The sequence below is a fragment of the Ptychodera flava genome, chromosome 16 (assembly GCF_041260155.1).
Source record: "Ptychodera flava strain L36383 chromosome 16, AS_Pfla_20210202, whole genome shotgun sequence".
NCBI classification, from domain to species: domain Eukaryota; kingdom Metazoa; phylum Hemichordata; class Enteropneusta; family Ptychoderidae; genus Ptychodera; species Ptychodera flava.
Genome location: NC_091943.1, coordinates 27,268,974 through 27,371,633, shown reverse-complemented (window position 1 = coordinate 27,371,633; position 102,660 = coordinate 27,268,974). Strand labels below are relative to the sequence as shown.

The 102,660-nt window shown below is 40.8% G+C and overlaps 1 protein-coding gene across 1 annotated transcript; it reads right to left on the bottom strand.

The window, feature by feature from the left end:
• Positions 1–5,645: 5,645 nt before the first annotated feature.
• LOC139113965 (LIM/homeobox protein Lhx9-like) lies at positions 5,646–83,348 on the bottom strand. Its single transcript, XM_070675439.1, is given in 7 exon segments — positions 5,646–6,962; positions 7,436–7,626; positions 41,808–41,948; positions 41,951–42,165; positions 46,403–46,439; positions 46,442–46,606; positions 83,303–83,348. Coding segments are annotated over 7 exon segments (1,083 nt in total). The 3' UTR covers positions 5,646–6,674.
• Positions 83,349–102,660: the final 19,312 nt, after the last annotated feature.

Below are 102,660 nucleotides of genomic sequence, written 5' to 3'. Positions count from 1 at the left end.
TACTTCTTCAAATCAGCCAATAGTGGTTTATATTGATCACAACCCTCTTGTTTTTCTGCAGAAATTTAAAGGCAAAAATCAGAGATTGCTAAGATGGAGTTTAATGTTACAGGAGTTTAATCTTGACATTAGACATATCAAGGCAGAGACAATTTAATTGCAGACTGTCTCTCTCGTATTTAGAAATTATTGTTGTTCACTTTCAAGAAATTTTATTGTTGTTCACTTTCAAGAAGTTTTACTTTAGAGTAAAACAAAAATTGAGTACTTAAATCTTTTTCAAGATTACATTTGCAAAAGAAAGATTTTTCTTTGAAAAATTTTCTTTTTTTTGAAGAGGGGGTGTGTTATGTAGGTCATTTCCCCCACACTCATCATGACCTGAGTTCAATTAGTCTAGAACATCCCAAGGTCACTGCCCTTGATGACCTCACAACCTTGAATTCAATTAGTCATGTTTGGAATGTTCTGGAAAGTTGATTAGTTGTGTAAGGGAGATAATTTTAGAACAGTAATTAGCATGTCAATAAAAGTTCTAGATTGTTCTTACATGCCTTTATAAAAGGGACGTGCACAGCTTCCAGTCAGACTTTTGGGATCGTGTCTCTTGTGTGTTACTAAACTCCAGCAGTAGTCATTCTCAAGACTTTTCAAGACCTTCACTGCCAAAGCTGGATTTATACTGTGGACTTTGTGCAAATTCAAGCCTGCAAGCCAAAGGACTGTTCATTCATCCGACTGACTGTTACAACTCTGAGACTGGAGCTTTGCCGTCCAGCTGAGATAAGTAGTCTGTACACTTTAAAGCTTGTATCCTATCCCTAACTTAGCAATTAGTTTTATTTTCGTAATAATTTTGTTTAAACGTTAACTGCTGAGTTCACCTTTTGTTCGTTTTCTCTGCACGTAACACAGACGTACATACATACATATACATACATATATATACATACATACATACATACATACATACATACATACATACATACATACATACATACATACATACATACATACATACATACATACATTCATACATACATACATACATACATAAATTACAGACACTGACCATCTGCAAATCACTAACATACTTAAAATTTCGCACCCACTGAGTCACTTCGATCACAATACGGATTTTCTTACAGCAACTATGGCTCACTGCATATTCAAGATTAATTTAAGCGGAACTAATGCATTTAGGTCTAATCCCGTCGAATAATAGTTTTGACCAAGTCTTGATGTGTTTTTGAGCAAAGAAACAATCACACCGACAAGTAGATCGAAATTCTCAACAGAAAACTGCAGAGGGGCCGATAATACGTAAGGTGCATGGCTTCGTTTTATTAAACATAAATATTGACGAGAAAATATGGGCAACGAAGACTGACGTTTTTAAATATCTATGATACAATTAAGATATACCGTCTACTCTATAAAGTGTGGTTTTCCGATGTCACATTGCCACCGTACCAATCAATGTTGTGGATGATTGCTCCAAAATCACAGTGTTAACAACAAAGGAGGCACAGATTATACGAGGGAAGGACCGGTAACTTGTTCTTGGATGATATGCATCTTGCAGTGAATACTAAGCTAGTCGCTGTTGTGGTGATATTTATTGGTTTTTAATCGGTCATCTGCTTCGGGTAGTAGAGTTTAATAGAGTGGTTAGTTTAAGGGACCTGTCGATTTGCTGACCTGATGGTGGATCATCGAAATAATCGTAGAAATAAACGGGATGGAAGAAAGCAAACGACAGCGACTTAACTAGGACAACATCTCTGATCCCTCACATTATTTTAAGTAAAGCCCTTTCAAAGCTGATAAATAAAAAACACGACCCCCTAGGATATTGTTTGAAAATAGATTAGCGTTAGTCCAGGGTTCTTCTCTCACTGACCTTTTCTGACAAGATTTACTGAAATAATAAAAGTGCTGAATTATAGGTCATGTTTTGTAACCTCTGTCGACGAAGACGTGATGAAAACTGCCATGACAATGAAACACTGCTGGTTAGATTATGTCCGGTCTACATTAGAAGTTAAAATAATATCACAATGCTACTTATTTGCTGTGTATTGTGGTTTTCTTGGAGCGTGGGGTGGGGGAGACAGTTGGTTGGAGAAGACCCTAGGAGTTAAATATTTGCATTATGGCATTCTAATGAAACTTTCACTGCATAAATTTTGTGTATCCGACCTGACGAATCTCAAGCTTTGCACTTGGTCGCTCGGGTCAGAGTTACCAGTGAATTTATACACAGGTGCCAACCTGGTACACGGGATTTTTGTTCAATGGTGGAGAAAGCGGGAATGTTGTCATCGATTCAACCCGACGTTTTCTCTTCATCTCTGGCCACACATCTATTACTCATTGCCATTTCAAAACCATCCTTGTTCAAACTCAAACGCACAACGTCATCCTGTAGTTTGGATGGTCACTTGCCTCGTGACTGTCATGAAAACGACAGCAACATTTCTCGACATCGAAATCATTCATTGCAAATGGAAGAAAACAGCTCTTGATTTTTGCAGCTTTCAAAACGTTGTTTACGCAGTTGCGGTTGGGAAGTAGCACTTATAGAAAATTTGCTCACATTATAAATGCGCTATTAAAATAACTGGAATTTGTAATTGCTGGACGATGGGCCAATAAATACACTTACAGATACGGAAGGGAAATGGATGCTGTCAGTCAAGCGAGATACCGGAAGTAATTAGGGATGTACCAATATGCTTTTAAAGGGGGTTCTCAAAACGAGAACTTGCAATTCTCCCCTGTTTCAGAATTTGATATGATTTGAAGCTGCTGAGCAGTCTTGCTTACCAAAAGAATGTTATACATCTTCATATTTCGAAATCACGTCGATAATTTTTACAAAAGGAGCAACCTTCAATTTTCCATAATTTTTTTTTTATCCGTAGAGGTTTTTCCATGTTTGATCACACGTTTGATCACACTTCTAAGAGCTGACGGTGGGCCTAAAGGGATGATCAACACATGCCCTGTGAGCGCTACGAAGTCAATATAAGGCAAAAAAAAAAAAAATTGTGCTGTTCCGATTACATGGTTTTCAAAAATAGGGTAGGTAGGTAGGTAGGGAATTTTTTTTTTCATTTTTTTTTATTTCTCAATGTGTATTTTGTACGCGTTCAAACAAACTACCACAGTGAACTACCAATTTCCTCATGAAATGCACACAAATTGAATACCAATTTATTAAAATAAAATATTCATCAGTAGAATTGAAGTGTGTGGTTTATTAGACTGCCACGGAAATTGACATGGCTGAATTACAATTCTTTGACAGGAAAGTGAACTGTTTATCCACAGGTAAGTCTGACTTGTAAGAACTGACACAACACAATATTTACTGTCATCAATGCAGTGTTTCATCTAGGATACTATACCAGGGGGGATTGGTCCCCCTCTCCTGGAATTGTTGAGGGGGATTTTAAAATTTTTTGGGGGATTTAACGGAAACATTTAATGACATCTTATATGTAAGTTTTAATGTTGCAGTGATGTCACTTGTGATATACATACTACAAGCCATAAATCACTTGCTTACACAATCCAAGCTGCTGGCTCCAAACACCATCCTCTATAAGATTTTTTCAAAAGTCAACAAATTTGGGTATCACTGTTGTGAATGTATAGGGCTTCCAAGAGTGGCGGACGGCTCATTAATATTCATAAGCTTTAATATCCCTAAAAATTGTAGCATATTCCCTCATGCTTAAATATTCTGTATGTTTGTTTGCACATATTCTGTAAGTCTGCTTTCATAGGGCTTAATGTACATTCAAACATCAAAATTAACAACAGCCAGCCATTCCCACTGTACCTTCAAGGGATTTTTTCATTTTTTTACTGAACTGTCTGCACTACACAAAACAAGAAAAAAATCTATTGTATAAAAGAATGTTTTGTACCTTCTGAAAAAAATAATGTGCTTGTTTGTCACGTTTTTACTGTGCGTATATCATCACTACTGTAAGTTTGGATCAACATTGATCTTTGCAAACCAGTGAGCTGTATTTTTCTAGTGACCTAGCTGGTCTGGTAGGTCTTGCGCAGACTCAGTAGAGCTAAAACGAACAACTTAGAGGGTCAGATCCCTTGTTTTGAATTGAATGCGGAGTCGAGTTTTTCTCGATGTCAGATTTGCTCCAGTTGCTTTTTTTCAGTCATTTTAGAATGGGGAAAATAACATACAGAAAGGTTGGTTGTCACCGACAGTTAATTTTAGGGTCTATTTGCTCTGAAAAATGAGTCAGTGTCTGTTCACTGAATTCAAAAACCGGGCCCATTGACACCACAGCTTGCTTCATTGCTTCAATGCTCTTGCAGTCTGGACTGAACACGTTTCTGTGACAGTAAAGTCCAATTTTTCGTGTCAATTTTGCTATCAGAATTATTTTCAGAGTGTTATGGACATTCATATGATGCACAAAACCTTCAGTTTGTCTCCTTTTCTCAATCGTACGGAGACAATGTGACACAGAAACTTTATCGGGCTAGCTAGGGCAATGAACGTAACTCTCAACTGGCTGATAGGCTTTCATATGCAAAATCAGCGTACGGAAATTTACGGGTGGTATTGTTTCAACAGTATTTTATTGAAGTAGTTCAAAAAGTTTCAAAATCGAACTAAAATTAGTTTCATGCGTTTCACGTTTTTTCATATCAATATTTTTTACTTCCGGGTTTACGAAGCTCTAAAAAGTCTAGGGGATAAAATTGAGGTAGGTCGGGTAATCGGAACAGCCCATATTTTTTTTGGCCTAAGACATGTATTTTTACGGTAACCCGGCCTATTTTATGTGGCTGAACTTATACTACATTTTTTCGCATTTCGAAAAATATTACATTCATCATCGGTTGTTTTCTTTAGACCACATCGAGCAACATGTAACCAACTTATTCTCTTTTTGAAATCATGCCAAAGGAAAATAATTACGTTTTATATCGAGTTGTCGTCTACTCTGAGTGATTGTCCCTCCAAGTCCGCCGGATGAACTTGGCTTGACAGGTGTAAAGGTAGATGGAGCATAACATAATGTGCCCCTAATATTTTTTCTTAGTATGAAACTATTTTAAAAAGGGGTTACATTACAGTATGAATCAGTAAAAATGCATTCATCTGTCGTGTTTTTCCTCTGTCGAGTTCGTTCACTTTTGTCAAAGAGCGTCCTATGACAGTGGGCTAAACACAGTGGACATCGTTTCTTAAGGGGTGGACCATCAATAATTTCGGAAGAGTTATCAACGTTGCAAAATTAAAATGGCTGAAAGAATCCGACCGGGCGCTTTTGCAGAGCGGGATCTGAAATGTGGAAAAGTGCGGTATTCGTAGCCTGCTCCGAAGAAATGGAGCGAAAAAATTAACGTTTTCATTCTGACACCCTTCAAAAAATTTAATGGTCCTTCCCTAATCGTCGTTTTCAACGTACCAAGCGTATTTGAAATGGTCCGATTTGGACCGAGAAATTTCGCTCAATTTGTCGAAGACGGCGAAACACTAAACCGTCAAATCAACATGGCCAACTGAATTACACATCACCTCCACCACCATCTCCATCACCATACATAAGCAGCAGCGCTGGTGGCGGCATGAATAAGTCTAGATTGTACATAAATCGGATTTCCAAATCTTTTCTTTTTATTTGACAATACGATAAGTGAAATGCACTGAAACTGGATTAAAATTGGGAGCATGTGTGGTTTCGCTCTTGAGTTACACGTACAGACAAAAACTGATTGAAATGTGCACGCGAAGACGACCAAGCGAGAGAAAGTTGGAAACGAATAATAGTGGCGCCAAAGTGCGGTTCACATTTCTGACGGCATGCAAGATTTAATGTCGCACGTGCTACTGCTACACACAGAAGAGGTAAAACTCCATTGAAGACACCTACTACACGATAAATCACGTTCTTACTGTACAGTTTCTGCCACGGCGGAAATAAATAACACATTTGGTCCAAGGTTCAACATTTGGAAAAACAACGAAACCAGTGACCGTGTTCACCATGTACTTTGTGCTGCAACATGGGCCCTACAACATGGCGGCATCAAGCGCTTTTATATACCTACTATGCAAGCATCGCAAGATTCGTTCCCTGCTCTGGATTTTCAGGTCGAACATTTTTTTTCTCACTTTGTACAAAATTGTTCTGGTTGAGCCAAACTTCCTAAAGCGTGTGAGTGATACTATTATATCTATAATTAAAAGAAAATCAACACAAAAACATAACAAAAGGGATAGTGACTTTGGTGGTTCACCATATTTGCACATAACCAACGTTTACGCGAGACGTTTATTCTCGAACAAGTTCACGTCAAAAACGAGATATCAGTTTTCCCAACTGGAGATAAGGTGACACTCTGTATGATGAAAAGTGAGTGTGGTCTGTTGGATTGTTCGATATATCGTATTTTGGCAAGAGTAGCGCAGTTTGAGTTTTATCAACCCTCTCGTATGTTCATTCCTTTTGACATATTCTCGATCAAATCCGATGCCCAGACACAACTGTCTCTGAAAGTTTGTTTCCGAGCAACTATGAGGGTGTTCACAGCGTCACCTATTGCGCATGTGTCGAAAGCGGTGGCGCTTTGCTGACAGTCTTCTCGGCTGCCTTTTTCCCTGTCGTCTGCTCCGAACTTTCTCACATGTCTCCTTTGAACATATCCGAAAGACTTGGCGTTTCAGACCCCTGCAGGGAGTCGACGTCCATGCCGCTGCTCATCGACGGCGACGCAACCAGATCCGACGGCATGCCGGGCGTAGCGACCTCCGTTAAGTCTGACATGCTGCCCGTTCGCGGGGTACTGTCGCTTAAATCGGTCAGTGTGGTACCTGAGTCACCAGTATGTGTGGTGTTGTTATTTCCGTCTCCGTCCTTGTTTTTGGTCAGACTGCGTCTGTACTTGGCCCTCGCATTTTGGAACCATACCTTTACGAGTGAACAAAATATAAAGTAGTTATGTTACTAGAACGCCTCATTAGAGGTGTTAAACTATTTCATTGGCTTTTCAAACTGATAGTGAATCGATAATAAATAAATAAACAAATAAATTTATAGGTTAAGTTTGTTAAACACATATTCACCAGAGTCCTAAATTTGCGTAGAATATAATTTCGACGATTGATGTTATTCTATCGGTACCGGTGTTGTCGAAAGTATGTATGTGTATTCATGTGTGCAAAGTATATAATGTATAACTTAATAAGAGAGAGAGAGAGAGAGAGAGAGAGAGAGAGAGAGAGAGAGAGAGAGAGAGAGAGAGAGAGAGAGAGAGAGAGAGAGAGAGAGAGAGAGAAAGGGAAAGTTAGAGGCAAAGACAGACGGAGACTGACGGAATACACTTCACTTACAGCACTTTTTAAATATGTGAAAATGTTAAAAGAACACAGACATCGTCTTACCTGAAGTACACGTTTCGTGAGACCCGTTTTCTGTGCAAGCTGTTTGAGATCTTTGGCGTCTGGGTTGTGGTTGAGAGCGAAGTAAGATTTCATAGTCCTTAGCTGGTGGTGTTTGAAGGACGTCCTCATACGTTTCGTCCTCTGCTGTTGGTACTGGTCTGCCGTCATGTCCTGACTGTCGTTGTCGTAGCCTGTACCGGACGGGCGACATGAAACGAAAGAAATTGATAGGTTTAATGTATGAAGTGATTAGCCAGGGAGATCAAAGGTCACTATGCAAAATGCTTTTTACATCCGGTAGCAAATGAGTATTTTTGAAAAGGATTGAGTGTTTTGTATCTCCGACTAGTATGTTAGGATGGCCTTTAGAAAGAGAATCATCCTTATTGGTAACATCGGAGAATTGATCCTCGGGTTATCAGGGCTTAATCAATGACAGGGTCACAACACGCAAGGGGGTACCAGTCTCCACGAACTTAGCAACAACAGTGAAAGCGAACTAGGCAACAGTCGCAGAGAAACAATGAGCAATCTACGATTCTTTGGGTTGTAAAGTGATTTGGATTACAAAACTCCGTCAAAAGCTTGAGGTACCGCGATACGGCACGACAGAAGCACTATACTTGAAGGAAGCGATCTGCAACGTCATGACGTACGGCCATACGCGACGTACGATACTCAGCTTACTAGCTTTTGATGCAACCGTCCCCTCAAATTGTCATGAAGACAATACAGAAGTTTATGTATTTTCCTAATTTGCAGAGTGGTTCGCTACTTGGCTCACTATATTTGCCCGTCAGAGGTTTGGATTTTTTAAAAGCTTTCGCACTGTTTTAATAACATCTTATCAACTGTCAAGTTGACTCGCACATTTTTCTAAGTTACGTAGGTACTGTACGTGTGTGTTATTGTCTCTTTACTGCTTGTTATGTGCACATCTGATCAACTTTTTTATTTGAAAGCAGAAAAAATAGTCAGTAATATGGCTCTACCCGTCAAGAATTCCCTGACTAGTGCTCGATGAAACCTGCGCAGAATGACAGCGGCAACGCTTCAGGAAGCAGCTCCGCACGTACGCAAGTCAGAACAGGGATATGAATCCCGCCGAGGAATCGAGAAGCATTTTGCGTGCTAGTTTACCTTTGTAGTGAAGCTCTGCAAATGAAAAGGCCACGCGTTGTGTCGTGTAACACCGACGTATGCCGCACGCTAGATCAAACGAGTCACAGGTATGAGAGAGAGAGAGAGAGAGAGAGAGAGAGAGAGAGAGAGAGAGAGAGAGCAAAGCCCCGCCCTGTGACGTTGTGTATTTGTATATGTTTTGTATTTGAGTTCCGAACGAGATTAACGACTTGTGGCAACTGAGGAACGTGAGGAAAGCCATGGTGAAAAACAGATGCAACAAAACACTAGTAACTGGCCTTCTAGCTGCCTCCAATCCAAGCAAATGTTGCAGTTTCCTTGACGCAAATGACGTTGTTCTAAAATGCTTTGACGTCAACTTGCTCTGTGCATACTACAAAACTTCAATGCGCAAATCAGTCAACTATATCGTCTGTCTACCTATTATCAACCAACCGATCAATCAATCAATCATCAATCAATCAATCAATCTATCTATCTATCTATCTATCTATCTATCTATCTATCTATCTATCTATCTATCTATCTATCTATCTATCTATCTATCTATCTATCTATCTGTCTGTCTGTCTGTCTGTCTATCTATCATCTATCTATCTATCTATCTATCTATCTATCTATCTATCTATCTATCTATCTATCTATCTATCTATCTATCTAGATCGGGCTATTTATCTCATCACTTACTAAATACGCATGCCTATCCATTCGTCTCTCCGTCCGTGTATCATGCCCATTTCGTTTTTCTTCGGCTAAACTTTAAATATTGTCTATGCTATCGTAAAAACCCATCTTCCCAAACCCATTGTTTTCCTGCATAAATATTGCTCCCTATATATTTTGTTCCACGTCAAACTGCTATTGAACACTTCGAACACTAGGTCAAATCACTGCTACCTGTAACTATGGAAGTGAAATGTATCAGTGAGTTGACTAAGTGTTCGACTCTACTGAAATCACACTCATTCAACCATCCTTGTCTCTTGCTCAATTTGTCATCGTCAGTACCTGGCCTCAAAGAATGACACGTTCATCTGTATTGGATACTAACAGGCTTGCTTACACGGTGTAGACGTAAAATCAGGGACAATGTGCGTCAATCTCAGTTTCTTATCAGCGGCTCAATCTGGAGACGGTCCTCGGGCTATGACATGAAAACTTGTTACAAATATTGTAATTTGTATAAATTACCATGTTTCCGGGCGTGTACACGCCCACCACTTCGCTAAACCCTTCCTCTTGAGGCCTGGGTGGTGTTTTAAAACATTCTGCGGGTCATTTTATACCTCCATTTCTTACCGATTCGATTCCGAACGCCAGTAAACGGCGTCAACATTGTTTAATGTCGAACTGTTTCATTCTTCTCTGTGAAGGTATAATTGTAAACAGAGCGCGTTTCGCCGCCACGAAAGGAGACGGGAGAGGAGAGGAGAGGGGAGAGAGAAATGGGGCCGGGTAGCTGGCGGGGAATGAGGGAGGAAGGGAGGGAACGGAAGAAATGAGAGCGGGGAGGGAAGGAGAAACGGGGAGGGACTTGGAGGGAGCAACGGTGATGAACAGAGAGCTGTACGCCGATGGACAAAGAGCAAACACTGATTTAAAGGGCCTCATTTTAACAAAGCTGTACCATATTTCCGAATCAAAGTTCATCTGAATTGCACTATCTTAACAATATATCTGTCATAATTTCATTGACAGCTGATGATCTGTAAGTGTTACTGATTTTATTAAAATTCTGTTCGATTATCGAGTCTCGAATACTTATTTACAGTAAAACCATCATTGATATATTTCACCGACAGACAGTTATCTTTTGAGGGATCATGGATAATGTCATCTGCTTGAAGATGTCTGAAACTGAATGATGAGGTATCACCCATGCAATTAAGATGCAGAAGTTGCCATGGTTTCGAAATATGGATGAAGCTTGGACTACATCCTCCGTTCTTTTTCGGTCAAGTGGCTACCGGAACAAATGGGTTCATTGACGAATACATCTTCAATGCAAAGCGCAATTAGGCATTGAAGTATTTATGAATCAAAATGGGAAAAAAACGAAATGAAAAACAAAAATAGACACGTCATTTTAACGTTAGCCGCGTGCTAATTGGTTAACTACGCTCGGTGTATTGAATGAGCAACACGCGTAAGTGTCGCTCGTGGCCTAAGCAGTCATCCACTGGCTGGAACGTACAGGGCCATTTTACACGTGTGACGCTCCGTGAAACTTTAATTTTCTGGAGAAAGAGTGACGAGTGACTATGCAATTCTATATCGCAGTTTTCCATGTCGAGTTTTGCTTAGGGAAAGTTATGCACCTTTCTGTGTATGAACCAAAAGATAGCACAGCTCTGACCTGTGAGCACTTTTTCTAAATTTGAAGTGTTGTCAATATCAAGTGATATCAAAATGACAACACAAGGGGGAATTAACTCTATCCGCATTTGTAACTGTAAAACAATAGGAGTCATGTTAAGTCACTGACGTGTTCAATTTTGGGGTAACCGTTATAGATTTTCCACTTTAAGAGCAAGCGGTATATTGAATTAATCAATTTCAAAGTCAGTTCAATTAAGGACAAAAATTGGTGAAACCCGCTTTCATCCAGAAAGTGTTTTTTTTTTTCTTTTTTGTTTTTGGGTGTTTTGACGGAAAAGTTCAAGGCCAGACATAAACTTTAGACAACTTATAGAAGAGGAAGAGCGCAGTCGGTTTAAAAACCAGTGTGGGTTGTTGCTCTTCAAATCAAAACAAAACCAAAACAAAACAAACAACAACAACAACAGCAAACCCCGAAAACAAAGCCATCGCTCGGTCAGGTTTTTTGTGTCCTTGCCTTCTTTGCAGGTTTTCTGTTTAGCCTGTTATTAACAACGCATCAGCGTGTCGAGGCGATTGTATCGCCTGTCTATTGCCCCAGTAGTATAGCCTTCGATGGCCAGGACGCACCAGTCAATTCCGGCTAACCTTTTCTCACCGTATACGTGCCTGTCTAGGTGTTTGGTTGTTGAAGAGTGACGCAGTCGATTTGCCATCGTCCCACATTTTTGTAGGTTCAAAGTCAGGTACATCTTAAAAGTCATTTTCATTGTAAATGTTGCTTAGGCAATATGGAAATATCAAAGTATGGCGTCGCTATAAGGCTTTGCCGACCAAGATAATCAGATTTGACGATGAACTTTACTGTCACTAATCAGACCTGTTACAGAGATGCTTGCCAAAAATTTCGAATCTCCTATAAACCACGACAATGGTTGGACAGGAAGAGGCGGCGGATCATCCGACCAGAATATGGGAGAAGGTAGCCTCATCTTCGGCAAGACAACATGAATGTGCCGGCGGCCTTGGAAGATGTGTGACGCCCGGCACTGCCGGATCAAAAACTCCAATCTCTGCTCTTAAAGGGGTTAATAGCGATGTTACGAGCCAATTGTACCGTAGGGGATATCGACAACGTTTTCCCCGATTAGTCATGGTTGTGCAAGCGTACGCTTTCTGTCCCTTGAAAAGGGATACATTCCTCTCTCTGTCTCTGTAACTCTCTCTCACCATGTCAAACTTGGTAACGTCAGGGTCAAAGCCAACCAGAAATGATATAAAATAAAACAAATTAGGGGGTTTACAAGTTCAACAAACGCAGACAAAGCATGATTTGATTCCCCCTTTGTATTTCGCGGAGATGCTTTCATTTTGAAAGTTGCGCCCGGAGGCGACTGAAAGGTTTAGAAGATGTGAGTAGTCGGCACTACATCCAGAGGGGATTACGGCATAGATAGCGCACGCTCCAGCGAGTCGCCGCTCCAACGGGGCCACTCGTGGATGCTCCCTATCTGTTGCCAGGTAACACGCAGAGATGCTAGCAGGAAGGACGTGTATCGGAACAAAACACAAATTAACAATAAGAGAGAAGATTAACAAGCCTCCTAGAGACCGATCTGGACACTGATTACCGGCGGAACAATTCACTACGGACAAACTGTACATGTGAAAGTGGCGAGCCTGGCTATCAGCGGTCCTAGAGGAATCCCCGTGGCCAAATGATGTTCACTTTTCTGTAAACACAGACAAGATCGCCGATATCCATCAAAGCTTGTGATAACTTTTCTGTGCCGTTTGAAGGGGGAAAAAATCAAAGGCCGTGATGTCCGAAGGCCATGGTTACATTTGAGAAATACGTGTAGTTGCAACTTCCGCTGCAGCACAAATAATTGTCAATTATCTTCCCTTTTCTTGTGATCTGCGAGTGTTATCAACTACAAATCGTTGGTCTGACACAAAGTTGCGTTGAAAGGCAAAGTTTGTCGAGATCAGCATCTTTCACTGATAACAGTTTGGAAACGGTCGCCAAGACAACCAAATTGAGATGATGATAATATGGCTTCGCGTTCGAGTAGAAGAAATCGCACGATGGCGTGCGTGTTCCGTAAATATTCCGGCCAACCGACCGAGGAGGTCTTCTCTGTGTCGAAACCCACCCACGAGCAACGGCGACCTCATCCCGGGGTTTTCTGTTTCCGTGTGGTGGCAAGGATTCGTTCTGGAAGCGATGTCATCAAAGTGATCCCCAGGGACTAATAGTAAACTCCCCCCTTTCTGGTCTGACGTTTACGTGGAAAATGATACCGGCTACAGCGAACTATGCAGTGACTTTTGACAATATTGTCATTATTTTGTTCACCACAACACACGAACGAAACTTTCCTTTTTTTCTGCCCACAGTGTGATGAACTATACAAAAGACTAGCCTTGCCGACACAATCCAGTGCGCACAATATCCAGCGTCATTGTTTTAAAATTGATTTTTAGTCCGATCTAGTATTCAGTTGTCAACAATAAAATTGGACGTTACATACAAGTTGAACACAAGGCATTTGTGCGTGACGTCGACTTAAGGAGTAGAACTAGAAACAGGCCACTTTAAAAACAGAATTAAAACTACATATAAAACTGCAATCAGAGGTTTTAATCATTGTATCTTTCCAATGTATTTTCAAGAAACGGACTGTAAATTCACGAATGAAATGAAAATGTACACAATAGAAGACATTAGATCTACAAAGTACCTTCTTTTTTATCATGAATTCGAAACAACTTTCAAAACGAGGTCAAAGGTTACTTTGAATCTGCATCTACCGTTCAGCTTTCTAAGTTACATTGTCGCGAGTTGTAACTTTTGCTGTATTTTTCAGCTTTCTTGATCTGTCTGGAAAATGCAGTAATAGGTCTACTCCCGAAATCACGTTCAGCTTGTAAATATGCCTGTGTGTATGATGTCTGACGTCGTTGTTGACGAATTAATTTTTGTCCGGACCTGAATTAATTTGTCAACAATAACATTGCATATTGGACACCATGCGTCGTGTTTGCTTGTGTTTTAACATGCTTTCGGGGAGAAGAATAGGAAGATTTGTTTTGTTTCATTGTACAAATGTAATGAACATAAAGTCGAAACTTGCAACTATTGTCCGTTTCAACGGTGACGTCAGATTCGTGCGTGTGTGCCGGCGATGTCCTTCCACTTTTTACGTCAAATGCATAGCGGTAACTATGATGATGATGTTGCAGCCATTGTCCCTTTGAAACGGTGGCGTTAGATTCGTGTGACACTGTGTGCCCCGGCAGCGCCCTTCCCCTTTATACGTCCAATGCATGGGGGTAAATATGTTGATGATGTTGCAGCAATCGGACAGAGAAAATTAAGACGATAAAAGAAAGGATAATAGACATTTACTGACTGCATATTGGCCAACAGTAACGTAAAAAGCAAGTACCTTTCCTCTTTGAGTTCAGTCAACAGCCTTCAGTAAAATTTAAGTTTCTCTGAAAAAGTCACGGCAGTCGATACAAATTCGACATTAACAACGACTACCCTCGCCATGATTGAGCAACACGACGGAATGAACAACTGTAGGTCACAAGACGCCGGTGGCATGTAGTGACTTAAAATCCCAGAAGAGAAAGGCCGCCTTTTGGGAGTTATAAATTCTAGAAACGAGCTTAGTTAAAAAGTGAACGTTGAACAGGAATATTGTCGATTTTGATTTGTGGACTTTTGAGTTGAATCTTTCGGGAACTTCTGAAGTCACCGTCTTGCCTCCGCGACCCCCTTAGCTTTGTCACTGAGGGCGCTTTGTTGGTCAAAGTTACGAAATGCGATATAAAGAAAAGCAGATAAAACCTTACGTCTGCATCTCTTCCTACGCATTGCGTCCTGTTCACATGGCAAAAAAATACGTTCTCTCTGTTACACGGTAAAATATATTGCTTTATTACAAACAGAATGAAAAACAAAGTCACCATATACGACCGCCCCAGGACAGGGTGATTCATGAACAGGACATCATAAACCATGAGAGCATATTGTATATTTTTAGATTACAAAAACACAATCATTAGAAGAAAGACCTCCACGCAGGCCCCGGAGAACGGAATACAGAGAAGACACGATACGAGACTCGGTTACCATGCCCGGGAGAGAAGTCTCTTTAATGTCTGCTTAAGCTAACGGACACGCGCATATGTGAGCAACGTAGACAACCAGGAACAAAAAGTTGGAAACAACATGGTTTCTGTTTTTTTTCTCTCGGAAAGCACGACTAGCCATATTGCAGGGGGTCTTGTCTGATTCGGCCTCTATCTATATCGGCCGTTCGAATTAGGGTGCATTTAGAATTGCATTAAGATGAAGTAGGAGCTAGTAAACAGCCTAGGGCGACCACCACATCCAAATTCCAGTCGTGTTCCTGTGTATTGCACTAATAGTTATAGGGCGTCGAAACACTGTAAAATATTTCAACTTTTTTTTTAACATGACGGCGTAAGAACTTGCTGACTTGAAAATGGATTAAACTTTCACATCAGTAATTTTTAAATTTTACTTTGAGGATGACAGAAACCACGGTGACCGGTTTACGAATCGATTTCATGTTTTGTCAACTATGGAGCCTACACCGAGTTGCGTCACAACGATTTGTTCCTTCGTACACGCCAGTCTATCTGTTATACTTGGTTGTACAATCTGTATACTTAGCCATCAATCACAAATGATGACATAGTCAACATCGGTGCTTCCATAGCAACTGCTTCATGAAGCCATGGCGGATGAAATTGTGTTGCCTAGTAACTGCCCGCAGAGCAGTGAACCCCTTGTTTGTTCCCGTTTATTTTGTTTTGTTCTCATTCTTGATTGGTGTAGTTAGATTTCTCGTCTATTTTATTCATCGTTACTTGTTAAAGGCCCGGTAAACTACCCTTTTGGCACTTTTTCATGTTTTTGTTGCGTGTATCAGTTACAGTGACTTGGTCTACTTCCTACAGCGTGTTAAAATACCTAGTATTGGGCTTGTCAACAGCGACTGTATATTGTTGATATGAACGGAACGTCTATTCCGCGTGTTTTTTTCAAATCAAAAGTTCTAGTTGTAACTCTCGATGAATGTTAATCTGGATGACCGTTTTGATTTTGTGTGTTTTACAATAAGCAAACGAATTGGTCTCATTAGTTCCTTTATGCCTAATGTCGTATTATTTTATGCCACGGTCTTATTCAAAGTACATTAGATTATTGTTGCGTTGTTTGGGGAAACACCACTACAAAAAATCTGGATAAACTTTTCATTGTGCAGGAGAGAATGTTTAGTGTGCTCTTGGGCTACCTTGTGCCTTCAGCGGACTTTCCCTCTTATTTAATCTAATGCCAATAAGGCAAAGATTTTATTACTTTCTTGCGACCTTAGTTTGAAGTGTGTGACTGGAAACGCTCCGCAGTACCCGCCTGATATGTTAATGAAGTAAAACTCATCAGTACAAAACACGTTCTATTCAGAATACGGATTGACCTATTTTCGAAAAGGCACCCTAACATGTACAGGCCAGAGAAGTTTTAAGTATCGTTCCACAAAGATGTAGAATTCTGGACCCTATGATTTGATGTATTCTCCAAATGTAAATAAGTTTAAGGTAAATTTGAAAGAATTGATAAAATTAAATGTTTCTTTGTATAGGTTTCCGAAGATTGTTTTTCCTCACTAAGTAATGTTGTTTCCTCTGTAGTTGACCGTGTAGATGAACTCCGATGCAAATTACTCTTCCGAGTGAATCGGCAGCTTATTAAGAGAGTAAATAAATAAAAAATAAATAAATGTGTAGCCTGCATTATTAGTGTGAATAATCGAATTCAGGTCCGGACTTGTATGTCGCACACTGACACGCCGCGTTGACAAACCAAATACTCGGTATCTCAAAATGGCATATAAAGTACACAAGAAACGGTATACTTGATACATTAAACAAAAATACAGGAAAATTGTCAAAAGTTACAGTTACTATAGAAATAATGGGCGGCGCGTTGACCATTAACGTTTATTTATGGGCAAGGGCGAGAGGAAAGCCAAACATTAACGGGCGAGGCTTGCCGAGCCCGTTAACTATGCTTTCCTCTCGCCCGCGCCTATAAATAAACGTAAATGGTCAGTGCGGTGTCTGTTATTTCAATTATATTATGAACGAACCCCGAAAAACCGTCATAATTTACGAAAATTTCCCGTGCGAACGACAACGGGGCCCCAGAACCTGTCAGTGAGTAGTGCGTGCGCTGTAAACATTTTGCAAATCCGATTTCTTCGAAAAAAAGCGTCTAAACTTGGCCCACAAATGCTCCATTTTATTTTGTGGTTGATTATGATCTTTGTACAAATCACAATTTTCGTTTTAGCCGTAAAGTTACTATGTTTACGATATTATTCATATTCACGGGCATGAAAACAACCCATTACTGTGTATTTGTGGGCAGTCACGTGGTTCAGCTCGACCAATTAAAACGCAATGGACAGGGCATGTTAATATAATGTGGCTTCAGCGTCAAAGAAGATTACGATCGGTTTGAAAGTTTATACCTCAGTATGGTAGCACCACTTCAAAATGTGGGGAAAGTATGAAAACATTGGATGGAAACGTTTTGTGCATATTCACACAGCGCTTTATGCAGCGCACAAAATCTGAAACGCACAACTCGATAGCGAATTAACACAGAATGCATTTTGTTAGATGCCATGGTAGATTGCGCCCGGGGGACTGATATTCGGACTCTCAAATTTTTACAACACTTTGTTGGCCTACCACTTGGGGGGGGGGGTTCATTTTGAAGATCATTCAGTGAAAAAATGTTCACCGACTATATTTTGTGAAATCCAAATTTTAATTACGGGGATGGCGGCCATTTTGAATTTCAAGTGTCGGTAAATATCAGGTAACTTGTTTGTCCAGTACCAAAATCTGACCCCTGATGCTTATTCTTGCTTTTCAAAGAGAATGACTTAAAGTTTGCGTGAGGATCATTTGAGCAAAAATTTAAGTCGTTCACTTTCGAGGAGTGAACTAACTCAAAGTTCCTTGTTGGACGCTATGGTAAACCGAGCTGAAAACTGACCGATTCTCCAATTCAGACGACAGGTCGTCTCTCTCAGTGCGCTACGGGTAGCGTCGCCGTCGGGAAATTCCGAGTCAGTCCCGCCGTGAAGATCTGCTCCTGAGAGCGTCTACACGATGCCAGCCTTGAAAACAAAGCGGCTACAGACACCCAGTGTTTTGCTTCAGCTATATATGTACACATATACTTGCAACTTCAAAGTTGGTCTACAATTACTGTAAGTAGTGCTTGCAGCAGATCTCATCCTGACCATACATAGTGGCCTAGTATGAATGTCATACTAACTGTAAGTAGAACGAGATACGGAAATATTCTTTCGGTTCCTTGCGGTTTTACATTTGTATTCTTTATTTTTTGATACTAAAATAATAACACTTTTTCGAGGCCTTTCATGCCGTGAAGGGTTCTACATGGTCGGCAGGTGTTCCTGTTGACGTGACAGTCTCTCGTTTTCCCACTGCCGAATCTTGCCATTCTCACCCCGATGTGGTCACCCGAGATGCAATATATTGAGCAAGGACACAGTTACTTGTGATAGCTGTTTGCAGAAACACCGGTTTTTGTTTGGTGTCTTCGCAACTCCCTACGGAGAACAATAACGTTGAGTCTCGAAATAGGAAGCACGGGAACACGTGAAACAACATGGGCAAGTGGCCAACGGGATTCCACCGCTCGGGTTCTCACGAAACAGTCGGACACACTGCGGACTCTGCTAAACTGACAACACCGGCCTCTTCAAATGGCAGACATGTGTACATTCATATGTATAAAAACACAACAGATAGTTTGTTGAAAGGAGAAAGACAAATTTACCCACCGAGAGTTTCAAAAGAGAGAGCTTTGCCTCTGTCAAAGGTTGGGTGACCGCAAAAATATTCTCCCGTCGTGGACGTGAAATAGTTCTCTTGTGTCTAGAGATATTGGCATCATGCCAAAGATATGACATAGATCACTCAGAAACTATTGATATCAGACAGGCGTGTCACTTCAGACGACAAAGGATGACCTCACGTGCAAATATCCCAACGTGCGGCAAAAGTGACATTTTGTCCAGCCAAAGAGGCAGTTACCCAGCGACCCTTTGTCAACAAGTACAGGAATGACCAACATCGAGAGAATTGTCACGAAACGTGTGTAATACAATACTTCAACATATTTCCCGCTTATCATCTTGTCCCGTGATCTCAGGATGCCAAATTTTGTCAAATTTTGTCTATTTCCGCAGCCAAAGATACGTAAAGAGACTAAAAAGACAGAAACTGGAAGAGGAATTGGATAAGTGCATGCAGCTTGACTCAAAGTTGACAACTTTTCGGTGCTTAGAGGTTTACTCTGACGTAAAGTTGACGAGTTTTTAATAGTCCTTAGGTTTACAAAGAAGTTAAAGTGAAGTGTTTCAAGCTGCTAAAATAGCCCCAAGTGTGGCCTTAAAACTGTGCCAATAGAGGTTGTATTTAGCCGGATAATATTTAGGGAGTGATGGTAAAATGGATGCAGACAGAGCGAGCAGACGACATGTGAAGCTCTGTCGCTTGCGCGCGCCGCAAATATACGGCACCGAAATGTACGTAGGCCTAAATTCGTCATGGCGCACTGAGAGTGCAAGAATGGCGTCCGGGAATCGGAGAAAATCATTTGCTATTAGTATGCGTTACAACCCAGTCGAGTGAACTCAAGCAGAAAATTTAATACAGACTTCAAAAATAGTATACAAAGTTAGACCGTGAGTGTATGTTTACCGGGCGTGAACCTGGCGAGGAGCGCAGACGTGAGGCGACAGATCCGTGAGGGAGACTCCGAATGAGAATTATAACTTAGAAAAGATGTTTTGGCAGGGGTGTTGAATAGGGATCTAGGGTGTTTGTTAACTCATTTTCTGTAGACAAGAAGATTTGAGAAACTACGTCGGTAGTATTTTATTGGCTGGTTGACATACGTGCATTGCCATGACAGAAAGCAAACCGAGAACAACACGGCGTGAATGTTGGTAGCACTGATTGTGAAACTTAACGATAAATTGTTCGTGTCAGTTCTCTGCTACCGTCGAGGCATCGAAACCTAATTCTCTGACTCGGTGTACTGTTTTGTCGGGTGAAATTAATACTGGTAAAGAATCGAATGTTTTGGAATAGAGAAGAAATGTTGAGCTGACAGACGGACAGGCCAGATCTATTCATGGTAAGGCGGAGATGGCGCACCGATGGATCACGGAAGCAGATTCGCATTGGTTTCAAAGTCTACGACGGAGACGAAACGAAATACAAGGCTTGACAGATGACCGACCAAAGGGATTGAGATTTTCTGTACAGGACGGAAATATCACCTGCCGTAGCCGGTTAGGATGAGTTGAGAGGGCCGCAAACACCAGTAGACCGGCGGACGGATTCGTGTGAACACGTGAGGAATTGATGTGATTAATTTGCCGGAATAAAAGACAAGTTGAGAGCTGGTGGAGTGAACTCTACTAAGAAGACAAACTCGGCATACACACAAAATAGGCGAATCGATTTAATTGCTTCCTAGGTTTTCGCTGGGAAACCTTGAGGTCGAACGGTCTAATATTTTCGGAGTATCAAGTCTGTGGGGGTCACAGATACAAAACACCGGTTTGGAAGTATTCCTACCCAGGAATCCCGAGACATTCGATCGAGTAACACGATATGTAATCGAGTACGCCGAGCCTGGGACACAATCTTCGCGGCTCTGATCTATTCTTACACTCAAACCAACGCATGTTTTCTTTTGCCTTTGCTCGGTGTCAAACGATGTCAGCATAACGGTGCTCTGACGTTTCATGCCGGCGGGCACACAGGCCACATGAACAGGAGGGCCCCCGCGTCCTCCCGTCTCGGCAAGTATACTGGGGTAGCTCGTCCAGGATGGCTAGAGAATAGAGGTGCGTTGAAACATCCAGAAATAACACTTAGTGATCCCGACGAATAATTCGAACAGTATCAGTCAATGGGGTTGGTTTACTCCTGAAAGCCTAGACGTCCTAGACGAAGCGGAGAAGATGTCTCATTGCCCTCTGGGAAAGAACACAAGTCGGCTGCCACAGCGTGACCTCACTTAAACACTTAACGCGAAATGAAGTAAAAAAATGCAGCGCTCATAATGAAAACTTCAAAAGGTCCCAGTGGCCAAATGCAAAGCTGCTCATGAGTGCCTTCACGAGTCCCTCGGAAAGTTTTCGAGAAAGAGAGAAAATTGAAAAGGCCCGCGATGTTTATATTTCCACATGCTCTGCCAGATAGTAACATTTCTGAAATTCGGACCTCGTGCACCTGTCATAAAGTTACGTCACATTCCCGCCAAGTTTTAATACTGTTTACAACTTCCTCCCAAAAGTGACCGCAAGTCGATTTGCTGCTTTATTGTTCAGGTTGTTCAGGAGTCTTGTTTTTGTTTTATCGTAGATCTCATGAATATCCGATAACAAGCCATGGATAAAGGCAAAAAAACCCACAAGCAATGCAGCTTTTGTCTTGCACGCGCAGACGATATGGGCACAGATTATGTGTGTTCTTGGTTGACGGTCCTTGTTGCGTCAATGGGGTAATATTTTTTGTGTAAAATACAAGAAAAAGTCTGTCTTGTTTCAGACATTTCCCATAGGAAAACGGAAAGCTGAAAAAAGCCAACATTGGAATCATTTCCGCAAGTTGTCCGCGCTCACCGAGTTCTCATTGATGAACTCTATACCGGCATTCAGCAGAGAGAGGAGGCAAGATCTACAAGGTGGTTCGCTGACGTCATTCACCTGAAAATGTGGGTGACCAAACTATCCGATAAGCTCCTCGCTCAGTTCTTTGACTGTGGTTTCAAAAACGTGACGCGGTCCATTGCTTGGAATGTATGGGACTTTTTCAAAGGGGGCGGACCCGACGGGGTGGTGGAGGATGTGACGAAGATAAGCCATACACACGGCTGTAAGCTGGAGTGTCCTTAATAACGTGAATAAAGAGATGAAAAATTCCCGAACAGATGTTTTGAAAGTCTACTTAATTTTGTTGATGAACATCTAAAACTGAAGAATTCGAACATTTTTTAAATAAACCAAAAGAGTAAATGACTCAGAAAATTGTTTAAGCGGTCTCAACTTTCTTACAGTTGGTCGAAGATAAAATTTTGAAGGGAAACGTCTTAACTTCTCGAATCTAATGCTCAACTTTACGAATGTCTTAGACGGAGGTGCGTTTCTTGAGGACACCAATTTGATGCGATGTAGGTACTGAGTACATGAGCTTTGAATGGGGTCATTTCCTGACGGAAAGCTGGCGCACTCATGTACTGAGCGGAGATAGAGGGCCGGACTGGGGACAGGAACGATGACCGAAATACGCAGAGCGGACAAACGAACCGGTGGGATTCAGCTTCAACGAACCAAAGAGAACGACTCGGTGACGCTGGTAAGTGCTGTCACACACCCGGCAGGTGTATCGACCAGCTCGCATAGTGCCAACCTAGTCGGGCGGAAAGAATATACAACGTAACGGTAAAAAATTTCCAATAGACCTTCTGGATTAAGAACCGTCAGAAAAAAGAGGCTAACGAGACCCTATTCAGGCACGGCTATTGTTACACAGATATACGCGGTTTTTTAGTGCAAATGTTTCTGCAGTGCGGGTATTGTTGGGCGGAAAGCCGGAGAAGCGACTTAATCAGAAATTGTAATGATAGATTTGAGATAAACTCGATTGTGTTTGGGCTGGGTCAACTTGGGAGTTCTATCGCTCCGTCGGTGTGTGGTTGAGAGAGGGAGGGAGAGAGAGAGAGAGAGAGAGAGAGAGGGGGGGGGAGGAGGGAGGGAGGGCTAGATCCACTTTCGGGTTCTGTCGCTTCATCGATGTGTGGTTGGAGAGAGAGAGAGAGAGAGAGAGAGAGAGGAGAGACAGGCAGACAAACAGACAGACAGGTAAGAGGGAAGGAGGGAAGGAAATCTTTCTTAACAAATGTTGCTTGTGCGTTTGATGGCAAAATTTCCCTTATAAAATTTCCACCTCACAAGGAAGACATGTAATCAATATCGAAAATAAATTACATGTTCAATGAGGCGTGCAGACGTCAATCAAATCTGTCGTTCAATGCGGTATCAAATTTTATTTTAGTCCCTACGGTAATTCAATGTCTTGTACTTGCGTTCATTCGATGCTCGGCACACCAGCAAACGGTGGGGAGAGACACCGGGGACCGTGTTCGGCTCCACCTTCCCGCAGCACGGCTTCTCACAAATGCATGGCACCGGACTCAGAGACAGACACCTTGACACGCCGGCCAAGCGGCAGTCTCCGTCGGCATGGCAACACCGATCCCAAATATCGTGGGTGGAGTACGGGAGAGAAGTTAAAATAACAAATGATAAATGAATTGCATGTGTGTTTGCGCCAACAGAGGGGAAACGGACACCTCTTGGGTGACAGTTGAAAGCTCGAGAAATCGACAAGAGGTTACATCCAACCGGGATGGTTTGATTCGCATGTATTATATAAACGAACATAGGAAATCGAGTCGGTATGTTTGGTGATGTCGAGTCGGTTTATTTTGATTTTGTTTCATTTTTAACCCTGTTTTGTAAAAATAAACAAAAGATGGTCCTGGAGGGGTACAACATAATAATAAACAAACCGGCATACATTGATTGGTGTGGTTTAAAAGTCAGTACCTCATTTTGTTCACCAACGCTGGGCATGTTCTTCTGTTCGTAAAGAAAGTGTATTGAACCGCGGAAGGAGATAATGTGTAATGTGAACATTTTAATTTCACTTTTTTTGCGACTTGTGGACCATGGTGACGTTTTCTATTCAAAGAGTTGAAATTATGTGAATAATAAGTAGACCCTGCCTTGTCGTCTGGAAACTGTGCTGTGATCCTCTTCAAAAATACCAGCAGCCGTTTAGCGAAAAAAAGTCGTCGATATTACGTCATGAACATGCTGAAAACCCCGATTTCTATAGCTTTAGGTAAGCACAACACTGGTCTTGAGAAATGATAAATTCTTGTTCAGTATTGCACGCTTAGACATATTATATGTACAGGCCAAGAAAAACGGAATGTTTGCAGTTTGTAGGAGAGGGAAGCTATGTCAGAGATGTCCCGGAGGAAACATTCGAGGTGAAATACGGTCAGCAATTCCAAACGGAAAACAAAAGATTCTTAACTGATCGTAAAGTAAACTTTGCTAAATAAACTATGCCTAGTATCGACCGAAGAACTTTCCGTCCTGAAGATATTTAACCTCATTGGACGTTGACTGCAATGCTGCTCAAGATTAAGCGTTGAGAGAGAGAGAGAGAGAGAGAGAGAGAGAGAGAGAGAGAGAGAGAGAGAGAGAGAGAGAGAGAGAGAGAGAGAGAGAGAGAGAGACAGACAGAGAGACAGACAGACAGACAGACAGACAGACAGAAACAGGAATAGAAGGGAGAGGGGACGGCGGCACACACCGTATATAGTACACACACATACATACATACATACATACATACATACATACATACATACATACATACATACATACATACATACACATACATACATACATACATACATACATACATACATACATACATACATACATACATACATACACACATACATACAAGACAGACAGACAGACAGACAGGGAGGGAGGAGATATAGTTAAGAAGGAGAGATAATGAAATGAACACTTAACAGCAAATCCAATTACGTTATTTTGAAATTGATATTTGGTTACAGTCGTTGACAGAGAATCGATAGGTACAGCAGTGTTTCATAATCTTGGTGTGCAATAAAACGTGTCGTGAAAGGTTAATATATGCCCACGAAAAAAAGCTGGACGACAGCTACGAGACATACTAATATTACAAGTACAACTCCCGATGAGTTTACTGAGTCGAGTTTGTCGCTCCTTGAGTCGATTGTGCACAAGGCATGGCCTCGTTGTCGTCTCTTATTATTGATTGGCAGACAAACGTGGCATACAATTATCGTTATTACTGTTATGTTGTGAAATCACGCAGACGCGATGTACGTGACAATTGTGTAAGAAAGTTGACGTGCATCAACTTCGAGTGATTGGCAAGGCTTGGATCTTGGACAAAATATTTCCTGCAGGGAGGAAAACGTGTTTTCTTGACAAATTTCTGGAGCAAAATGGAGGCCATCGCTGAGTGGTGCTGCAATGTACAGATACACGGTAGCTGTCACTTTCGTGCATCTCTCGGGACTCGTCTTGTATGGATACGCTAGAGTTGCTTACTCCTCTCATTGAGTAGATGGTTAGAAAGTTAGATAATCACCCGCAGAACACAGTGTATATAAATTATATATGTGCACAGTTGCCGTGTTGAAAAAAAAATCACTTTTCTCATGAAATGAACAGAACGCTGGGACGCCGGCCAGCATGTTTAAGCTTTAAGGCAAGATGAACGACAACAGCAAAGTGTCTGAGACACTGAAAATAGTTATAGATATCCTAAGCCTTCAAAATAGAAAACAATTTAAATGGTGTCCAAGACCAACGTTGTTGCACGGATAAAAATTGACGTAAAGGCAACATACACGTGGACCGCTCTTGCCAACTGAACAAAGTCCTCAACACCGATAACAACTCAAACCCATCTTCAAGTGGATTCATTTACAAACCACTCGACCAAAAACAGCTCGGGTCCTTACCTATCGAGCCATCAGCATTCAGAGCGTCTCACTGTTCACAGCATGGCGAACGCGTTCACCGATCGATTCACCTATTCTTTAGAGAAACCACTGACCGGTGCAGCAGTCCGCTCACCCTCAACACCAAACTGTGTGCAACACCCAAGGAACCCTCTCTGTCGTGAGGTACAAAGGCGTGCCTGAGCTGTGATTTTGAACCAGTCCAGGCTGACCGTCAGCCCTCGTTCCTCTCCCAAAACTTTTCGAGTATACTACGGGGGAAACATCAACGCTCGAGCTAAAATCGTAAACCGTTAACCGGAGTCAAACTCGAACCAAAAGATTTCCCAGTGTTGTAAACATACCGAACCACCAAAAGACAACAACAAACAAACAAACGATTACAAAACCTTATAAACATTTTGTTAACAAATCTAAATGGACAAGATTCAGTCTATGTACACGCGCCGTACACTTTTATCCTGTCCAAAGCATTTTCTTTCGTTCTCATAATACAAAGTATATGACAAATATTTCTGTGCGCATCTGTTCTCTTCTTTTACGCAAACTGAGCTACCACTATCACAATCGTACATTGGACACAAACGACACCCATTTGGCTGAAATGCTCCACTTTCAATAACAAAAAATCCACTATCGACTTTTCAACGCCAATGAAATTGCCAGAGTTTGATACGGACGTTCGCGTTCATACGCAAATTGACCGCGATGTGTTGCGACTTGACAGCCAAATACGGGGTATTGTTCGCGCCATCGATCAGGGATTTGAATGCCAATCGATTCAGTGAATTCAATCTTGGTGGGTGGGATTTGAAGACACCACAGAGGGAGAGAGAGGAGGGTCGGACATTTTGATTGTTGTCCTGATCAGCCCTATATGTGAGGATTGTATTGTTTCCCCTCTGCCGTGTACCTTTTTGGACGTCTCTTCCGTCAGTGATTATTAAGACGACGAATACTTGATAAGAAGATTCGTACAAGACATGACACAGTCTGGACAATAAACAATTGTTTGTAAAGTCGACCTTGTGTTTTGATCAGCCACATTGAGCGTAACTGATTGCCCTCCCTGGAATGTTAAACGGATATTTGCCCCCCCCCCCCACACACACCCTGATAATCTGCATCTTTGGTTGTGCTCAGAGCTCCCTGATGCATACACAACCAAAATCTCTTTGACTACCAAACCGTTATAGACAGATCTAGAACACAGGGTAGGAGTAGTTGTACAGTTCTCCTAACTGTAGGGTTATACTTGAACTTGTAAAACCTTTATTCAGTTTGCCCTCGTCTCCAAGAAGGTGTGCCAGTGTTTTACTTTAGGAAAACTTTAAGACGAACTGTCATGACATGTTTTGTTTTGAAAAATATGGGTAAATACATTAACGCATATTTAATAGGGAGTTGAGGAGCTTTGTAAACCACGTAACTCGTTACCGTACTTGGATCGTTACCGTACTTGGAATTCAAAATGGCCGCCGAACCGTGCTCGTGATTTTATAGTTCCGGAGTGCTCTCGTTCATTCACCAAAAAAGGAGGAAGGGGCACTTGGTTTTGTTTTTTCCTCCTTTGATATCGATCGTCATATAAACCATGGATGAAAGGATAACATGAAAAGTTTTGCATCGTCGATCAGAGAGGTTGCACCACAGCAAATAACAAACAAAATGTTTTTGTGCATTGTGATGATCCCAACTCGGTAAATTCAGTCGAATAACTAGTATCAACGTTATGAGGCCCGCATCCGCAATATCATCAATTTATATATATATATATATATATATATATATATATATATATATATATATACATATATATATATATATATATATATATATATATATATATATATATATATATATATATATATATATATAATTATATGCAAGCCTTTAACTTAGGTTTAATAAGTAAATGAGGTTAAGAAGAATAAGAACTCCTCTATTTTGTCACTGTAGATGAAACAAACCAGATGTCATGTTGGTGTTAAATCAAAAACTATGCCCCTTCGGCGCTTTCCCCCGGCTTCCAGATAAGCCGATCCATGATTAAGTGTGTGTATGCGCGTGTGTATATGTAAATGTGTCTTGGCGTAGGGTTAACACCGAACAAGAAGTAGTGCAATCTAGAAAAAAACAACTCTTTCAGGGTATTGGTATAGATTAAAACAAACCGCGATTTTCAGGCAATACAGAGCCGCTGGCAAATGTGTTAAGAATCAGCCTCGAGTGGAAATGAGAACAAACGATCAATTATGTAGCATGTGAATGAGTCCGCCTTAACGGACAAAAAGCGGACTTGAACAGGAAATGCATAAATGATATTCTTCTATGCTTGCATTGAACGAAGTTAAGACATAAGAAAAAAATGGCGGCATAAATTCATGAGTGTCATCACGACAATGTGATCACCTTAGATCGGTGACTAGCGGGACAAATGGTGTCAAAAGTCATTAAATGTCACTAGTCGGAAAGAGAGAAAATGTTCTTGACGTAAGGAGAATATAAATTGGAAATAATCCCAAATTTGATTGACACCGTGATCTTTGTTGAAAGCATCACAGCTGATGCTCAGATGAAAGTTAGCACTTATGTCATCCGGGTTGATTTCAGTGTTTAATTTTTACCATAAGCGCATGTCTGCGCTTTTTATTATGGATGACAATCCTCTTTTTTCCCTACACCCATAAAGATATTTGAATACTAAAAGTACAACTGAAGAAAAAATTGATTTAAAAATACGTTTTCTGATTTCAAATTTCCGGCACAGTGAACGGCTAAACAGAGGTAAAAATACTGACATTTTTAAGCCAACAAAGTGAGACTGAATTTTAGTGAGAAAGGACAGTGTCATAATGCATGTCGGTTGATTTCCCATGGACTTTAATGTATGTTAGTGAGTATGAGGAATGTCAGTATGAGGTTTGTGTGGCGTTAATTTCTACGATAAATATCGCGCAAAAATTTTGAGACAAAAATTCAAAATTTCACCAAAATTGGTACAGTTTTTGAGCTTTTTAAATAGGAAATACGCTTTCAAATGCTTTGATATGTATTTTATACTAACAACATTTCCCCTATTGATGATTTTTGTCTATTCTTTCAAAAATTGAACGGTGCTGAAGATTTGGATGCTCACCGAAAATTCAATTTTCTGAACTCTAACGCGCATGTGCGCATTTCTGTCAATGCCTGGCATCGCTAAGTCGGCCGGGATCAGTTCGGAATTCAGCCATAAAACCCCACCGAACGGTTACAAATTAAGTGCTTAATCAAGAGTATTAATACCGAAATATGTCAACAAAATGCGGGGGTCAGAGGTCAAATCAGCCAGATGATAATAATACAGTGAGTGATGGCCCTTGGTATTTGCGAGGTCTAAGGGGAGATCGCGGGTGTATGGCAACACGCCATGTCATGCGAGAATTGAAATAAATAACGCTCAATAGATGCGTATAAGAGTGGTTTAGAGTTTCAATCAACACACTGCCTTAAAGGCGATAAAACAAATTGAAAAAAGGAAAGAATGGCCGTCTGGATAAGCTTTAAATAAAGACAATGTGAGACGGCGGAAAGTTGAAGATGTTTTTTCACATACTGTTTATATTATATGCCTTTTTCGTTGAGTTGTAAGCTTTTTTGGAAACATTTCAAACGCGAACTACTTAGGCAAGTGCGGTCCTGTTTAAACACTTCGCGTAGTCCTGAATATTTTAGAAATTTCGATCTCCCAAAAGCAAAATTTTCTGTTAAACGCCCTTCTCTTTCTACACATTTAAGCTTCACGTCGTTGTGTTTAATTGTATTAAGTGCATTTATATCTTTAAACCATGAATAAACCATAAGGTTGTGTATCGCCGTGTACTTTTAAGTATTAAATTTTCAAATCGAAGACCCTTAACTACAGCGTATTCATGACTACAAGCAAGAATGTGCTCGGTATAGAGCTGGGGGCCACTGCAGTTGACTACAGATTGAAATGTGTTTGTATGATATGAAGCAACATAGAACTGCGTGCAGACCAACTTTTTAAAGCCACAGATTTCCTCTATGGATGGACATTTGATGACACCGTTTAAGCGCTGTACATCCTACGAAACCATCCAAAACGAATTCGCCATCTCATTGAAAACGAACCTCAGTTTGAATTTGAACTTGTCAACGAGGATTCAAGTAATGTGCGATTGTGTTGATATCTAGTTTAACAAACTTTACAACGTTATTCCATCAACTTAACGAGGAAAATCCGTTCAAATGCGTAAATAGTTGTATACCAACAAACGCTAAGGCCAAGAAAAGAGAGATGTTTGTTTCTCGCTCTTCATTTCTGGGAAAAGCGATAAGGAGATGCGTTTAATTTCTTTCTTTCTTCCCATTTTCCCCAACCACAAATTTGGTATGAAATTACCAGAACATCATATCATACAGATTGCAAAATACTCGCTATTTTTTGGCATTTGTGGGTACAAAGAGAAAGCAGTTTCACCTACAGTATCCCTGTGAGTCTGTTGTTCCTGATCACAATATTGCGAATCGTTTAGTTTTGTTGCTATCTGTACTTTTGTTCGGAACACTATCATCCGGACTTTTTTGAACTCACGGAAAAAGGAGTCGACGCAAAAGGCTTGACGAGCGGAGTGATGCGCCTCGTGACAGGAAACAAATCTATTTTGGCCCAAAGCTGATAATTTTTAAAATAAGAAATAATTGCATTTGGAGGTGTGGGGGGGGGGGGCGGTAGGGCGGTAAAACACTTAAATATTACCGTGCCGGTAGCTTCTTAAAACCTAGAGTCAATTTATAATTCATCGCTTCTAATTATGTTCCCTCTTACTAAAAACATGAAAAATTAATTTGCCTAGTCTCCCTTTCAATGACGGTTTACAGTATCGGAGTTTTATATTGTAGACACAGGTAAAACAGCGTCATATTTAAATGAATTGATCAGTTTCCTGATCAGTCAGAAAGAACCTACGACGTCTTGAAGTGGAATTTAGAAATGTATCATTTCGCGTCCAGATGGAGAGTCGTCCCAAATGTCAGTGATATCGCGCGGTAGTGAGTGCGAGTGGATTTAATTATCATGCAATATCGCATCCTTCTCCTGTGGCATATAAATGGAAAACTTGATCATACAAACTCCATGGGTTTGTATGGAAGGAGAATTTCACAAGAAAAAAAACAGATACCAGAAAAAGTAAACGTTTATTCTACACATGATGTAGAAAGCTCTCTTTTATAGTAACCGTGGCTAATGAATTCATTGATGATAAGTGGCGGCAGATCCATTGTAAAATTATGATTAGGAAAAAAACACCGAAAGGTATCAGAGTTCGCCTACGGATTAACACACACGCGCGTTCTACAATCGCAACAAACTTTTTTTAGTATCTGACGCTGCACGTGTGTGACACAATAATAGGCTTATGGACACGTATGCACACAAGATGTTTCACTGGAAATTCCAGTGACTTTTTCCCCCCATGGTGCCCCTCTCGGATTGTTTTGGCTTTTCTGTGATGCTCATTTTACGCAGTACTTCTCCATATTTGCAAAAGTCACACTATCCGCAAAACTTCAGAGTTTCTTCAAGTTTCGACTTTTTCCAATTGTATCTGGAGCGAGATCCGCCTCTATTATTCACTACATTACCGCACCTCTCTCTTTCTGTCTGCCCGTCTGACGTCCGCCTCTCGTATGTATGTATGTATGTATGTATGTATGTATGTATGTATGTATGTATGTATGTATGTATGTATGTATGTTTGTATGTATGTATGTATGTATGTATGTATGTATGTATGTATGTATGTATGTATGTATGTATGTATGTATCTATGTATGTATCTATGTATCTATGTGGATGGAGGGATTGATGGATGAATGTACGGGTATGTCTGTGCGTATGTATGACAGTGTGTATGTATGTATGATGACTGAGAGTATATATATATATATATATATATATATATATATATATATATATATATATACTCATGTATTACCGTTGCTCTCGCCATCTCCACATCCTTCTCGACATACCATGCCCTCTACCCGTGCCGCAACGCAGCTCCTTTCGACACACTCGCCATCACTTCAATCTATAAAGTCATCACAGCGATCTAGAACAATTATGAACACCAAAGCGATGCTCATTCCCTGATCTGTCAACAGCCGTCGCCGCACTCACAAGATAGAACGTAAAACTCCCAGTCTTGTTGATCCCAGCGGCCCCGAGATTTCATACTAAAGTCTTTTAATAAAATTCCGCAAAAGCAATCAAGAATCTGATAGAAATTCTCTCCTGTTTGAATGAAATTAATTTATCTTGTAGAGTAACAAATCGCTTTTACCACTTTCTCAAAATTAAAGTGGAGGACCGGATAAGCATTAAGATCAACATCAGAGTTCTCCTGAGAGTCTGGTAGCTACAAGTTAAGATTTGGATTTGTGTAGATGGAACGGTTCAATAAGGTTATACAATTCTTCAAGCATAATCTACTGCGAAAAGCAATATGTCAAATACTTTTGTTTGAAACAACCATAAAACGCGGCGACGTTTGTGATGTTTAAGTAGCACAGAGTATTAGCTTGAACGACTCTAGGGTAAAGTTTCAGATGTGTAGTCCCATGCACATATATGTATGTATGTATGTATGTATGTATGTATGTATGTATGTATGTATGTATGTATGTATGTATGTATGTATGTATGTATGTATGTATGTATGTATGTATGTATGTATGTATGTATGTATGTATGTATGTATGTATGTATGTATGTAGGTAAGTATGAATGTATGTATGTATGTATGTATGTATGTATGTATGTATGTATGTATGTATGTATGTATGTATGTATGTATGTATGTATGTATGTATGTATGTATGTATGTAAGTATGAATGTATGTATGTATGTATGTATGTATGTATGTATGTATGTATGTATGTATGTATGTATGTATGTATGTATGTATGTATGTATGTATGTATGTGTATGCAGTGTCTGTCTGTATGAATGTATGTATGTGTGTATGTGTATGATCAAATGAAATATTTCTGATCAAGGCATTCTTTTCACAAGCATCTGTTTCGAAGGAAAGATTTGTTTTTAGATTTGCCCTGACAAAAATCTGTGAATAAATCACCGCCATGGAGCCATGCAGACAATGAACTTCGGTGGGGTTTTTTGAAAGAAATGCTCGGCCTTCGATGGTATGTCTTGTTCCCTTCTGGATGAGTGATCAACTAAATAACTCGGATTTATTTTTGAAAGAAGTCGTTGTCAGTTCAATGTTTCTGTTTTTGTCATTGACTCATGGACCACTGACTTCAACCAAGCTTCGCTGCTTCTTTTCAAAAAAAGTTCAATTACGCAACGGAATGCCGCGTTTTCTGCCTATGCAGGGTGAAAAAATGTAAACGTCCGAGGGAGAGTGGTGGTCAAACTCCCGACTGAGGAAGAATTCGGTGTTGATAACGAAACCTGGGGCTCGCTCTTCTTGACTTGACTGGACTTCCTGTTCAGAATCGAAGCTGGGCGTGACGTCCGCGCTGTCTTGTCGCCGAGACTTGACAAATTAGGCTCCCTTGGTGTCCTTTGCTGAAAATCCGTAATCCTGATTATTTTTCTGAAAAGTAGTTTACTACACGCCATCTCAGCCACAAAGGGTACACGTCCTCCCCGTCAAGGCGGACTAAAACTAGAAGTTCGAATAGTCGCAGCTCGGGCCGCGTCCCCATTCGCTGACCGACCGCTGGGTTGTTGATTGTCTGCCCGACACGTCTCTCTGGTCCATTTTGCCCCGGCTCATTCGCCCATTTTGAGCATTGAACCTAATTACCCGTTTAATCATTTCTGGCAATTTAACTGATTGACAGACATCTGTCAAAGCCACACTTTAAAATCTTACACACACTCTCTCTCTCTTATCCATCATGTCACTGTCGAAGTATCCCATGGTTCAAAGCGAGTCCTTCCATTCATTCATCTCCCATCTGCAATTGTATCTAAGCATCATAAGGGGATGCGTCTGAACATTCCCAAACAGCCTATTCCACTGCGGAAACCGACTGTCTATGGAGGCGAAAATATGTGCATGTCTGAATTTTCCGATTCAGCGCTAAATAGCAAATAACATTACTCGTCAGTGAATTTGCATTGTCCCCAGAACTTAATAAACCTGCAGTGAATGATAAATATGATCAAAATCTTAATCACGTTTTCTCTTTTCTCTCAAACGTTGACCAAATTATCCCCGACGTTGGTTACTTAAATTCAGCTCCGGTGTATGAAGATGGTGGCATCTGGTTTATTCAACTAGCGAAATAATGAGCTACACGTCGAACCAAAACTGTGCAACCACGGGGAATTTGTTGCTTGTAAGGAAACGATATATCGAATACTCAATCTTCGCTAATATTGCTGGTAACGTTTAAATTTGTATCCTACCTCTTTGTCTGTAAGACAACACGTTCAGCCTGTCTGCTGTTTGGCAGGGCCGAAAGCCTGTATTGCTAATTGTTTCGAGCTGTGTGTGATAATCTTGTTGTTGTCAACATTCACTTTACGTAGGGGAAACCAATCCCAGAATAATGTCTATTTGTAAAGTTAACTTTTATCGCAAAGAGTCGCAGGAACACTGAAACTATTTGTCCTTCTGTTACGTCGCTTTTGGGAAAGCACTCGTAGGTAAACAACTGTTTGAAAAAAGTTCTGGTGGAATTCAAATCCCCTTACTCACATACTTTAAGTCGATTCCAGTCGAGTTCAGTTGTAAAGTTGGACCAATACGCCGGGTGAGGGGGATTTGAAAGAAGTTATTCTGTGCCACTCAATCAGAAAAAATCACCATAATTTCCCCATTGACGGCTTAGCCGGTGGGTTGACGGTCCGATAACTTTGGAAGGAGGGGCGTAAACCGGGCACTTCGGCAGAAAACTTTTGACCTTTGTTAAAGTTCAACTGCCACACAGGGATGCGACACGTTGCTTTCATCAGAACCACTCTGCCGTATTGGACTTTACATAATCACACAACACATGGCACGGCGGATTGTCGAGCTGAACACCGCGGACAGTTTCAAGCCTGGGGCCTGGCAGACGCGCTCCTATTATTGGCGGAGTTTTGGGCAAGAGACCCCGATAAGTGAAATCTCGCCCCCGCTGCGATTTTACATCTACAACGGAAGTGTTTGCGATAGAAAAGGGATTTGAGTTCGAGTCAAGCAGCGTGGAATAAGTCTCTCGCCGGCTCAATATAGATCTCTGGAATCCAACGTCAAACGCTTTCCACTCACGGCAGATTACGCTTTAAAGCGCGTAAAATTACCCACATGGGTAACTTTAGACGGGGCCCACATTATGCATGCACTTGCTTCTACGCAACCATGGTGATTTTATACCGTATGCAAGATTATTGGGACATTTTGGTATCTTCAGAAAAAAGATCAACGTAGGTGTCATCATATTTACCCTTCATGTCTAACGAGCTTAGCCCAGGAGAAACACTCCGAGGGCCGGTGTAAGCATGGACTCTATAAGACTCTATGGTGCAAGTAGTGAAAACAAATGTCACAACAATTGCGGTTCATACTGCGCAGGCGTGCTTTAAGATTTTGCATACGGGAGCCGAAAATCATCTTCAAAAACGTCACCGTTGCTAACTGGGGCTGTCTGCGAGCAATACTAGAATATTGGGGTGGGCCTGAAATGGACATGGTGTCCCAAGTAACACGATCGAGCGGGAGGCATCGCTACCAGCATCAGCCCTGTCTAACATCGTGGAAACCGAACTCTTCCCGGTCTAGGAGAAGTTGAAAATCCATTCTTGGAGAAGTAAAATTTCCTCCAGGCAATGTGACGTACTGCGCAACTCAAAAGGCATTTTGTTAGCGCATGTATCGCCTGTATCGAACACAACCTGGCCTGGCTACCGTACTTAGATATTTCGCGCGTATTGAATTGTACGACGATAACATGACTGTAAATACAACCCATCTACTTTGGTTTCACTCATTTAGTTTTTGCTGAGTCATTTAACATCAAAAGTTTGATTAAAAAGACAAAAAAAATTAAAATAACGTTTAACGGTATATTTGTTTGACTTATTGGTAGGTGTAGCCATGCTGCAGTGTGTTTTTTATTCTTTTCCTCAAATAATCGAATTTTGACAAAGATGACTCAGCAAAATGTAAATGAGCGAAACCCAGAATACAGGCGCGGGTGCTATATGTGTTATCGGATCTTCACCGGACCAGGAAGAACTGAGGCTCAAAGCTTACTGCCGCGTTTATGTTGTTTTTGTTTGTTTGTACACACGAAGAAGAATTTGAAGGGCCAAGACTTGTAACTTTTGACAGATGCTCATAACTTTTGTTCCAGAAAAAAAGAAAATTTTAAAACTTCTACCGAAATGACGTTGAAATGCTTATTATTGGCCCATGTAATACAGCACATCGTATATTATGTAATGATATTGTTGACAAATGAAATCTAACCTGGACTAAAATTCAGAGATGGTTTTTGGAATTTTAAGAGAAACGATGTTTATAAGCAGTACAGAAATAATAGAAAAAGTATCAAAATTAACTGCTCATGGAGCTTCAATGAATATTTTATTGAAAATGATATTCCGTACGGAGGTTTCAAGGTCTTGCTGTTTATTTTGTGACGAGTTGTTGTTCACATAAATGAAATGAAAGGAAAGGATACGTGACAGCATTGTACATTTCGTCGGTGCATCTTGTACATTTCCAATACATACACTTTTTCTGTACACAATTGTGTTTATATGGCAGAATGTGACATGCGCGTGGCATATAAGCAGACACACACACGTGGCCTTTTCGTGCACATTTCCCCATCTCTATATTCTGGGTCATCATCGGCAGCTCTCTGTTGTTTATCTCTTTATTCTTATATACCTACACAACAATCCCCATCCCCCTACAAAAAGCCCACAAAAGCATGGAAGGAGTCATGAGTGTGAAGCTGTGATCACAATGACCATGTCGGTACACGTAGACTCTGCTGAGCTGATGGAGTGTATCATGAGACGAAAGTGTTTTTTTCTGCGTAAAGTTGGACAGCCATGGGCATGTTTACGGAGGGATATACGGCAAAAACACTCTACGAATGCAAATAAATAGTACATACGCGTGTGTGCAAACAATTGGAAAAGATAAGCCTATGGTAATCGTCTCTTACACCCGAAGAGCCAGCTCAAGTTCTTGGGCATTTAGCGCCGTTTAAAAACAAGTAACAAGTCCGAATATAAACCGTTTGATTTATTGTTTCAGAAAGTGTGAACTACAGCGCCTGAATGGGACTGACCTATCAATTTTCAACGTCGTCCATCACATGTCGATATATCCAGTCATTTTACGCCGGTGTAAGGCTACAATGACTATAGCAGACACATTCCAGTATTGTTATTTTAACAGATCCAATATTGACAACTGTGATCTTTAAAGCGGCAAAATAAACACTTTCGAAATTCACTCGGCACCGGCAAAACGTTGCACCGATTGTTCAGAGGTGGGATCGAAATAATCCACTCTCGTTTTTTTTAAAGAACTGTATGTATGGATCCGGGACATAGTGATTCCGTCGACAAGAAAAGGTTTTCGGAAATATCCCACAAAAGAACAAAGGAACAACATTTATTATCGGGGGAATTACTGTATTGAATTTATTTTAGAAATAGTATCCGAAAGAAAGTCCCTTTAGAACTGAAAAGACGAAGTTCGATTTGAACGGCGCTGTCCTGTTCTTCGTATCTCTTAATGCGACGGGTAAGGTCGTTGAATCGTCGACTATACTTTGAGAATAAACTGTCATCAAGGCTGAGGTGCTTTTTACCCCCCCCCCCAGCCCTTCCCGCCTCCATTACCTCCGAAACTTGAAGAAAACTATGCACGTTGTGATCTGGGATAGACGGGCAATGAGAATGAAGGTCGCCTGGTTGGTAAAACAGGAAGCCGATAATTCCAATTTCCCTCATATCTATCAACATGCGAAGAGATTGATTAAAAAACGATTAAAACCCAGTCAAGACCCATGTTTAAAAATCATTGTCGATGCTGGGCAACAGAAGAACACAAGCCAGCCATGCTGTGTACATCAAACGCATTAGGAAGTTGCATCTGACATACAGCCAGACTTTATCGTCGTCTTTCAACAGCTCTTTTTTGTTCGACGAAAGTGTTTTGTACACAAAACAAGGGCCAGTAAATCTCAGGGGACCGCTTCCCGTTCTATGGGCATTTAATGGCTGTGCGCACGCGTACGGACACCGTAACTTCCAGAAAGACTGGGTGGGTGTCTTGCTACTATATTCCCCCCTCAAAGTTGACAGTCGCTAAGGAAATTAAGATGTTACTCACTGATTAATTGTTCTGTATATTTGTGTTGTTTTGTAAGGGGGAGGGGCGGGAATTAGACCCCATGTGATAACAACGCCCCACGTTTACGCTACTCATCCGCGCTGAGTAAAAAACATTACATTGAAGAGGGTTGAGGCAATTACTAGGACCACTTGATTGAAGATTGACGGTCTTCTCGCCTCCTTTAATGCGCATCTCGGCACGTGGAATTATTGATGAAAAAGTGACTGTTTTATTTGACGGCTCGCAATGGTCATCCTTTACTCATAATATGCCATCATTAAGTTCGTTAGCAGACAATGGCCAGTTCCTCCGGGCCGCCAGAAAGGAAACTCGGACAATGTCGATATCCCTGGAGCATCAGTTTCCCATTTTAACCCCCTTTCTGTCATTTTTACACCTCGCGTTGATCTTATCACGACATTTATCTATTTTACGGCCCATCTTTACGGCAGGTCGCAATGATTACGAATATTATTGCTTATAGCCGGTATGCCATATTATCCATAAGAGGTATGATGATTTAATTGTTGATCACACAATGATGAAAAATTGCAACTATTTGGGTATCGTAACTCGACTCGTTTAAAAGAAGGCGGTTTTGCGGCAGTGGACGGCGTGTCTTCGCGGCCTTGTTTTCCCAATCTGACACCGTAATTTACCAACAAAAGCCAGCACTGATTAAAACCAAACTTAATTTCGAGGATCTTAGGCTCGCCCATTGTCGGCATACATTGGAAAACACTATGCCGTTAATTGACTCTTCTTGTTGCGAGTAACAACATCACAGTATTCCATGGAGTAGCCGCGTATCGAGCGATTACTAGAAAACTTGATTCAACGTCGTGAGCGTCTTTTTTTTTTTTGCGGTACAAAACCGTCCATGCTCGTATCGAGTACAAGACTGACTCGGAGGAGTCGTCCAAAGCAGCCAAACTATACACAGCCAAGCTCTTTTCTTCACTTTTCTTATTTTCGTAGGGGAAGAAATCTCCTTGTTGCCCGGCCTTTCAGAAAATTCAATGGCCACGTATTACCCCAAGACCGATTTATTCGCACACAAACGTGTAAAGACAAAAAACAAAGGGGAGCAAGGGCACGAAAATCGGCCCGATCTGCTTATGAATGGCGTATAATGAATCTTAATCCACGCTGAAACTGGTTTATCTTCGCTGAATGGGAGAAAATCGAAGCTTAGTCCGATTTGAACAAACATTGTTCTTTAGCGCGACATGCGAATATGGTTAGAGTAGTTTTTTTCTTTTTCAGTGGCCTCCAAAAAACATTTGAATGCCGAGTTCGAAAAAGCAGCATGATGTTCAAGTCAGTTGCTTCCAGCGATGAACGTAAATATACTCGACACTGTCAACATATGCAACGCATATGTATAAACTTGACGGACCAAGGGAGTTCCAGAAATGGGTTACAGCTGCTTTTGGGGTCCCGGGGGCTGGGGGAGATGGTAAAATGAAAAAGTGGCCGCGACACACCGAGCACTTCCCTCTGCGGAAATCGAGCGGGCAACTCCGAAGAGAACGAACGCAGGGCCCGTAATATACGGAGAGAGCACGACTCAATTAGACGGTGTAATAAAATTAATAGGTACACACGTTTAAGGTGGGTAAACTGGCGATGTTAGCTCGGTGCCTGTCACTTTTGATGATTGCCTGTGACAATACTTCCGCGCCGACTCGTAATTGGTTAACTACACTACAAGTTAGTGACACTCGGGGAGTTTTCAATCACATAAGCAGAATGATAGTTTTATGTGGAATGCTCTCTCGCGGCGACGGTGGTGAGAGAGGAATGGAGTACAAACTTCAAGCGGTTTTTGCCACTATGAGCGGGAAGCGTCGAACAAAGCATGCATTCGGAGCTCGGTGCTAGCACCAGCAAAAAACCCCAAACGCCCTGGCGATTCATCTCGTCTTTTAGCCGTCCTTTGTCGACAAAAAATCCATCTGTTTCCCCTCCTCCACAAAGGCTGTCACCCTGACCCGGCGGGTCAACCATAATCACATATTGAGCGACACTCCACATCAAAAGAACCCAACGTACCGTACAACACAACGCTGTGCTCTTGCCCACACATTTTGTGCCACTTATTGTACCCATACAACGTTATAGCATACCGGTAATTTTTATGGTCGAGACTTGAACAACACACCATTTAAACTCTCTGTCTGCGACATCCGTAAAAAGAACTCAACTGGTGACCAGGATAGGAACATCACTTAGTTGTACAGACTGCAAAAAGACAACTGTTGCGTACAGGACAAAGTTATTCATTGCGTCAATCTCAATATTGCCAACACATACGGAGACCATCCGTTCTTCATATTTCATTTTTTCAAAAACAATCCTGAATTTTCTCAGTCTCAAATACACAACAGAAACTAACAACGATATGGATGGACGAAAGATGGCCTACTAAACGCCTGAAATACGTTTTTTTTTTGTAACAGGTATGTGATGGTGGTTTCCGTACACAATATACTAACAACTCGAGTCCACCCGAAAAGTTGATATCAGCCCTGACCGTTTGGCAGCGATGAAAGATAAATATAGACCTGAACGAATGTGAGATCAAAAAAGCCAATGTCCAAATCATTGACGGACTCCGCAAATGCACAAACACCGACGCATGATGACTAAACGTTTCAAAGAAAACTCACATCCGTCGATTTTCCTTTTTGGCTTTAAGCGTAAAATGAGAAATGTTCTGAATAAACTTGTCAAAAAATATATACGACTAGACTATATAAATGACATTTTTTTTTCGATTTCATGATGATGAAAAGAAATCACCGTGTCATAGTTACTGATTTGTCGACAGTGTGTGTTCAATAATGCAAAGTGTAGTCATCTATACTGTGTACAAATAACGAGATACAGGGATGGCGTTTGTGTGGGAATTTTGAGGAGTCAGATCCTGAGATTTCTTTGAGTGGTATAGATATATCGCTTTCTTGCTCAACTTTTGAACCGGAGAAAACAGAATCTCTAGGCCGTAAGAACGGTAAAAACGGTGTCACAGTTGTCGCGATTTCGATATCCTTGTCTTCATTTCGTTCGATGAAGCATTGAACGTCCTTATCGTTGATCAATTCCTTAATTCCGGATTTATTTTTTTCCCGTCGCAAATGTAAACAGTATTCAAACCAGCACAGCAAGGCATTGCGACAGGTTTGAGTCGATATGATGCTTAAACCGAAACGTTTGACCGATGTCGACATTTGTTTGGTGTCAGCGACGGATTCACCTTTCATAGCACAGACTGTCGCACACAAGTGTCATCTGTCGGACCGGTTAGTATAGGAATTCGTCCCGAGTCCTAGAGTTTGTGTTATGATGGATGCATACAAAACATGATTGTGGATATTATAAGAGCACTTTCTTTTTCTTGAATATTAAACTCTTAATATTTTAAAGAAAAAGGTGGTGCACAAACTCGCGCAGTTACATACATTTTACAGTTTATGTCTGTGGTCCCTGGTATTCTCAATTACACTAATATCAATGTTTTTATGGAGTGATTTAGAATATCTACGGTACTTTCTTTCTTATTTCAAAATCAATTAAATTACGAGCAATACATTTCTCAAATTAACCATTTCTATCCCAGGACTGCATAAGAAAATTGTGGACAAAGCATACAAGTACTGAGAGTATTAATGTCCATCTTACTTCGTGGCTGTTTTATTGAAAATTGTTAGGTTTATTTTTTTTAAATCGTGTGAGAATGGAAACTCGCCGTCTTACCTTGAGTAGAGTGATAATCCACGTCCAGGTTCGGACTTTTCCGTTTCCTCGGTCTCCCCTTTTGCACGGCGCCTACCCCGTTGTAGTAGGGCGTGGGCTGGGGCGACGCGCCCGGGATGGGGCTGTTCTGGTACGGGCTGAGCCCATGGCATGCTCCGTGTGGAGCAGAGTCTCGTAGTGACAGCGACAGTAGACCATGGCGTCCTTCATGCCGAAGTGATCGCCGCTGGTCAACGGCTTATTGCAAGTCGCACACGTGAAACAGCTGACGTGGTAGACCAAATCACGGGCACGCATAACCATCTCGCTGGCAGAAATTCCTAAATGACACCTGGCACATCTTTTAACAGAGAAACGCCTGTGTGGAAAAGTCAGAGAAAACTATAAAAAAAAGAAGTCAAATCTATTTTACTGTTTTCTTCTTAGGCAAGACCACCGTGCGAAAACATGGCATTGCTGCACAATTTCTTTTCAAACATGTTGGAAACAAAATTGAGATTTTCTCGTGAGAAGAAAAGGGGGAAATTTATATCATGAAAGCAGACTCGGTGGGTGAGTTTTGAAGTATGCCTGCGTGTGGAAAAACCGTACTTTTCATCTCTTCTCCGGGCTTTAAGAAAGCCTTTCACACCTCTTTGTTGGACAACTTTGGACACACTGAAAGAAGCATGTGAAGAGATCCTTTGTAGAATGTGAACATAAACTTTGAGAGAAACACGTCGCGTCATTGGTACCCACGACCGAGTGACACCCGCGTTGCACAAACAGTTGAATTCAAGCGAAACGAGGCAAATAGCTACTGCCCCGCACTGGACGAGACAAAACTCTTTTTCTCTCAAGTCATCACTTAAGCACCCCAACAAATCGGTTAAGTGGCCGCGAGTTTGGGTCTATATTAACTTAGATGTTCTTGGTTTAATGGCAGGGGGGTGGCTGTTTTCATTGAAGTCGGAAATGTCATTGCTTTATGAACACATAAATTATCAAGGCGGTGAGGGCAAGGGAGGAGATATTGGGGTGTCCATTCTCTATGCAGTCATGGACCACTTGAATATAGGCTAAGAGGAATATGGGATCGAAACGCCACATGAAACAAATATCGACAAGTCGAAAATAATAGAACACAGATGAATTATTACGAACCCTGTCACGTGTTTCCAGTATTTACAACAGCGACATTGGCAGTACCTATTGTTTCACAATGGAATTACAACGCCCAATCGATTCTGGCGTTCTTTGCTTGATTGATAAAAAGACTTGATCCATTGCTTTTAAAACCCGAAACATGTTCAATATTTCATGAGGTATTTTTCCGACGCGTTTGCGTGGGAGAAAAAGAAAAGAAAGAAAAAAAAGCGGTCGTTGATCTCGCTTGCCCGGGCCCTCTCCGCGTGGCTGTCCCGCTATGCAAACAGCTTAGTGCACTCGTCCAGGCGCTCCAAGCCGTCTAAACACACACTTGTGATCGTAGTGACAGATTCTAAATAAACACTTTCTTTGCGCCTTTACTTGAATATTGGCCTCTATTGACACTGGGACTCGAGTGCCTCCGGTTGTGGCTTTTTACCGTTCGGACAGCGCGACTGATCACGGTGTAACTGTCAGTGAACCGCTAGCTCCCTGCAACGATTTTTTAGTGAAACATAAAGTATTTGAAAGTGTCTCGTGTAGACTTTGTGTATCACAGAAAAATGTTATTTCCATAGTCAGAGGAGCAAACTTTATTCTCTATATATCCGCCAGGGGCTTCCTTTTTCCCGTCTTCCTCTGTTAATTTTCGTTTCTTTATGACGGCAAACTGCTAATTCTGGACAAATTGAGCCAACAATATGTACGTGTTTTTTAATTCTGCAAATTTGATATTCATGTTATTCGCTTCCGAAAGTTTTGCGTTTCCCCGACATCCACCGAGGCGCCCGTTTTGACGCAACTAGCACGGTACAAAGTGTTTGCAACACATTGCAATTGGCGAGACTAGAAATCACCGCAAATGATAAAGTTGTACGGCATATCAATCCGCGAGTGTCTCTGGATGACAGCTTGTGACGTCATCAAACGTTAAGAATGATACCATGTCATTGGGGGGAAAAAATTGAACGGCGGTTGCGTTGTACAAATTACCTGTTTAAACGCGGATAATAAGACGCTGCAAATGTTACGGTTACAAAATTGTAGAAATCCTCGCAAATAATGATGCAAATCTCATAATTGACTAGTCCGCCCGGATATTATCTGTTATTCCCTCGTGAATTACCATCTTCAAGTTTTTTTACTCTAATTTGTGTTGCTGCGGCGATTTGTCTGAGACTGCCTGAGTCGATTTACATGAATCTGAATTTAAATAAAGACGCTTTAAAAAATTGAATTATTGGTCGTCAGGGTAAGTTGGAAAAACAACATTTGACATGAAAATATTAAAGCCTTCACTAAAATATGAAATCTGGTAGTATTATATGGCCAACGTAGAGCCAAACGTATTCAACACACGGACAGCCTAAAGTGGCCAACATTGATTTTGAGTCTGACTGGTGTAAATCGTGTCTTTTTCGTATTCGTCGTTTAAGGTCATTTATTGTTGTGGATTTCTTCTTCTGACGTAACGTCCTGATAAAGGCGCCAATGCCGATGCGTCTAGCCGCGTAACAAATGTCGCTTTCACAAAACATCCTACCTCCTCCGTCGGTGACACCTCGTGAAATTTTGAAATCTGCCGAGGTTGCTGACGACACCCACATTTTTTTGAAAAGTTTGTAAAAAAAAAGATTGTTCATTGTTCGCCCTTCCTGTGTTTTGACCTGTTTGGTGTGAAGCACAGGCGGAAACGCAAAGCCACTAGTCCCCCGAAACACGCATGGGAAAACGACAAGGAAGACAAGAACGCTCATATTTTTCGCGCCTGAATAAAACGACAGAAAGTGGTATTGTCTTCAAGAGATCATGTGTGTGGCCAAAACTGAGGAAGAAGCCCCACATGAGACATGAGTAGGAAGTTTGAACTGATGATAAAAATAGATGCTATAAGCATGCTTGCCCATTTTCCTAGATTTGCAAATTGAAGAATGTTTTTTGCTGACGTCACATTTTTTATGAAAGAAGCGGTAATTTGAAGCACAAGCTAATTTAAGTTTCTAAGTTTTCTGTCGAGAGTGAGCCGTAACTGGATGCTTGTTGGCTGCAGCAATGCAGTGTTTCGGAGCTCACTTCAGAATGCATTTTGCAGTGTCTTCGTCTTCGGCAGACGAGCCCGAGACAGAATTGAAATTTTATCGTCGTTTTTGGCGGGGAGTGATGTCGCGACAAAATGCAATGTGACTCATCGCCCGACTCGTTCTTGCCTTGATTTCGTAGGGAAGCCGCCACGGGTGGTACAAATATGAATTCACTTTTCTGAAGAGGTTATTGTGAAAGTCAGCGGATGAATGATATGATTGTCGCTGTTTTACAGTTGTACAGTTCACAGCTCGAGTTAAGAGGCATGGCTATTATTTTATTCTCGAACACACTGACCCGACCATCATACTTGTAGCACTATACCAACTCAATATTTTTCTTCGGTTCTGACGTCATGTCCGGCCAATCAGCGACGAAATATTGATATCAACACTTCTGTGTCGTCGTCGGTCCAACTTTCACGATATCATACACACAACTTAGCCCGATTTAAACAAATGTCGATTAAAAAAACCGGCCAGATATTGTATTACAGATTGTAAAGATATTGCTCTCGACGTTAAGAGTGACTGTTATAGCCACGTTGTGTTAGTCACTTCCGAGAATGGTTTTCACGAAAGTGATTTTTATTTCAATTATTGATTTTCGAGAGGTATCGTTACTAGCAGGTTCAATTATAAAATGTTCAAATTATTGAAGGGGCGTTCGGGACGATAAAATAGTTGTCATCGAAGAAATCCGGGACGTCTTCGGCCGTTGCTTGTCCGCACGGCGGGCCGGGCCGGGCCGCACAGAGCATGGCCGGCCATGCCACGTCTGAAAGGACTATACGCAGGCAAGTTTTAATGTATTGCGTAAAATGCAACTTGTTTCGCGATTAAGGCTTAATCCACATTGTGTCGTGCTCAGCTTATGAATATAAGTATTAATAGTAGTATCGCTTAAATGGACAAAAATAAAACGGGCCACTCGGACAGGACAATATCACCTCACTTATCGCCAAGTACATGGTCGTGTTTTGGCCGAAACCACCGGTCAAGTTTCGAACTGGTTTGGAATAACGCGTTAAACGCATTCTGAACTACAAGGAATATACAAACGTGTGGGAGTTTATGGGTCACAAATGACACAGAGCTCACGTTCAAGAGCTTACTCATCACACCATCTAGTTAAAACGTGGCTGCTCAGGCAAAAGTAACGATTTCCGCCGATTTTACACCACGAAGTATGTCAGCGTAGTTACAATTACTCAACCAGTTGAACTATATAGCTCGGGAGTTCGATACTCGCTCGGTGAATGACAGTTCGCGTATATATCTTCGCACGGGATTGCATAATGTAATCAATGTCAAAATCTAGTCAAACCAGCGCAGAAAAACAAGAAGCTACCGAACGGCGAACCGTTCGTTCACCCCGCTGCTTACCTGTAGTAGTCTTCCTTGCAGTAGATATTCCCATCTTGGCAAAACACGTTAGTTCGGAGTCCAGCCTCAACTTGCACTCACAGCACTTTAAACACTGCATATGCCATTGCTTGTCCACGGCCAGAAGGTAGTATCGGTCCAAAATGCGTCCCTCGCAGCCCGCACACAGACATGGCTTGTTCTCCCGGTTGATAAGGGCATGGTCTGCGGCAGAAAAGCGGGAAAAGAGAAGGAATTAAAGCCCGACAAAATAATTAAACAATCAGGGGGAGGCTCGGTAATCCAGTGGTAGTGTGCGAGGGTGTGTATAGATGCACGGACGTGGTGTGTAAACAGCTATGGAGCAAACAATTGAAGTGAGGCCGGTAACACTAGCCAGGCAAAACGAGAAAGATGAGAGAGCAAGTGGAAGAACCAATTGATTAAGAGTATTATGGTACGGTCGAGAGGTGGAGTTGACTTGATTGGCGCGCTGGTTTTGCGCTGAAACTGCCAAGGAAAGTGGAAGCTGTCGGTCAGGAACTTAGCGCAGTGTCTCCCCTACCCTTTCAAAGGCCGTTTTCGTGTCGTTTGTCCTTCTGTGGAGTGAAGTTCTTCCGTGATCGTCCCCAGCTTTCTGTGAAGGTTCGCTGTGAAGGTTCGCTTTGGTGCTCGAGGCTATAGCGAGCGTCGTCCATTCCCATCAAGGAGCGATGTGGAGTTCATAATAACAGTCACAAATTTGGGATCCTGTGATGTAGCGAACTGGTTTGTGGATGTTTGTCGGGCGAAGCGACGGCTAAGTCGGGCAGTTCACGGCGTGCGCGCAGGGCTGCTCAGCTCCAACAATGCCCGACGTTCGCTGAGCATCGCTGTTGTGTACAGCAGTTTGAGTGTAATAATGAGAGGGGAGGGGAGGCTGATTCGTTTGACAATCAACCGGGTGCTTAAAAAACGTACTCGGGGTTTTTTTTGTGCGCTCTCCCAATCTCATTGATCGACAACTATTGAGAAGGGTCAACGCTATTTCAGGATGTAACCATACTTCTGATTGGCCAATCGCGGAAGGTTCACTTTCCCACTCCGACTTCCTCACCCTGCAGAGTATATTTCCCGCAGCACGAGGCTGTCCATCCCCTCAGAGCAAGCAGACGAGCAAGTGTGAAGCACGTTTCCACGCATCCATGTCCGGTTTTATCGCATTTCCGTCCCGGTCAACCGGTGTTTGACGAAAGCAAGTGATACCCGCAGCTGTGTCGAAAACCACCCTTTTCAATTCTACCGGCGTTGATGAATAGCCGCTCGGCACAATAGCTGGATGAAGCCCGACTGCGGAATATTTTTAACGCGACAAATGGACTGGAAAAGCCTGAACAACTTTAAACAAATGAGTTTTGTGTAATTTATTCACACCGAGCTAAATACCCCTGGACTAGGTCCGTGCCCTTGCTTCGGCGCACAGACGCTTCGATTCAAACGTGTCTCTGAGAATAAAACAGCCCGAACTGCGAGGCAGCTGCTCTTATCACTCTAAAACTGTGATTTTCCCCCTGACGACAGATACACAAACCGAGAAACACAGGCAAAAACAATCGGTGTGTTTGTTTATTATTTCTTTTTGCGTTGGGAAAAAATGTGCTCAGCTGATGCACGGCGAATACGTAATCGTGCCGCTTTTGATTCGCGACTGGGGAACCCTTTGTAGTTGTTCAAGCGCCGTGTTGACGAGATAAGAGCGCTGGTGATCGCCCATCATTAGACTGTGGTGGGCAGGATGAAAAGTAACCCGGCCAAAACAAAAACAAAGTTGCTGCGGCAAGTTTCAAAGTAAACACCCACTTTTTAAAAGAGCAACGTTACCTTAGAAAGTAATGAAGAGTAGAGAAACCCCCAGAAGAAGGGAAACGCAAATACGGGCGGACTCACACAAACAAGGTACCGGGGAACACCCTCACCGGACCCGCCAAAGTCACACAGTAAAGACCCGGGCTGCGCCAGGTTTTCATTCTTTCTTAACTGAAGATTATCCACTTAAGTTTTCAATCGAAGGGACTGAGAGTGGTGACTTGGCTTAGATGTAGCACTATCGAGACAAAAAACGATTCCAGTCCCCGTCGGATATTTTTTGTTTAGGAAGTTCTTATTTGTTTATCTCTCACAAATACACGGTTTTAACTTGTCCACTCTAATGCTGCCTATATTGTCAACGCCTTGTTTAATACATATATTATAGTGTCTCTGTGGTTTTATGCGCACGATTGTCCGTGTGCCGAGTTTGTTTCATAGGCCTTGTTAGTCTTGAGGTTAGCTTTTTAAATGTAAAACTTTTAAATTGTCGGTAATTACAGTTCATTTATTGTGTGCGACCGCTGAAACAAGGCCGTTGATGGGAACGTTTTCACAGAGCGATGGTACGACAGCCTATTTCCTACACATACACCAAGGAATTGTGTGTTTTCTCTCTCTCTCTCTCTCTCCTCTCTCTCCTCTCTCTCTCTCCACACACACACAGGACTAGCTTAAGCTACGATTCTAGTTGCTTTTGCCAAGTGTCCAACAAAGATATGGACACTTGGCAAAAGCAACATTATCAGCTCTTCAAGGCAAATCCAGGAAGGAGACGCCCTCACGCCGCGGCCCACACCCATAGAACAACGTAAACACCCGGTATTTGATTGTTAATTACGATAGCCGTCCGACTTCACCAGAGTGATTCACTCTTCTAAACATGTAAATTAGCGTATAAGCCAACGCTTGACACACTTCAGAGCATAAGACCAAGCTCGGTTCCAATACGCATGCTCATATTTCGGAATTTAACAAAGACGGTACAAAGCATCCATGTTTCTAAATTAATGCGAGCGAGTGCAGATACTGTAGATTAACTTTTTGCCTCGAAATTGCTTCATGCTCTTTGATTGGCCAGAGAACCTTCGATGCGAGGATCCGAACAAATCAGGTGGCACCTCGTGAATTTGAAATCGCAAGCATGGAATATTCTTTGCGCATGGTTACTTAATTAAAAAACCATGGGTTCCTTCGAGAAATATACAGAATTAGCTGAACAAACAAACAAAACATGGATGACAGCTATAATAAAAATCAAATTAAACAAAGCCTAGTATACATGGAATTACAAGCTCCTGTAAATATCAACATGCACTCATTATAAGCACATGATTTCTTCACTCGCTTTTGATAAAGTTTGGATGAATGGATTGATGAACGTACAAACAAACAAACAAACGTACCCACGTGAGTACGTACGTACGTACATACATACATACATACATACATACATACATACATACATACATACATACATACATACATACATACATACATACATACATACATACATACATACATACATACATACATACATACATACATACATACAAGCCGTTGCGCGATTAGATAACTTTTCACTCGATCTCTGAGATCGTCATCACTGAGGGGAAATGACAATCGCCGCCAACGATGTTTCCTTTCGCACAGCCACTGAAGTACAAGATGAACTCGACGTCTGCGATAACATCCCTGATGAAAAGTATAACCCCGGGCTGAAGAGTCGATGAAAAAAGAGAGAAATATCTTATCAGATGAGGATAATAGGGCAAAGTCTTTTCAATTTAAAGAGTTTAAAAGATGAGATAGAAAGGCTATGGGACCGCTAACTGCTTACTTGTCTGTATCGCTCTTGTTTCCTGCGCGATACAAATCTTAAACTCGCACTAGGGAAGGGATTTCTTCTCATTTAGCCTGGTCGTAATCAAGCCTGACATTACACAGTCTCCAACCGTAGCATTCTTCCGCTGGATTATTCTCCGATTTTCATCATTTGCTCCTGAAAAAAAAAGTTGCCCCGAGCGTCGAGATTGAGCATCGCCGACGCGCGGCGACGGTGTAGTTGCCCCGTCGCTTTTTCTTTTGCAGGCTCGCTTAGGGACGGATTTGCCGGCCAGTTAGACGCTTGCCTGGATATAGAAGAGCCTGTGAGCTGGCAGCTTTCAGGAGGGTATTCAATTTCTATTTTCCTTGGATTTCTATTTGTGCGTAATTTCGCGCACAAGGACTGCTTGGCGAGTTGATCGAACAACGGGGTCGCAGCTGGCCGTGCGCTGAAAGGGCAGAAACGCCAGCTTTCAGTCTTCGTTCAGCCACGCAGCCGACTTTGAAGAACCATTGTCAGGAGCTAGCCACGACAAAAACCAAACAAACAAAAAAAAGGCGAGAATCGATCATCTGTCCATCCTCGACGCCCTGTAAACCGACGCGCACAAAAATGCGATTCAAAGGATAATAATAGAGAGACGTGCGAGCAATTGTCACATACCTGGAACATTGTGCGAGAAAGATGTGCTCAAGTATTGATGCTTCAAATGTGAAATGAGCGCGTTCTTACGTCTCAGCTGTTGTGTCCACACTTCCACCGTACTTTAAATCGCTGCAAGATCATTGGATAGATCGAAGCCTTGGGCGTTTGACTTATGGATTTTAATTGGAACTTGCCATAGTATTGATCGGGCAGCCTATCGCCTTGAACCGAGTCATTCCAATTCTTTCAACATTTCCCCCGGAAAAGTTAGAAAGATTTAAGGATTTAGGGAAGAGGGGAGGGGGGGAGAGAGAGAGGACAGACAGACACAAAAACAGACAGACAGACAGACTGACAGATAGATAGATAGATAGATAGATAGATAGATAGATAGATAGATAGATAGATAGATAGATAGATAGATAGAGAGAAAGAGAGAGAGAGAGAGAGAGAGAGATAGAGAGATAGATGGATACAAAAGAACAGATACAGAAAGATGGAGAGAGACAAAAAGGAAGAAAGAAAGAAAACGAAGAACGGATTCTCAAAATAGCCACGGATATATCAATCATACAAACTGACAAGGATAATAGGAGACGGACATGTCAATATACTGAGACGAACTTTGAGTGACGAAGAATGGCTGATGAGAGAGCTTAGGAAGGGGGGGTGAGGAGAGAGCTTAGGAAGGGGGTGAGGAGAGAGCAGAGAGAAGAGGGCGATAATAAAACTGAGAAAATAGATAAAAGAAGTGAAAGTACGAGATACTAGTTCAAAGGCAGAAGGGTCAACGACCTGTGAACTCAGGAATGTCATATTTTAAGAGATGGACAGACATGAGAGGAACAAGGAACCAGGTATGTGTGATACTAGACTGACGGCATATGTAAGGGGAGGAAAACATGACGCAGAGGTCAGTAGAAGAATGAAGAGTAGGGCAGACTTAGGGTGAGTATAGGGAGTCGTTAAATGAGTACACCAGAAGATTGATTCTGATGAACTTCAGAGGCGAAGACATAAATCTTACATAATCTCGTATGAAGGGGCATGAACACTGGAAACTACCTACCCCCCTCCCTCAAAATTAGAAAAAAAAACAAAGCTATTGAAGTGTAACAAACACGGAGTAAGATAAATGAAAACAAAAGAAAGGAAACACATGGCATGATGAATCGGTCATGAAAGTGGCAAATTGAAATTGAATTACCGGAGAAAATTACAAAGCGATATAATCGTGAATTATTCTTCCTGTTATCGTTATAGATGCATCAAGACTTGCCAATAATTTCTGGGAGTTTTTTCGAGCTTTTCGGTCAAAGTTTGGCAACGACTCATCTTTTATTCCCGGTAGTATGTATGATATGACTGAAGTGAAAAAGAAACACGCTAATAGAAGTACAGGAAAGGTAAAACACATTCAGGCACTGTTCGCTTATTGAGAGTCCAAATAGAATCTCCAGAGTTTTGCGCGTTTACTACACTCTCCTGTTTAAGCGTATATGTGAGCGGGACGCCATCGGTGCCATACTTTGTCGACACGACCCCCGGGCACGACCCATGAACACTACTGTGTTTCAAATTTTATGTATATTCTACCATGTTTGAACTTCAGACTTTGTCCATGCACCTGGGTTGACAAGCTGGGGTCCACCAGAACTCCGGATATCGCACTGTTATATCGGAAAGTAAGTAAAGATACGATAGCCCGAACTTCTGGTGTATTTTCATCATCTGTATGCCAGGAAAGAGGAGAACCCAGGGACGCTCTTCTGAATCTGTCAAAAGTGTGTTGAAATACCAAGTATTAGCCTAGCAAACACAACACATATTGTTGACAATATGCATTGTTGCTGTTGACAAATGACTCCTTAGTATGGTCATAGACTCTCCTTGGAGGGTCTATAGGTACGGTCTAAAATTTAGGTATCAAAATTAACATGGGACATTACGCATCACAGTCACGGACTTGGCGAACTCTGGGCATTTCAAAACGATTTTTGATATAGTAAGTAAAACTGTATTTGGCAGAAAGAAGATAAACAACAATGGAAAACACAATACAAACTAATAAAGCTTTAATTACACCATTCATTTATAGGTTAATATTCGGTACAAATGATTTACTTGGTTAATGTTAGATTTGAACATGAGCGTGTCTGCTAGACTGTCCCGCACTGTGCACTTCACTGACATTGGTAGGCTGGAATTGTTAATGCTTTATCGAATCCTGCTCTGACCTAGCTCCCTGTCATATCTTGGATGGAGTTCATGACTCCCGACAGAAGACCTGTAGTAATCAAAATATTACATATGAGTTGTTTCCCCCGCATGATGCATTCCATCGTTACGCTTGGAGGTTTTGAAACGCTGCTTGATTCAGAAAATCGAAATATACAAATCTCATCTAGTGATGGTAAAGATAGACAGACTGAGACAAACACTCAATATAAACAGGAACAAAACAACGACAAAATCAGGACATCTTCACTAAGTTACAGGATAACCTACAGAATTTGATGGTTACCTAACGACCCAACTTCATTGCATGAGCATGAGTACTACGTAAATGGACTGATACACATTATGAATAAATGACTAGATTATATTTCATTATTTTGCATTGTTTTTATTGAAATAATTGAAATCAGTAAAATACGATCTAACTCAATCCAAAAGGCAATTAAAGTATGTCACAAGGACAGTGAGGAAGGTGAAACTATCGTATAGCAACATCACTTCAAAGACTCAGTTACGTCACGCCGTTAATGTATGCATTCTGACGTGTGGTCGGGTATTTGCAAAAGTATCGAATGGAAATGGACAGAGCGTTTTTGCAGCTTTGTAAATGTACCAACTTGAGGACGCGCAAGAGATCGTACTGCAACGGAATTTGTGCGCAGGCGCACAGTCGTTGTACTCTGTTCTACACACTGGCAAAACAAAAACACTGTTTTTTTCCAACTTTCACTTTGAATGAAAATAATATCGTTTAGTGATAGCAGCAGGTGCATGAAGGCATTAGCTACATTTAATAATCTTCTTAAGAGTGAGATTATCATAAATCAGAGACAGACAGACAGACAGAGATAGAGAGACGGAGAGACAGACAGAGAGAGGAAAGAGAGGAAGGAGGAGAGAGAGAGAAAGAGAGACAGACAGATAGACAGACAGAAGACACAGACAGACAGATAGATAGATAGATAGATAGATAGATAGATAGATAGATAGATAGATAGATAGATAGATAGATAGATAGATAGTAGATAGATAGATAGATAGATAGGTAGATAGTAGATAGATAGATAGATAGATAGATAGATAGATAGATAGATAGATAGATAGATAGATAGATAGATAGATAGATAGATAGATAGAACTGGCAAACTGATACTACAGGAAGTCACTTGATGTGACCTAGTGATCATAGCAGGGCATTTACTATAAGGAACAACTTCTTCAAATATGACGAAAGATGTCGCCATTATCATGGCAAGCAAATTTCTCTAAAAGTGAAACGGGCCCCGAATGTTGTCTGCTTTGAACTGTCTTGTGAGCGGCATTCCGATTCGCCGGCTATCCAATCAACCGGCCCGACTTCAGAACGCTCATCGACGAAGCTGACTTCGTCATGTCGTGTTACAACAAAGCCGTTACACTGGTGGCGTTGTGCCGATCAGTGCATAGCACGAACATCTCTTGACGGTGTGTTCCCTCAAAGTGATTTGCAAAGTTGAACAGAAGTCGTCGGTAACTTGCGGGTAGACAACACAGACAGGCAAGTCCATTAAGATCTTGAACAGGGGCCACGATACCTAGACACACCAGGGAAATGTAACACTTGTTTTCTTTTGTATAATTTTAGTCGCAATTAAAATTCTCCCATTTTTAAAATGCCATTTTGCCCGCAAACCCAATGTCTGTACTAACATTCGAGAGTTTTGTCTCGGCGGAATAGCTATCCGCATGTTGTTGTTTTATAGAAAAGATCTTTACACTTGTTTTGGCAAAATTTAATATTAGAATTTAAATGATGCTATGTAAAAGTTCTACATTTTACGTCTGTTAAGGTAGAATGCGCCTCGGGGACACTAATTTGGACTCTCAAACTTTTACTATTCTTTTCTGATATACCACTTGTGGAGGTTCATTTAAAGTTCTTTGTTTTTCGAAATTCGAAAATTTCATTTATAGAGTTAACACATAGACGCCGGCCATTTTGAATTTAAAATAACGGTAAATCTGGAGTTATTTGTTTCTGTAGTACCAAAATTTGTACTGTGACCCCCAGTTTTTATTCTTGGTTTTGAAAGTGGTTGAAAGATTCCTTAAGGAAAGTTTGAGCAAAATTTCAAGTCTTTCACTTTGGAGGAGCATACTACCTTAATTGTGATTATTTGTTACAATTTAGCGACACGCTCCAGGCGGGTATGACACTATTCACATCGACAAATTCGAGTCAAAAAGAGGGTATAAACGTAAGGGATCATTGTGGCAAGTATGTTTTCACAACGTATGCGCCGGTGTTATCCATCAAGCCATGGCTTCCGCACCGTCCAGTGCGACCCAGCAAGTGGAGTATGTATTAGCTGTAGCTCATCGGCACCCAGACCGAAGATCTGAGATTCCGCAAGTCTTCCACAAGAAAACGTCGCCCGTTTCGAGTTACCAGTAAACAATTCTTGCGATGCCAAGTTTTTCGGTCTCCTGCTGACTTGGAATCGTTGACATTTTTTCAGGAAAATAATACGTCAGTGATACTCGCGGAGATAACGAAGTGGCCTGCGCGCGCAGAGGGGTATGGCGATATACCCCCCCCCCCCCTGCGCGCGCACAACTTACGCCATGCGTGTTAGGGGCGCGTCAGTCTCCAATCTTTAAAGGGACATTAGCTGTAACTTTTGACTAATTTTTCACTACTCTGTTTCAATGTATCAACTACAGAATTTTACTATAATCCGATCATCATGACCAATGCCCGTTGTCCTGCTTGCCAACACAGCCTGTGAATGTGAAATGACCATTCTTATTGTTGATAATGTATTCTAGTCCGAACCTGAATGCACAATTTAAACAATAACAATACAGATTATACTCATATAGGGTATATTTATGAGCTAAATATTAGGAATTTCTCCATGGTTCAGGGATTCAAACCAGAAACCAGAAACTGCAGATGATACACAGAACAAGCAAAATTTTAAAAATGACCAAAGTTACAGCTAATGGATGGTACACTCATAGATTTGCAGTTTGGTATTAGTTAGCGTTTGCAAACCAAAGCAATCTAAAAATTCACAATTCTAAAAGATTCAAACTTTGTAACCCATCATGTTCGAAAAACACAAAGGGCTAAACCATCCATTGTGAAATCTTTCTAGGTTAATGAAATTCACTTTTTCTCGTCCGCTCATATTTATAGTTGACAACTGCACAGTCACTTCAGAAACTAGCGCAAGTGAAAAAATAATGACGATAAAATATTTATCAAGAGAAACACCGTGTCGATTTAAAAGGTGATATAATAACATCATATCTGGTGAGGTGCATCCTATTCTGACTTTGATGCCCCGGCAAAAAGCGTGAAGCGTAAATGTAAATTTTGTTTTCGTGATGCGCAGTCGATAAATGTTGGGAGATCTTCATCTTTTTTTTACCTTTGTAATATCGTTTGGAAATTCGTGTGACGTTAGAAATATAGGACCAGTAGCTCGACAGACACGATTTGAAAAATAATGTATACCAGTTTTTCTGTGACTAAACCGATGGAAAGCTTCGTAGAGACATAACTTTGGCGAAAAGGTCAGTAACTTTGTTTCGCGTGACTAATTCCATTGACTATTTTCTACACATCTCACAGCCTCAGAGTTCTGGCGTGATTTGTGACATTTTTAGGATGAAAAAAATCCTCCAAAAGCACTTTTCTGAATCGATCTCGACGAATTTTTTTTCTCGGCAATTTATGGCACTTTGGCGGCTCTGCGTGACAGCTGACAGTTATTAGACCGTTCTCATCTTCGCTTCGATTTTTGGCTCGTTTGGGAGACCTCTTCTAATGATAAGACAATAATCCGTGAGAAAAATCCGACGGAACATTAGGGGAGGGTGCGGGAATCGGCGTTGTTTAGAGCGCTGGCGCTGCAAGGCATGCTGCGGGGTAGAACTTAATGGGTGGCACACATGTCAAGGGAAGGGGCTTCCTTGCCCATCATCGGCACTCGTCAAGAATCAAAATTACGGCGGACGGCTGACGAATAGCTAATGACTCACAATCATTCCAGCCCTTCTTTTGATGCAGAGACTACAAACGCAGTTGAACTTATCTCTGTGCGTGCTCCGAACTCTGTAAATGTTAGTGTCTGACAGAACCCTGTAAATGTTAGTGTTTGACAGAAGTACCGATTCCCCGAGCATCATTCATATCGTGCACCAATCGGATGTGACTGGAAATATTTGCCGTCGCCTCGGGAATTGTCTACAGCCCCCTTACTTGATTGATTTCAATATCAACATCGTGGCTTTCCTCGTAAATTGACAAGAATTCTAAGTTTGCATGAAATAATGTGATTTTTTTTAAAACAAAGATTGAGCTGTGTTTAGGAAAAAAAAACGATATGAATTTCAATCGAAAGTGACGTCAAGCAGAAAGTTTGAGCGAACTGCAATTCTCGGCAGTTTCCGGTTTCCTCGTGGGCTGCAGGTATAATTTTCAGAAAACTGCATTTTTTACCAATAAGAGGCATTTCTCATTGTTTATTTTCAGAAATATACAGTGAAGTAACTGTGGTTGGCAAAACTGAATATCAGTGGACACAAAGAAATTTTGTTGGAATTGTTAGAAACCTAGGGTTAGAGTAACGTTTGGGTGTTAGGGTTTGGGTTATTAGAGCCCTCAAGAAAATCCCTTTTGATTCGCAAGCAAAGGTGCGTCCACTAATCATCACTCTTTCCCCCATGGTTACCAGGACTTACATACAACCAAGCATAAACGACTGGATGATTAAAGACACGTTAATTGTCAGTACGTATTAATTAGCAGAAGTTTCGAAAGGCCCTTTCAAAACCCTATAGTTGAATTTGCCGTCGATTGACGAGGCACTGAAACAAAAGACCCGCATTGGATTAGGGCTATAGCGAAGAAGTTGAAAATGTGCGTTCTCTTTGTCGTTTAATTTTTCGATTTCCCTAACTTTTGTGTCTATGAGTAAAATACTTGCTGAAAGACGTCGTGGCGGAGATTATGATCGCATTTTAGAGAATAAGAGCTAAACGTCGGATATATTTTGAAGAACATTCATCCATATCAGATGTATTGCTGCGTTTGGTTCAACAAAAACAGAAAACTGACCATAAAACCTTCGTGCCCACAGGGCATTTTAGGAGTTGTATCTGAAAAAACGACGTCACTCTATCGGGTAAAAAAACTGTATGTTGCAGCACAACGTAAAGATTCCAGCCAGAAATTTTCTCCTGGGATTAAAAAAAACTCTGTTTAAACAAACTTTATGACTCATCCGAAATTAAATCACTCTTTTCTGCAGTATTGGGAGCTTTTCAATGAACTCTTGAAAACTCGATGAAGAGAAAAACTGTAAAATTTACCGCCATTCTGGGCTGGAAGAGTTCTGCTTCATTGATCTGTGCGTAAGTGTAATCCCTGTGTTTGAAGAGAGACCGACTCAATATCGTCAATCTTGCTCACAAAGCGGGTCCTAAAATTCGAAATAACTATAACTCTTGCCATCTTTTAAAACCATTCTTCCACGAATCAACTACGTTTTCGTGAGTTTCTTCCCAAAAGAGAAGTTTCACTGCTCAGTTTCAGGTCTTGTGACCACGATGCACGTTATTGAAGTATTCTCATCGCCATCAATTGAAAAATCCAAGTCTGGACGGGACATTCCATCCGTTGCTTTCCAAGCACGAATGCACCTTGCGGATATAGAGGCTTTGTTGACAAGGCCGAGTACCGGCTAGTCCCTAACATGCTGCCAGGGGCAGGACCAAGAAACTGCAATTGGTACCCAGAAGACAAGTGTTGGAAAAATATCAAGCGTTACTGGGCTCGTAGGTAAACAAACAAGCAAAACTGATGAAGATCGACAAAAATACCAGAAATAATAAAAGATGGAAGTCAAATATACTAGTAATATTGCAGGGCAGGATAAATATAATCAAGTAATAAGTATGGTGAGTATCATATATCATTCATTCTCACGTCATTTAAGTTTAAACAGACTGCACAGTTGACATTTTATGTATTAGATTACACAGGGGTATTCTTTTAGGTTCGTGGATAAAGTTAGTTCCTTCAGTATTCGACAACGACAACAAAATGGACAGTTTGACGAAAAGGGTCGTTTACACAGAGTTTTGCTCGTTAAAAGTAGTCCTGTATCGGGAATTTTCTATTAAAACAAGCTGTGAGTGCAGTAAACACAGGTAAAAATTTCATCTGCCCATCATCGGACAGGGCGCGGTCCACCGTTATTGTCGGTTTTTGTTGCTTTGGTACTGTTGCCAAACGTCTTAAGCGTCCGGACACGCTGTTTTCGCCAGCAAAGGCGACGGCAACTTGTCAAGACTTTCCGGCAGATTTATCCCTCTTTTACGGTTATTATCTCATTCAGGGACAGAACTTGATCAATACAATGTATTTAGGTTTTTTCCCCGAAAGGTCGGATTTGATGTCCTTGGACTCAGATGGGTAGAGCCTTCTAAAGGCCAAAGTAACAAGGTTATGAAAGGACAAATGTATGATTAAGTCACAGTAATCTAACAACAATGTCAACAATATCTATATCAATATCTTTTAACAATCATTGATGACACATTTGCATAAAGTATCTTTAAAACTTTTAAACCCTACAACAAAGACAACAATGATCATTACATGTCTTGTCACGCACTTCTTATGTGAATAAATTATATGTACATGACGCTTTCACTTAATAAAATAAATTAAAATTAAATTAAATTAAATTAAGTTACAGTAAATCAAATCAAATCAATTTAATTTAATTTCAATTGCTTTGTAGACACAATTGCCGGAAAATTAAGTATAAAAAACATTACTTGAACACGCTGTTGTACTGGTGACTTTTCCCGTGGGGCCCGGAATGATTGCAACTGTGGTTAGGTCCGCGATATGATACCTGGACTTTCGTATGATACACAGGGCTGGCAACTAAGCTGTAAGAGGCCAGGGTTGTCCCGTGACTTGAGGATTGTTTTTCGACTGTCAGCCACGCTTGCAATTCTCAAGGTGTGAGCACCGCATAATTTGCCAGTTGCCACTTCTTTGAAAAGGCGCTGCCGTCAAAAGGGAGGTTAATTGGGCCCGTGCAATAAAAACCGCCCCGTACAAAATGCCCTCCCCACAAAAACAAAACCCCGCCGATCGAGATCTTTTCTAGTCGCTCCGAAAGCCGGACATACTTAAGGCGGTTTTTCTTTCCTACAGGGGAAGAGCTTTTGCTAGTAAGCCCGGTTATCTGTTAGCATTGCCACCGAACAGCGGGGAGAGGGACGCCCCGAATTTTGACTGAATACACATTTTAAGGTGGTTTTGTTCGGTGTCTTTTGACGGAGCTGAAATACGCTGTATAGGTCTTAAATTACAGAATCAACGGCCATTGAGGGACTAATAATACAAAGGCTACACGATCTGCCGGTTATCAAAAGAGACCCCGATTCTCCATTCTTGTACGGCGATCTGTCAATCAACAAGAATCTTGTAAGTTTCCCCGTGCATGTTTTTATAAACATCAGCAACAACATCATTCAAAACATTTCAGCTCCCAAAGAGATGATTAGCCGAATAAAAAATCCCAACAACAACACATATCAGAAGACATTGTGAAAACTTATTTGAACTTCTCCTTATGAAGATTTGGTTCGGCGCAATTTGTACCTGAGGAAGGTATTTAAGTGTTTCTTTTGCTTTCGAGGTTGTCGGGTCTTCTCAAATCCTTTTCAACATGACGGGTTGGTTTAAGCCATTGTCTGCCTAGCTTTTTTCATTCAGTGTACAAGAGATCGATGGTGAAAAGGGTTCAGATTGCGGTAGGGAGCCACCAAGACGAAGGAAAAACATACTTTTGAAGTCCGAAGCGTGGAGCGATACCCGACCTCGCTGTCAAAGACGTGACTCCGTTGAAAGCGCTTCGGACGCATCTGCCCCCGGGGGCCCGGGGCGTTATTCGGCATCAGTCGAGTCAAAGTGGATTTTAGCAGCTCCAAAAAAACGCAACACACACACACACTGAGTGGTTTCAATCTTTTAAATGGTCACTCTTCAAAAGAAACTCGCGTAGGATCTCGCCTGAATGATTTCGAAATCTGACACCGAGACTGCAGAATACATTTGGAGTCAGCGACAGCCTAAAAAGCACATATGCCCCGCTCACTCTCTCCCTGTCTGTGCGTGTGCGCGCGATTCTAAAGGGACAGTTACATGCGCCTATGGTATAACATATTCTTTTGTGGTTTGAAAACAACGGAAGATCATTAAGAACTATTATCTTGGTTCTCAGCTTTCAGAAAGAAAAAGACACGAAATCAGATTTCGTCTTCCTCTGAGAAGCGCTAAAATGGGACGCGGCGGACGGTGTTGGTCTCTTGTACGAAGAAGCGGGCAATGGTGGTTAGTGTAATGTTCACCCCTTTGAAAGCTATCTGTGTACAAATTAAAATATTATTAAAAAATAAACTCGCATGACATTGTGTGATTAGGGAAAGATAATTTCGTATTAAACGGATGTTTGGGCGCCTCGCTAACTTCTAGTACATACGTCGTGGCAAATGTCTGAAGGCACCGATGGAGCATGTAGGGGCCAGTATCGCGTTGACTGCCCCAGTATACACCGATCATTCTGACAATCGCTCGCCGACGCTGCTATTGCGGCTCACTTCTGGCACATTTCTATCAACTGTTTGCTAGTCCCCCCTTTGTGGTGTGTTTAATCGCCTCAAAATAAATATTTTCGTACACTGGTCCGGGTCTAAGAAGCCCCCGCATTGATACAAAAAACAACAGTCTCGCAAAATACTCCGTCTTTCATCCCGTGTGCAGTCTTTGTCGACAGTTGTGTGCGCGGTGAAGAAGTGGGCAAGTCTGAACTCTACGACGCTCAGGGTCCGTGAATGAGAAGAATTGTCAACTTTGTCGGGCCGAACATACTCCTTTTCTTGCGCTAAATGTAGGACCCGTCAGCGCCATCAAGTTGTGAAAAAAAGACGAACCAAGAGTTTCAAAATAACCCTGCCAGCCAAAGTAAATATTAATTGTTTTTGATTCTCCGTGCATGTGAAACCAATGCAATGGTGATAGTCAGTATTGTTGTTGAGAAGGACGCGTTGCTAAGCTGTGTTAGGTGCTTTCTTTAAGAAATGGAATCTACATTAGGAGCGCGAGACGGCTTTTGACCTTGAGGAAAACTCTTCGATAAAAACGATGGAAAATTTTGGTTCGAGTCATTTAAAATTATCGGGATATCAAGGTTTCCACTCGGAAGCATGGCAATGTAGAAAATTTGAATTTATACCATGAACATGACCACTATCGATGGTAGGAGATCACTTAGTAGCTCTGCGAAGTTTATTGATGACTGTCTCTTTTTCGAGTTCGAACGAACCCTGCCCTACCCCTAAAAATAACTGACTCAACCCAGCAAAGGTGGTACTCATTTTTTCTCAAACCATTAGTAGAAATCGCCAGCCTTTCAATCAAAGCTCTACAAACGAAGACGGAAATCTCAGGTCAGACGAATTTTCTAGAACTTGACGTTCGAAAAAGCGACACCAGTGGCCTGCGTTCAAACCATTTACACCCGCTGACCCTAGCATGTCCATCCCTTCTAAAGCTCGATCTGAAAACGTCCCTTGATTTGGGCCCTTGTATTTAGTTTAATTTTTTTTCCCAATCTGCCCGGTAGATGGCACTATACGTGCTTCAGCAATCACCACAGTCGAGCAGCTTTAGCACGCGCCTTGTCCCCCCACGAACCACCACGCTGTTCACAGTCACACCTCACCAATTTACATACAACGCTGACAGATCGACGAAGCTCAGGAACCACACTTTCGAGGGCTAAATTGCCTAAATGGTAAATGGATTTCTTTCTTTTTTTTCAAAAGGGAATAAAGAGAAGCCATTTTCAACTGTGACCCGTTCGCCCATTTGACTGCGTGAAGTCAAGCAATTTTCCGCAGAGCTAGCCACGCGCACCCCTCCCGATCTAGCAGTACGCGGAGTTCCCCCCATGTTCCTTTGTGCGAAAATTTCGCCTCGGGTAATTTCTCCCAAGGATTGTCAGCACTGAAATGAAGGCACAAGAAATCATGACATTTTGGCTCTCTTCTTGGTTCATCCGAAAGCTCAATTCGCAGCAGACTCAGTGGTGAGGTCCTCGGCTTTTTTTCACTAAGTCACGTTTCTGACCATATACGCGTTAGTTACTCAACGAGTGAAAAAAAAAGATGTTGCAGTCGCCGGTAATGACACGCCGCCGGCGATCCACTTTGCTTGCGTTTTGAAAGCTTTTATGCTCGCTTATAAATGAATTCATATTGCAATGGCATACGGTTTTTCAAATACTTCATCGCCTATGATGATAGCTGGCCTTCCCTTGTGGCCACTATTTAAAAACTCATTTTCGGGAAAGCGCGCGGTTTGCTTTTTCAGATAAAAAATATTGTGGAGTAGAGTATCAGGAAACACTGATAACTGGAGTGTTTGTTGGGATTCTTAATTATTTTTTTAAGAGAGAAGTAGAAAAAACACTCTTCAAATAGCGCGGGAAAACAATACATATTGATGTCGGTCAGTGTTGGTGGGAATGTAATTCTCACAAACGTACGCACACACACACGCACACACTCACTCAGCGACTATTCAACATCGACAAAAGGAGTTCGACAGAGAAAGCGAATAAAGATTTCGAATTCGCACGGATGGAAGACGGAGGGGACAAAGCGGCAATTCTGAAGAGGACAGTGATGACTTCAAAACAGTAAAAATGTCAACAATTTCCCCAAGACACGTCTTTGCCTGTCAATTTCGAGTGGTTTCTGTCACCATCTCAGTCTACATGTCGGTCTCTCCCGCTTTTGTGAGTCCCACTGCACATATCTGTCTGTCTGTCTGTCGTTTTGGCCGTCCGGCTCAGGATGCGACGCATGCTCACATGGATACTGTTGCAATTATATTAGCCGTATCTAAATATCGTAGTTTTAGTACGTAACGTACTTTAGATGTCGTTCATAAACGATTAGTATGTATACCGTCAGTTGGAAAACAAAACAAACAACAGTTTTAGGTTGCACTCGATCCACACGGATTCCCTCAGAAAATTACAAAAAGATGCGCTCCGCTGAGAAGACTGAGCTACGAATCACAATGATATCGACAAAATTCACTTTCCAGATATTGGTGAATATAGTTTATTAATCTCTGGGCAACCTCACGACCATTTCCCACAATCGTCGGTCCGTTTCCGAAATCATTGGTGTCCTCACCCGGCTGGGTCGAAGACCTGGCAAAGGGGGCTGGGGGAGAAGGCTTCTGTGTACAACAAAAGACTGAGCGGGAAAGGCCAGACTTCGGTACGACAGGGCAGCTCAATCAATAATTTTGACACATGCGAAAAAGATGACTCGACTAGTACGCTCTTGCTGTGAAGTACACACTTCACTCTGCCACTCCGCAGTAGCAGAGTGCACTCGTCGACGCTTATCTCATTAAGGGTAGGACGAGACTTAAATTACACATCACCTTTGGTTTTGAAAGCGACAGGTCTTTCATACAAATTAAAACACCAAAAAAAATTCAACATAAAAAGCTAAGCGACATGACTTTGTAGCCGAGCTCAAATAGTGTTTTTGTTGTGCATTGAGTGTTGTCTTAATTATGTTTTTTTTTACGTTTCGCATTTTAACCTCTTTTCGTTCAATATCTAAAGTGTAGAATCCACAACTTTTATTCAAACTCCAGCGAAGTCAGACGCTCAGCGCAGGTCCCCGTCCATTGTAATTCTTCCGTCACGTGGCGTTCAAAGGGTGCGTAAAATCGCTGATATCTTTTTTTTTTCAAGGAGAGTTGTGCAACTGTCAGACATGAAACGTAGTCAGCGTAGTCTGTACTTTTCCTTCCCTAACGAGGAAATCACTTTTATGAAAAAAAAAAAGAGTTGAAAAAAAATTTCAATGATCTAAACAGGCGGTGCAGCCAGGCGGAAAGCGTGGAGAAGGGGCGCATTTGAAAAGGAAACTAACGCAGACGACGGAACTGTCACCATGTCCGCATCCTCGCCTATGAAATGCGATGTCAGTGAAATGTTTAGAAAATCGACAACGCGTACACGTAAAGTAGCTTGAACTGGTGCATTTGCCAGCTAGCGAAGGAAAGGGCCTCTTTGTTTTTGTACAGCGTAAAATGCGGACTAAACGTGCTCGGTGAACAAAAAAACACCTATTACATGTTCGTATTAAATGGGGCAGAAATGAATGGACGTTTTGAACGCAAGGAGACTCGTTAAAGTAGTTTCTTGAGAGAGGGAGGGAGAGACCTACATTTTCATTGTGATATTTTTTTTGTAAGCGGCTTTCTGTTGCAAGGATATACGCGGACTGCTCCTAGCCCTTGCAGCGGGCTACCTGTCTCCTTTGTTCGGTTTTCCATCGCTGATCAGAACGGCGCGCAACGTTAACAACCTGTAGCCGATAGTAACGATCCCGCCATTACGAGTTAATGAGTAGACGATCGTGTACACCGGCAGTTTGCTTTTCAAATGTAATTCGAAGCAAGTTTTTGTGCCATGTTCGGATACTCTTGTCCCTTCTCATCTTCTTGCCTCTAACCAGTAACTAATTAAATACTAAACGACTTTCAAAGCCCAGGTTTATCTTACAGTATTTCTAAAATGCGCCTCGCCTCACGTATTGTTTGAGATTTACTCCGAAACACAGGTTATCATTGCAAATTTTTTAAAAACCATTTGGCTTTATTTGTGCTGTGATTCCCTAAATTACATGGCAGTAAAACCTTTCCCCTGTTTTCGTGTACTTCTATCTACCCTTGACAATCAACGTACGATATCAATGGTGATTTTCACAAAAGTCCATATTTTGTTTTTGTTTACTTTTCATTCGAACAATCCATATTTCGGGGGAAATTGTGAACTTTGTGTTTTTCTCGAATTCACACCATGTTCCTTCATTAGTAGTTCTTCGAATGCGTTCACGAGTAAATCCATCCGGCTAAACTTAGAATTCCCGTCTTCAATTAATTACAAGAAAGCACAATGCATCATTATTTCTTCATAAAAATGATATTCGAGTCTTTCGGGCGAGGGTCAAGCCTGCTCGAAGTTTAGGTATCCTACCCCCGGGCAGAAGTACAGATTTTGAGAAATGGAAAGAAAAAATTCTCCTACGAAACATTTTGTTTAGCTTCTCTTGAACGGCAAACAGACGTAAAATGTGCCCATCGCGAGTTCGTCACGTATGACATGTCTATTTGAAAAATAGTGTAAATTACAAACGAATTAGTTAAATTAAGCTCGTATGGATACATAATAACAAAGTGATATTAAATTCCACGAAAATACACACAGACAACTAAAAAATAATCCATCGCCAACCTTCGTTAGATATTTTCCAATTATCATTTTAAATTTGTCAGTCAAGGAGCAGTCAAAGAAAAGTCCGTTGAAACTATCGGCGGAATAAAAGGCGGGAAAAAGTCATTATTTAATGATACAAAATGTCGTCTGCAAATCACCAATCTCCTGTATTTGAGGCTGCATCGGAAAATGGGGATAAATCCAGGGCTATTTGGGCCTAGGAAAGAAAAAACGCTGTACTCATGAGAGAAAATTGAGGAGTTTTGACGCGATAATAGTAATAATACGAAAATTGACGATAATTCAGGTGATTTGTACGCGCGGTCCAATTACCGCTGCGCACAATGGAAAGATGGGAAAAGACACAGGATATTACATAGTACATCGTGTTATCGTGTATAAATTCGTAGATAATACAAAGACTACGTGCTATTCACCATGTTTCATGCAGACGAACGACACCTCTCACAAATTGCCGCGCTTCATTCAGCGGTTGCTGGCCAGACCCCGGCGGAAAGAGATCTGAGCAGCGCGGCGCTGCGAAATTGAGCGACTGCCTGCCAACATCAAACACAAATTTCTCTTGAATGCTTATGAATCGCCCAAGAAAATGAAAGTGTTCGCAAATTTTGAGATTTTATGAAGTATTAAAGGTTGATGATAACCCATCTTAGCGTGTATACTATTGTAAAGACATATAAGCCACGTTCAAAATTGAAATTTGTGAAGTGTTTGAAATCCGGAATATTTATCATCACTTTCCTGGTATTGCTTGCTCGATGATGATAGTTGTCACAGTTCGGTAGAGTGATTCAATAACTTAATATGTAGACTGTGAAAAGTAATGCTGGGAGTTGGCTGTCGCATTGGCACGATTTTCAGATAACGCTTGCGGAACCTTGTCACTCAACCCTTAGCAACAATACTACCGTCTCCGGAGATGCACCATGACGAAAAGGACACTGACACTAGCATCACTGATCAATGTGCGTTATATTATCCAAATATCCTTAAAAAACAAACGGTGATTTAGTAAATTCGGTGCTTGTTTTTTCTGACGAAAGGTCATAATTACTCAATAAAATTTTATATCTATTTCAACATTAGTAAAGACGGACATCTTCCGAAACGTTTCCTATAAATGGAAATCACTGACAAAAGTTACAGAGGTCAATCTCTCTCTCTCTCTCTCTCTCTCTCTCTCTCTCTCTCTCTCTCTCTCTCTCTCTCTCTCTCTCTCTCTCTCTCTCTCTCTCTCTCTCTCTCTCTCATCTGCCATTCTCTGCTCCTCCTGTGTCTGTGTCTCTCTCTCCCTTTCTCTGTTTCTCCTCTCACCCATGGTTTTCACACAAGAAAACATTTTATAAGAAGGAGACAAAGTTACTTCAGAATTTCTGTTACTTGAACCACGGTCCCTCCACGGTCCCTCCAGGGACCGTGCTTGAACAGGCAAGCGACTGGTTTTACAGATTCTCCATCTATTGAGCTGAGTCGGATCTTAATTTTTGCCATGGACCACGCACTGTGTATTTGACAGACGTAAAATAAAAATCATGCTGTTGTGCGAAGAATGTGTGTTTGATTTAACTGGACGCCTCTGATAAATTATGGCGATGATATTACTTCCGGAAGAACAGGCAGTGACGGATTCCCCGGATGTAACTTTACAGGGGTTTCATTAAGAGCCGGCAGCCGGCGAAATTGACCGGTTACTCTCACGATTTCGCCGGCTACTTTTTCAGAAAATTTGAACTCTTTCACAGCTAAAATTTTTTTTACCTTCTGAAATGATACGGGCAAGTTACACAAGCTGTGTAATCAAACTTTCCAACGGCTTTTATGTGAAACAAAATTTAGAAGACGAGTGATTGCTACGATCACCTTGTACTATGATGCAGCACGGTCTTGCGTATACTGCCTCAATAAAAATCGGAATTGCAACGGACGATTCTATTGGCTACCTGAATTGCTGATTCCCATATGGTGACCTTTATATACGCCAATGAAAACGTGCATACTACACCTGTCGGCCGTCGTTAGCTCAACTCAAAATGGTCGATGAACAAATGAAGACAGAAGCGATCGCTGTACGATCTTCGGTTTTGAAGTGGACCAAGAAACCAGAGAAGGATAATTACGTGGATTTAAACTGTTTTTTAAAGGCAATGACCTAATGTTTTTCTCACGAAAATACTTTCCGATTACAGTTCGAATTTTAGTAAGCCGACTTTCGTTGCACTGCGGTAGGCGTAAATGTGGAGGTAATGGACGTATGATATATGCTTTTCGGTCTATCGACGTCAATACGAATGTCACCCAGAGTTGTTAAAATACGTCGATCAGACCTCTAAATTCACTTCAAAAGCGATCGTCAGGTTAAATCCAAATGTAAGCTTCTGAACGTACAAATTTCCATATCCTATATCAAGGTTCTTACTTTGCATACCGATAAAGGCCTAAGTCATATAACCTTGAGTATCTTGGTTTCGATTTGCGAAATATGGTCATCATTGTCATTTTTAATCATAATTGATGAATAAATTATCCTTTTTACCTCCCTAGTGGTATTAAAGTTCTTCATCTACAGATTTCCATACAAACATCAGGGTTCTTAATTTTAAGCATAACATTATACATTAATGAAAAGTTTCTTATTTACTGTACGTGCTTAAAATATGAGTGTTTCATCCAGGATGGCATCAAAGGGGATTTTCCCCCTGTACCAGAAAATTTGGGGGGCATTTCACCAGCTCATGTGTTCTACTTGTACCTCTAAGGTGTGATTGGCACCATTTCATTGGGGGAGTGGTACCCCTTGACAAATGAATTGGGGTGCCAACATTTCAGCAGAGGGAGAATCCCCTATCCCCCTGTCTACATGTAACACTGTATAATATCATCTACATATCAAATTTATATCATTAATAATAGTGAATTATTATAGTTTACCTCCTAAAAGCATAGAGGTTCTAAAGACTTCAGTTTTCTTTGTTCAAAATATCGTCACCATTACCACATTTTATGAGTCATTTTTAATTATGAATTATTATATTTAGGCCTAATCTTCCAGGAAAGTGGCTTTTATGATATGAACAAAAATTGCCGTGGAACACTGCTGACAATTCTTCTGAAAATACTAGACATTCATGTGACTGTAAGCTGTAAAAAGTGAATTTTAGCTCATTTTCAGGGTTTCCGGCCTTCGGCCGGGAGGGGGAACACCCCCTCCCGGACCCTCCCCCGCCGACGACCGCTTTGTGGTCATGGCAGCTGCAAGCCGACTACTTTTCCATTCTGGCCCCCTACTTCAAACATAATGAAATCCCTGAATGTAAACTATGTATAAGTTTGTCTGTTTTTATTCCCCAAATGGATTGAATTCAGTGAAGGTAAAATGTGCCTCGGAAACAGATACTCAGACTCTCAAACTTTTACAATACGTTTTTAATGTAACACTTGCGTGGGCTCACGCTTGTGAAGTAAATTAAGTTTTCACCGGCTTATTTTTACGAAAACGTGAAAATTTATGTTTTCCGCATTGAGCTATCACAGGGATGGCGGCCATTTTGAATTTCAAAGTCTTGGGTAATTTGTTTTCAAAGTACCAAAGTCTGCACCTTGACCCCTGATTTTTATTTTGATTGCTTTCGAAAAGGAATGGTTTGACTTTCTTTACGGAAAGTTTAAGCAAAACGTTCAAGTTTTTCAATTTTGAGGCGCGGAGGGGAGAAACAGAGAAAGGGAGAGAAGTATTCAGCCTTGCGAATTCTCATCGGAGGTTTGAGTGAAGGGGCTCCATCCACTTTATATAATTTGTGAAGACTGTTAAGTTTGTTGAAAACACAGTGAACGATTTATTTTGTTTCCTGTTTTTGCGATGTATTTATTTCAATTATGTCAACTCTGTCCCTCTAATTCTCGGTTCCTTAAATGCGAGTTTGCCACCCAAGTTAGCCATAAAAGTCTGACGGTCGACAATAATTGAAATATGGCGGATTTCAACGGGTAAAACACATAAGACAACAGAAGCTAAAGTAAAAGTTTAGGTTATACAGGAATTGCATACCAGAAATGCCTGAAATGTTGAAAAAATGCATAAGTTGAGCTACTTTCACAAACAAACAGAACTTTTTGCCATGACAGTGATAATATTGGTGTTAAAATTATTTGTTAGACCAAACTCTTGCTGTGGTGAGAAGTCGATATTTTTACCCACAACGCACTGCAATATCATGCAGTCCCCCCCCCCCGAACAAAAGCTATTCAAAAGTATACTGTCACCTGTTCCAATTTTGCCACAGTTACCATGGAAAGAGAAAATCTAACCAATCACAGATTTTAAGCGGGTGGCCACTTTTTAAAAAAAACAGCGCCCTTACATGGGCATTTTGAATACCAAGGAACGCCCCTTTGACCATATATGGGCACAGTTAGATTACAGGTGACTATACACCTTTAATGTTGGGAGAGCTTCAGGTTCAAGGAGGAAGCGCACCGTGATGACGTCACTGAACGCGAAATGAGAAATGAGGTGACAGAGATACAATTTCTACATCATACCATTCCAAGAACATTCTAATGAACTGACATTTTACTTCTAATTTTTGACAATAACTGATCCATTTTTCACTTTTAGGCAGCTATTGGATCAAAGTTTGTCTCTCTAACCCGGAAAGAACACATTGTCAACGCTGTTCTACGTACTGAGTGCATGTGTTTGAGTTGCATTTAGCGCGTTGGACGTTGAGTTTCGTAGTCTGCAACTATGCGCCTTGTTTGGATACTGTTTCAGGAAGCGCAGTATATATACGTCACTCTGAAATTTCTCGAAAGTCAAATTTTCACATTTGTGATCAGTCTGCCAACAGTAAGCTGTGGTGTATACAGCATATACAATGTGCATTTTGTCAATCGGCAAATATTTGACAGGCATATGATGTTCCGTAATGTTTTTAGAACTCTATCCCAGTCATATGGCATAATTGCCCCATTGCCATGGCAGTCTTGTCATCTCTGTTAAAGCGTGTCTCAGCAGTTAAGTGACAATGTCGTTGTTACTCTGTACGGTTCTCTGCCTTGGCATGACACAAAACTGTACATTTGTCATTAGGTAGTGTATACAGATGTGGTTGGGACTAGTCTGGATAGTAACCTAAAAAACTCAACTTTTATGCTCTTGTATTTATATACACAGAGCTGTCGCGGAAACACTTTGCTGCAACAAGAAATGTTCTCTAGCGGTGTTGTACTGCCATTTCACAGTGCCGCTGTGTTGTAGGTTTTTAAAGTAAGAATGTACGTCGGAGACAGATATTCGAACTCTTAAAATGTACTATTTTTGGTCAATCACTTGTGGGACTCGTGTTGAAGCTCATGGAGCAACTATAGCTTTAAAACTATAGTTTTAAAACTTTTTGTGAAAACCGGAAATTGCACGTTTTCGTCATAAAGCTGACACGGGGATGACGGCCATTTTTGAATTGAAACATCGGGAAATATTGGCTAATTTGTTTCTCTCGTACCAAATTTTGCACAGTGACCCCTATTTATATTTATTATTTCAAAAGGAAATATTTTAAGTATCTCTATAGAAAGTTTGAGCAAAATTTTAAATCTTTCAATTTCGAGGCGCGTGCTACTTTAAACTTCACGACTCTGTTCGCGCCGTTTTTCTTACGCAGCAACGTCAACCATTGGCGTGTAGATGCGCCTGTCTGCAATTTGAAAGTTCACCCATCGTGAACATGGTCAACAACATGTTCCATCGATCGCTTGCATGGGCATACACAAAGCAAGCCCTTTGAACTGTTACTAAATTCTCGATCACGATGACTCTGGCCCGACCTAAAGACCTCGCGCTTTTTTTTATAAATCCGCTTTTTGCGTTAATGACGCACTGCCTACCGTATAAAGCAGCAACGAACCCGATTCAAGATGGTTTGCGGAGATTATGAAAAGCACTCGAACGTGAAAGTTTAATTGGAGCGTCCTAGAGACTTATCTCCATGGGATTCGAGAAGTGACAAACGGAGTATGCTTTGACTACGTGTAACTCTGTTCCACTTTATGTCTTGTATGTGACGGTAAAATCACACTTACTAACCAACCTGATCTCTACCTACCCTAATTCTTTGTCTCTATCTGTCTCTGTCAGTCTTTCTACCTCAGTTTCTCTCTGTCCGTCTTGGTGCCCATCTGTCTGTCTGTCTATCCCTGTCCTGTTTCTCTGTCTGTTTCTGTCTCTGTCAGCCTCTCTCTCTTTCACACACTGACACAGACACACACACATGTGACATACAAACCAGCGAAGATCATATTTGTCCAACAGTAAATTAGTGCTCACCCATATCACGTGTTCTATCAACGCTTGTTTTTGTACGTTATATACTTTTTTCTGTTACAATTATTGCAAAGAAATAAGTACAGGGACGCACTTCTCAAATAAAGGAGGCGTACAACTACCAAAAGGTTGATAGATAGATGCATAGATAGATAGATAGATAGATAGATAGATAGATAGATAGATAGATAGATAGATAGATAGATCGGTAGGAAGGTAGGTGGGTGGGCAGATCGATAAATGGATAGATAGAGTAATAGATGGATAGATAGATCGATAGATATATAGATCGGTAGGTAAGTACGTAGATCAATAAAAAGGATACAGAGACAGGCAGTTTGATTGAAAGGTGTGAGTGTATGTATGTATATACATACACAAATATACATAGTAAAATACTATATATGTATATAGACATATATGCACATGTTATTCATTTGTAATGAATATTTTCGAACGTATAAGGCCGCGTTCAAAAACAATGGTGAGGGGGGGGGCTGGAGGAATTCGGGGGGATTCGAAAATTTTGGGGGTAGTGGAAGGGGACTTGAAAGTTGTGCTCTGCCTATAGGGGGGACCTGAAAATATTTTGACTACCAACATTTTGATGTCGTCCAATGGTTCTAATGTTAGTAATAATTAAACAAAATCTAGAACCGTTGTGTCGCATTTTATGTCTTTAATCTCGAAAAAATTTAAAAATGTATGAATGCCATTAAATTTTCGTAAAACAATGTAATGTGGGGCAGGAGCTGCAGCTGTTGATAATTTTCCAATATTTCCATGCAATGTATCAAACACAGTTTCTTGGTGTCTCTCTACAACATGCTGAAAAACACAATATTCAGTTTGTCAACAAAGCCCATTTGTCTAAATATTGGTGATAATTGAATGATACAAATGCATGGTACACGTAGGCTGTGTTGGCAAGCTGAATACTGGACAGCTCAACATGCTGTAGAGAGTAGAACAGGAACGCAATTGTATAAACTGAACAAAATATTGTCAAAATGAAAAGTTAATACAACTGCTGCCCTGCTACTACATACTGGCAGTGATTGTGATACATGTAGCTCTGCCTCTGATGTAGTTTAAGAAAAGTTTCGGTCATAGGACACTCAATTGACAGTGAAACATACATCTACTTGTACACAAGATCCAGCCAGAGAAAAAAGATGGGGTCACCGTAATTGATCTTATACAAATGTACGATGAAAAGTCAGTTTTTCTAAAATCACTTAAAATCAGTATTTAAAACCATTCATTTCAAGTTCATGCAGTGAATGAAATTTTCACATTTCATTGTACAAAAACACAAAAGTAAGAAAAATGTGTGACTAAATAGACCGTTTATATTTTATCAAATTTGCCATTATTACATCAAAAATTTCTGAGATTTAAACATTAATTTCATGGAATATTTTAACCTTCCAATATTGTAAACTTTGTAAGACATTTATAAGTGGCATCTAAGTTGTATATATGTCATGTGCTTTAAAAAATGGTTTTTTTTCGGTAAATCACTGAGCTCATTTTTTCGCAATTTGGTTAAACGTAGCCAGGAATACATAATTTTCATACTCTCACATGATTGTCATTTTGTGTGCTTTTCAGTTGGTGACATTGACCAAGCCAGAGTTGGATAAACTCAAGTCGGCTTAGACTGAGAAATCCAAAAAGTTCACTGATGCATTTAAAAATGAATCAATTTAAGAACTTGCCCTAGGTATATGGCTCTACAACCTGCTGATAAGAGGTAGTGTCGAACATCTGCGTGCAGAACGACAAATTACATGTTTATTTTTACTCTGAGTGCAGTCCCTATAAATATGCGGCTATATGGTAATGGGGGGGGGGAAGTGAAATTTTTTTAGAGTATTGAGGGGGAGTTGAAAATTTTCGAAGGTATTGAGGGGATCTGAAAAAAAAAGATTTCAATCGCGGTTCCTCCAGCCCCCCCACCATTTTTTTTGAACGCAGCCTAATATATATATATATATATATATATATATATATATATATATATATATATATATATATATATATATATATATATATATAATATATATATATACAAACACACACAATTACACATCTAGGTGTGTGTGTATGTGTAAGAGTATGATATGTATGTGTATGGGGAGCTTACGCATTTCTAATGATCGTTAAAATCAACTTATGAGGTGAAATCTTTAGGCTCTTTAATCGCTTCTGGCAATGCCTAAACAAACTCTGTCGTCTGTTAAATGTTTGATGTTTGCGTAGCGGATGCATGCCCCATTTAGGGACACTCTAGTTACTCACTAAACTTTATCTCGACGTCTTTACACTCATGCTGTTTGTTTTCGAAGATGTGAACATTCCGCGGGTCCTGGAAAGCTTTCGTGAACATTCAATACGCGCTCATTGAAATTATTATTTTTCCCTCCACACTTTATACGTCAGCGGGCAAGTTTTTGCATTAGGGAAAATCCAGACACTAGAAGCAATACACAGTATAGAGATATATCTTTTGTGTTAAGAGTTGTCCATTGTTAAGACTGACTTTAAAAGAGGTGTGCCGGTCATACAGAATAGCAGGCACAGGCGTTCGTTCCGCTTGTTCGGGAACAAAAAGTAGCTTGCAAGCGAGACGCATACTGTATCCTACAGCCGACGGCTACCCGATATAGATATCAATGAAAATGGAAATTTACTACTTTGATACAGATACATCTCTTTCTTTAAAATCAGCACTCTATCTCAAGGCGATAAATAATAGACGGGTCTTTAATTATAGATGTTGTGATCGCTTTGATTTTTTTGAACGACACACAGGCACACTGGAGATGCTGGCTGAGCGCGTATTTCATCGCTGCATGCTAAAGCTATCCATCGCGCTCAGTATTGACGCCAGTTACCGGTATATCACCCCTTGTGTATGTCGCATTTATATCATACACGTCCTGGTCTGAGGTTTGTCGGGGGAGGGTATAGGCAGAAACATGACGAAACGGGATTCATGATTTTACGTAACGGGGGGAGTGTTGCTCGACTGTCGGTGAACGCATACTGATGGAAAGGTCAAAAGACTTAACTCAAGCCATTCCTCGATATTATGATCCATGACTATCGTCAGCACTGATGACGTAATCCAGGCTGCCAACCATGTGCATTGTTCCAATCGAGATTTCCAACGCACGGAGTTGAGAGAAAGAGATACACCCGTTGTAAAAAGAAGTGAACAAAATCACGCGTTCTCTGTAAGGACACCGGCGTGGGATGTAAACGAACGCATCTGTCACATATAGAGATTTGTGTTTTCCCAATTGCTGTATTCCTTTACATGTTTGAGACATAATCTGTAGGTTGATTGGGCAAACAATCTATAAATATCATTCCTAAACAGGCTGCAACATCTCTCATATGTAGATGAAAGATTTCACAGTTTGGATATGTATTTCAAGAGCAAACAAACGCCCTTGGATTCTGTGGAATTTATCCTGCATCCCCATAATGGATAAAAAAAAGTACGGGCTTCGAATTCATTTATAATACTTTTTTTTCCCTTTCAAAACTATTCGCTGCCGTGTTTGCAGTTTACGCTGAAATTCTCTTCCTCGGCGCACGGCCGCTTGAGGATAATGAATGATTATCCGTATTTGCAAGCCAGCGATGTTTGTTCCCATGCAAAGGAACATGGGTTTATCGAATTGATTGAATAAGCGTCTGTGCGTCGGAAGCTGCTGGTTCGTCATGTACATCATTAAAAACTGACTTCTACCGACTCTGTACTTGCCAAGTGGGATTCCGACCATTAAGCAAAATTGATAACAAAAGCCACGTTATTCAGGTCCACAATTTCGTGCGCGGTTTCCACTGATGCGGTTTTCAGTTCTTGTACCCGTCGTTAGAGACGCACGCTAATTTTAGGAGCTCCCACCGTTCTCCATTCTCCGTGATAGCTCGAATTTTTTTGTACTCCCGTATAATGTAACGCTGGGCGGTTAATCGCCGTGTCTGACAATGCACAGCCGGGCGTAGACACGATGAAAGGGCCTGCAGTCGGAGTAAATGGCATGCCCAGCGTAAGGTAATATGATCATAATTGTTGACAATTGAATTACAGCGTTGAGTGAACCCACCGAGTTCATCTTTCTCCACCAATTACCAGCAGAGGTACAGAGAAAAAAAAAAACTAGACTCGCTTATCGCATGAAAGGCAAGTTTTACCTGGCTTTAAAAAAACCCAAACCCCGGCACCGGACGATTTCCTATTCCAATTAAGTGATCAACCGGTGTATCAAAGACATTCGGTATTTTCTGTCGTCGGTTTTTTTCTCGCTTTTCACGTGTTTATTCCCGGTGACCCAAATAGAGAAATCAAGCGATTTAGTCATTTAGTGGACAATTTATCTCGGGCCGTACATTTTGCTCTCATGCTGGTTCACTTACTGATCTCAACTGTGCTTTGAACGGTCTCTAAGGCGGCTTGCCCGCTGACTTCGCTTCACGTAGTGCAGCTGAGAACGTGCCAGTTCCTGCATACAAAAATCATGATTCTGTCGACGATTTGTTCAAGTTGTTATTGTTGTCCGATTGCAAAGAAATCCGTCGATGTCGTTTGTCTGTGTAAAACGGAGAGGGGCCGAGGGGTCACTGTTCACTGCAAATGCCATGTTTTTTAACGAAATGGGATCAACGCGTGTCGTCAGAGAGAGAGAGAGAGAGAGAGAGAGAGAGAGAGAGAGAGAGAGAGAGAGAGAGAGATTTGTTTGACATGTTGTAACTGAGACTGCATCGTCCTTTAATATTTAAAAAAGATTCTAGTGTACTTCGTTTCGGGGGTTACAAATGCCGCTACTCGATTCCAACGCACAATATGTGCGGCAAATAGTTTCACCAGAATGACGATTCAGTAGACAGAGATTCTAATGTCCTAGCTTTATTGAAATATTTGTAGCAAAGATATAGTCTGCTTCTTATTAACTGCCGCGGATCTCCCTCGTTTCCCATTCAGTGAACACCATTTTTTGCATCAGCTGCTACTTTTGGGAAAAAATGTGCTGTATTGGCCACGAGCCGCTCACAAGAGCACCCAACTTTAATTTACTCCATCCAAAATATCCAAATTTCATATGTTTCAAGAGTCATATGTTGCCATTATGAAAGCGAAACTTTTATGCAACATTTCACAAAAAGAACTGCTTGACTTTTTAGTGACATCTAGGATTGGGGCACTGGGAGTTGAATTCTGGTGTCGCTTGCAGAATTCAGGTCACAAAACAAGCGATCCGCCTGACATACACACCGTCGCATCTGCTAGCTGAAAAGCATATGTCGGGAGTCACCTTTTATAAGCCATCTCGCTCATCTCCCTGCAAATGAGCCGGCAACAGAAAATATCAAGCAACCCCCATTTGGAAGTGATTTGCAATCCCTGCTCCCGTCGGAGGTTACCCATTGTCATGCAAAGCATCCGGTCTCAATGGGGATAAGTTAGTACACTTGCAAACGGATATTGGAGAGGTAGACCCATAATGCCACCTACTCATGCCATATGGGGGAATTCCGTCTAGGTATAGGCCAACCTCCCGCATCGCACGTACAAACTGCATTGCATTTATAGAAAAAAAAACACATTCTGGCAGTAAAGAACGTTAAAACGGGCTTCGCTCATCGGTTATTCATTAAATAAATGCAATCTTTATTGTGGGCCTATCGGATTATGCTATTATCAGTGAACAATACAATTTTTTTACGACAACGCACTCCGTAATGGCCGGGGCGGAGCCTGCCTTTGTCACAGCTTTCAACTAAACTCTGCTCGTAATGTTTCTTTCGGAGGCGGTATGACTGAGGCGACCGAATAGAAAGATAAAATTTACACGGATTCGCGTGCTGTTCGTCCCTCGTGCCTTTTTCTCTATACCATTTCCCCCATTTTTTTCTTTCACATCATGAAGCCGAAAGTTCCATTCAAAAAAATGAATTTGAATTACAAGTTCTCTCGGCCGCAATCGTTTGACATTATCTTACAAATGATACAGATTTTACGCAATGGCGGGAAAGACGACTGATTTGCATAAAGATGGCGGAAATCTTTTGTTTGTTTGATTGGCAAAATCAACGAAACGAAAAGAGAACGGCAAGAAGATTATCAACGAAAATAATAAGCACTTGTAATTTACGTTTTTATGGTTTAAATATTTGCAGCCTTTCGTCGTGTGTTCGCGCAATGATTTTCGAAAAAATTGCCACATAATTTTTCCTGTTTAAAAATCATATTTATGAAGTCCTTAGTACTCAATATAGGGCCAGATATGACAGGCATTTCGTTCGATTCCACTTTGAGCCTAAATGAACGTGCAAGCGTGCGACAAGCATGATTCTTTAAAAATTTAACTTCATGTCTAGTTATTACCTGACACAAAAGTTTTCCATCTCGTTCTTTCTTTGAGATTACTCCAAACTATACAGCGTATCTGTCGTCAGCTAGTTTTTCTCTTGCTGATTTATCAATGCCCAACTATGAATTAAGAAATATGTGATTAAGATATGTCACCCCACATTATGAAATCGAACTCAAGCAGGTAATTTAAAATATGCAGAAAGCACCGATAGGTCGAGGATATACCATAACGAAAGCCACTGAACCATAAGCTTATACACAACAACTTTTTACAACACTTAACCTCATTATCTAAAACAGGAATCTAGTGATAAGCTTGAATCATCATGGTGTCGTATTTGCATAATAATCGTGAAAATATTCTGAGATGGCGCAATTGAAGCAAAGATCATGATAGCGTTTATGGTGGTGACTGTACGTTTGTTACTAAATACAACATTACGAGCATGAGATTTACGCTGTTGCAGACAGAATGCGGATAAATTCCATATGTTTTTACTGCTGCAGCATGTGGTAGGGCCCTGAAGCTTTTGTGTTGTTTTTTGTTTGTTTGTTTGTTTGGTTTTTTTTAGGGTTTCATCATAACAATTGAAGTACTAACGCAGTTGTACTAACGATGTACCATTTCCCTTATTCTTATGCGCGTATTTTCGACATTCTTGTGATTTTTGAAAACAAAAAAATGTAATTTTGCAAATTAATGCATTTTGTCATTTTCGTCGTTTGCTAAGATGCATGGACCGTAATATTCGGTCATTAACCGCACTCTGAACCTTAAAAAAAACCTATCGTGCGCCCTTGTTCGTAATCTTCCTTAACTCACTGTTCCACAGCACCTAGAATCATAATTATTTAGGTTTCAGTTTGATCGAAAAAGCCGTCATTTATGACGGCTTTATGACATATTACTATTTAGCCGTTATTTAATTACTACATTAGCCGTCATTTATGACATATTACTATATGTGTGTGTACTGTGTCTGTGTGTGTACTGTGTCTGTGTGTCGTCTGCTCCACGCACACCGTGTTGTTCGGTCGCGCACAGAATTGCAACATCTAAGTCGGTTGCTGTGACCAACTCTTTTGGGTTGGAAGCAGTGGCCGACTGGTTTTGTGTGAGGCCTATCAGCTAGGCGATGTTGCCGTGAGTGTGTGGGGGTTCGAATCCCGTTTGGGTTATAGTAAAAAATTTATGAAACGTGAAACGAATCCATCTTGAAGACGCTCTTTCACTAGCTGTATGCAGGGTTCTACTAATTGGGTGAGCTAGCTGGGGAGAGAATTTTTCTCCGTTTGCGGTACTCTGTGGCCGACGTGATCTTTCTGTAGGGCAATACTGCTAATTTCATTTATGTCACAGATCTATCATTAATATGCAAAACTAAATAAATACTTTCAACGATTTCTAGCAAGACTTTCAGAAAGTGAGAGTGCAGGAATTAAAGAAAACTATCATTTTCAGTATAAGAGTACTCGATGTTTTCGTGGTAAACGTAGACTTCCTGGTCAAGGGATCCAACCAAGATCTCCAGCGATAAACACAAGCTTAAAACAGAGAAAAATTATATTTGCAGAAGACACTTAAGCACGCATTTCTGTGGTATCAAGCGCGCCATCAGCACTTTTGCGTGGATTGAAAAATGTAAGATTAATGAAGATTCAATGTATGATTGGAGGAAAGAATATCTAGGAATGCACTTTGCATTAGTAAACAATGCCCCTCAGAGGCATTTTGAACTTTTCTCGTGTTGTGCTCCAAATGAAGTGAGGTCCTCCATTATAGAGGGAACGGACGACCGAACTTTGGCCGACAGGAATGCTGTTGAGTTAAAAGTGAATTACTTTAATGTGCTTGTAAGGTGCACGAAAATCAATTAAATTTTGAGTGACCATAATTTAAAAAACACGCCAGCGTTTCAACGGACGATTGAATCACAGACCCTCATGATAATTACTTGCATTTAAAAATCTGTGCGTTGGAAGCGTACAGAACCTTCATTTCAAAATGTATACGCGCTAATTATGCATCGGTCAGCCATTTTGGCGCCAAGATCTGATCCACTTTTGAAAATGTCGGTCGCCGTAGTCGTGCATTCATATTTCTTTTCACCCCATCATTTAAGCAAGAATATGTCAAAGAATAAAAATTGTGGCAGCGAGAATACAGAAAATGCCAAACTTTCAATTCTTTGGGCAAAAAAAAAGAGCATGGGATTTTAAAAATATAAACCTTCGTTCATATCTTTATGTAAGTATGTAGATACGCTCTGAGGCTATATACTCAACGTAGTATACTATTCCTCTTTCCTTGCGTGCTGAGACATGACATTGAAACTGATCTCCACCAACATCGCAACATTGAAGTTTAGCTAATTATTCCTAACGGAATCAATCAGCACTAAAAAAATTGCGTGAGCGTTGCCAGAAAAAACATGTAACACATTTCTGCGCGTTACCTGTCAAGTGCCTGTAATTCCACACATGTGTAATAAGTGCTATTTTTTTTCAAAGAACAGCCTTTTTATTGACTTTCGAGCTTAACAGACCTCCTTGGCTCTTCGAAATGTTAAAGTTTCGATCCGTATGGTCGGGTTTTCTTTAATCCGCCTCGCTTTAAAATCGCGTAGTAACGGGTAGTGTTTGCAAAATTAATAACCATTTCATAAAGTCCCATTTACTACATACATTGTAGATCGTGATTTGGAATAATTCCGAAACGGATTTTTTGGTTGCATTGAATTTCCCACTTCATGCAGTGACAGATGACTTTGCGTATTTGTTGCACAGAACATGGAAATTAGTCAAGCGATAGGCCTAGCAGACATCGCTGTCCTCCTCTTCTAAAACAAAACAAAATACTCCCCAAAACAGAATTTAACTCCATATCGCCATAACAGCGATCACTTCTGAACGCCAGTTTATATTACGGAAAGTCAGTTATGGTTCTGAGGACGGGCGTGTTGTCATTACATCTTTATAGAATAGGAACGTGATGTGACGCGGCGGATCACGGGCAACAGGAAATCAAACCATCGCGGAGAAAAAAATCTTCGGCTTGTAATAATACCGAAGAGTGTCTATTTTACGGATTTAGAGCTTAAAAAGTGGAAAATTAAAAAGCATATGCTCGGAGACCAGGCGTCCTGAAAGATAGGATAAACACAGTCGCCGATCCGATTTAGTTTTTTAATATCGTGCTTCAGTCACTAACTAGCCAGCATCATTTCATTAGAAGAATTTGGACCTTCTGCATAATCTCTTTTACTGGGATTAGTCGCATTGTTGCTGGTTCAGCCCGGCTTGGAAATGCCACGGCATCGAATGCAACGGCTTCTAATCGCGCGATTTTCGCTGAAAATCCGCGCACTCAATCATGAAATCTCGACGACATACAAGGATATTAAGGGAATTTTATTTTTTGAGTTTACGGGCGTATTCAGTGTTCTTGCGGCAAGCAGAGGACAATGGCTCTCCCTATAAGAGAGAAAGGATTCGCAAATAAGCTGCTTCGAATTTCTTATCTGGATGACCCCCCTCGAAAAAAATCTCACCCGACTCTTTTAATAGCAACAGAGTCTAGGGTCAGGGTTCACAAAAGCAACATGAAAAAGTTTATGCAACACTTGAATTGAAATTTGAGTGTAATGCCATCCTAAGACCTTTATTGGCGAAGTGTCGATTCAATGTATTTTCTCACAGCTGTGATGTTTGTTACTGACGGAAAGGAATCTTTTAACTACGTGCATCTCCCAATAGATAAATATAAACCAGATAAATACGATACCATCAACCTGAAGCAAAGATGATGATGATGATGATGATGATGATGATTACATGTAGAAAAAGTAGCTGCACATTTGTAACCTGAATGAATTCCTGTCGTGGAGATTTATTTCGACATTTCAGGCATAACCAACCAACCAACCATGAATTTTAATTATCAAAAGAAAAAAGAAGCCACTATGCCGTGAAAGAAAGACCCACAAATTAATTTAATAAATGTTTTTTCAAAAGTGAATGAATATTACGTGTGATTCCGTTCTGAGTCTGCTTGCCGCAAGAAATAATAATAGTTGATTCATCGTCGTCATCGTCCTCCTCCTCCTCCTCCTCCTCCCCTCCATCATCATCATCATCATCATCATCATCATCATCATCATCATCATCATCATCATCATCATCATCATCATCATCATCAAGAACAACAACAACAACAACAACAACAACAACAACATCAACAACAACAAAACACGTGCACCACCACCACCACCACCACCACCACCATCATCATAGAGCATATCTATAGTATCTTTAAACTATTGGAAAGTTCTATAAGTTTTGAGTATCAATCTCTTCAACCATACATTTTAAGATCGTAATGGCTACAAAAGTTTTGTCTTTATAGATAATGCAAGGAATAAAGTTGGAAACATACGATAAGGGACGTAGAAAATGGAAGCCAAATTCTAAGCAAAGCATGAGACGATGCGACTACGACTCGAAATCCACCAGCAACGTCCACGTCTGGCGTTGCGAGTTGCTTTTGTTCCTTGTCATTAGTAAAGAATCACGATATAGATCCGTCCCATTCAACGTTATCAGATCATATTGCATACTTTGTTTTATCAACATATTCAATGATTTTTCACTTTCCTCATTGATATTTTTCAGAACGATATCACTAACAATGAACCTACTGCGAAATCTGGCGATGTGCCCACTGACGCGTCGTAAACTGGCGGTGTCGAATACCGGAAAAATATTACAATGTGATGGATATTGACAATGAAGTAGACACAGATTCTGCACCTGGCCTCACCCTGTCAGAAAGAGACGTGCCATTTCACTGGGAAATGCGTATCAAAAACACTATCCTGAAAAGAAGACCCACCATTCACGGTTGAAACCTGACCATCGACGAGCAATTAGTTCTCAAACATTCCTTCCCATATTTTGCCGTCTTCTAAGACGAATTGCGGGTGTACCATGTGCCTAATTAACAGAAACTATCATCTGGGACTTAATCATTCATGAAATCCCCTCAAAACTGACCGAAAAATCCTTACAAATTATTGGTCTGTTTTGCGCTTGGTTTACTGATGACGTACATCTTAAAAGTTAAAATTGTGAAATCTTACAAAATCATTTTAATAGAATAAGCCATTGCAAGCCTTTTTTATCATTGAGAATTAAAAGATCTAAGGGGTATGATCCAATCCAGTGTGAAAATAGCTCATGCTGAGGGAAGAAGACCATCTAGTCAGGTTGTCTTTGTGAAGGATGACAACAAATGAAAAAGAACCCATGGCAAGATTACTCCACTACGACCATCTCAGTGTAGTACTTATTATTGCAACAACAACAACAATAACAACAACAACATTAACATCAACATCAACAACAACAATAACTTACAACTAATGCTGATGCTGAGTATTTTTGTTATAATTATGACAATAATGATAATGATAATAACAACAACAACAACAACAATAATAATAATAATAATAATAATAATAATAATAATAATAATAATAATAATGAGTAGTAGTAGTAGTAGTAGTAGTAGTAGTAGTAGTAGTAGTAGTAGTAGTAGTAGTAGTAGTAGTTTTCTAACCATCGTTTATTAACTACATACACACATTTTACAAATACTAAAAATTAAAAAAAGGGAAACCGATTTTCAAAAGGGAGAAAACTGAAAGGGAGAACCTGCGAAATACAATGAATTTACAAATATTTACAACATAAGTGCAGAAAAAATTCAAAAAGCCGTACATCAAAAGACGAAATTCCGATTGTAGTAGTAGTAGTAGTAGTAGTAGTAGTAGTAGTAGTAGTAGTAGTAGTAGTAGTAGTAGTAGTAGTAGTAGTAGTAGTAGAAGAAGTGATGTTTTTGTAGTTAATTTCTTTTGGATATCAACGCCCACATAATTCATCCTTTGGAGAAACATTTACTGATGCTCGGGTAAAAGAATAGCGCCAGGTGATTTAAAGAAAAATTTACACACAAAAAAATTAATTTCACGATAGGACGTATATACATGGCATTCAAAACAATGGTATTCTTACTACTTGATGATTCGGCTCCATAAACAAGCTGTGTGATTCTTTTCACAGCAGGCGAGCTCCATCTCTTACCGCCCTGGTGCATAAGCACCAAGTCTTCCGTGAACGAGAGTGAAAATGGCTAGACGGTAGACAGCAGGGCAGAACAATTAAAGTTTACGAATCCAATAAGCCACACTGGATGAACATTCTTGAAGAAAGGATCTGGCACATATCATCCTGTACAGTATATTTACCCAATTTTAACTTCACCGACGATATTTTTCCAATCTTTCCAACACAATATTAATCAGTATGAAGTAAAATTATGGAATGTTCAAGAAATGATGATGTTGACAATGATCATGATGGCAATGATCATGATTGAGATGAGGGTGAGGATGGTGATTGTGGTTAAGGTGGTGGTCGTGATGACGACGACGGCGGCGGTGATTTAAAAAAAATGGAAAAAGTAATACGTAACAGTATATTTTCAAATTGAATATGTCACACAGTTCTGTTTTAAAATATCTTTAAAAAATCCTTAAATCACGCACGCAAAACGATTTATTTTTGGTACGCTGTTCAACCTGAATGTACAAAGAATTTCGTGAAAAGAATATAGCACATACATCTAATGCTCGATTTCCTAACTAAATGTATTAGTTAAATGTGTTTATTTATACAACTCGTATTATTACATTGTTTGAGTAATCAGTTCAACTGATGATGAGTCATTATCAGTGGAGAATATTCATTAACCCTTTGAACGCCAAAGTCAGTTTTTGTCACCTTTATAAAATATACCCAGTCATTTTTTTTCAGATTTTTGACATAATTTTGATAAAAAGCGTTAACCAATAAAATGTGATATCCATTTGGTCCAAATTATTAAAAGCATAACAGAAAAAATTGAAAAGTTGGTAAAATTTTGCACTAAAATTCTGACGGGAAAAAATTACAGCACACGAAGGGTTAACCTGGATTAAATGTTTTCTTTTAAGTCCGATAGTTCCCTTTGATTTGTCAGTGTTATTGTTGAATGATGGAAACTGACAGATGTTTCAGAAGAAACAAGATTTCTGTAAAACATGAATGCTGTAGCAGTTTGTCCTGTCAAAAATGTAAAGTTCAACATACGCTTATGCGTTATGGCGATAGTGTACAGAAACATTAAATGAAAAAGTTCACGCGGATTCTCCACCATGTAACGCATCGTTCATGTCACACCTGCTATACAATAGAGGTGGCAACCGTGTTTGCTATTTCTGGCATGTCGAGCAGCCAACTCGTAATTTGCTTTTTTCCTACAGAAGGGCCCATGGGAAATCACAAAGTGTGTCAAAACAAGTGACGAGAATTTTTTGTCTCTTTCGGCAAAATCTGTCACGGTTCTTACCAAGATCGAAGCATGAGGGATCATCGCCCACTACACGAGTCAAAGTTATTCATGTGTTTGGAATCAAACGATCAAGACGTTCGCGCATGTCTTCAACAATGTGATTTGCGTATCGTGCGCCTCCGTGGGCACGATTTCACAATCAACAGATATGGATTAATAATGTAGCAATAAGATTTTCAGTACCGACAAAATAAGTTCATGGCCGGAAAAAATGAACATAAATAAAAAAGTTCGATAACTTGAAATATCCAAAAGGGTTGAAATTGAATAAAATTAATCTCTTTTCAATACAATGTGAATCTCCGTGAAATAGAAGAAGCGTATTAGTCAGACAGACAGAAGATACTGTGTACATACAGCTACAGCTATATATACGGTAAACAAACAGAGACAGTGGCAAAACTGCCATACTTGGATAACTTTACATATGAATTTAAGCCCAAAACAAACAAACATACATACATACATGCACGCATACATGCACACATACACGCATACATGCATGCATACATGCATACATACATACATACGTACATACGTACATACGTACATACATACGTACATACATACATACATACATACATACATACATACATACATACATACATACATACATACATACATACATACATACATACATACATACATACATACATACATACATACATACATACATACATACATACATACATACTGAGAGAAAGATTTACATTCTGCTCAAGAAACTTTAAAGGTGGTATTAAATCGAATTGGAATGAGCTGAACAGTGAAAAGCGACCAGGATGGCCCCTCACGTTCTTATCACATGCAACAAAGCAAAATACGCCCGACAACAGTTAGTTCATTTAAACGGTTTGCAAGGTTTGTGTTTAAAATTTGAATACAAATACTTCCGTGGGGCATACTTGCAAACGGCTGTTAAGTTGTATGGCTTAATTAACATCCACCTTTCCTTTCGTTACAGTTACTACAGCCACGTTATCGTGTGGAAAAAGGTGATTTCCCCGGAAACTCAAGTACCTTCCTCATGTTTTGTTTCTGTTTCACGCACGTAAATGTACTTTGCTACTGACTAAAAAGTAATTAGTCATTATTTTTAGTTTTCAATATTTAGCACACAAGAAACACCTCCGGGACTGATGTAATATTGTAGGAACTGTCAGGATTTTGTTTCATAAGGAAATAATGTTAAGTATGCTGCCAGAGAGCAAGAACTCAAAGCTACACCTTGCATAAAAACACACTTTGACACATGCAGCAACGGTCCCACAGGAACTTGTAACAGTCAACCATTTCGTAACCCTAGGTGGTGTAATATCAGTACTATAATGTCATTGAACTACGTTGAATATTACAATGAAATTACGATTGAAATTCAAAACAATATCGCCAGCTACAGGCTTCGTTACTGACTGACCTGTCCCGCCGTACCTCGTAAGAAGTTGGCGCATGACAGCAAGAAAAGTGTTGGACGACAATAATAAAAATAAATTGTAATGAAAGTTTAAACCGGTTAACAGCATTCTGTCAGTGAGTAAGTGAAAGCAAGTGAATGACGGAGCCCCTTCTGCGTCTGCACGTGCATACAAACGAAGTTGTTGATTGTTTTAAGATCACAACATTTTAACCATCCATTTAAGTTTAAGATATAACTTAAGTAGTATATTTATTTATTAGAGTGACATGTGACATGACTTAACATTTATATTTCAATAATGATACAACATCAGTGAGTGGTCACCCAGCCCAATGGGCTTATAAGTCACTATAATATTTAAACTAAATAGAATAAGGGTAGCTCGATGAAATGAAATTTAACTGATAGTGTAAAACGAATATACTACAGTAAAGTGACTTAAAGATGCGGTACGCACAGAAATAGCACGTCTGCGTTTCACTACGAAGTTTTGCTTAATTGAGCATCAGTTTGGTGTTCTACTGTGTGTTTCTTGACTTGGTGACATTGTTTTTGATGTGTATGTATGTATGTATGTATGTATGTATGTATGAATACGTTTATGATCATATCTAGGTATTTGTAATCTACTGAGCATAATTATATTTACATAAATATGTTACCGTGTGCATATTTAGAGTCGAGAAAATTATGTTCTCACTGCTACAATTAAAGTGTTCTGTCCACGGATAGCTGTACTGATTTAATGGCTTCAAGGCAATCATCGGCATACTACATATATTGATACATAGATGTGTCGACATACATTGGTTTGTACGTTGTTCACTAATTGATTGATTGCTTGATTGATTGATTGATTGATTGATCGCTTTTTCTATTCTTCTAGTGTCTGAATCCATTGAATATTGACAGACTTGACCTCAACTATCGATGTGTAGTAACCGCCGTCAAATACTCTAACATATCTGTTCCGTAAATCCTTCAACTTTAGCAATAGCGAGATTTCTTTACTGTTTATGATCTCGATTGGCGAGAGACGTATTAAACAACAAAAAATAAAAAATAAAAATACTGTTTTTGGATTGAACTACAAAACTTTATGCAATGGCCAACCCATCTGAGACGGGACACGGTGCGGTTATCTTTTAATATTATAAGAATAATGCTTGTCCCTCTTTCCTCAAAGCACTTGAAATTATATATCCCTCTTCACGTTTCGAAAAACCACTCGGGGAAAATATGGTAAAGTCTGTTCATGTTTATCCGTGTTCGACCATTTTCAACCATAGCGGCTACGTTATTCTCTAGCGACGGTGACGGTGTTTAGTTGTTCCTACACGTGTATTGTAACAGATTTCCTGCGTTTGTAGTTTTCTGTTTATCAATACCATAAGGCTATGAAATCTTTCCTTTTCTCTAACATGCAGGTTCATTATGACGCCACTGAGCCTTTCTAAGCGGGGGATGTATGACCGAAAACTACTGTAACAAATATATATAAACAGAATGATATCTCAAAGTGTTCACGTGTGGTTGTAAACAGTCTAGTGTTGACGGCTGTGTCAATAATGCCATCGTGACTAACGAAGACAAATCTAGTATCCCGCCCTTTCTGTAAAAGTAATAATGTACAAAAAGTTTGACCTTTTCACCGCCATAGTTTGACCCGACCCCATTGTTTTACTTGGCAAAGTTGATACAGAAGTGGGTAAAAAGTAAGGTAGGTAGCGCCTCAGGGACAGATATTCAGAATTCTCAGATTTTTACAAGCCTTTAATGGTTGTGCTAGTGTGGACTCGTTTGTAGTTTGTGTATTGAATTAAGTTTTCACCGTGTGTAAAAATTAAATGCAAATTTTAAATGGATAGCGGCCATTTTGAATTTCAAATATCGGTAACTTTATCGCAATTTGTTTGTGTAGCACCACAATGTGCCCGCTGAGCCAGAGTGCGTGTTCTTGTTTTTGAAAGTAAGTAGTGAATAGTTTCCCTTTGGAAAGTTAGAGCTGAGGTTTAAATCTTTCACTACCTTAATAGAAACGTGAAAGACAGATCTAACACAAAGTAAGCGAAATTTGCGGGCGTAAACGCGTATTCCAGATGAGAAAACTGCGGGGAAAATTTTGTCAGAGAAATGCGCGCCTGAGGTGAAAGTGATCATCCATTGCGAATAAAAAGAATCCAGAAAACAACGTTAACGCTGCTGTTCGTTGCTGTTCTCCGCTTTGGATTGAAAAAGTAAATGTTTACTGTTAGCCCCGGTTTGAAAGTGTCCCCCGCAAGACGTATTGGTATGTTTTTCTGTCGATTTTTCTACTGTATCTACGCATCTCATCCGTGAAATGATGAGAACAGTGTCCGGTAAGTCGGTCACGGAACGGGCGTTGGTGGTGGTGTTACAGGAAAGGCAAGCGCCGTGTGTTTAGCTTACTAGTCCCTCATGAAACGTCATTTCCGCCGAGACACGGATGGAAATTCCGTGGTAATTAATATCCACTATTAAACCCACGGAACTTTTGTCTAATAATTGTTTTTTGAATGGGAGGGTGGTATGCTACTCATGGTAAGGTCGACATGGTGTAAAAACCTCTGTTCCACGCTGAAGGATTCTTCATGCTAAATGATATAAACGCTAGCACATGCGCGTTGAAAACAGTGATAGCACGAAAATGTATTTCTCCAACGACGATAAATTAAGACGATAAAAAATGTATAGGATTATACGATTTAGTTCACATTAAACTTGCCAGAGAACAATGATCCTGACTGAATGAAGTTCAAGTACAATAAGACAACAAAAAACACAGAGAAAAACACACACACACACACACACACATACGAAAAATCACATACAATTCTTGCGTGTGAACGGCGCGTGGCTGCGGTACGCTCAGAGGAAAAGTTACTTTGTGTATTTCGTGAAAGTATGAGTAGACCACATCTTGCGCACGATAATCTTGTTAAAGCAAGATATCAAGTAGTCACGGCGGTAACCGAGATTGATTTAAAACATTGCTAAAACGGCTGGTTGACCGAATCTTTCTTCGTCTATTCGATCGACAAATTAAGAGATAACCAAGTGTTGTAGAATCGAGGCGGCAGCGAAGAAACAGAGAATTACAGAAGTAATACCAGTTTCTCTCTCTCTGTCTCTCTGTCTCTCTGTCTCTCTCTGTCTCTCTCTCTCTCTGTCTCTCTCTCTCTCTCTCTCTCTCACACACACACACACATACTCGCATACATACGCAAATAAACGTATCAAACGCAGAATATGAGATGCCGGGTAAAAAGTTTTGCCATATGATATGTAATCAATTTATCCTGAGAAAAGTATATATTGTATAGTTATCTCTTTATGAGGTCGTCTTTTTCCCCAGCTCTCAGCTTCCGCATGTATTTCCATCAATGACAGTGAAAGAAGCAGGGAAAGGTTAAAGAAATGGTAAATTTATAAACTTTGTACAGGATTCGTAATTGTACTCAGTTTATAATATGTTGTTTGAATTAGCCGGATTCTAGTTGATAAGCCAACAATTACGCCCGTATTGTTTCCAAGGGTAATTAATACCGACGTCAGGTTTAGGGAATATAATATGAAACCGGTAGGTCCCTGAAACGATCGGTGACAATCATTTCAAGAAAAGATACGTTACCACCTCTAGCTCTTTCAAAGCGATTTTCGAGCAAAAGTTACTGATAAAGATGCTCACCTCCACGGTATGAGATGCAGTCGTCGTCAGAGATAAGATTCCAAAGCACCGTGAAGCTTCTCTGAAGTAGACTTTTGTTAGTCTGGAGACTGTCAGCAAGTTGATCGAGTATACAGTAGCAATTTTCGGTGATACACAGAGGCGCGTTTATCTCTTCTGATCGGTGTTCGCACACACGCCTCAGCACGGACAAATGAGACACAGGCCGAATTAGAAAAGCCGAATGGTGGCAAATGTAGTCCTGTTGTGTGCCCAGCTGCATTGACGTCTTCAGAATGAGGCTGGCGTAAGCGTCTAATTGACGTGGAAATATGGAAAAGTGGGCAGGGCGGGCTATGCAAATTTTCAAATAGAGGCCGCGAGTTGCACACGGCTCAACTTCGACCATGTTGTGTTTTTTTCATGTCATCGTTGCGAAGTGATTCCAGCACAACTTCGCTCGCTATCGGTTCAACTGAGAAGGGCAGCATATCAACGTGAGAAAAAAATGAACGAAATTCGTTTTTTTCAAAAAGATATAAAAGAAAGTTTGGCCAGTCTACTAGGTTTGCCTTCCACGGCTTTTACTGTGCGAAAAAGTTAAATTACAAGAGAAGCACACCATGAAAGTTCTCTTTCAACAAATGGATAGTATGCAAGAAATCACTAGCCCGAATTTAAATCCATATCGGCAGAGAGAGAGAGAGAGAGAGAGAGAGAGAGAGAGAGAGAGAGAGAGAGAGAGAGAGAGAGAGAGAGAGTCCAATACGATCCCAGGAGGAAATTCCTGAAGCAAAATCGCGGACTACAAAATACAGTCCTAATTAGGTATTATTTCCGGCGCTTCCTATATCCTTCGAGAGCTCCTCAGCTCCCGTGACATTGTTGTTATAAGTGTGGTTCGAAAGAGAAACCATACAAGATCATGTGCCGCAGTGGAGAAATACCTGCAGCTGTGTAGTTCATAAGTGACGAGTCTTACCATCACAGCGCCCTGACAATGACGAATGTTTTGTTTTACAGATTCCGAACAAAACAGTCCGTCTGATGACCGTTTCAAACTCAGTTTACGTCGGAAACTTCACTAATTTCTGGAATGATTTCGTTGCTTTGGTTCCTTGACGCGTTTAATTTAGTATAAATTTTACTCACTGTATCCCAATAATCGCAAACGAGAGAAGGGGATCATAGCGTTTACTGCAGTGAACGTGATATGGTTACAGAGGGCAACGGCGTTCTTGGTTGTGATTGTGCTTACTGCAGTGACCATAATAGTTTTGGTCAGGACGACTGTGTACTAATTTGATGGTCATTGATAACGGTAACGTTTATGGTCATGGGGATAGTGATGCTGTTTATGATGATCTTGTTTATGATGATGATGATGATGATAATGATGATGATGATGATGGTGGTGGTGGTGGTGGTGGTGGTGAGTGATGATGATGAAGATGATGATGATGATGATGATGAAGATGATGATGATGAATATAATGATGATGATGATGACGACGACGACGACGATGCTGACGACGACGATGATCATGATGATGACAATGATGATTTCTAAGTAAAAATCGTCGCTTTTCGTCATATTATCCCCAGCAAAGAATCTCTATAAAGAACTTTTCAGTTTGTCGAAAATCAATATATACTTCTCCGGTGATATCTGTTGAACGCATCGAATTGGAAAAAAGGAAACCAGCCTAAATGCACTGTACATTTTTGTTTTTTATGCCAAAGTTTTTTGTTTGAGTTTCATGGCGATTTAGAAATTGCGAGCGAAGCAGCCGTGATTCTTTGTAGATAAGCTATTACTGGCAAGCATTAATTGGCGATCCAAACACCGGGTCGGCTGAGAGAGAGAGAGAGAGAGAGAGAGAGAGAGAGAGAGAGAGAGAGAGAGAGAGAGAGAGAGAGAGAGAGAGAGAGAGAGAGAGAGAGAGAGATTTCATCTCGTTGAGAGGGTTTCCTGTCTCTATTGCAAGAACACTGCCGTGCAGAAGACAAACGATCGTATAATAATGACGTGTTAATGGTTCCGTAAATGGAAGATGGACTAACGTACATAAGACAGCCTAGACAATTACGCCAACAAAGCGATTTTGGCGAGCACAATGCAACGTGGCTGACAGGAGGGGAAAAACAAAAAGCCATCGGACGTACGTACGTCGGCCGGTGGATTGCGCGCATTTTAGATTAAAGTGGCACTCGTTTCATTTTCCCCCTTCTCATTCACGGAAGGAGAACGCAGCTAGCAAATTACAGAAAGAGGTCTCCGAACTTTCGAAGGCCCGTCATCATCATATCGCTATTATAATGTCCTTCAAACGCTATTTCTATTGTTGAAAGGAAGGCGCCGTTTTTCTTTGTCAGTAACATCTTCCGTTTTTTTACAGATCGCGTAAGGGCGGGATATGATTGAGTCTCGCCTTGCGCGTGGTTACGGATTCGGCAGGCAAGGCCGAAAAGCCGCTCTTCTCGATAAAATAGCGCCAGTTTGTGATGGTGCAGACGTTGAATTTCGAACAAAGGCCAAGTTACTCCATGTGTTCGAACGTAAATAGCGTGAAATCGATTGGATGACGAGTACTGGCGCACTTTTTCTGCGACCGTTTTGTAATTATCAATCATTCGCAGCATAGAATGTACTCAAACTTCGCCGAAAATTCGAGAGCGGAATTAGGAAACAAAACAACAAAAAACCCAACACCCCCCAAAACAAAACCGGCTGCTCGTAAGTTTAATATTCCCGAAAATATTTTTGAGTTAATTCGATCATCTTTTTGGAAATATCAATGGCATTGCAACTCTAAGGGTTTGACATGCAGTGTGCGCACGTGCGCACAGAGTTTCACCTCCTCACTGGCCTGGCTTCGGTTACTGTCACAGTGATGGCCAATTGGTATTGATTCGGTGACGAAAAGTGTATTTGAAAGGGCTGTGGATTTGTTTTTACGACGCAAGAAAGAACTTTTTACTTTGGAAGGCTCTGTGATTCACATACGCTCTGGTGGTCTGTTGTGGACAGGCTTAAACGTCCCCTGTAGACTGCCACCAGGTCGCACTGCTGTGACGTTTGAGTTCCCGCAAAGAAATCGTGCAGCCAACGTGATGCAAACAAAACTCAACATGTACAATCATAGACAGCAGTCTTCCTGTCTACCGTCTATGGTGCAATCGACAATCGTCTTTCATTTAGTTGAACCAGAAGTCAATTTTTTTGTGCGAGAGCGAAGCAACGTCACTGTGGACTCCTAAAACGTCCAGTTCGCAATCCTATCTCAAATGCAGGCCTAAACGGACACTATTTCGTCAGTCCAAAACTGAAACCATTTTAATAGTGAGTTCCATCTCTCTTACTTACTCTCGGTAAATGTGTCTAGTACGGCTGGCTGAATTTGGGAACAATGTGTCCACGACTCACGCTGGGAGCGCATACTTTGCCACGCGTCATGTCTATTAGGAGCTCTGTCGGCAACCTGCACGCCCCGCCCCCGTCATTTTCACTCCAAATGCGCTATCATGATAATACGGGTCGTTCTTTTTAGACCCGTCTTTGGAACCGTAATACGGTGAGGGTTTCTTGGTATAAAGGCGTCCTCCACGAAACCGAACGCATTCATGTCCGCATCGCAAAGTTGCCGCATCAAACGCAAAGGCCGTATGTGCCAAGTGGACGCTTAAGAGAGGTCCCGGCGAGAAGTGCACTGGAACCAGCGGACGATACTAGTCCTTTCGGAGGTGGGGGAGGGGGGGGGGTGCCATAAAGCGCGTCATGGTAAATGCATACAATCCAAATTGGTGATAGAGATACTGAGGCTTAGCAACAGGCATGCAATAGTGTGATTTAAACTTACATATTTAATTGTCACATTGTACACATGTGTTTCAATATGTGCTTTTCTGAGGTCTACGAAACAATTCTGAATACACAAAACGCAGTCACGCTGACAACTGCAGAGGTTGACCAACCGACATACATACATACATACATACATACATACATACATACATACATACATACATACATACATACATGTCAGATGGATAAACAGATTAATGGATGGCAGATATTATAGGGGGACAGGTATAGATAACAGACGGGGACAGGCGTAAAGCTAGACAAATCGTACAGCTAGATAAATAGCTGGCTATAACAACTAGCTATAATATATGTCAGATAAATCTGCAATTTCCATGCACAGAGGTATGCGTATATAAAATAGACAGACAGACAGACTGACAGACATACAGACAGAAAGATGTTCCAAGGAAAGAAAAATGTCGAACATGCGACATATTATATATATTCATCGTAACTTGTGTATCATAGGGACAGTCCAATTTCAGTCAAATTATTAAATATTATATAGAATAGACAAATATTGATAATTTTTGTTGGAAGAGAAAATGAATTACTATTCAGAGTGTTTATGGCACTTTTATACGTCATCTAGATGGATGTACTGAGTAAATAGATGGGTTCTATCGATTCGATTAGCCACTTCCATGTCTAGGTGACACTGCTCTGAAGAACGGCCACATCGCAAAACAGCAAGCGTGTACTGAAGAGATCTTCCAATATAATAGGAGGATGGAAAATGCAGTCCTAATGAGCCCGGTCGCCGTGGCAACGGATGTATAAGAAACTGGCTTACTGCCTTAGATCGTGTCGTTGCCTGGATACCGGCGTGGTATAATTGGCGTACGAAGAATAACATAAGGAAAGTGGACAATGCGATATGGCATTCGGATAAAACCCCAGTATCTGACTGTCTGGGCTAAAATAAATAATGGAAGAGGAAAAAAAGGTACAACAACGTTAAAATTTGATGTCCACAATGAGCCAGACTGTGGTCATGTATGGCCTGCAGCTAGGTCCTAGAAAGAGTTATGATGTCTCAATTATTTCGAGTGAACATGAACGCAGTTTGATTTTCGTTCCGTACGTTTGCCACAGGCTGACATAGAGAGTAAACAGCAGATTTCCATGCTTGGCAAATTTTCTTGCTGGTACATGTATTTAACTGCTGTCATACACATACATACATACATACATACATACATACATACATACATACATACATACATACATACATACATACATACCTACCTACCTACCTACCTACCTACCTACCTACCTACCTACCTACCTACCTACCTACATACATACATACATACATACATACATACATACATACATACATACATACATACATACATACATACATACATACATACATACATACATACATACATATGAAATATACTGTCAACGCTACATCACTTTCTATGACAAGAGGGAGCGGCGCGGAGGTATAAATATCACGTCAAATTCTCTTCATACACGGGACTGTGCAGCACTACATGAAGTTACACTAACTGACCTTCTCTCAAAACGAGTGCATGACTTAGTGTGTCCGGTTATGTAAAAGTGAGAAAAGTTAAAGAAAACAAAAAGGCAAATGAACAAAATAACAAGGAGCGATGTAATTGTTGATGCGCTGAAATGACGTCATAGCAGAGCCGTTGATCTCCTGAGCGCTGTGACGTGTGATTCTCGATGTAAAAAACTCAATACTGTTGAATCACGGTTACTCTTACGGTGGCTGAGTGAACGAACACGCATCGGTGTAGCTCAGTGTTTGAATCCCGTCCTCGCAGTTCAGGAAATTTGTTTTATTTCAAAGGTTATCGGTGCCACGGAAGAGTCAGCCGAGAGCGACATGCCGACATACTCGGTCAGGCAATGGATCACCTATGCCGCTCTAAGTTGGATCAACAACGTAATGATACAATTTGAAATATGATTTTTTAAAAATGAAAATAAAATACGTAAATGTACAGGGAAAAAAAGACGGAATGGATTTGAGCAATTGGTTCCATTCATGAAACATCACATCTCACCAAAAGCAGTCTGGACAACTTTTCAGGTGTGACAATACACAGAAGGAGAAAGCCGAGGTATGGTGGCGACCTAAATTCGTTTACCATGTTGTGAGACTTTACACAGCCACAATCCCGATAAAGGGCAGATAAAAAAGATTTTAAAAAATCTTGACAAAATCGCCAGACCTGAGTGTCATTTTACAACCCGAGTATTTTCAACACGGTGTTTGTCCCCCATGGCCGCGAACAAATATTAATAATAGCTGGAGATAAACGGTCGCGTGACATTGATTTGGTTTTTTTTCACAAAGAGGTTGGCGCGCTATCACACTCGATGAAGGTATGTCGCGAGCAGCACTCTTAATGGCTTTCAAAAGCGGCAAAGACCTGGTACTTCCCGGTACAACCATGAAGTTGTCAAGGACGAAAAAGAATATCTTGGCTATGTGATATAATATTGCGGTGTCAAATGCGCATAGCCTGTCGTCTTGTTCGCTAGGCGGAAGTAGATCGAATTTGAGACCAGGCCCTGCAACTTTTCCTTTCTCTCAGCGAGAAAGCGCGGAAGCAAGCGAACAGCGGGGTCAGAAAAAGGTCGCCCGAACCACCCGCAGGGCGCCCTATTAAGTTTCCCATATGGACGCGCAGGACGAGGAGAGAAAAGAGCGCGGTTGTTACGAAACTCGTGCACACAGATGTCTCCTCGTCTGCACACAGCGTTGCCGGAAACGCCGTCACTGACTCCGCACTGAATCGATTGCCCCGGCTTTCCCTTCGCCAAGATCTCACATCGACATCAAATACTTTCCCGCTCCTTGACACACCTTGTCTCCTAAACTCTGCAAACTTTGTGGTTTCCCGGATTAAATTGCCGATATACTGTTGTTGTTGTTTTTTTTACACGCGAAGAAGAGTGGTTGGTCGACAGGTGCGCGTCTTAAAGCTTAGTCTTCGATATATTCCTTGGACCTGGTAATTTTCATAGTTACCTTGAATGATAATGATTATTGGACCTGATTTGACCTGATTAATCCGGCAGACTTGAAACTAACTCACTACTGCGCAGACTCAAAGTTAACGCGTTCAATCGGTAGGAAAACCTGGCCTGCCAAATTCTAAATAGGTTTGTAAAATAGAAGAGACACAAGAGAAACTAGGACAAATGATTTTATTTTTTAGAAATTCACCGATTTGAATCAAGTCTATAGGCGAGAGAGAAGCCGTTTGTAGCTCGTCTGTATACACTTCCAGTTACTGTTCCAGAAATCAAATCATCATTTGGACTAAATGTCATATAGCGGAGTTAAGGTACACTTATCGTCCACATTTCACCATAATTCGGAATTCAAACCAATATAGTAATTTTGTCGAGTAACACACACACACACACACACACACACACACACACACACTCAAAGACACTGTCACCATCGGATGAATTATTTTGCTGTCACCTGCGCATTCGCTTCAAGGGCAGATTTCCTGGCACATCGTCAGACATCTTCTGATAAAAAAATCGTCGGGAAATGGACTTCGTCGGTTTTCGGAATATGAAAAGAGTGTGTTGATAATACTTTACAAAGAATTTCCTTTGAACCGTTGGTCCATTTATTAGCTTTTGCTAAGGCCAAAAAAAATAAAAATAAATGTTTCTGGTCAGCGCGCGCGTCACTTGAACAACAGCGCGTCACCCTATTTTTTCTGTTTGTGGCCGGCGGCCGTGGCTGACACCAAACCAAAATGGCTGAAGAGAAAAACAAAATTCTTTGGGGGGAATGGTCAGTGACTGCATGAACAGTATATATGTGACTATATTGATAAAACTATAAAACTGACCCTCCTCCCTCCCTTTGAGGCAAAAAAAAAATATAAAAAAAAAATGCGCGTCACCGCACCATTTTTTAAAGAAAGACCTGACCAGAAACATTTCTTTTTTTTTTTTTTGGCCTAGTAGTGGCCATATTGCACGTGGTAGCTTGCGTAAATCGTTAATTAACCAACGACAACAGGTTTTCCAGTCGAACTCACGGTAAACCCGTCAAATTCTGAGCCGCTTTCTGTTCAGAGGCTGTAGCTGACATTTTTACCTTTTTCCAAAAAGCATAAAACCTGTAAACTTGGTTTAATAGTTCAAACTGCCTTTTCGTTGTATACCCCAAAAGACGTCGTTATGTTCAACAAAGTTGGGTATGAAATTAAAACGGAAATCGCGAACTTAATCCCCGCTGTCGCGTCGCTAAGCCATGCTGGGCCGAAAGGCGCTATAACGGGGAGTTTTCGTGTTTGCGGTCAAGCGTTTCCTCTCGCCACGTGCAAGGTGACGGACACTCTGGTAATCACAAGCAGATGACAAAGGTCAAAGGTCGCTGTTCACATCCGACCCCTCGTCGCCATACAACCCTGTATGGCGGGGGAATGTCTGCACGCACGTGTGCACAGGCATATGTTTTGAGAGTGAGTGATGATGATATTACGCATTACACAAGTTACACACGCGACCAAGAGTTCACGTGGTGGTTCTCTGTTTTTCAGTCTGCGGCGTATTCCCGGGGCGAAGGAAGGAGTAATTATCGGAGAAATTTGCGTCCCCTGAGCTTTTCCCCTGTTTACTAAGTGGTCACGCTAACTGCATTTCTTAGGAAAATCTCTTTTTCTTGCAAAGAGCGAGCGCCTCCTGTGGGTGCATTTCGATTGTCGTCACCGTCGTTGTCGACTCCACTAACGTCGTCGTCGTCGTCGTCATCGTCGTCATCATCATTATCATCTTCTTCTTCTTCGTCTTCTTCTTCTTCTTCTTGATATTAAATGACTATCCCCGTTATCATCATAGAATGTCAAGAAATGTCATCAGTTGGAAGATAAGATTTAATTGCAAGACCAACATGGGCCAATTACCATTAATTTCACGATTAATACTAGTGATTTTACCCCAATCAAGGCGAGAGCCAATTGAGTGCATATCAACTCCCATAGTGACCAATCCACTGGCGCACGCCTTGGGCTCGCTCTCCAATTATCAGCGATTAACAGTTGATTTCTTGTAAAGTGTCCATTCCATCCATGATAGGAGGGAGGTTTTTTGGACAGCTGAGGAAATTTCACCAGAACAGAGCAATTGGAAATGTGGGTGATGTGTTTTTGGTAGTCATTCGTTTCAAACCTATGCGGATAGTATACAGGATATGTAGATAAATAGACATCAACATGTATAGAGTTCGCCCCACTAATCGCGTTTAACCCACTCACGCGTTTCACATGAAAGCAGAACACAAATCATCGCGTTCACCCAACTCAAACATTCACAAATCAAAGACTTGAACAAAGTCTATCTCGCCTAGAAAACCTTCAAGTTTAAGACTGACGTCACAATGATGTTTCACTTAAAGGGTAGAATGCGCCCCAGGGCCAGATATCCCGATTCTCAAACTTTAAAAAAATTATTTTTGGCTCAACACTTGTGTGGGCTCATTTTAAAGGTTATGGAATAACAACAGCTTTCATCGATTCATTTTTGTGAAAATCGACAATTTTATATTCTCCCAACAGAGTTAACACAGGAATACCGACCATTTTGAATATCAAGTGTTAATAAATGTTAGGTAATTTGTGTCTTTAGTACCACATTTTCCAAAATGACCCCCGTGATTATATTCTTAATTTCGATTGGCAATGGTTTAACGTTTCCCTGCTCAATGTTTGAACAAAAGTTTCAGTTTCCAATTTTGAGGTGCACAACATGAAAGGGTAGAATGCACCTCGAGGACAAAAATTCAGACTCCAAAATCTTTATAAAACTTTGCTGGTATCCTGCTTTTTGTAGATGAAGTTTCCACCAACGTGTTCCTTTTTTTGAAAATCGGAAAATTGATATTTCTTACAGAGTTTACAGAGGGATAGCGACCATTGTTAGGTCATTCTTATTCAATCTGTACTGTAATTTTCCTGGTGACCGTTGATTATTATTCTCGATTTTGAAAGGTGGTTTAAATTTTTCCTGAGGAAATTTCTAGTTATACTCTACCAGTTTCGAGGCCTGTACAAGAAAAGATATCTCATGATATAGAAGACAAACTAACAAACGAAAAATAACGGATTTAGCTGTGGTAGTACCGCGTAAAGAATTATACATTCATTTGCATACGATATTCTTCTTTAGGCTTAAGGAAAAAGAAGCGGAAAAGCTTATTTTGAGATATTTCATGAATTTCAACCTCTGGTAGGTGTCGTTCATTTCTGTTATCTAAATTAGGAAAGAGAAAAACGAGAAAATATTTATATTCCTGGTCACGTCGGTGATAGGAAGTCATAGCCGCTATTGTGAATTGTTTTCTGAGTAGATTTGTGTATCTTTCTTGGCTTTTGACTGCACAAATAAATGATATTGCTACCTGTTGACACTGATGTTGCATTACATCAACAGTCAACGTGAAGTTCACATCGTAACATTCAGCGGTACGGTCCTGTCTCAAGGCTTCACCCGTGCTTGGAACAAGAACCCGTTTAGATCTCCGATCGATTAACACTTAATATCCACAAATAAATACTTTCATCAAAACGTTCTAGTCAAATATGTGGTGGGATTGTATCACAATATTGTTTTTGAGCTGGGATACATGCATACTTAGCTATTAGAACAAACAGCAAGTTGCGTTGCTTGGCTGGAAATGCAACCGTATTGTAACAGTTCCACAACACGCTCTCTCAGCCACTATGCTATACAAATGCTAGTTATCTTCACATATTTTCAAGTCCAGTACCACACAAGAACCTTCCGTGAAACAAACAAACAAACAAACAAACAAACAAACAAATAAACAAACAAACTCAGAAGAAAAAGCTTCGTTATCAGTGTCGCTAAGATACAGTAAACAATTTTTACGCATTTTGCTACCTGTATACCCAGGCTTTACCTTTGAGTAGTCTGATCATTTTGACCCTTATTGAAAACATTCACTTTCATTTTAAATTTCCTCAAACTACAGTATGTGCAAACATTTGCATTTTTCAGTATTTTCCGATAAGTTAAACAGCTAGACATCTTGGTAGGACTCAAAAAGTTTGCGAGAACCTAAACTGCGACGTAAGGTACTGTACTGTGTAGGAGTATTTCAACAATTTTACCGGTCTGTCCAAATTTTGCTCCTTGACATGGTGGAGAGAAGG